Below are 124,627 nucleotides of genomic sequence, written 5' to 3' on the forward strand. Positions count from 1 at the left end.
GTGATCACTCACCTAGAGCCAGACATCCTGAAATGTGAAGTCAAGTGGGTCTTAGAAAGCATCACTAGGAACAAAGCTAGTGGAGGTGATGGAATTCCAGTTGAGCCATTTCAAATCCTGAAAGATGATGCTGTGAAAGTGCTGCACTCAATATGCCAGCACATTTGGAAAACTCAGCAGTAACCACAGGACTGGAAAAGGTCAGTTTTCATTCCAATCCCAAAGAAAGGAAATGCCAAAGAATGCTCAAACTACCGCACAATTGCACTCATCTCACACACTAGTAAAGTAATGCTCAAAATTCTCCAAGCCAGACTTCAGCAATATGTGAACCGTGAAATTCCTGATGTTCAAGCTGGTTTGAGAAAAGGCAGAGGAACCAGAGATCAATTTGCCCACATCCTCTGGATCATGGAAAAAGCAAGAGAGTTCCAGAAAAATATATATTTCTGCTTTATTGACTATGCCAAAGCCTTTGACTGTGTGGATCACAATAAACTGTGGAAAATTCTTCAAGAATACCAAAATTCTTCAAGAATTCTTCTGGAATACCAGACCCCCTGAACTGCCTCTTGAGAAATTTGTATTCAGGTTAGGAAGCAACAGTTAGAACTGGACATGGGACAACAGACTAGTTCCAAATAGGAAAAGGAGTAGGTCAAGGCTGTATATTGTCACCCTGCTTATTTAACTTATATGCAGAGTATATCATGAGAAATGCTGGGCTGGAAGAAGCACAAGCTGGAATCAAGATTGCTGAGAGAAATGTCAATAACCTCAGATATGCAGATGACGCCACCTTATGGCAGAAAGTGAAGAGCAACAAAAAAGCCTCTTGATGAAAGTGAAAGAGGAGAGTGAAAAAGTTGGCTTAGAGCTCAACTTTCAGAAAACGAAGATCATGGCATCTGGTCCCATCACTTCATGGGGAATAGACAAGGAAACACTGGAAACTGTCAGACTTCATTTTCTTGTGCTCCAAAACCAGTTCAAATGGTGATTACAGCCATGAAATAAAAGACACTTACTCCTTGGAAGGAAAGTTATGACCAACCTAGATAGCATTTCAAAAGCAGAGACATTACTTTGCCTACTAAGGTCCGTCTAGTCAAGGCTATGGTTTTTCCAGTTGTCATGGATGCGAGAGTTGGACTGTGATGAAAGCTGAGCACTGAAGAATTGAATCTTTTGACCTGTGGTGTTGAAGAAGACTCTTGAGAGTCCCTTGAACTGCAAGGAAATCCATCCAGTTCATTCTGAAGGAGATCAGTCCTGGGTGTTCATTGGAAGGACTGAGGCTAAAGCTGAAACTCCAATACTTTGGCTACCTCATGCGAAGAGTTGACTCACTGGAAAAGACCCCTGATGCTGGGAGGGATTGGGGGCAGGAGGAGAAGGGGACGACAGAGGATGAGATGGCTGGATGGCATCAGCGACTCGATGGACATGGGTTTGGGTGAACTGCGGGAGTTGGTGATGGACAGGGAGGCCTGGTGTGCTGCAATTCATGGGGTTACAAAGATTCAGCCACGATTGAGTGACTGAACTGAACTGTTGTCATCCAGAAGTTCAAGTCTTCAGAGCATGAGCTGCCTGTTTTTGTTGCTTGGCCTTGCACTAACACTGTAGTCTCCTTCACCACAAGCTTGTGTCAGTAAACTGACTTTGCTGTGTGACAGGCCAGGGGTCCCAGTCTTGTTTTGGTAACAGAACCACCTACTTGATCCTAGTCAACCTCTAGAGCCAGAAATAGTAACAATCTGATGTTCTAAGATACTAAGATATGGGCTGATTTGTTGCATAGCAATTGATGAGTTGGGATTCCCTGGTGGCTCAGACGGTAAAGCGTCTGCCCGCAATGTGGGAGACCGGGGTTTGATCCCTGGGTTGGGAAGAACCCCTGGAGAAGAAAATGGCAACCCACTCCAGTACTCTTGCCTAGAAAATTCCATGGATGGAGGAGCCTGGTGGGCTACAGTCTATGCAGTCGCAAAGAGTTGGACCCGACTAAACAACTTCACTTCACTTCAATTGATGACTGAAATGAGTGCAGAGAAAGAATCAGAATTTAGAAAGTGCAGAGAAAGAACCACCAAAAATTAGAATTTAGAGAGTGCAAAAATTAGAATTTAGAGAGTGCAGAGAAAGAACCACCAAAAATTAGAATTTTGGTGGTTTCCAGGGCTCAGGAAACCTATTGGACTCTGAGGAGCCTGAATCCCATGCAAATTCTTTAAGCTGTATACTCTCGACTTTGCTCCTTTTAGAACATATATTTAATCTTGAAAAACACCAAAATTTAGATATATAAATATTGGAGAGAAAAATGAACCCAGTCCCATTGAAAATATATTTCATTTTCAAAGAACATGTTAAAATGATTGGAGCCCATAGGGAATATCTATTATGGTGAGATTCTAAAGTGGTTTTGAAGCTATTTGTTTCAGTCAGACCATTAGGAGTTTGCCATCTTGTATATTATTATGAATCCTTAAAATTACATTGTATGTGATAATTTTAAAATCCCATTTAAAGTGTAAAGAAAATGAGGCTCATGGAATTAACAAGTTTTATGAGTGACAGATCAATGGATGGACTCCACTTTTATTTTTTATTTTTATTTTATTTTTTATTTTTTTTAAAATTTTATTTTATTAAAATATAGTTGGTTTACAATGTCGTGTTAATTTCTGGCATACAGCAAAGTGATTCAGCTGTATGCGTATGTATAATATATAGTCCTTTTCATATTCTTTTTTTTTTCTCTTCTTTTTTTTTAATTCAATTTTAATTAAAAAAAAATTATACATGTGTTCCCCATCCTGAACCCTCCTCCCTCCTCCCTCCCCGTACCATCCCTCTGGGTCGTCCCAGTGCACCAGCCCCAAGCATCCAGCATCGTGCATTGAACCTGGACTGGCATCTCGTTTCATACATGACATTTCACATGTTTCAATGCCATTCTCCCAAATCTTCCCACCCTCTCCCTCTCCCACAGAGTCCATAAGACTGTTCTATACATCAGTGTCTCTTTTGCTGTCTCGTATACAGGGTTATCGTTACCATCTTTCTAAATTCCATATATATGCGTTAGTATACTGTATTGGTGTTTGTCCTTCTGGCTTACTTCACTCTGTATAATAGGCTCCAGTTTCATCCACCTCATTAGAACTGATTCAAAAGTATTCTTTTTAATGGCTGAGTAATACTCCATTGTGTATATGTACCACAGCTTTCTTATCCATTCATCTGCTGATGGACATCTAGGTTGTTTCCATGTCCTGGCTATTATAAACAGTGCTGCGATGAACATTGGGGTACACTTGTCTCTTTCCCTTCTGGTTTCCTCAGTGTGTATGCCCAGCAGTGGGATTGCTGGATCATAAGGCAGTTCTATTTCCAGTTTTTTAAGGAATCTCCACACTGTTCTCCATAGTGGCTGTACTAGTTTGCATTCCCACCAACAGTGTAAGAGGGTTCCCTTTTCTCCACACCCTCTCCAGCATTTATTATTTGTCGACTTTTGGATCGCAGCCATTCTGACTGGTGTGAAATGGTATCTCATAGTGGTTTTGATTTGCATTTCTCTGATAATGAGTGATGTTGAGCATCTTTTCATGTGTTTGTTAGCCATCTGTATGTCTTCTTTGGAGAAACGTCTATTTAGATCTTTGGCCCATTTTTTGATTGGGTCATTTATTTTTCTAGAGTTGAGCTGTAGGAGTTGCTTGTATATTTTTGAGATTAGTTGTTTGTCGGTTGCTTCATTTGCTATTATTTTCTCCCATTCTGAAGGCTGTCTTTTCACCTTGAATATAGTTTCCTTTGATGTACAGAAGCTTTTAAGTTTAATTAGATCCCATTTGTTTATTTTTGCTTTTATTTCCAATATTCTGGGAGGTGGGTCATAGAGGATCCTGCTGTGATGTATGTCAGAGAGAGTTTTGCCTATGTTCTCCTCTAGGAGTTTTATAGTTTCTGGTCTTATGTTTAGATCTTTAATCCATTTTGAGTTTATTTTTGTGTATGGTGTTAGAAAGTGTTCTAGTTTCATTCTTTTACAAGTGGTTGACCAGTTTTCCCAGCACCACTTGTTAAAGAGATTGTCTTTAATCCATTGTATATTCTTGCCTCCTTTGTCAAAGATAAGGTGTCCATAGCAAATGAAGCAATTTTAATTAAAAAAAAATTATACATGTGTTCCCCATCCTGAACCCTCCTCCCTCCTCCCTCCCAAAACCTGTGGGACACAGTAAAAGCAGTCCTAAGGGGAAAGTTCATAGCAATACAGGCACACCTCAAGAAACAAGAAAAAAGTCAAATAAATAACCTAACTCTACACCTAAGCAACTAGAAAAGGAAGAAATGAAGAACCCCAGGGTTAGTAGAAGGAAAGAAATCTTAAAAATTAGAGCAGAAATAAATGCAAAAGAAACAAAAGAGACCATAGCAAAAATCAACAAAGCCAAAAGCTGGCTCTTTGAGAGGATAAATAAAATTGATAAACCATTAGCCAGACTCATCAAGAAACAAAGGGAGAAAAATCAAATCAATAAAATTAGAAACGAAAATGGAGAGATCACAACAGACAACACAGAAATACAAAGGATCATAAGAGACTATTATCAACAATTATATGCCAATAAAATGGACAACGAGGAAGAAATGGACAAATTCTTAGAAAAGTACAACTTTCCAAAACTCGACCAGGAAGAAATAGAAAACCTTAACAGACCCATCACAAGCACGGAAATTGAAACTGTAATCAAAAGTCTTCCAGCAAACAAAAGCCCAGGTCCAGACGGCTTCACAGCTGAATTCTACCAAAAATTTAGAGAAGAGCTAACACCTATCCTGCTCAAACTCTTCCAGAAAATTGCAGAGGACGGTAAACTTCCAAACTCATTCTATGAGGCCACCATCACCCTAATACCAAAACCTGACAAAGATCCCACAAAAAAAGAAAACTACAGGCCAATATCACTGATGAACATACATGCAAAAATCCTAAACAAAATTCTAGCAATCAGAATCCAACAACACAGTAAAAAGATCATACACCATGACCAAGTGGGCTTTATCCCAGGGATGCAAGGATTCTTCAATATCTGCAAATCAATCAATGTAATACACCACATTAACAAATTGAAAAACATAAACCATATGATTATCTCAATGGATGCAGAGAAAGCCTTTGACAAAATTCAACACCCATTTATGATAAAAACTCTCCAGAAAGCAGGAATAGAAGGAACATACCTCAACATAATAAAAGCTATATATGACAAACCCACAGCAAACATTATCCTCAATGGTGAAAAATTGAAAGCATTTCCTCTAAAGTCAGGAACAAGACAAGGGTGCCCACTTTCACCATTACTATTCAACATAGTTTTGGAAGTTTTGGCCACAGCAATCAGAGCAGAAAAAGAAATAAAAGGAATCCAAATTGGAAAAGAAGAAGTAAAACTCTCACTATTTGCAGATGGACTCCACTTTTATGCAACACCAAAGCAGTATTAATTACAGTATGTGGTGGTAGCTCAGAGAAACACATTTCCTTCAGCAGATGATACAGTGAAGAGCTCACCTATTGAAAGCTACACTAATCGCAACAAACAGAGTAGAAATCATGACAATGTCACAACATTTCAGAGCACTTTTCCATGGAGAAGTCCAGGACGTTCATCCACCCACACCTGCTCTGTGGTTTGGTCTTGGCCTCTATAGCTCCTGTGGTCCTGGGAGAGGTGGGTGAAGGGCAAGGAGGCACAGGAGGCACAGCTGTCCTTGTCTGGAGCTTATGTGTTTCCCCTACCCGCAAGGCTAGAGCAGGCGAATCCCTGCAGGACAGGAGGAGGAGCAAAATCTCCACAAGGAAAAACTCTACAATGAAAATGAAGGAGAGCTGAAAGCAGGGAAAGACTGAAGATGAAGGAAAGTCAGATGAGGCAGCCGAGGAAGGGAAACCAATACATAAGGCGGGGAGCAGGGTGAGGGGAAGGCAGTTGATGAGCGGCAGCCAGATGAGGGAAAGTAAGGAAAGCACGGAGGATCTGAAGGTGAGGGAACTTCACCAGGTGAGGGCTGGTGGGAATCTGAGGCCAGCAGGGACCCAGTGTGGGCTGCCAGATGGCAGCAGGCTGAGAGTTGTGTGGCAGGAGAGCAAACAAAAAAACAGGCAGGGAAATGGGGAGTGGAGGATTCTTTAGAGCTCTCTTTAGGACTTCCAGGGGAGGCCTTTGTGCACTGAAGAGACAGTGAGAGAATATGGAGCCAAAGATTCAGGAAGAGCTAAGGACCTTCTGTTTCTGTTTTGCATATAGGGTCAATTGTATGGCTTTATTTTTATTTATTTATTTATTTATTTTTTTAGATTTCATATATGAGTGATATCACATGAAATTTGTCTTTCTCGGTCTGGCTTACTTCACTTAGTATGATAATCTCTAGGTCCATCCATGTTGCTATAAATGGCAGTATTTCATTCTTTTTTTGTGGCTGAGTAACATTCCATTGGTCTTCCCCAGTGGCTCATCGGTAAGGAATCCACCTGCAGTTCAGGAGCTGCAGGAGATGCAGGTTGGATACCTGGATCTCGAAGATCCCCTGGAGGAGGGCATGGCAACCCACAACAGTATTCTTGCCTGGAGAATCAATGGGGAGAGAAGCCTAGTGGGCTACAGTCCATAGGGTCACACAGGGTCAGACATGAGTGAAGCAGCTTAGTGTGCATGCATGCGTATATATACAAATAACTTTGCTATACTCCTGAAACAACATTTTAAATCAACTACACTTGAAAAAATAAAAAACCTAAGGAAAACAGTTTTTGTTGAATAGAGATGTACGAGCTCCATTCTGCTCAATGGGCTGACGGATGTCAGGGGAGTGAGGGGTAGAGATGGGGCCAAAGGGGTTTCAGTTCTGATTTCTCTGGTGAGAATACTGCTGACTCTGCTTTCCCTGGTAGCCAATTGCTGGGCCCTGTGCTCTAATCTAAGAAGATACTTTGCTTTATATGTCGCTGTTGTTACCAGCGTAGTACACAGTTAACTTCTTCCACTGGGTGGGAGTGTCAGTATCTGGAAAACAGCTCAAGGATATCCTTTAAAATGTTATCTATAGTCCTTGAGGAGGAACTAAAAGTCCTTGACTTTTTAAATGGCTGAACTATTATTTTGCCTTGCTTGACTGCTTTCCTTTGTTTCGGCATTTTCTCTCTTCTCTAGTTAAATTTGCTCTTGGAACTTGGGGAAGGCCGAGGAGGCTATAGTTTTTCTACAAAGAAGAGGCAAGCAGAGGACATGGAGGGGTGTGTGTGTGTGTGTGTGTGTGTGTGTGTGTGTGTGATGTGTCCCAAAAAGGCCCCATAGGGTCTTGCTTGGTTACAATACTGCTAAATGTATTGTGGGACTACAAATTTTAAGTACATGGGATATTTCTCCTGACTGTAAGGAATATTCCAATACAGAATTAGCAAAAATAGGACAATGATAGTGGGTCACATGTACAAATGCATGTCCACAGGCTTCCCCAGTCCAGTTATGTAGTTGTCATAAAGCAGTGCAGAACATGAAGTATGAAAGTAATTACTAAACTGATTAGTAAGCTGGCAAAAGCAGTGGTGAACAAGAAAACCACCTGAAAGACTGTACAGTTAATTCTAACGAGACTGGCAGCTGATATCAGTCTTTGGTTCACACACTCTTGGTAAGTTTTGGTTATAATCAATCAATATCCTTGGTGGCTTCCTATCTATCCTACTTTTAGGACCAGTATAGTCCATTAACCATTACCATATATCCGGCAGATCAGGTACTCTTTTGAGCATTACTTTCTCTTCTGGTCTTGTTTCTAGTCACAATAATTATGTAACCTTATGTCTGTGACACTGAAGTTCCACCATCTGGTGTCTGTTGTATTGGAATCCTATTGTCTCTATTGTCAACGGGGAGCCCAGTTCTAAAATGGCCTCTACTACTCCTTCATGAGAGTAGAGGACTCTCATGGACAGCCAACATTGAGTATTTCCGTGATGCCAATTCTCCTCTCATCAATGCATGATTTAGTGCTCTAAAGAATGTAGGATCCTTTTGGGAAATAGTCAGTTGATGCCTTCCCTAGTTTTGGATAATAAATTCTTTTATTTCTGCATCCCATCTTTTGGTTTCCTTGAATCTTTATTCCTTATTCTGACATGGCAGTTTCAGCATCTCTACCTTTAAAACCTAAGTTCATTATTTTACACATTCAGAGAGTCATGCCAGCAATATCTTAACATGTCCAGGTGTCAAAGTCAAAATATTAGATCCTGAATTCCTCTTTGATATCAAAAAAGTTATCCTTATGCAGCCTTAAAATGTGCACTTCTCTCCAAATTCAACATTGTCAAGATTCATTCTCAGTTCTATCAGTCCAGGTTCTGAAATCTGTTCATTTTTGGAGATTAAATCCATTTCTTTCACAACAGAAAACTACTATGAAAAATGTGGATATTAACATAGATGGAATTCTTAGAATATAACAAGAGGATATCATGGAAAACATCATCTCAATATGTTTGCATACTTAGAGAGTGGATAAATTCTTTGAATTAGTTATCTGTAATGTGTAACAAATTACCCCAAACATAGCAGTTTAAAACAACAGATACCTCACAGTTTCTGTTATGTCAGGAGTCTAGGCAGAGCTTAACTGGGGCCGGGGACTCACACGGCTCTTCTAGGGATGCAATCAAAGTATTATCCAGGACTGTCTCAGCTCGAGGGTTGATTGTGAAAGGATCTGCTTCCAACTGTACTTATATGGCTATTGTGCATGTGTGTGTGTGTGTGTGCGCACGTGCACGTGTGTATGCTCACGGCCAGTCACGTCTGCCTCTTTGGGACCCTATGGACTGTAGCCTGCCAGGCTCTTCTGTCCATGGGATTTTCCTTGCAAGAATACTGGGGTAAGTTGCTATTTCCTCCTCCAGGGGATCTTCCTGACCCAGAGATTGAACCTGCATCTCTTGCATCGCCTTTATTGCAGGCAGGTTCTTTACCACTGAGCCACCAGGAAAGCCTCATATAACTGTTGGCAGCCCACAAGTCTTCATTGGAAAAGACCTCAATGCTGGGAAGATTGAGGGCAAAAAGAGAAGGGGGTGACAGAAGATGAGACAGTTGGGTGGCATCACTGACTCAATGGACAGGAGTCTGAGTAAACTCTGGGAGACAGTGAAGGACAGGGGATCCTGATGTGCTGCAGTTCATGGGGTTGCAAAGAGTCAGACATGACTTAGGGACTGAACAGCAGCAACAGCAACAATGACAACAACAAAGTCTTCACTTGCTGTTGGCCAGAGATATCAGTCCTGTGCCATGTGGACCTCTCTACAGGATACTCACAGCATGGAAGCTGTTATCACCCAAAGTGGGGGCTTTGACAGAAAATGAAATGAGAAGAAAGCCACATACTTTTTATAACCTAATGTCAGAAGTGATATTTTCTGTTTTGTTGCAAGTCACTGTGTTTAACTCACACTTAATGAAAGGGTATTGCTTGAGTAACAGGAATTAGAGATGATAGGGAGGTATTTTAGGGGCTACCTAAGAGTGCTTACCTCAGTCTTAGCACTGATCTCAAAATAGAAAAATTGTCATAATCTATAAGGGGATGAATATGGTCAAGAAATTTCATAAAACATCCCAGGCGGTTGGTTGAAATAGCAAGTTATAACAATCATTAAGGAAACTGATAACTTACAACCTTTCCAGAGAAGAGGAGATGTATCCTCAAGTCATTGTAGCATTAGGTCAATAGCTAAACCTGATAAGGGATGTCAAGAATAGAAAATGATAGTGATCTCTCTCTCTTAAACATACTTGCAGAAATCCTGAAAGAAGTATTAATAAATGGAGCCAGTAATACACTAGAAGTATAGTGTAGTTCAAGCAAGATGAATTCATCCCAGAGATGCAAGTTTGGTTTAATATTTGAATAATCAAAACCTAAAATGAAATGATGATACTCATAGATGTAGAAAAGACATATGGTAAAATTCTGTGTCTGTTCAACAATTTTTAAAATATCTAAGCAAACCAAGAGCAGATATGCACTTTCTTGATTTCTTTAAATCAGAACCTACAGCAAATATCATAGTGAAGTATAAAATTGTAGTTTACATCTCTTTTTAACTAAATGGGAAGAAATATGTTTATCATTACTGTTAACCAATAATAAAGAATAGATTCTGATTTATAAATAGTATCTTAGTTTCTATGCTTGGATCGAATTTGTTATTATTGCATCTTATTCTCTCAAAGGACATTAATCCCATTGGTGCTGGATTGAGATTCTTTTGACAAAATGAATTATATTAGATAGATTAGAGACTTTTGAATCAGGTCTTTCAAGGACCTTCACTCCACCCCTTTTTTCCCCCTGGGAATCTGTTGCAGATGGAGGTTATAAAGGAGGTCTTTAATGTAAAAATCTGTGTGCTTGAAAGCATCTCAATTTCTCTTTGTTTTGAATTTTTTATCTTTCAGTTCCTCAGTGTGCAGAGAAATGTTTCTTAATTTAAAAATAAGATAGTCTATGTTGTATTTTAGAAGCCAATATATACTAGCAATAAGTGTGTATGTGTTTCTAACAGCAAGGGGTTAGTAATGCATTTAGATGCTCCTCCTGCTGCGGCTAAGTCGCTTCAGTTGTGTCCGACTCTGTGCGACCCCATAGACGGCAGCCCACCAGGCTCCACCATCCCTGGGATTCTCCAGGCAAGAACACTGGAGTGGGTTGCCATTTCCTTCTCCAGTGCATGAAAGTTAAAAGTGAAAGTGAAGTCGCTCAGTTGTGTCTGACTCTTCAAGACCCCATGGACTGCAGCCCACCAGGCTCCTCCATCCATGGGATTCTCCAGGCAAGAGTACTGGAGTGGGGTGCCATTGCCTTCTCCTACTGGAATGTATTTTTTCAAATGGAGATTCACTTCTGTCATCAGATGTCCAGCTTCCAGACAAAACAATGAAGAATGTGAAAGGTAAGAACTGAGTATTTTATTAGTTGAGTAACTTTCCATTTGTAACTGATGGAGAAGATATTTATGTTTTATTTATATAAAACATTTTACTCTGTATGTTTTACTGTAGAAAAGGAAAAAAATTTGTACTAGTTTCAAAATTTGTCTTTGATATTTCATTAAGAAAACCACTAATTTCTGAGATTATTTCTAGAGTGATGAACTTTCATTAGCTTGAAAATATGGGTAATTTTCACTTATGCATCATTAACTTGGCAGAGTCCCAGGTACAGGGACTAATATATTATTTAGGGCTTCTTCTCATTTTTTGATTGGGTAATATTTTTTGGATATTGACCTCCGATGAACTGGTTACATATTTTGGAGATTAATCTCTTGCCAGTTGCTTCATTTTCAAATATTTTCTCCCATCCTGAGATTGTCTTTTCATCTAGTTTATGGATTCTTTTGCTGTGCAAAAAAAATTTAAGTTTAATTAGGTCCTATCTGTTCAATTTTGTTTTTATTTTCATTACTCTAGAAGATGGATCAAAAAAGGTCTTGTGCAGTTTATGTCACAGAGAGTTCTGCCTATGCTTCCCTCTAACAGTTTTGTAGTATCCAGCCTTGTGACTGATTCCTTTGATAAAAGTCTATTTGATGGGACAGTATGGTGGAGGCAAGACTGATGAAGAAAGTCTAGTGAAATGGAGAGTCACTATTTGATGGGTATGGTTTCAGTTATGCAAAAAGAATATAATCTAGAGATCTGTGTGCAATATACTGCCTATAATGAGCAAGAAAGTGAAAGTGAAAGTGTTCATCGAATAGTTGTGTCTGATTCTTTGCAACCCCATGGGCTGTGGCTTGGCAGACTCCTCTGTCCATGGGATTTTCCATGGCAAGAATACTGGAGTGGGTTGCCATTCCCTTCTCTGGGGATCTTCCCTACCCAAGGATCAAACCCAGATCTCCCTCATTGCAGGTGGATGCTTTACCATCTGAGACACTTAGAGACATGGTACACTTAAAAATGTAAGAGAGCAAATCTCATGTTAAGTGTACTTTGTTGCTGTTGTTCAGTAGCTCAGTTGTGTCTGACTCTTTGTGACCCCATGGACTGCAGCACGGCAGGTTTCCCTGTCCTTCACCATCTCCCGAGGCTTGCTCAAACTCATGTCCATTGAGTTCGTGATGCCATCCAACCATCTCATCCTCTGTTGTCCCGTTCTCCTCCTGCCTTCAATCTTTCACAGCATCAGGGTCTTTTCTCATGAGTCAACTCTTTACATCAGCTGGCCAAAGATTGGAGCTTCAGCTTCAGCATCAGTCCTTCTGATGAATTTTTCTGCTGTATCCCTAGACACAATATTCATTTGTGGATGTGAGAGTTGAACCGTAAAGAAAGCTGAGGGCTGAAGAATTGATGCTTTTGAACTGTGGTGTTGGAGAAGACTCTTGACAGTCCCTTGGACAGCAAGGAGATCCAGCCAGTCAATCCTAAAAGAAATCATTCCTGAATATTCATTGGAAGGACTGATATTGAAGCTGAAGCTCCAATACTTTGACCACCTGATGCAAAGAACTGACTCATTGGAAAAGACCTTGATGCTGGGAAAGATTGAAGGCAGGAGGAGAAGGGGATGGCAGAGGACGAGATGGTTGGATGGCATCACCAACTGGATGGACATGAATTTCAGCATGCTCCAGGAGTTGGTGATGGAGAGGGATGCCTGGTGTGCTACAGTCCATGGGGTCACAAAGAGTCAGACACAACTGAGTGACTGAACTAAACTGATCCTTAGCAATTCATTGTGAATGTCCAAAGAATTGAGATATTTACTTGGAAAACCACAGTATTGTTCAGTAAATTTAACACTAATAAAATAATTTTATCTAATTCATTATCCACATTTCCATTTGTCACTGACACAGTAATGTAATTTTCCCCTTCCTTTTGCCAAGTATCCAAATTGGATAAAATATTGCATTTATTTGTCATGATTCTTTATTCTCTTTTATTTGGAACATCATATGTGTATTTTTTTTTAAGATAGGCATTTTCGTAGAATTCAGTCTCTCTTCATCATCTTTTTCTAATAGAATTTCCTCAGTTTGATTTTCTCTGATGGTCCATCATAGTTAAGCTCAGGTTATTTATCCTCGGCAAGAGTATGAAACAGATGATATTATATTATTCTCACAGAGACAAGTCTGATCACTAGGTCTGATCATTATTCCATTTATCCAGTATATAATCATTCCAGTTTCCTTGGCTATTAAATGTCTCTGAGAATATACCTTAGGACCATGAAAGTATTCTGCTTCTCAACAAAAAACACCCCTTGATTGTGCATTCTTGGCGTTTTTTGTTTGCCTGTTTCCATCTTTCAGTTCAGTTCAGTTCAGTAGCTCAGTCGTGTCTGACTCTTTGCGAGCCCATGAATCAAAGCACGCCAGGTGTCTCTGTCCATCACCAACTCCCGGAGTTCACTCAGACTCATGTCCATCGAGTCGGTGATGCCATCCAGCCATCTCATCCTCTGTCATCCCCTTCTTCTCCTGCCCCCAATCCCTCCCAGCATCAGGGGTCTTTTCCAATGAATCAACTCTTCGCATGAGGTGGCCAAAGTATTGGAGTTTCAGCTTCAGCATCAGTCCTTCCAATGAACACCCAGGACTGGTCCCTTTTAGGATGGACTGGTTGGATCTCCTTGGAGTCCAAGGGACTCGCAAGAGTCTTCTCCAACACCACAGTTTAAAAGCATCAATTCTTTGGCGCTCAGCCTTCTTCACAGTCCAACTCTCACATCCATACATGACCACAGGAAAAACCATAGCCTTGACTAGACAGACCCTTGTTGGCAAAGTAATATCTCTGCTTTTTAATATGCTATCTAGATTGGTCAGAATTTCCTTCCAAGGAGTAAGTGTCTTTTAATTTCATGGCTGCAGTCACCATCTGCAGTGATTTTGGAGCCCCCAAAATTAAAGTCTGACACTGTTTCCACTGTTTCCCCATCTATCTGCCATGAAGTGATGGGACTGGATGCCATGATCTTAGTTTTCTGAATGTTGAGCTTTAAGCCAACTTTTTCACTCTTCTCTTTCACTCTCATCAAGAGGCTTCTTAGTTAGTCTTAACTTTCTGCCATAAAGGTGGTGTCATCTGTATATCTGAGGTTATTGATATTTCTCCCAGCAATCTTGATTCAAGCTTGTGTTTCCTCCAGTCCAGCATTTCTCATGATGTACTCTGCATATAAGTTAAATAAGCAGGGTGACAATATACAGCCTTGATGTACTCCTTTTCCTATTTGGAACCAGTCTGTTGTTCCATGTCCAGTTCTAACTGTTGCTTCCTGACCTGCATACAGATTTCTCAAGAAGGAGGTCAGGTGGTCTCGTATTCCCATCTCTTTCAGAATTTCCCACAGTTTATTGTGATCCACACAGTCAAAGGCTTTGGCATAGTCAATAAAGCAGAAATAGATATTTTTCTGGAACTCTCTTGCTTTTCCCATGATCCAGTGGATGTTGGCAATTTGATCTCTGGTTCCTCTGCCTTTTCTAAAACCAGCTTGAACATTTGGAAGTTCACGGTTCATGTATTGCTGAAGTCTGGCTTGGAGAATTTTGAGCATTACTTTACTAGCGTGTGAGATGAGTGCAATTGCATGGTAGTTAGAGCATTCTTTGGCATTGCCTTTCTTTGGGATTGGAATGAAAACTGACCTTTTCCAGTCCTGTGGCCACTGCTGAGTTTTCCAAATGTGCTGGCATATTGAGTGCAGCACTTTCACAGCATCATCTTTCAGGATTGAAATAGCTCAACTGGAATTCCATCACCTCAACTAGCTTTGTTCTTAATGATGCTTTCATCTTTAGTGATTGCAAAAGACTGTTCCAATGCCAGCCCTCTTTCTCATCTACCAGCTTGTCCTTGGCATTCTACTATAAGCAAGAGCTTTTCCTTTTCATCGACTTTTACTTGATCCATTTATTGTTCATTTGTACAGATTCATGCATTCCAAGTTTTCAATGGGTTATAATTCATTGTTGTATTTAATAATCCTGATCCTCAAAAGGTCTCCCATTTTCTCAGACATGTTTAAGCTGACTTCTGTAGGCCTTGAGACAAGCTCCCATTTATTATCTAAGGATTTCCTTATCTTCTGGCATAATAAGATGTTACATGTTCACTTTTTACCTCCTCCATTCAGCCCTAGTTGGCCAAAGTTTTAGGGAGTCCTGGTTCATTTTAATGAGACACAAATATGGACTGTACATGAGCTCAGTGTACTGTGGTATCTTTCTTCTCAGCCATTTTAGTTGTCTGAAGACATATATAGAAGCATATACACATATACTATACTACAGCATAAAAATATCCCCAGATATAAGCATACAAGAGCCTCTTGATGAAAATGAAAGAGGAGAGTGAAAAAGCTGGCTTAAAACTTAACATTCAAAAAACTAAGATCATGGCATCCAGTCCCATCACTTCATGGCAAATAGATGGGGAAACAATGGAAAGAGTGACAGACTTTATTTTCTTGGGCTCTAAAATCATTGTAGATGGTGACTGCAGCCATGAAATTAAGACATACTTGCTCCTTGGAAGAAAAGTTATGACCTACATAGACAACATATTAAAAAGCAGAGACACTACTTTGCTGACAAAGGTCCGTCTAGTCAAAGCTATGGTTTTTCCAGTAGTCGTGTATGGATATGAGAGTTGGACCATGAAGAGAGCTGAGCACCAAAGAACTGATGGTTTTGAACTATGTGTTGAAGAAGACTCTTGAGAGTCCCTTGGATGGCAAGGAGATCAAATCAGTCAATCCTAAAGGAAATCGGTCTTGAATATTCATTGGAAGGACTGATGCTGAAGCTGAAACTCTGATGCTTTGGCCACCTGAAGTGAAAAACCGACTAATTAGAAAAGACCCTGATGCTGGGAAAGAGTGAAGGCAGGAGGAGAAGGGGCCAGAGGATGAAATGGTTGTATGGCATCACTGACTCCAATGGACCTGAGTTTGAGCAAGCTCTGGGAGTTGGTAATGGACAGGAAAACCTGACGTGCTGCAGTCCATGGGGTAGCAAAGAGTTGGACACAACTGAGGGGCTGAATTGAACTGAACTGATGTTGGGTGCATAAATATCTACAAGGGTTATATCCTTTTGTTGGACTGACCTTTTTAACATCTTTTTTTCTCATTCCAGGTTTGTTTTTTTTTTTCTTAAGGTCTATTTGTCTGATGTAAGTATAGATACCCCTGCTTTCTTTTGGTTTCCACTTTCATGAAATATTGTTCTGCATCCATTCACTTTTGTGCTGTGTATGTCCATAAGAGTGAAGTTAAATTTTTGTAGGCTTCACACAGTTGGGGCTTTTTTCTTTTTAAAGATGTATTCACCACTCTATTTTTAAACTTTAATAGAAGTACAGTTGATTTACCACTCTGTGCTTTTTGATTGGAGAAATGTCCATTTACACTTAAAGTAATTGTTGATAAGTATGGATCTACTATTGCCATTTTGTTAAATGCTTCTTTCTGTTTTGCAATTCTTTATTTTCTTTCTTCTTCTCTTCCTTTGTAATTGGGTGATTTTTCTGTAGTGATATACTTAGATTCCTTTATCTTTTGTGTATGTATTAGAGAGTTTTGCTTTGTTTTCCATGAGACTTATAAAAATAGCTTTGTAGCAATATTTTTAAGATGAATAACACTTAGGTTTGAATGCATAATGAAGATCTCCATTTTAGTCTTTCTGCCAAAAAAATATGTTCATAAGTTTGGGTTAGGTCTTTTTTCTTTGTCATTGTATGGTTATACATCTTTTGAGGTAAAAATGGGTTGATTTTTTTTCAAACTGCTTTCAGTTTTTTGTTCTCCCACTCATCTTTCTTGATATAAATTGCTTTTATTTTTGGATATTCAGATTAATGTGTTTCTAAATGTCAAAACCATATCAAAGCTATAGGAAACATTAAAATTATGATAGAAATGTTACTCCCCAATGGGAAAGATTTAAAATATTATATGTGGAATACCAGAGAGAGTTTTATGCTGATGAAATTAATCTAGAGATGAGGAAGAAAATAATGAGAGAGGGAGAGATGCTACCTGAGAAACTAAATGTGTTAAAAAAATTTTTTTTTGAGATTATGAGAGATTGGCATCAGAAAATAAGAAAATAACATTTATACAAAGATTATTGTCTCTTGTTTACTATTATAAGGATGTTATATGGCATATCTTATTTAACTCTCAGAATAACACTATGATGTAGTATTATCATTAAAGCCATCTTATTAAGGAAGACAGTGGGAGCACAGATCGGTTCAATGTCCTTCCCAAGGTTTTTCATGCAGTAGAGGACAGAGATATGATTAAGCCCACACAAAATGCTTTTATCTACCCTGTGGTACATTCAGTGGCTTTTGAGGGCATCATTTCATGAAAGATGAATCATCAAGGTATAGAAGGAAATGCATGTGACTGATTTAATTGTCATTTAAAGGCATCCTTTGATCCTGTCTTATTTTGAAATTGTTCCTCAGATCCAATTTCTGTGACTTTCATTTGAAGATCAGACAATGCTACCAAGTCAGTGATGAGAAACCATTCAGCAATAACAGCATTCATCATACTGGGTTTGACAAATGACACACAACTAGGGATTTTGATTTTTGTCTTTTTGTTGGTCACATATATGCTAAGTGTAATTGGGAATCTGACCATAATTTCTCTCATCTTTGTGGATCCTCATTTAAAAACAGCTATGTATTTTTTTCTTCAAAATTTCTCTTTCTTAGAAATCTCATTCACAACGGCCTGTGTGCCCACATACCTCTACATCATATCAAGTGGGGAAAAAATGATCACCATCAATGCCTGCTTCAGCCAAATCTTTTTTATTGTCCTTTTTGGAGCTCCAGAAATTTTCCTCTTGACTGTGATGTCTTATGACCGCTACTTGGCCATCTGCAAACCCCTTCACTACATGAGCATCATGAACAGCAGAGTCTGCAGGAGCCTCATTCTCTCTTTTTGGGTATCTGGCTTCTTGTTTATCCTTCCACCCCTTGGCCTGAGTGTCCACCTGGAATTCTGTGACTCTTTTATTGACCATTTTTTCTGTGATGCTTTTCCAATACTGAAGAATGCTTGTTCGGATACAGGGTTCATAGAGCAGCTGGTTATATTCTGTGCTGTGTTGACCTTTATAGCGACCCTTGTGTGCATAGTTCTGTCCTACATATACATTATTAGGACAGTTCTAAGATTACCCTCTGCTCAGGAAAGGAAAAAAGCCTTTTCCACGTGTTTTTCCCACATGATTGTGGTTTCCATCACCTATGGCAGCTGCATTTTATGTATGTGAAACCTTCAGCTAAGGATGAAGTGGCTCGTAATAAGGGAGTTTCTCTGCTGACTACATCTATTGCTCCTATGTTGAACCCTTTCGTTTATACCCTGAGGAATAAACAAGTAAAGTGGTCTTTCCATGACATTCTTAAAAGGTTAATATTTTATTCAAGAAAGTAGCAGAACATTACACCAGAAACTCTAAAGTAACATATGTGTCATTGGTATGTGGATGGCAATTTGTGCCATGAGAGTGAACAAATTTGGGCAAGCATTAAAGAAAACTGAGAACATCTAAGAAAGAATCCTGAAGGGACTAACATTATGTAGCTGAGCATTTTTCTAATCCTCTGAAACTGCTAACCCTTTCTATATCTGCCCAATCTGCAATTTAGCAATTCCACTTAACATTCTCAAATTCATTAGTTTTGCACATGTAACCTATTCTGGACATATCACTGCTTTTTCCTCTTTGCAATAAAATCTGTTTTGAAGTGCCTTTATTTTTCAAGAGAAGTACATAAATTTTCAGGAAATGTAAGCAGCCTTAATTTTAACTTTAAGCCTGTCAATGTTGCTTTACAATAAATAATATGTTAATTTGTATAACTTAGAATATTTTAATATCCCTTCCTATTTGAATGTACTAAAATGAAGATAGAAACAACTGGCCACCCCCTTGGCAATATATAAAAATTGTGACTACATAGTCTTTATAGTTTATGGGTATATTTCCTCCTCCTCTAGTAACTTGTGTAAGAACACTTAAAAAAGGCAGATACCAAGCAAAAATCATTGGCTTAAAGCATCAGATGGTGGTGAAACAGTAAGGATCTGAAAGTCCAGAAATTTGCAAAGGGCAGAACTGTTGAAGGGTGAGCTGAATGTATGCAGCTACTTTTGACCTTTAGAGGTATTTTCAGAGTCATGGCTGTGGTGGGTTAACGGTTGTTTCATATTCTTCAACCTCATTTCCTCCTCATGAGATGTAATTTACTTCCTCTTCCCTTTAACTTGCCTGGGTCTGTTTTTGATCATGAGAGTGTGGTAGAAGTGAAGTTGTATGACTTAAGAGATAAGAAGCTTTGCAACTTCTACCTTCTTTTTTGGGAACACCCTCCCTGGGGGGGATCCAGGTGCCAAATGAAAAGTCTGAAAACCTTAGTCTTGCCAAGCAGTGAGGAAACCTAAGCTAGCCTCATGGAAAGACCATAAAAAATGCCTGGGCAGCCCATCTCTTCCAGGCCTCTCAGCTGCGGTGTCAGACACTTGACTGAAGATGCTATTTTAAATAAAGAGTCCACTGCAAGCCTCATGTCATTCCAACCCAACATATTGTCTGATTACAGGTCAATGACAGACTCAAGTGAGATCTGAAACTGTGTCCCCCTAAAACTGAGTTCCCTTGCCAAGTTAATGATTCAACTCTCTATCCAAAACTTTATTTCCTTTCTTTTCTCACCCTTGTTCACTTTGGGATTGAAGAGTAGCAATGAAAAGGGGACAAGCAGGACCCCAAGGGGGAACTCCAGGGTCAAAGCCTTTCTGTGTTCCATGTTTCTTGTTTGTAGAAAAAGGCCTTGATCTCCTAGAGCTTCACTGAGCTCCAAAGAGCAGACTTGAGAAGTTACTAATTAGGGAGTGAGGGAATGGGGAAAGAGAAGTGTTGCAGGAAGGGGGATTATTTCCAGGGCCTTGTCTAACACTCGGAAATGAATTATCTGAGGAGACACATGTACTTGCAAAGCAAGAGACTTTACTGGGAAGGGTGCTCAGGTGGAGAGTAGGAGGGTAGAGGAACCCAGGAGGACTGCTCTTCCATGTGGCTTGCAGTCTCGAGTTTTATGGAGGTGGGATTAGTTTCTGGGTTATCTTTGGCCAATCATTCTGACTCAGGGTCCTTCCTGGTGGCACACTTATTGTTTAGCCAAGATGTATTCCAGCAAGGAGGATTCTGGGAGGTGGCAGGACACATGGTATCTCCTTTTGACCTTTCCTGAACTCTTCTGGTGTGTGGTGCCTTGTTAGTTCCGTGTTCCCTATTAGGACTCCTGTCATAAAATAACTCAAGCAAATGATTACTCAGCCATCTCCTCAGTGCACAAATGCTTCCTCTAGAAGTCCTAAAGATAGCTCTGGAGGATCCCCTCGCTCCCCATCTCCCTGACTGCTATTTTGTTTGCTTTCCTGCCACACAACTCTCAGCCCGCTGCCATCAGGCAGCCCATTCTCAGTCCCTGCTGGCCTCAGATTGCTACCAGCCCACACCTGGTGAAGTTCCTTCATCATCAGAGAAGATGATGAGAGAATATAGAGCCATATCAAAGGTTCAGGAACTCCTAAGGACCTTCTATTTCTGTTTTGTATATAAGTTCATTTGTATTTTTTTTTTTTTTTCTTTGTAGATTCCACATGTAAGTGATACTACTTGAAATTTGTTTTTCTCTGTCTGGCTTACTTCACTTAGTATAATAATCTCTAGGTCCACCCATGTTGCTGCAAATAGCAGTATTTCATTCTTTTTTTAATGGCTGAGTTATATTCCATTTCATATATATATATATATATATATATATATATATATATATAATCTTCTTAGACCAAGTGTCTGTAGATGGACACTTGGGATGCTTCCTTTGTCTTAGCTGTTGTAAATAGTCATGCTCTGGACATCAGGGAACATGTGTCTTTTCAAATTATGGTCTTCTCTGCGTATATGTTGAGGAGTGGAATTGCAGGATCATATGATAACTCCATTTTATGTTTTCTGAAGAAATAATTCTTTTGGTTATTTCAGATGTATATATATGGGTTTCCTGTAAAGAACCTGCCTGCCAATGCAGGAGATGTCAGAGACATGGGTTTGATCCCTGGGTTGGGAGGATCCCCTGGAGGAGGGCATGGCAACCCACTCCAGTATTCTTGCCTGAAGAATCCCGTGGACAGAGGAGCCTGGCAGGCTTCAGTTGATGAGGTCACAAAGAGTCAGACACAACTTAGTGACTGAACGGCAGCAACAACACCACCTGTCTGCATGTCATCTGTCTCAGAAACCCAGGTTAATGTCTCCTTGTTTTATTTTTCATGATTTGGCAAACTTGCTGTGTTGGGGGACTCCACCTGGTGGGATCTAAACACTTTACAAGGAGAAAGGATAGCTTCATATCCTTGGTGTAGGGAACATACCCTTCAGGGATATTTGTGGGAATGATTAAAAGTAGAAAAGCTAATTAGGAAACAATGTAATCAGTTCCTGTGAGGTTTTAAAAACATCATCTAATAGAAAGGATTTGGAATTTCTAACAACTCTAGTCAATAGGAGTAAAATGGAGCCAAGTTCGGAATTTAAAGCTTTGTAGTAGTACTTACAAAAACTGAAATAAAATAAGAAAAGTGAATTTAAATTGCATATTTTGTTTATATCAGTATATTTAGCATAATACATTCATAATAATGTTAATAAATGATAATAAAACATGAAAAAGAATATATATATATATTCATAACTGAATCACTTTGCTGTGTACCTGAAACTAATATGATGTTGTAAATCAACTGTGTGCCAATTAGAAAATAAAGAAAAGAAACATCAGTTATCTGCTTGGAAGTTATGTCAGGGAGGATAAATCCAGAACATTTGATTATTTTTTCTCCTCATTAGCATGAATATGAAAACATTAATGTTCATCATCATTATTATTATTATAAAATATTATTTATAGATACTGGCAAAAAGCATCTCATGAGAGACTTTCCTTTGCCAAATAGCTCCTAGAAATATTCTTAGAGTTTCTGTTGTAATTTCCTTGCTTACATTATAATGTCTGTTTAAATGATTCTCTTTGTACAAGTATAAAAGTCGGTATTTCAGCAAAAGTTGTCATGCAAAGCTCTATGCCTGACACTGTCCTCAGAGATGGGTATAGGGGAAAGTGCAAGGTATTTGAGTTCCTTTCCCAAGTGGAACTTATAGTTGGTGGTAAGTGAGGGGAAGACAGATAATTTCAGAATTTGTTGATTATTAGGAAGAAGATGAAAAACAGCTGGCGCAAATTTTAGTAACTAAATGATGAGGGGCCTCACTAAATCTGATGATCAGGGGAGGACCTAGAAATAGGTGACCTTTGAGCCAAGCCTACAGTGACAAGAGGCATCCAGGAGCACTGCAGACAGGAGAAGAATAATCTAGAAAGATGGCTCAGTGTGTGCAATGGCTCAGAGCAGGGCTTCCTTGAGGATCAGAGAGAAAACCAGATGATTAGGGAGTAGTCAGACTGAAGCGACTTAGCAGCAGCAGCAGCAGAGAGAGAATGATTGGAGATGGTTAGGAAGTGATGGCTCATGAGTAATAAGAAGGTACTGTTGCATTTTAATATGGAGAGACATGGACTAACCTACCTTTTAAAAATGTCCCTCCAGCTTCCACAAAGGAAAGTGTTTAGAGAGGGGATGAGAGGGTACACTGAAGATCAGTTGACAGACAAGATGGGGATTTTGCTCCCTGTGCTGGTACTGGTAAGCTGTGTTGGATTATAGATGTATTTTAATGTAGAAAATACAGTATTTGCTGATGTACTGGTGTGAGGAAGATGGAAAATAGGGAGCCAAATATATTTCTTAAGTTTTACATTGAATATCTTGTTGACAGTGTTGCTAAAACTGAGATCAAGGGGAGGAAAATGGGTGGGCAACTGAAGAATTTCATTTTGTGAATGTTAAAGGAGGCATTTGACATACAAAAGGAATTCATATATATATTCTATCTATTGCATCACCATCATCATTATCATCACCTGAGCATCAATAAGAATTAGATGTCACTGAAATAATGTGATTAGTAAGGTCACCTTGGGACAGTATGTAATATAAACACAGGAGGGCAGTATGGTCCTTTATTTTTTGATAATTTGTATAAGGGAAGTGGTGGCTCCCCTGGTGGCTCAGAGGTTAAAGTGTCTGCCTGCAATGCAGGAGACCCAGGTTCAATCCCTAGGTTGGGAAGATCCCCTGGAGAAGGAAATGGCAACCCACTCCACTGAGAAGGAGGGAGCACTGAGCTAAGGATTTCAAGGGTGTGGTAATAAAGAAGCTAGGAGTAAAAAGAGTTTTTGAGAACCTGTTTAAGAGTAATTGAGTTTGAAATAAGTGAAGATTAATGAGTGGTTACTGCATTTGATATCAAGGAAGTGACTGTTTCTTTTGATAAAAGAATATTTGATGGTATAAGACTGTGAAGGCAAGATTGATGTAGAAAGAATAGACCTGTGCTGTACAATATAGCATCTATAGTCAGCAATACTTAAAAATTTAAGGGAGCAGATCTCATCTTGTGTTCTTACCAGAATATAAAATCTAAATAGAGGAGTAGGAAACATTAATTTCTAAAAACTCCAAGTACTTCCTGTGAGAAAAAAAAGAGCAGGTAGGCAGCAAAGAGATGAAAACAGACTGAAAATTCTTTGGAGGAAATTTGCTGTAAAATGGAGGAAAGAAAAATATGGAACCTTTTATACAGAGTGAAGTAAGCCAGAAGGAAAAACACCAATACAGTATAATAACGCATATATATGGAATTTAGAAAATGGTAACAATAACCCGGTGTACGAGACAGCAAAAGAGACACTGATGTATAGAACAGTCTTATGGACTCTATGGGAAAGAGAGAGGGTGGGAAGATTTGGGAGAATGGCATTGAAACATGTAAAATATCATGTATGAAACGAGATGCCAGTCCAGGTTTGATGCACCATACTGGATGCTTGGAGCTAGTGCACTGGGACGACCCAGAAGGATGGTATGGGGAGGGAGGAGGGAGGAGGGTTCAGGATGGGGAACACATGTATACCTGTGGTGGATTCATTTTGATAGTTGGCAAAACTAATACAATTATGTGAAGTTTAAAATTAAAAAAAAAAGCTTCATTTAAATTAACATTTCATAAAAAAAAAAAACCCACACACACACACAAAAAAAAGAAAAATATGGAGCGATAGATAGGCAGTAAGGTAGTATGAGGGTTTTTCTTTAACTTCTTACATGTAAATTATTTTAAATTTACAGAAAACTTACAAAATTGGCACTTATGTCAAGAATATGTGAATATCTAGGTGTACCCATTGTTAATATTTTCCGCATTTACTTTGCTATTTGCTGTCTAATTTTCTTCATAATTCTCTTCCCTGATGGCTCAGATGGTAAAGAATCTGCCTGTAGTGTGGGTGACCCAGGTTCAATCCCTGGGTCGGGAAGATCCCCTGGAGAAGGGAATGGCAATCCACTCCAGTATTCTTGCCTGAAGAATCCCATGGACAGAAGAGTCTGGTGGCCTACAGTCCATGGGGTTACAAAGAGTTGGACATGACTGAGTGCCTAACACTTTTGCTTTTTCTCTTCATAATAATTTTTTCATGATATATGTGCAGGAAAAATATTTTAATCATTGCCCTTTACTACTGCATCCCTAGACAATTTACTGTGTAAGTCCAAAGAATTGAGAGATTTACTTGCAAAGTCATAGAAAATTCAAGGAATTTAACACTTAGATAAAATAATTTTACCTAATTCATCACCCATATTTCCATTTTGCACTAACCCAATATTATAATTTTTTGTTCCCTTTTACCTAGTATCCGCATTAGATAAAATATTGGATTTAGTTGTCATGATTGGCTGCTTATATTTGGTGCATCATGTGTGTATATATTTTAAAGATGTACATTTTTGTAGAAAGCAGTCTCTCCTCACCTCCTTTTTTCAATAGAATTTCCTCAGTTTGCTTTTCTCTGATGATCCTTCATAGTTATATTCAGGTTATTTATCCTCGGCCAGAGTACTACCGGAGAAGGCAATGGCGACCCACTCCAGTACTTTTGCCTGGAGAATCCCACGGACGGAGGAGCCTGATAGGCTACAGTCCATGGGGTCGCTAAGAGTCGGACACGACTGAACGACTTCACTTTCACTTTTCACTTTCCTGCATTGGAGAAGGAAATGGCAACCCACTCCAGTATTCTTGCCTGGAGAATCCCAGGGACAGAGGAGCCTTGGTGGGCTGCCGTCTATGGGGTCGCACAGGGTCGGACACGACTGATGCGATGCAGCAGCAGCAGCAGCAGCAGCAGCAGCAGCAGCAGCAGCAGGGTACTATCAGTTCAGTTTAGTCGCTCAGTTGTGTCCGACTCTTTGTGACCCCATGGACTGCAGCATGCCAGGCTTCTCTGTCCATCGCCATCACTTGTCTATCACCATTAGGGTACTACACCCATGGTATTTTATTGTTCTCAAGGAGACACTTCTGATCACTCTGTCTGATTCCTATTTGCCTTTTCCATTGTATAATCATAACAGTTCCCTTAACTAATAAGCAGTCTATGGGAATATACCTTATGACCATGCAAGTATTCTACTTCTCAACAAAAATTTCCCCTCAAGTTTGCATTTATTGATGTTTTTTGCCTGATTCAGTCTTAAGTGATTCTAAAAGACTGATGTCCAACTCTGACAATCAACGTGTATTTATTTGCTTATTCCTATAATAGATATAAAATAATGTCAGCCTAACTTTTCCCAAAAGTTTGATTTTACCACCAGAATCTCAAACTTAGAACTTTTTTTTACTAAAAATAGTTCAGAATTTATTTACAATTCTTCCTGCCCTCCTTTCAGACTGAGACTGAAGATGTATGGTTAAGTAATTTCTCGCTCTCTCTTATCTCAGTTTTATTGAGATATAATTGACATATAACATTGTATTAGTTTTAGGTATATAATGTAGTGATGATATTTTGCATATTTGATATTATAAAATGATTGCCATAAATTTAGTCAAGTTTACCACTTCACATTTTTTCCGTATTTCATTGTGGTTGGAAAATATATTTGATATGATTTCAATGTGCTGAAGTTTATTAATAATTGTGGCCTAACATATGACCTTTCCTAAAGAATATTCTAGTTTTGCTTGAAAACAATGTGTATTCTGCCCCTTTGGGATGGAAGCTTCAGTAAATATTAAGTCCATCTGGTCTAATGTGTAGTTTCAGTTTAATGTTTCAGTATTGATTTTCTGTCATGATGATCTATCCATCCATGATTGATTGTGGGGAATTAAAATCTCCTACTATTATTGTATTGCTGTCTATTTCTCCCTTTAGGTCTGTTATTTGTTGGGTCCCACATTGGGTTCATAAATATTTACAAATGTTATATTCTTTTATTTGATTTACTTTGTTATCGATATATAAACATCTATCTCTTATTGCAGACTTTTTATTAATGTCTGTTTGATGTAAGTGTAGATACCTCTGCTTTCATTTGATTTCCATTTTAATGAAATATCATCCTCTAATACTTCCAGGCTGACCTTAAAAATGAAGTGAAAGTTTTGTAGGCCTCATACATACAATTAGGGCTTTTTGTTTTTAAGATGTATTCAGCCTCTTTATTTTTTAAATTGAGGTATAGGTGATATACCACTCTATTTTGTTTGTTTTATTTTGTTTTTTGACTGTTTTTTGATTGGAGAAATGTCTGCTGACAGTCAAAGCAGTTGTTGATAAGTATCAACTTAGTATTACCATTTTGTTATATGTTTCCTTCTGTTTTGAAATTCTTTTTTCCTTTTGTCTTCTCTTGTTCCCTCCCTTTGTGACTGGATGATTTTCTGTAGCGATATACTTAGATTTCTTTCTCTTTCTCTTTTGTGTATCTATTACAGGTTTTTGCTTTGTGTTTACCCTAATACTTATAAAAAAAAACTTACATTTGTAACAGTCTATTTTAAGTGAATAACAACATAAATTTGAAGGCATAATCTCAGTTTTATTCTTCCTCCAAAACAAAATGTTGATAAATTTGGATTAGTTCTTTTTCTTCTCTGTGATTGTAACAGTTAAGGTATTTATTTGAGATAGAAATGGGTTAATTTTTTTTCAAATTGCTTTCAGTTTTACCTCCTTCCTCCCATCTTTCTTGACTGAAATTGTTTTTGTTTCTGAATGTCTAAATTAACATGTTTCTAAGTAGCAAATCTCTGTGAAACTATATGAAACATTATGATAGAAATGTATGATAAATATATGATAAAAATTGTATGTGGAAAACCATAAAAAATTTGTATGTTCATGAAATTAATCCTGAGGTGTGGAAGAAAATACTGATGGAACAAATCTACCTGAAAAGCTAAAGGCATTTTTGATTTCTTGTGAAGGCTGAGTTTTGCATGTATATTCACTGGTGAACTTAATTAATAAACATGTAACTTGTTAAGATTATAGTACCAATGTTAAGTAATGAATCTAGTAATGCATGGAGTAAAGGCTTAATTTTTATTTTATTTTTTAACTTTACAATATTGTATTGGTTTTGCCATATATCAACATGAATCCACCACAGGTATACACGTGTTCCCCATCCTGAACCCTCTTCCTTCCTCCCTCCCCATACCATCCCTCTGGGTCGTCCCATTGCACCAGCCCCAAGCATCCAGTATCATGCATCGAACCTGAACTGGTGACTCATTTCATATATGATATTATACATGTTTTGATACCATTCTCCCAAATCATCCCACCCTCTCCCTCTCCCACAGAGTCCAAAAGACTCTTCTATACATCTGTGTCTCTTTTGCTATTTCGTATACAGGGTTATTGTTACCATCTTTCCAAATTACATATATATGTGTTAGTATACTGTATTGGTGTTTTTCTTTCTGGCTTACTTCACTCTGTATAATAGGCTCCAGTTTCATCCACCTCATTAGAACTGATTCAAATGTATTCTTTTTAATGGCTGAGTAATACTCCATTGTGTATATGTACCACAGCTTTCTTATCCATTTCTCTGCTGATGGACATCTGTGTTGCTTCCATGTCCTGGCTATTATAAACAGTGCTGCGATGAGCATTGGGGTACACGTGTCTCTTTCAATTCTGGTTTCCTCAGTGTGTATGCCCAGCAGTGGGATTTCTGGGTCATTAGGCAGTTCTATTTCCAGTTTTTTAAGGAATCTCCACACTGTTCTCCACAGTGGCTGTACTAGTTTGCATTCCCACCAAAAGTGTAAGAGGGTTCCCTTTTCTCCACACCCTCTCCAGCATTTTATTGCTTGAAGACTTTTGGATTGCAGCCATTCTGACTGGTGTGAAATGGTTCCTCATTGTGGTTTTGATTTGCATTTCTTTGATAATGAGTGATGTTGAGCATCTTTTCATGTGTTTGTTAGTCATGTGTATGTCTTCTTTGGAGAAATGTCTATTTAGTTCTTTGGCCCATGTTTTGATTGGGTCATTTATTTTTCTGGAGTTGAGCTGTAGGAGTTGCTTGTATATTTTTGAGATTAGTTGTTTGTCTGTTGCTTCATTTGCTATTATTTTCTCCCATTCCGAAGGCTGTCTTTTCACCTTGAATATAGTTTCCTTTGATGTGCAGAAGCTTTTAAGTGTAATTAGGTCCATTTGTTTACTTTTGCTTTTATTTCCAATATTCTGGGAGGTGGGTCATAGAGGATTCTGCTGTGATGTATGTTGGAGAGTGTTTTGCCTATGTTCTCCTCTAGGAGTTTTATAGTTTCTGGTCTTTCATTTAGATCTTTAATCCTTTTTGAGTTTATTTTTGTGTATGGTGTTAGAAAGTGCTCTAGTTTCATTCTTTTACAAGTGGTTGACCAGTTTTCCCATTCCACTTATACAGTGCTTATCATCTCCTATGTATCACTGTAAGATTGTTATGCCTTATCTGATTTAATTCTCACAATAAGGCTACAATGTAGTATTATTGTTAAACTCATCTTATTAAGGAGGAAAATTGGGAGCACTGATTGGTTAAGTGACCTTCCCAATGTTGCTCATATAGTAGATGACAGAGATATGTTTGAAGCCACAAAAAATGCTGCTAGCTTCCATGTGGTGTATCAGCTCTTCTGTCATCCATTCAGTGGAGTTTGGGGTCATCATATCATGAAAGATGAATTATCAGGTTATAGAAGGAAGTGCATGTGATTGGTTTAATTGTTATTTGTAGTTATTTTGATCCTGTGATATTTTGAAATTGTTCTTCATATCCAATTTCTGTGTTTTTAATCTGAAGAATGGGCAATATACAGAGTCAGTGATGAGAAACCATTTAGCAATAACAATATTTATCATACTGGGTTTGACAAATGACCTACAACTAGAGATTTTGGTTTCTATCTTCCTGTTGGTAACATATATGTTTAGTGTCATTGGGAATCTGACCATAATTTCTCTCATCTTTGTGGATTCTTGTTTTAAAACAGCTATGTATTTTGTTCTTCAAAATTTCTTTTACTTAGAAATCTCATTCACAATGGGCTGTGTGCCCAAATACCTCTACATCATATCAAGTGGGAACAAAACCATTACCACCAATGCCTACTTCAGCCAGATCTCTTTTATTGTCCTCTTTGGGGCTACAGATTTTTTTTCTCTTGGCTGTGATGTCCTATGACCACTATGTGCCATCTGCAAACCTCTGCATTATATGACCATCATGAGAGTAGAGTCTTGGAAGTCTTATCCTCTGTTGGGTATCTGGCTTCTTGATTATCCCTCTACCCCTTGGCCTGAGTCCCTACCTGGAATTCTGTGACTCTGTTATTGACCATTTTCTCTGTGATGCTTCTCCAACACTGAAGAATTTATGTTCTGATACATGGTTCTTAGAGCAGCTGGTTTTATTCTGTGCTGTGTTGACCTTTATAGTGACCCTTGTGTGTGTAGTTCTGTCCTACATATGTATCATTGGATGATTCTAAGTTTATCTTCTGCCCAGGAAAGGAAAAAAGCCTTTTTCCATGTTTCTTCCCACATGCTTGTAGTTTCCATTATCTATGGCAGTTGCATTTTTATGTACGTGAAACCTTCAGCTAAGGATGAAGTGGCCATTAATAAGGGAGTTTCTCTGCTCACTATATTGTTGCCTCTGAGAAATAAATTTCTCATTTATCCCATGGGAAATAAACAAGTGAAGTGCTCTTTCTATGGCATTCTTAAAATATTTGTATTTCATTCAAAGAAGTAGTAGAACAGCATACTGGGAATTCAATCAAATCATGCTCTTACTCCCCCTGCTGCAGCAGGGTCCCTAATAGAGCCTTGCCAGAAAAAAAGAAAAAAAAAAAAAAAGAAAATCAAAGCTATGTCATGAGAATATAGATGGAAATTGAAGTCATGAGAATGACACATTTTGATAGGCATGAAACAGAATTGAGAAGAAAGAATGCTGAAGGACCCAGCATTAGGGCATGAATGTTTCTCTTCTTCTCTGAAACTGCTAAAACCTCTCTCTTCTTAATTTGGAATTCAGCCAATTCTTCTTAGTCATTTCAAATATGCATCTGTCATGAGACTTGTGTGTCACTTTTGGTATTTATCACTTCTTTCCCATTTTTGCTATACATTCTGTTTTGAGGAGTCTTCCCTTTTCAAGAGGGAAATATGTGAATTTTCAGGAAATGAAAAGCTCTCTTCTTCCTCAGACCAGACTTGTCAATATGTTGCAGTATAGCCTTTGAAGAGTAACTGCTCAAAGAACAACTAGAAAAGCCAAAATACAACACAAAAACCATTGGCTTAACGTACTCAGGTTGCTGCTGAAACAAGATTCTGCAAATGGTGGAACTGTTGAAGAGGCAGTTGATTGTATGCAGCTACTTCTGCCCTTAGAGGCATTTTCAGATTCATGGCTGTGATGGATTAAAGATTGCTTCACATTATTTAATGTCAGCCTCTCCATCAGGGCACAAAAGGTTTCTTTTCTCTGTTTTGGCTTGGCTGGGTTTATAACTCTGCTAGTCTATAATCTGTGATGAGAGTGTAGTAGAAGTGATGTGACAGTGGCTGATCAGTCTACAACAGCCCCACAACTGGGATCCTTGAAATTAACTGTCATTTTGTCAGGATTTTGGACCATCTGCAGTTGACATTTGTGCACCTTTTCACACAAGGCCACCCAGTAATCAGCTGGTAATCAAAATATGTGTTGGACATTTTACATACTCAAGTGTTTATAGCTGACATTCGTCTTTGGAACTAAATGTTTTAAATAGGTGAAATATTTCTACTATTTATACGGGATGTTCCCAATAAGCAACTCCCACCATTTGGAAAATGGTAATGAGATGAGTGCATAACCTGAGTGTATGACCTCTCAAGTGGTTGGTGCATATGATAAACAAATATAAATGAAAGCAAAAGTGCTCAAGAAAATCAATTAATTTTACAGACTGCTCTCCAATGAAGTAAGTTAGTCTTTTTTTCCTTTCTTTGGTAGAGGGAGGTATTTATCATTTATTCATCGTGATAAATGAAGTTCAGGCATTTACTTTGCAATACAAGGAAGGAAATATTCAGTTCTAGAGGATAGTGAAAGTCCCTCAGTTGTGTCCGACTTTTTGTGATCCCATGGACTGTACAGTTCATGAGATTCTCCAGGCCAGAATACTGGAGTGGGTAGCCTTTTCTTTCTCCAGGGGATCTTTCCAACCCAGGGATGGAACCCAGGTCTCCCTCATTGCAGGTGGATTCTTCACCAGCTGAGCCACAAAGGAAGCCCCACCCCCCCAGTTCAAAAGAAACATATCACCAAAATAGCACTTTTTTCCCACTCCATTTCATAAATTACATTCAAGCAACAACTGCTTTAGAATAAAAATAGATATGAATGACATTTTGTATTTTGATTAATATGTCTTAGTTTTGAACACATTTCTGAAACTTTGATAGTAGCATCTAAATTTTTTTGTAGGACCAAAGTACTATTTATTTATTTGGCTGTGCTGGGCCTTAGTTTATGGCACGTGGGATCTTTGATCTTTAGTTGAGGCATAGAGGATCTAGTTCCCTGATCAGGATTTGAACCCGAGACCTCTGCATTGGGAAAGCAGAGTCTTAGCCATTGGACCACCAGGAAACTTCCAAAGTGCTATTTTTAAGCCTTACCCTTAATTACCATTTCTTTCCTTTCATTTCATAATTACCAGAGTACATGAAAGTAAAATTTATATTCTTAATAAAGTAGCAGACTATAGTATGATTAATATTTTGTTTATTGTCTTCACCATTTATTTTAGTTTACTGCCTTCTAATTTGCTTAATGACACAAGCATTTGAGTATGTCTTTTAAAAGGGTCTTCAAATTTATCTTTTGTGTGGCAAGGCTTCTGAGGCGTTCTTTTATTTTACGATCACATTTAAATGTCTGATTTCTTAAGAGGTAAAATTTGGTTTTCTGTCTTGTTTCAGGGCTTCCGCATTGGCTCAGTGGGTAAAGAATCTGCCTGAAATGCAGGAGACGCAGGAGACTTAGGTTCAATCCCTGGGTTGGGAAGAACCCTGGAGAAGGAAATGGCAACCCACTCCAATATTCTTGCCTGAAAAATCTCATGGACAGTGGAGCCTGGCAGGCTGCAGTCCATGGGGTCACAAAGTCAGATACGACTGAGCGACCAAGCACATCTTGTTTCAGCATTCTTGGAGATACCCATCTTTCTCTAGTGTAGGAATATACTATCATTTCCTTCTGTTAATCTTCTCCCCACCTGTAACACTTATTATCTAGATTTGGTATCTGCATTTATTTTTTGGTGCTTATCTACCTACCTATCTATTGTTTTCCATTATCAACTTAATGTCTTGTTTTCTACTGCTTTCAGTTCAATTAAGTTCAGTCACTCAGTCGTGTCTGACTCTTTGCCACCCCAGGGACTGCAGGGTGCCAGGCTTCTTTGTCCATCACCAACTCCTGGAGCTTACTCAAACTTATGTCCATCGAGTCAGTGATGCAATCCAACCATCTCACCCTCTGTCATCCCCTTCTCCTCTAGCCTTCAATCTTATCAGGGTCTTTTCCAAAGAGTCAGTTCTTTGCATCAGGTGGCCAAAGTATTGGAGTTTTAGCTTCAGCATCAGTCTTTGCAATGAATATTCAGGACTGATTTCCTTTAGGTTTGACTGGTTTGATCTCCTTGCAGTCCAAGGGACTCTCAAGAGTCTTCTCCAACATCACAGTTCAAAAGTACCAATTCTTTGGTGCTCATGTTTTTTTATGGTCCACCTCTCACATCCACACATGACCACTGGAAAAACCATAACTCTGACTATATGGGACTTTGTCAGCAAAATATATTTGTTTACTTTTCTGTATCAGAGACATTACTTATTAAAAAAACAGCTTTTTAATATGTCTAGGTTGGTCATAGCTTTTCTTCCAAGGAGCAAGAATCGTTTAATTTCATGACTGCAGTCACCAATCTGCAGTGATTTTGGAGCCCCCCAAAATAAAGTCTCTCACTGTTTCCATTATTTCCCCATCTACTTGCTATGAAGCAATAGGACCGGATGCCATGATCTTAGTTTCCTGAATGTTGAGTTTAAGCCAACTTTTTCACTCTCCTCTTTCACTTTCATCAGGAGTCTCTTTAGTTCTTCTTTACTTTCTGTCATAAGGGTGGTGTCATCTGCGTATCTGAGGTTTTTGATATTTCTCCCGGCAATCTTGATTCCAGCTTGTGCTTCATCCAGCCTGGCATTTCACATGACATACTCTGCATATAAGTTAAATAAGCAGGGTGACAATATACAACATTGACATACTCGTTTCCCGATTTGGAACCAGTCTGTTGTTTATCTACTGCTTTATGGAAAGGTTTATCAGATCTGATGTTCTAGCTCATTATTTTTGTTTTAGTTCTTTCTTTCCTGGTATTAGTCTCATCTTTATTTCATTTATGTTTTTCAGCAGTATTTTTTACCTATTTTTATAATGTTTTATCCTTCGTTTAATCAGTATCATTCCTATCTTTATGAGGAACTTATACTTATTTTAAGCTCTTGATGCTTTTTTTCTTTGGCTCATATATTGTCTTTTGTGTAATCTTGTCCCCAGGCCTTACTGTACCCCACAGTGGATGCATTCCTCAGATGGGTAGTTCTTTTGGCTTCTGAACTCATGACCTCTGCATAGCTTCAGCTATCCTGTCCAGTGATGTATGGGCTGAAGCTTAAGTCCTGGTCTGTGACCTTCTGGATGAATTTAAAGAAACGACAAAGCTGATCCTCAGGGCAGAATGTCCAAGTCATTATGGAACAGTTCTTACCTTACTTGGGTTCTTAAAAAGTTCTTTAAAAAATTCCTAAGTTTTATTTTAAACTCTTTGCAAGAAGCAGCATTCAGAAAAGACCATCTGTTTAGATTTGTAATTCATAAGTCCACAACCTTGGGGATTTTGGGGAGAGGATAGAGGAATGAACACCCAGTGTTTTTATTATCTCCTTACCCTAGCACTGCTCTGATGTTATCTTGAGAATACTAGGTAGGTAAAGCTGTTTCTTTTGATTCTTGTCTACAGTGGTGACAGGAGAGATAAAGCCTACCAACCTACACATTTAGACATTTAACATTCCAAAAGTTCATCTGCAGAATCAGTAAATTCATTCCTTTGCTTTGTGACTTGAGTTACATACCCAGTAAGTATTGACATAAAGCTAGCAAGATGAACAGTTTCAGAAGGGCATGACTTGTCTTTTTATTTTTCTTTCTCTCTTTTTTGAACAAGTACATTTAAAAGGTGATACATTCCTTCCAAAATTCATTTCTAAATGTTTATATTATGAAGGCTGACTGAAGCCCTGGCTAGTGTCCTTGTACTTTGATTTACACCAAGTACTCTTATTCTTCATCTCATTTATACTCAGAGATATCCAGGTCACATGGGGTTGATGGCAGCCTAGTCCTAACAATCTGCTGCCAAGTGTTCTGCCTTGTTTTATCAAATGTGTGAATAATCTAGCTATCCAAGGATGCAAGTGGACATAAGAGGAATGGAAATAAACTGGTCTTGTTGCACAGGGATTTCAAATCGAATGACCAGCATTTTTACAGTCCTGCTTATGTTAATACAATCAATTTAGTGCTTATTCTTACTAGGTAAGCCTGAGTTTCTTGAAAATGACATTGATTATATTGACATCCATATTGTTATAATGGACGTCATTTCTTAAGCATAATAATGACTTAAAAATTTTATGCCTATTATTTTATTTAATTCTCACAACTACCCTATAAGATAGACACTATATTATCCACATTTTAGAGTTGAGAAAAATAAGCTTTAGGCAGGTGAAAAAGTGTTCCAAGCAGACTTGGGTAGAAGGTTGAAAATCTGGGATTTGAACTAAAGCCTGTATTTTCAACCACTATATGGCATTGTCTTCCATTTCACCATGGGCTCTGGTAGAAATGTGGATATGGGGGAAGTTAACGATTCAGGTGTGATCATTTGAGAACATTTCTCTATTAATTAATAATTCAGTATATTTGGAGTAAATTAAAAGACATCATTAATCCTTAGCTCAAACGGTAAAGAATCTCCCTGTGATGCAGCAGACAAGGGTTCAATCCCTGGGTTGGGAAGTTCCTCTGTAGAAGGGAATGGCAATCCACTCCAGTATTCTTGCCTAGAGAACTTCAAGGACAGAGAAGCCTGGCAGGCTACAGTCAGTGGGGCTACAGTCACAATCCCTAGCTTAGCCATCAAGGAAACCCAGATATTCAAAATAGCCATGGCTTACAAAAAAGGTCATTTATTAAAAGTATTATACACTCTTCACTATCTTCTGTGGTTTTGGAAACTTTCTCTCATGGTCAGGCTGGTACAGTTTTTTCCTTAAGTGATTAAGAAGCATCATTCCACTCAATATTATTACCACATATAAAACATGTGAATACATCAGATGATGCTCCATTTGCATCTCAATCAGCATTCTGCAATGAATTAGGGTGTTACTAAACTATGTATAAATAATCAGCTTTCCAAAATGTCCTAAGTTCCATTGACATTGAGTTCCTACCATCACCTCTTCAAATTCAGTTTGTTGTTACCTAAAATCCATGTGTGGATTGGTAGGGTAGTCTGTTCCCAGTTGGTTGTGAAGAGTCATAATTTGGAACATTCTAGATATAAAACTGTGTGATACTTTGTATTTTTTCACTTTATGAAACAGGTATCCATGGGTTATGTAAAAAAAGCAAAAATTTGGGGAAAAGTTGAAAGAATGAAGCCATATCACAAAATTTGTCCTTTATAAACCTAACAAAAGTAAACAAAAAGATGAAAATTAAATTGTGATTGAAAAAAAATTTTTCAAAGACTACCAAAGAGAGAGAGAGAGACAGAGTGGTTAACTCAGTCATTAACTTAGAAAGATGTCAGCTATGATCAGCAACAACAGGTAAGAGGATGGAAACCTTTCCTCTAGAACTCTAACCAAAACTTCTAGAAAATGAATGTGTAAGTTGACAAAATCTTGAGAGTTTTTGCCCCATTTGGAGAAAAGTGGACCTAATTTACAGGAGGATGGTAGTCTCAATGGCTACATTTGTAAGATAAATGAAAAAGAGAAGCAGAATAAAAAATATTTTCCCTTTAATAGAAGCATGGCTCCACATCATGCTAAAGCTGAAACTCCAGTACTTTGGCCACCTCATGCAAAGAGTTGACTCATTGGAAAAGACTATGATGCTGGGAGGGATTGGGGGCAGGAGGAGAAGGGGACGACAGAGGATGAGATGGCTGGATAGCATCACTGACTCGATGGACGTGAGTCTAAGTGAACTCCAGGAGTTGGTGATGGACAGGGAGGCCTGGCGTGCTGCTATTCATGGGGTCGCAAAGAGTCGGACACAACTGAGCGACTGATCTGATCTGATCTGAATGCGAGATTTCTTTAGAAACAATGCTAATACAAAATTGTAAAATTTAAAAATAAAATAAAATTAAAAAAAAACCATAAAAAAAAAAGGAAACAATGCTCATAGCATCACTTCCTTTCTTAAAACGTCTCTTGGCTTACCAGTGTCCAGTTTACTCCAGAAAACAGCTAATTCTTTCCAGTTGTTCTTTTTAGACTTTCTCATTCATCCTTCTCTATTAACACTTACCATATTCTTTTATTTTTTGTAATCTTATGACTTGGGGCTTCCCAGGTAGAGCTAGGGGTAAGGAACACGTATGATAATGCAGGAGACATAAGAGATGCTGGTTCAATTCTTGAGTGGGGAAGACCTCCTGGAGGAGGGCATGGCAACCCACTCCAGTATTCTTGCCTGGAGAATCCCATGGAAAGAGGAGCCTGGCAAGCTACAGTCCATAGTGTCACAAAGAGTCAGACACAATTGACGCGACTTAGCACACATGCACGCACGCAAGCTTATGACTTATAAGTAAACTGCAAACTTGACAATTTACAGTTTATATACATTTCTATCACATTACACCATAGATTCCCTGAAATTAAGACATATGCCTTTCATATTTTTATCCTTAAGTGCCAGGTCAGCACTTGAATTATGGTGGACACTCAATACATATTTACTGAATGAAGTATATCTTTCCTTGAAGTGTATTTTGTTTTGTTAAAACTTTACAATCTTTTTGATGGTGTCCTTGAAGGCTTGTTTCACTTGCTGATTTCTTAGAGTATAAATGAAGGGATTTAACAAGGGAGTAATTGAAGTAATGAGCACGGCTATTCCTTTGTTGAAAGCACCTTCTTCTTTTGCAGAAGGATTAATGTACATAAACATGCAGCTGCCATAAGAGAGCGAGATGACAATCCTGTGGGAGGAACAAGTGAAAAAAGCCTTTGCCCTTTGCTGAGCAGAAGGAATCCTCAGAATGGTCCTGATAATATATGTATAAGAAAGTGTCACCAGCACCAGAGTAACCACCAAAGTCACAACTGCCAAGGAGATGACCATCAGTTCTAAGAGGCTTGTGTCTGAGCAGGCGAGCTCCAGGAGGGGCCCATAGTCACAGTAATAGTGATTCAGAACATTGGAGGCACAGAAATCCACCTGGCTCATTAAGATGATTGGGGGAAAGATAGCCAGGAATCCCCCTAGCCAGGAGCAGAACACAAGTTGTATGCAGACTCTGCTGTTCATGACGGTCAGGTAGTGCAGGGGTTTGCAGATGGCCACATAGTGGTCATAGGACATAGAAGCCAGGAGGTAAAAGTCTGTTGCCCCAAGAAATATAGCAAAAAAATATTGAATCAAGCATCCAGCAAAGCTGATGGCTTTATTTCCTGTTGTCATGCTGGTCAGAAATCTGGGAATGAAAATGGATGTGAAGGAAACTTCTAAGAAGGAGAAATTCCGGAGGAAGAAATACATGGGGGTTTGGAGGTGAGAATCTACTAGAGTGAGAATGATGATAGTCAGATTTCCTAGGACACTTAGCATGTAGGTGAGAAACAGAAAGATGAATATCAGTGCCTGGACCTCAGGTTGATTTGTGAGGCCCAACAAAATAAACTCAGTAAATGTTCGGTTTTTCATTGTTGACCTTCAGTAGATCTAAAGGGAATAGGTGAAAATGATGAAAACTAAAGTTTTTTTGGGGCTGGGGAGATAAAGCTCATTGTAATCAACAGAATCAGATCATATATAACTCTCCATCTAGTTGGGCCAAACTAGTGTCCATTGGACTAGACTTGTTCCATGTAAGCCCCTCTGTTGCTCATGTAAATGACCTTATTCCTAAAGTCTTTGTAATTCCTCAAGTTGATCTATTCCTGCACACATAAGAGAATTATTACAGAATAATTACTTAATTTTTTTCAGAAGAATAAATTTTTGTACCCATCTTTTCCTTACAAAGTCTCCATATTGAAGTCATATTTCTCTGACTCTGATAATCTCATACCTCAGGGCACTTGGTAGAAATATCTCTATCTGATGCTATTTTCTGTGCTTCTCTCTCCCCTCTGTTGCTTTTCCTATACTGTTTCCCCTTCCCTGTAATATTCCCCCTCCTTGTACTATTTAATGTTTAGATGAATACCTGCCACAGATCCTCATCTCCATTACTATATAAATCTCTGACTTCCCTTGTTCCAGCAACCAATATGGTATGGGGAAGGAGGTGGGAAGGGGGTTCAGGATTGGAAACACGTGTACACCTGTGGCAGATTCATGTTGATGTATGGCAAAACCAATACAATATTGTAAAGTAATCAGCCTCTAATTAAAATAAATAAATTTAATTAAAAAAAGAAATTTCCCCAAGTAGATAATTCTGAAGATCTTGATGCATAACTGATATTTCTAGACCCTCCCCCCTTCCCAGGTGGTGCATTTGGTAAAGAATCTGCCTGCTCATTGCAAGATACACAAGAGAAATGGGTTTGACTCCTGGTTTGGGAAGATTCCCCTGGAGCAGAAAATGGCAACCCACTCCAGTATTTTTGCCAGAAAATTCCATGGACAGAGGAGCCTGGTGGGCTACAGTACATGGGGTCACAAAGAGTTGGTCATGACTAAGCATGCACACACCAGTTCTTTTGTAGGGTGAATTTGTAACAGTGCTTTAGGACTTAAAGACCTTTAGTTCAATATTCTATCATTTTATTTTGACTACATGAGCAAGTTTAAGGCATTAATAAATCATATTCATTAGCATTTACTTTTATTTCTCTGCCATTTTCAAAGTCTCCTATACACTGATTTGGACTATATTTCTTTTTTTTTAATTTTATTTTATTTTTAAACTTTACAATATTGTATTAGTTTTGCCAAATATCGAAATGAATCCGCCACAGGTATACCCGCGTTCCCCATCCTGAACCCTCCACCCTTCTCCCTCCCCTCCCCTCCCTCTGGGTGTCCCAGTGCACCAGCCCCAAGCATCCAGTACCATGCATCGGACCTGGACTGGCGACTCGTTTCATACATGATATTATACATGTTTCAATGCTATTTTCCCAAATCTCCCCACCCTCCCCCTCTTCCACAGAGTCCATAAGACTGATCTATACATCGGTGTCTCTTTTGCTGTCTCATACTATATTTCTGAGAATAGAAGTCTTGAGAGATCCACAGACAGCATCTCAGAGTAGATTTTGCTCAAAGCCTCAAAGAGTCCTCAGTGGCAAACCAAGGATGATCAATTTATCATGCTTCAAATTTTCTTGGCATACAGAACCCAGGAAGAGGAACACTCATGTTTCTGACAATGAGTCCTTGTACATAAATTGGTAATCCCCAAGGAAGCAAATTTTACTGGTGGTATCCTGTGTGCCTCTTTAGGTTTTTCTGATTAAGAAGCAGAAACAAGGTAAAATACCACTCTAATTCACACGTGTAAGAGTAAGGAAAATTAGACCCTCACAATCATTTTTGTCAACCTCTCCATTATTCCATATAGCTTTTGGAGGTATTGACCTATATCCTGCTACAACTCTGCCTTCCTTGTCTGTACTAACCTGTGGTCTTTGGAAAATGCTTCATTGTCATCCAGATTTTCACAGTTGGAGGATTTAATCAATCCATATTTATAGAATAATAACATCATTTACTTAAAACATTCAGTATTCTCACCCTCATTGATCTGATTGACTGTAGTGGGCTGTTTACCTTGTTGTCCCCAAGAGGTAAATCAAAGGTGAGATGTGCCATGTGAGTCTCTGAGTTGTATAAAATTTAGTATTTTTAAAAATTGGCTTCCCATCCACATTCAATTATTCTTTCAATGGAAGTACCCAAGTTTTTAGAGCTTAACTGGAAAGGAAGTGTATTACTTCCATTCTTTGAATCTGAATCAGAATCAAATCACAGTTTCTGAGACATAGACTTCTTCACATGTATAATTAAAAAAAGTGCAAATAATCACCTCCTTCTCCTGGCAATAATAGAATTAAAAAAGAGGACTTTAATAAGCTGAAAATGTTTCTGTTCTAAGAAAGATTATTGCAGAGTCCTTAGAAGGCAGGGTATGGGTGGGCTTCTTTGCAGTTTCTGTGTTCATTAGAGTGACATGGACTTTATTTGCTCTTTTTAGAGCAGGCACATGGGGATCAGTTTCTTAAAGAAGTTAAAGATGCCCTGTGGACCCAAGTATAAAAGTTGCAAATAAACTTCAGTTGACAGTTTGGAGAACAAGTTGTAAACATGTAGCTGAGGAGAGAAGTTCCTGAGAGACCATAAGGGTGTCATGAAAGAATCTGCGACAGTCATGAGGTTTGTGATGTTGAGAGTGATGGAGTGATAACCCAGGGGATTGGTGTGCCTGCCCGAGTCATTATTCCTATTATTTTTCCCTTTAACAAACTAGTTGGCCAGTGCTCAAACTTGATATAAATGAGTGTCACTTCACAGTGGATTATCACAACCTTGGGGCTTCCCTGGTGGCTCAGTGGTAAAGAACCCATCTGCCAATGCAGGAGATGTGGGTTCGATCCATGGGTTGGGAAGATCCCCTGAAGAAAGAAATAGCAAACCAGTCCAGTATTCTTGTCTGGGAAATCCGATGGACAGAGGAGTCTGGAGGGCTATGTCCATGGGGTCTCAAAAGAGTTGGATACGAATTAGCAACTAAACAACAACAACAACTTTAATGCCATGGTATCCTCCATTAAGATCTGCATGCTTATTATTTCTGAAATTAATACTCCATCCAATTAGCACCTGGAAAATATTTTTCTATGGAAGATTTGATTTTATGTATACATTCTAGAGGTCTACAGGCTCACAGAAGCTATTTGCCTTCACCTTCTGAAGGAATAGTATGTTTTCACTTGCCTCCCTGTGAGATATTCTAACAACCTTGCCTATTGCACATAACTCTGCAGGCAAGCTCTTAACCACATCCAACTTATTCCAGGAATACAGCTGTGACATTATATTGACAACATCCTTCTGCAAGGAAATTCAAACAATGCTTTCACATGGGCTAAACAAAACTTTTCATAGAACTTTCTAATCAGAATTGGTCCACTGCATCGTATAAAATTCAAGGCCCCACTACTGCACTAAAATTTCTGAACAATACTCCTCAGCCCAGGAATGATTTATACCTGATGTAGTAAGGAACCAATTCTCCAGTTTTATCAGCATTTGCTATTTTAAAGGAGTCTCAGTGTTTACATGCTTAATTGGTTCTCAGAAGCAACATGCTCCTCATTTAGGAATTTGATTTCAGTCCATTATGCTGCTTCTTACAAATGGAGTCACTTTGTTTTGCTTTAAAAAATTAATTAATTTTAGAATTATCATAATTGAATACAACATTGCATTAATACAAGATAATGAGTAGATATTTATATATATATTACAAAATGATCACTACAATAAGTCTAATTAATATCTGTCACCATACATAGTTATAGATTTTTTTCTTTTTTTTTTTTCAAAGACCAAATATTTTTTTACTGTGTCACACTACTTCTTTAACACATTCAAAAAAGTTCCAAGGTATCAAATAATTTACTTAGTTGAGGAGACTCTAAAGACATGATATTCAAAGGAGAGAAAACGTTTTTAATCATGAAAAAGCATACTTATGAAAAATAAGCTTATAGGTTTTACTCTGGAAACACATCAACTAAAAATACAAAGAAAAATTAAAAGAGATACAAGTTATTGAGTACAGATCTCCCTAGACTTACAATGATGTTATGTCCCAATAAACCTATTGTAAGCTGAAAACGCATTTCATCCATCTAACGTACTCAACATCATAGCTCAGTCTGCTACTGCTGCTGCTAAGTCGCTTCAGTCGTGTCGGACTGTATGCGACCCCAGAGACGGCAGCCCACCAGGCTCTCCTGTCCCTGGGATTCTCCAGGCAAGAACACTGGAGTGGGTTGCCATTTCCTTCTCCAATAGATTTTTTTTCTTATGATAAAAGCTTTTTAAGATAGACTCTCCTAACAACTTTCAAATATACAATACAGTACCAATAACTATAGTCATCATACTATATAGTACATCTCCATAACTAATTTATTTTATAACTGGAAGTTTGTATATTTTGGCTCTCTTTACCCATTTCTCCTAGCTCCATCCCCCACCTTTGGCAATCACCAGTCTGTTCTCTGTATCTATGAGTTTAATTTTATTTATTGATTTACAAAAATTTTTATTAGAGAATAGTTGATTTACAGTTCTGTTAGTTTCAGGTGTACAGCAAATTGACTCAGTTATATATAAACACATATGTGCTCTTATTTAGATTCTTTTTCCATACAGGTCATTACAGAGTATTGAGTAGAGTTCCCTGGGCTATTCAGTAAGTCCTTAATGGTCATCTATTTTACTTTTTATTAAATGTTTTGTTTTGTGTTAGAGTATATCCAATTAATGTGATAGTTACAGGTAGACCAAGGCAAAGGGACTTAGCTACATATACACACACACATATACACATATATGTATATACATGTACATATATGTATAAATACACATATATACACATGTATCCATTCTCCCCCAAACTTGCCTTCCATCCAGGCTGAAACATGACATTAAACAGAGTTCCCTGTGCTATATAGTAAGTCCTAGCCTGGAGAATCCCAGGGATGGCGGAGCCTGGTGGGCTGCTGTCTATGTGGTCGCACAGAGTCGGACACGACTGAAGCGACTTAGCAGCAGCAGTTATCTATATTATATATAGTAGTAGTGTGTACATATTAATTCCAATCTCCCAATTTATCCCACTCCCCCTTACCCCACCTGGTAACTGTAAGTTTGTTTTCTATATCTGTGACTCTATTTCTGTTTTTTAAAGTATTCATTTGTACTTTATTTTTAGATTCCATACGTAAGGAGTATCATATGATATTTGTCTTTCTCTGCTTGTCTTACTTAAATTAGTATGATAATCTCTAGATCCATCCATATTGCTGCAAGTGGCATAATTTAATTCTTTTTAATGGCTGAGTAATATTCCATTGTTTCTATCTATCTATATACACCACATCTTCTTTATTCATTCTTGTGTCAATGGACATTCAGTTTGCTTCCATATCTTGGCTATTGTAAACAGTGCTCAGCGAACACATGTAAGAGAGATCAAGCATTATTTGTTTTTCTCTGTCTGATCTATTCCACTTAGCATAATGCCCTTAAGGTCTCTCTATGTTGTTGCAAATGACAAGATTTTCTTCTTTTTTATGACTAAATAGTTATATATATTTTCTTAATTCATTCATCTGTTAGAGGATACTTAGGTTGTTTCCATATCTTGGCTATTGTAAATAATGCTGCAATGAATGTGGGCATTCATTGAAAAGGGCACAGGCACCTTTTCAAGTTAGTGTTTTCATTTTCTTCAAATAAATACCCAGAAGTGGAATCGATGGATCATATGATTTTTTTAGTTTTAATTTCTTGAGGAAACTCTATACTGTTTTTCATAGTGGTTGAATATAAATTGGCTTGCTCCTAATGGCTTGCCACCCCAAACCAAAAATCACTAAATTGCAATAAAACAGGCACTTCTATCAGTGTCATTCAACTGTCCCAACCCCCCAAACTTCTTCACTGGAGAGGCTTTGGCTACCTTACCTTGGTCCTTTTGGAGTCCCTGAATCAGTCATTGTTCGTGGGTTTCTGCTGCAAAAAACTGCCTTCTCTGGCTGCACATTTCACAGCCTTAGGATGGCAACTGTTGGCTGTATAGTGGATCTTTCTTGGAATAAGTGCTTTTACAAATCCTGAACCTTTGACTCTGCACCCAGTTGTTCATTATGCCTTGGGTCTTTGAAGCACCACCCCACAAACTTGGCATGGCCACAAAGGCCTCATTATTCAAATGAAAATGCTACTTAGAGAGCCAAACTTGGGCCTTCTGGCAAATCTCACCCACAGGAGGAAATGATCTCCATGTCCTCAATCCTTTGCTAGATGCAGTGGTGCCTGAAGAGGTCACCCCTCCCCCATATCCATTGGTCATTTGGGGAGCCTCTTGGGATTAACTGAGTGATCAGGAAATGGAATTTGCATACTTTACAGATTCAGCACCAACATCACACAGGATGAAGCCCACTGAAAATCTTCTGCACTAGGACATCCCTAATCAAAGGTGGGACCCAGGGGTCAGCACAGTAATTTTATTTATTTATTTTTAATTTATTTTAATTGGAGGCTAATTACTTTACAATATTGTAGTGGTTTTTGCCATACATTGACATGAATGAGCCGTGGGTGTACATGTGTTCCCCATCCTGAAACCCCCTCCCAGGTCCCTCCCCATCCCACCCCCTCTGGGTCATCCCAGTGCACCACAGCACAGTCATCTTAATATTGGAGGATGTGATGGCCAACAATTGGCCCCTTCACATTTTTATAGACTCTTGGTCTGTTGCCGACCATGTAGTCACATGGTCTGGCTAATGGCAGCAACAACAATCCCTTATCGAAGTTGTTTCACACTCTCCTTTGGGGTAAAGAACTCCAGGAATTTCTTGCATCACAGATACCCAAAATGCAAATCAAGGTTGCATACTAAAATTCAATTTTCAGGGCCTCATTACAAAGCACAGGCTGATAAATTAGCTTGGATTTCTGAAGTACACACTGGTACAGTCTCAGATCTGATGCCACTAATCTCTTCTGGTGGGCCCATGAAATGCCAGTCCATAGTATGGCCTCTGCTTTCAAGGCCTGAGAAGAATTAAAGGGACTTCCCTTTTCCAGTGGGATCATAAGATAGCACAGTGACTAATCCATGCATCTTATGAGGGAAAACGTGCCCCTGCCTATATAATGGAAGAAGATTATCTCCCTGGGGGATGGCCCTTAGCCAGTGGCAAATAGATTTATGAGGCCACTGTCTCCCTCTGCTGTTAGTTACTATTCTTGGATCATGGTAGACACCTGGAAATAGTATTCCCCTCTCCTTCCAGACATGCTACCATTGAAGCCACAATACCAGACCTCAATGAGGCTTTTCTTATACTTTTACTAAAATGAGCTAAAGCTCTTGTTGGTAGTTTGTCAAGAGACTATGCTAGAAAATGGATGAATTAATGAATGATCTCAAGGGAGCCTGACCCAGAACAATGTTGCCCAACACGTTTCTTTGTTCTACTGATGATAAGAATGGTCTCTCTGATATTCAGCACAAATTGAGTATGTTTTCCCACTTTGTTAGCCTAAATATTGAAACCATTTAGGTCATCAGAGTCTAAATTGAAGGTGACCACAGTCCTTGAGACTTCAGATTCTGCCCCTGCTTCAGCATGGTTGCTATCCTGTGGTCCATTGCATCTGGGCTGACTTGTTGGCTGCTGCCAGCTCTCAAAATCTGTGTACTGCTGTTCACTATTTAGCTCTCAGTTCTCTAAAACCTGATGAAAGGAAAATGATCCTTGTTCTAATACTCACATGCTGGTGATCATGTACTGGGGACCCTTGCTGATTTGCTACCTCCTGGGGGTGTGCTGGTCCTGTCTTCAATATCCTGCAGTGGATTTGAAATCCAGGTCCCTCAGACTAGTGCACTCTGCTGTGATCCTAAGGAAAAGGGTCCTGGCCTTTGGGGAACCACAATTTCCTACAGTGGCAGCCTTCCATAACAACTCTAGTGGGAAGGTGTTCTAATGCGGTTAAGAAATAAATTCTTTTCAGTGTGATCTCTAGACTTAAAGCACTCTAGTCAAGGCTTCCCTGGTTGTCCAGTGGCTAAGACTCTGAGGTCCCAATGCAGTGGGCCTGGGTTCGATTCCTTGTCAGGGAACTAGATTCCACATACTGCAACTTAAAGAGCCTGAAGAGCCTGCATGTCACAACTCAGACTCAGTGCAGCCAAATAAATAAATTAGTAAATAAATATTTACCAAGAAAAAGCAATCCAGTCAAAATTCTAGCAGGATTTTTTGTAGATATAGATAAGTTGATTTTAAAACTTACATATAAAGAAAGGCAAAGAAACTCAGATAGTATAAACAATTTTGAAAAGAATAACAAAACTGTAGCATCCACACTATTTAATTTCCAGCCTGTAATGCAAAATAGATAATTTTTTTGGTATGTGTGTGTGATCAGTTGGTTCTGTATTGCTGTTGAGTGGGCTGTGATCATACACTGTTTTCAACAGTAGTCATTTCAATATCCTGCTGCATGGATCTTGTTGATTTCTTTATATTAGATAACCCAGTTGCTGAATCATTTGCCATGGCATATACTGCATGACTTTTACAATCCTGAAGACCACATATTAGGTACTGTAAGGCAGACAAACTTAGATAAAGTTTACTATTAAAGTTTGCAAATTGTCATTGTCCTAGATTTCTAAATCTGGGCTACAAAAGCATGTCTTTGTTTTTTGTTTTTTTATTTGATTCTACCTTAGATAATTATATTTTAAAATATGGATGTAGATTGTTTAATTTTGTAAAAATAATTTGTCATTGTACAGCAGGATGTGTTTACAGTGGTACATACATTCTCTTAACTGAAGGAAATCTAAGGTTGTTTTGCCTTGATAGTTGAGATAGTTTGTCCTTATGTCTAAGTAAAACCATTGGAGGAGCTCCATGAAGCCCTAGATTCCTTATTAATCAGACATTCCACTGACATTGGCACTATGATTGGAGCTGAGCCTATTGAGATTCAGAGCAATCTGTTTAAATCTCTTTCCCAATTTTTATAATACTTTTTAAAACCAGAATCCAAAGAAGTCTTAAGGCCAACCATGGAAGATATAATAGGAAATCACATTATGCACCATCCTTGCAACATTCTTGTCCTCCAAGGTAAACATAATACCATTGAGGAAATAGCTCGACAAATTCAAAACTCAGGATTAACCAATGAAGAAGAGGCAAATATGGGACCAATTATATGAACACTAGTTTATTTATTTTCATCTCCACCTCTCAAGCTTGTCCTATAAAAATTGTTCAACTACACAAAGCAAACTTTTTCTCCTGTGGATCAAAATGACTGGAGGACTCTTGTAGCAATCATAGAACATTCCAGGAACGATATGTACACATTTTATATGTGTACTCTTAGAGTCTGCTTACTTCGAGGGGACCAGACATTCACTGGTTTGCCACAATCCAATCTTTATAAGCTTATGGGAATGATTATAAAAGATTTCCAGAATTTCATATTACCTACTCTCCCAGTTGATGATATATGCTAGGTAAAGGCTCAATTGTTGGTGGGTACAACTCACTTCATCTTAAGGCATTTTTCTGGACAATAATACCTGCTGTATTTGTAGCATCTGAGATAATCTTTATCCAAGAATAACCCTTATCTGTGGGTCTCAGGAATTGTTCCTACATGTTGAAACATCTTATTGTTTAATTTTATGATACACAAATGTATTTTGAGTCTTGGTTTTTGATTTATTATCTTTTTGTAATGTTCTCCCATTGTTGTAATTCTTGTTGAGTGGTTATAACCCATTTTACTCTTAAAAATTACATCTCATTTCACATTTTAATCCATTAACCAACAGTGAATATAGGACAACTGTTGAACATACACAGAAGGCCATTTGTACAGATGGAGTAGGAGGATGGAAGCCTTAGAAGTGAGGTCTTTAGAATGCAAGAGGACTCGATAGAATGTTTAACAGACAAACATTTGAAAATAAGATATGGCAAATAGTGTTAAATAAAAAGGTAATTATGTGTCACTAGACAATTAAAAAAGCTGTTCAAGAAAATAATGTAATTGTATGGTACCACTGTATTTATTGAAGATGGAAATGGCAACCCACTCCAGTATTCCTGCCTGGAAAATTCCATAGATAGAGGAGCCTGGAGGGCTACAGTCCATGGGGTTGCAAAAGAGTTGGACACGACCGAGTGATGGAGGCAATTGCTTTAAAGTGTTCAAAGTCTCCCACCTGTGCATTTAAAATACAATTGATGTATAACATAGGGATCTGTCACCCAGTGCTAGGTGACAACCTAGAAGGGTGGGATGCGGGTGGAGGGGGGAAGATTTAAGAGGCAGGGGACGTATGTATACTTATGGCTGGTTAATGTTGTTGTATGGCAGAAATCAATTATCCTCCAATTAGAAATAAATTTAAAAAACACAATTGAGAAAGCTTTTCAGAAGAAATCATAAGACACTAATTTTAGGGAAAATATCAAACAGCACAGATGGTGGATTATTATTATGAAAAGAGGCACAGTGAAATGCTTCCACTTGCCAGGCAAGTAGATTCAACATTTTTCTTGTTCTCATTATTTCCTTCAGTGTCTACCTTGCATGTCTAAGACTTTAATTTCTTTTAAAATTAGGTATGACAGTCTTTTCCTTCTCTACATGACCTCTAGTTGTCTGGCATTACTAGATTGAAATAATTTTGAACTTGACTTATAAAGCTTTGAAAGTATAGTGAACCTTTTTAACACTGCCAATTCAACTGCTTTGCTTCCAATTCTGACAATTTTTAAGCCTATAATTTTTGACTTCCAGGGGGACGTTTTACTTCCTTTTCTATATCTCTTTATTTCCTTTCTCCCTTTTTTCCTTTCTCCTTCCCTTCTTCTTTTCCACTGTCTCCCTCCTCTTCCTCCTCTTTCATCTCTCTGATGGCTACTATTGGCAGACTTTATTTCAGAATATCCTTGATTAGAAACTATTTTTCAGACTGTTTCCTAAGTCTGTGCTCTTCAATCACTCTGAGATAAAAGCCAGACATTTATGTCCAAGCCTCACTTGTTCCTTGGATAGCTTGCTCAAATTTACCTTTAAATTAATCTTATATTTCACATGTCCTAAAGCTGAGTCCATTGGCACACTGATAAACAAATACTTCTCATACATTTATTTTTTCATCTGTGTTTCAAAACAAACTTGATTAAATATAATTTGTAAGTATTAAGCTGACAAATGTTTTTCTCTTGAATCCTTCATTTGATTTATGGCTTTATCAACCATGCAGTCTTCCATGCTGGAAAACTTTCTCATTTCTGTCCACTACATTGCTTGGATTGAGACTGTAATTGTGTCCTTTCTCTCTATTTTATGGACCATAATGAAACGTTTACTATTGTTTGTGAATGCTATTCTTGACTAATTGCTTGTCACTCATCTTGTATGTAAAAGTTAATTTATTCACTGCTTTATTATATTCCTCATAAAGCAAAATTGATATATTACTTTCTTATAATTTCTCTTGGCTCAGTAATACTTAGTTAACTCTTAAATGTGCAATAAATATCTTCACTACTGGGCTCCTACCATTCACTCTAAATTAATATCCTCCTACTGTTCCCATTATACACCATTTTGCCTCTCAAATGTCTCAAAAGTGAGAAATCAAATGTCTCAAAAGTGAGAAATCATGATATCAAGAGCAAAGTTGTCTCAAATCATTTTTTATACATCTCATTTATTTCTTTGTAATAGCATTTATTTAGTTTCATTATAATTTATATGTTTTTATATCTCTCTATGATACTGGCCTGGAGGTTCTTAGAAATTTGGGAGCTATGTTTCTTGTATTTCTATTCTCAGTGCCCAGAATATCCTTTGAAACATAGTCAACACTTATTAGATATGTATTAACTCAATTATTTGTTAATTTTATTAATTAAAATAATAAATTATGATTATTAAAATTTTGTAATTTTTTTATGGTGTTCTTAAAAGCTTGCTTCACCTGCTGATTCTTTAGGGTATAAATAAAGGGGTTCAACAAAGGGCTAACTGAAGTCATGAGCAGAGATATTTCCTTGTCGAAATTCCCTCCTTTTTTTGGTGATGGGTTCATGTATAAAAAGATGCAGCTGCCATAAGAGAGTGAGATGACAATCATGTGGGAGGAACAAGTGGCAGAAGCCTTTGTCCTTTGCTGGGCAGAAGTAATCCTCAGAATGGTCCTGATAATATATGTATAACAAAGTGTCGCGCCGCGCGCCTGCGCGGGCGGAAAGCGGGGGCGGTGCGGTGACGCGCGGCGCGGGCGGTCCTCGGGAGCGCGCCGCCCTCAAAAAAAACCAAAAAAAAAACACACACAAAAAAAACAAAGTGTCACCAGCAAAAGAGTAGCCACCAGAGTCAAAACAGCTAAGAAGATGACTACTAATTCTAAAAGTCTTGTGTCTGAGCAGGCAACCTCTAGGAGGGGTCTATAGTCACAATAATATTGATTCAGAACATTGGAGGCACAAAAATCCATCTGGCTTATCAGGATAATTGGTGGCAAGATAGCCAGGGCTCCCCCTAGCCAGGAGCAGAACACACGTTGTATGCAGACTCTGCTGCTCGTGATGGTCAAGTAATGCAGGGGTTTGCAGATGGCCACATAGTGGACATAGGACATAGAAGTCAGGAGGTAAAACTCTGTTGCTCCAAGGAGTATAGCAAAAAAATACTGAGTCAGGCAGCCAGGAAAGCTGACAACTTTATTTCCTGTTGTCAAGCTGGTCAGAAGCCTGGAAATAAAAATGGATGTGAAGGAAACTTCTAAGAAGGAGAAATTCTGGAAGAAGAAACACATGGGAGTCTTGAGGTGAGGGTCTACCAGAGTGAGAATGATGATAGTCAGATTTCCTAGGACACTTAGCAAGTAGGCGAGGAACAGAGAGGTGAATATCACCACCTGGGTTCAGGTTGATTTGTGAGGCCCAACAAAATAAACTCAGTAAATGTGGTTTGGTTTTCATTGCTGACCTTCAGTAGATCTAAAGGGAAAAGGGAAGGTCAGTGATCAAAACTGGAGTTTCTCAGGCTAGGAAAAATGAAGTTAATTGCAACCAACAGAATCAGGTCATATTATCAACTCTTCATCCAAATTGGCCCAAAGTGGCATCCCACTGGACTAGGGATGACTCATTGGAAGACCCAGGGTTCCTATGTAAGTGGCTTCATTCATAAAGCTCTTTTTTGGAAACTGAATATTTTAATGGATCAATATTTTCACATTAAAACATGAATGAAAATGATTAAACACAAAGAATGATCTAAAATACACACAGGAATGATGTGCATAGAGAATTCATATAATGGAGTTAAAAACAGCAAAACATAAAATATTGGTTCAATTAATAAAGCTTTTGTCATTTCTCCTATTCCTGGGTTCTTAACACAGACATGTCACACAAGAATGACTCTGCCTGTACATGTCCTTACTTATAAAATATTCATAAATTTCCTACATTTAAATAATTTTATCTGATTTTAGTTCTCTATGTCTTTTTTACTTCTATGTTCTTGGTATAAATTTTTCTCTTTGTTCTTCTTTTCTCTTCTTTTTGTGTTCTCCTTCATACACTACCCAATACTTCATCATATATGTAGCTGACTCTCATCTCCTTCACAGTCTAGTTGCCTGGTTTCCTCTTTAAAGTAACCTGTGGAAATTCTCCCAGTACAGGCAATGTTACAAACCCCCAATCCAAAGCTGTTTGTTTTTGTTACCTTCCTGAACTTTTTTCAGATGAACGTCTATTTGGCCTTTAAGATTATGAGACTGTTTCAGAATGCTATCATTTTATACCATAAGTTTTTTCCTATGTCCAGTCTTCTGCCATCACTAAATTGTATTGATATGCATTAAGCCTTATGCTTTATGGGCTTCCCTGGTGGCTCAGATGGTAAAGAATTTGCCTGCAATACAAGGGACTTGGTTTGATCCCTGATTCAGAAAGATCCCCTGGGGAAGGAAATGGCAACCCACTCTAATATTCTTGCCTGGAGAATTCCATGGACAGAGGAAATTGGCAGGCTAGAGTCCATGGCGTTTGCAAAGAATTGGACACGATTGATGACTAACACTTTCACTTTTCACTTACACTTCATTGCCAGAGTCTGCTGGGCACTGATTTGGCATACAACTGGGGAGAGAGATATTGTGGCGGTCATAGGACATAGCTCCCAGAATGGATTTTGCTCAAAGTTTTGAAGACTGCTGAATGGTATCTAGGAATAGAGGCTAGTTATAAATCTCAAAAATATGTGTTTCCACTGTTCGTAGAGCACAGAAATGAGGAAATTGATGCCAGTATTATTGGTTATAATTGTTCTTTGTAGATATATTGGTAGTCACTAAGGAAGGCAAACTTGATAGTTACATGTTTTTGCACCTGTAGCCTTATCTGATTAAAAATATTCTTGTGGCAAAGGACATTTTAAGGGATCCTTTAATCAACCTGTATGGTTAGTTAGAAAAGTCATATACTTTCAGACATCACCGATATCCCATGATAGCCATACATGAATATTGAGAGACCAGGTAAGGTGAAACCTGAATCTGGTTTTCTCAGATCTGGATCTTATTTCCCTGGTTGTACTCACCTGAAATTTTTAACAGTGGCTTTACATTTTCTTTCAGAATTTCACAATGGTAAAATTTCATGGTCTATGTCCACTAATGATTCCATCAGTGATTTTGGAAACTAGAAACATAAAGGGCTTATACTGTTCACAATTTGAATGACTGTGGTGGTCTGTTTACCTGGTTGATACTAAAAGGTGAATCAAATGTGAGATTCACATATGAATCTACAAATAGCAAAAAATTAGCATAATTTATTTGTATTGTCTTGCCTTATCCTGCCATGCTCTTTCATGGAAGTACTCAACCTTATAAGGCTTAACTAAATAGAAGAGAATTATTTTCTCTATTACTTCAAATAATTCAAATTAGATTAAACTTCAGTTCTTGAGAGACAGGGTTCTACTTAACAGGGGCTAATAGCATACCAAAAAACTATAAAAAGTAGCAATGATAGGATTAAAAAGGGGGACTGATCAGACTGAAAATACCCTAAATTTTCTGATTTGTAATAAATTATGTTGCTCTCCTTAGAAGCCAGGATATGGACTTCCAGGTTTTATCTGTTCCTTTTAGAGAATGCACATGGGGATCAATTTCCCTAAGAAGCTAAAAGTGCCCTGTGGACTCAAGTTCAGAGGTGTTAATGAGCATCAATAGTTGACAACTTTGTGAGCAAGTTGTGGACACATATTTGAGAGAAGAAAGGCCAAGGAAACTATGTTAAAAGTACAATGAGAATATCAAATTATCACATTGTATGTCTTAAAAGTTACTCAATATTACATGTCAATTATATTTCAATATATTTGGGAAAAAAAGACCAAAAAGAAAAAAAAGGTACAGTGAGAGAGTCAGCTACAGCCTAAGAATCTGAGAGAGAAGATGAGAGTAATGAAGTGAGACCTTTGAAGATGGCTAGAAAAATTACCACTCGGTTATCACTGAAACATGCTACCACATTGGTGACACAATTTGAGGGTCATTGAAGAGCCCCACATTCTGAAAATACTTTGTGAATCATTTTTCTAAAATCAGCACAATTAGGGGCTCTTTCATTTGTAGGAGTGTGAGTGGCCCTGTACAGTACCTCTAAGTTCATTAAAAATTAAGCCATGTCTCAAATTATGATTGTCATTCATCCACCACCTGCCCCCAAATATAATAAAATATTATCTTATTTTCTGTCCATTTTTTTCTTCTTGTTCATCTTTTTGATATTATAAGATATTATAAGAACGAAGTACAAAGATTATACTCAAAAAGGAAAAAAAAACATATGTTGTGAGAAACTTCATTTTGGATAAATGTTTGTGTTCTCAGAGATTTCAAAAGATAAAAAAATCAATGACAATACTAACACCACAAACATTAATAGCAAGGCCAAGGAGCAAATTATGAATAACTGTGCTATTAAGTGATCTCTACTTCTTTTTGAGTAGGGGGTGAGTCTGTTACATGAATTAACTTCTTCAATTATCTCAGAAATCTTTTGAATCTGGATTTATTTGTATCTCCATTTATATATGAGAAAATTTCAACAAATTATATTTCTTACATTTACAATTTTATTTATGGATCCTTAAACAATATAGCTTTGTGTTGCCTGTTTTCAACCTTTATAAAAATGGAATTACATTGTATGTATTCCTTCGTGTCTCACTTCTTTTGTTCAGTTTTATGCATATAGTTAATTTGTGTTGCTGCTGATAGCTGTGACTCATTCATTTGCATTATAATATTCCATTGTATCGGAGAAGGCAATGGCACCCCACTCCAGTACTCTTGCCTGGAAAATCCCATGGATGGGGGATCCTGGTGGGCTACAGTGCATGGGGTTGCAAAGAGTTGGACATGACTGAGCGACTTCACTTTCACTTTTCACTTTCCTGCATTGGAGAAGGAAATGGCAACCCACTCCAGTGTTCTTGCCTGGAGAATCCCAGGGACGGGAGAGCCTGGTGGGCTGCCATCTATGGGGTTGCACAGAGTCGGACATGACTGACGCGACTTACCAGCAGCAGCATTCCATTGTATGAATCTGCCACCATTTATTCATTTAGTTATCAGGGATTTATTTTTCATTTTGGAAACACTATGAAATGCACAGTTCTACTGACACATGTATTCCACAAGTGGAATTGCTCGGTTATTGGGTATGTATTATTTCAACTTTAATAGTAATGCTGAATTGATTTCAAAGTGGTTGAATTGTTTACAATATCCAATTGCTCTCTGCTCCATAGCTTCCTTACTTGGACTTCAGATTGTCCATGTTTACCTATCTGATTATATGATGTAGAACTCATGTGATCTTAATTTGCTTTTCCCATGATTGTTAGTGTAGGTGAAGAATTTTCTATAACAATATTAGCCATTTATATTTCTCTTTTTTGAAGTCCTTTTTCCAATCTCTTGCTCACTTTTTTTTAATTGGGCTATCAGTCTTTTCTCTATTGATATGTTGGAATTCTTTATATATTCTGAAGATAAATACTTTTTGGATTATATGAGTTGCAGATATCTTACTATTTTTCACTCTGTTACTGATTTTCATTTGTGAACAGATTCTTAATTTTAATGCAGTCAAATTTATCAATTTTTTGTTGTACCTAAGTTAAGAAAAAATTTCCCTAACCCACTACCATGAAAATATTCTATATAATCTTCTTTAATTTTTTGACTTTCAGGTTTATGTCTATAATTCATTTGGAATTGATTTCTTCTGTAATTGATATCCAATTTCACTTTTTCCCATATAGACATCAAATATTCCCAGAGTTGTTTGCTGTTAAGACTGTCCTTTTCCATTTTAGTGATAACTTTATCATAAATTAAGGGTTCACATATATATGAGTCAATTTCTAAGTTCAATTATCTTCCATTGGTCTATTTGTCTATTCCTACAACAATAATATGCTGTTTTAAATAACTAGGGCTTCCCTGATAGCTCAGCTGGTAAGGAATCTGCCCAAAATGCCAGAGACCTGGGTTCAGTTCCTGGGTTGGGAAGATCCCCTGGAGAAAGGAAAGGCTACCCACTCCAGTATTCTGGCCTAGAGAGTTCCATGGACTGGATTGCAAAGAGTTGGACATGACTGAGCAACTTTCACTTTTTCACTTTAGAATAATTAGTGATCTCTGATAATTTCATTTTGTTATCCTTCTTTTAGAGTGTGTCATTATTTTTTATCCTTTGTAACTCAGCAGAAATTTTGCCTATCAAGTATTACAAAAAAAAATCTATGAAATCCTTACTGAGATTGCATTATACCTATAGTAAACTTGTGAAAATTGGTATCTTTAAGATGTTTTGTTTTCTAGCCCATAAGTACGGTACAGCCATTTATTTGAATCTTTAAAATGTCTGCAAATAGAATGTTATCTTTTTCTCCAATAAATCTTGCATATATTCATTCACCACTATTTGATTTGTAAATGATGTCTTATTTTAGTTTCATCTTCTACTGGTTTGTTTTTGGCATATAGATAATACAATTGATTTTTGTATGTTGATGTTATACACAGTAACTTTAAATTGAAACTAAAGTATGGAATATAATACTAATTTATTGTTGATTTTTAAATATTTATTTCTATTAATTTTATTCTTAAATGTACACCGAGGTATTCTAGATCAGAGGCAGATTTCATATTTACCTCTCAGGTCAGTTCAGTTCAGTTCAGTTCAGTCACTCATTCGTGTCCGACTCTTTGCGATCCCATGAACCACAGCACGCCAAGCCTCCCTGTTCATCACCAACTCCCAGAGTTTACTCAAACTCATGCCCATTGAGCCAATGATGCCATCCAACCATCTCATCCTCTGTTGTCCCCTTCTCTTCCTGCCTTCAATCTTTCCTAGCATCAACGTCTTTTCAAATGAGTCAGCTCTTCGCATTAGTTGGCCAAAGTATTGGAGTTTCAGCTTCAATATCAGTCCTTCCAATGAATATTCAGGACTGATTTCCTTTAGGATGGACTGGTTGGATCTCCTTGCAGTCCAAGGGACTCTCAAGAGTCATCTCCAATACCACAGTTCAAAAGCATCAATTTTTCAGCACTCAGCTTTCTTTATAGTCCAACTCTCACATCCATACATGACTATTGGAAAAATCATAGCCTTGACCAGACAGATCTTTGTTGACAAAGTAATGTCTCTGCTTTTGAATATGCTGTCTAAGTTGGTCATAACTTTCCTTTCAAGGAGTAAGCGTCTTTTAATTTCATGGCTGCAATCATCATCTCCAGTGATTTTGGAGCCCAGAAAAATAAAGTCAGCCACTGTTTCCACTGTTTCTCCATCTATTTGCCATGAAGTGATGGGACCAGATGCCATGATATTAGTTTTCTGAATGTTGAGCTTTAAGCCAACTTTTTCACTCTCCTCTTTCACTTTCATCAAGAGGCTCTTTAGTTCTTCTTCACTTTCTTCCATAAGGGTGGTGTCATCTGCATATCTGAGGTTATTGATATTTCTCCCAGGAATCTTGGTTCCAGTTTGTGCTTCATCCAGCCCAGTGTTTCTCATGATGTGTTATGCCTATAAATTAAATAAGCAGGGTGACCTCATACAGCCTTGATGTACTCCTTTTCCTATTTGGAACCAGTCTGTTGTTCCATGTCCAGTTCTAACTGTTGCTTCCTGACCTGCTTATTTACCTCTCAGTAAATAAATATGGGGCTTTCCTAGTGTTTCAGACAGTAGAGAATCCCCCTGCAATGCAGAAGACTCCAGTTTGATCCCTGGGTTGGGGAGATGCCCTGGAGAAGGGCAACCCACTCCAGTATTCTTGCCTGGGAAATCTCATGGACAGAGGAGACTGGCAGGCTACAGTCCCTGGGGTCACAAAGAGTTGGGACATGCCTGAATGACTAACATTTTCAACATTTGATGAGTAGCTATGTAATCCTCTGATCTTAAGAAAGTGCATCTGATTCTACCTTTATTAGTAAACCTTTATTAGCCCACAGGACAGAGGAACCTGGTGGGCTACAGTCCTTGGGGTCTCAAAGAGTTAGACGTGACTGAGCGACTAACACAAATAAATAATAAGCATATTAGATCTCCTCACCCTAAGTCTAATCACTGCAGTGACATGATGACAGCCAAGTCAGATATCCTGTGTGAGCAATTCTAAACCCACAGGCAATGCATGCATGCTAAGTCGCTTCAGTCGTGTGTGACTCTGTGCGACCCCATGGACTGTAGCCTGCCAGGCTCCTCTGTCCATGGGATTTTCCAGGCAAGAATATTGGAGTGGGTTGCCATGCCCTCCTGTTGGGGAATCTTCCCAACCCAGGGATCAAACTTGCTTCTCCTATATCTCTGGCATTGGTAGGTGGGTTCTTTACCACTAGCGCCACCTGGGAAACCCATAGGCAATAGATGAGGAGAAATAATTCTCCACTTATAAAGGAAAAGGAGGCAGTTGTCCGCTCCCTTCCAGAAAGGGTCTTCTCTTTAGCCATTTGATAGGTAAATAAAATGTCTCCAGTAGTCAGATAGATCCATGCAGGTCTTAGCTTTTACAATTTAGAGATGGCAGCCAAGTTCCTGAGTTTCCTTTTTCCTTGATGTGTAAAATAATTAGGGAAACAATCCTAGTCTTCCTGGAACCTTGGTGTTTAACCTAAAGACAGTATTTGGCTGTAACCATTTGACTTGCTAGGGGAGATAGAATTTTTATTATCTTTTTGGATCAGAGCAATTAACTAGCCAAATGGCTGCAGACCTAATTCTTAAGGCAGGAGAAGAGTTGGAAATTGGCATTCCCAACTGCCAGTTAGCATTCCCAAGTGCCAACGAAAAGAATTAACATTTACAGGAACCATAAGAAATCCAGGGAAAATTCATACTCCCACATTTACCTGAATACTCTTCTAGACTCATATATCTGCCTTTCATTCTCTAATGTTTCTTGATGAATGGAACTTTCCTTACTGTAAAATATTTCAGTTTACCATACTTTAAAAAAGTTATTTTTTTAGGCTTTTAAAACAATGGTTAATGCTTTCTGTTTTTAGTTTAAAAAAATATCGTTAGCCACATGGAACTCTGTTCAATATTCTGTAATAACCTAAATGGGAAAAGAATTAGAAAAGATTAGAAAAAAATAGTTACATGTGTATGTATAATTGGTGGCGAGGGAAATGGCAACCCGCTCCATTAGAGTTGGACATGACTAAGCAGCTAAAACAACAACCACAGCATATGTATAACTGAATCACTTTTCTGTACACCTGAAACTAGCAGAAGATTGTTAATCAACTATACTCCCATATAAAAAAAATTCTTTACCCCTAGATCATGGAAATATTCTTCTAGTTTTCATCTATAAGATTTATTATTTTTCTTTTCACATTTTTAAGATTAGAGTCTGATCATCTATTAAGAAAAAAGCCTTAAGGTGTTGTAGTTAATTACCATAATATGTTGTCTTAGAGATACAGTCATCAATATCAAAGTGGCAAACAAGCACATACTTGACAGAAAGTGTATCCTAGAAGGAAATAAATCTGTGCATATGACTTCACAAATAATTTTCCCTTTTGAAGACAGCTTTATTGAGGTATAATTGATATTCACATATTTAACATATGTGCAAAGTACATATTTTCACAGAAATTCACATTATTTAATGTATACAATGAGGTCAGACATATTCATACACCAGTGAAACCACTGTCACTGCTGCTCCTGGGAGATCTGGGACTCGCTTAGGACATATCAGTCAGTAAAAGAGGAGTAGCTGAGCACCAATATAATAGTACATTGATATTGCTTACATTTCTTGGTTCTGTAAGTAACAGACATATGGTTATAAATATTTACAGAGAATTTCCCCCATGTATTCCTGGAGATAGGTTGAGCTAAAAGGATTATCAATACATGTATTAATGGTAGGTACTAAGTGTAACAGAATGAGGTTGTGGTGTATAAAACCATGGCTAACATACCATTAGAGAAAAATAAATGAATACCAAGGAATACTTTTACAATTTTTTCTTTTGTACTCAGTAATCATTTTAGTCATTTGAAAAGGATGCAACCCTTTTGATCATGTCTTTGAAAGCTTGTACCACTTGTTTGTTCCTCAGAGTATAAATGAAAGGATTCATTACTGGGGCAACAGAGGTGGTAAGAACTGACACCACTTTATTAATAGCTACCCCTTCTTTTGCATGTGGTTTAATATAGATGAAGATGCAGGTTCCATAAGTGATGGAAACCACAATTAAATGGGAAGAACATGTAGAAAAAGCCCTTTTCCTTTGCTGCACAGAAGGGAATCTGAGAATGGTCCTGATGATGTGTGTATAGGACATGATTACACACACCAAGGTGAACAGGAGTGTCAATACAGCCAGTACAAAGACAAATCGCTCTAGGAACTCTGTGTCTGAGCAAGTAATCTTCAGGATGGGAGCAGCATCACAGCCAAAGTGATCTATGACATTAGAGTCACAAAACTCAAGCTCAAAGCCCATGCCAAATGGTGGGAGGACGATGATTAGAGCAATCATGTAACAGCCAATGAGGAACTTAATGCAGACCGTGTTGTTCATGATGGTCGTGTAATGCAGGGGTTTGCAGATGGCCATGTAGCGGTCATAGGACATGGCCGTCAGAATAAAAAACTCAGTCACAGCCAGGATAACAACAAAAAATAATTGAGTGGCACATGCATTGTAGGTAACAGTGTTGTCCCCAGATGCCATTGTGTAGAGGAATCTGGGAATGCAGACGGTTGTGAATGACACTTCCAAGATGGAGAAATTCCGGAGGAAAAAATACATGGGTGTTTTGAGGTGAGGATCTACCAGAGTGAGAGTGATGATGATCAGGTTCCCAGCAACACTCAAAAGGTAGGTTAGAAGCAAAAAGATGAACAGCAGAATCTTTAGATTCGGGTCATCGGTTAGTCCCACAAGGATGAACGTTGTTATTGCTGTGTAATTTTTCATCCCTGATTCCTGACAGTGGTTGTGTCTGTGTGTTAAAAAAAAAGAGAGAAATTAGATCAGAGAACTAGACTGTTACATGAGTTAGCAGAGGGATGACATGAAATTCCTAGCTAATGTTAACTTAGTTACATAAGCCAAGGTTTTATTTTATTTACCTGTGAATCAAGAATGCTATTTTATTTACCTGTTAATAAAGAATGCTATTGGAGCAGGGGTTAATTAATCATTATTGCTACTGGATTCTCACTGCTGAGCATTGTACTGGATACTAGTCAGAAGGCTCTACTAAAGATTCTTATTACTATATCAATGTAGTATTAATTCAATAGTAAAGGAATTATTTGGTTAACAGCCTAATGGAAAGGAAGCTAGGCTTTATTATCAGTGTTAATGAACAGAAAAACACTGTCATAAAAATACACATGGTTTGTAATTTCCTGACAATAAAACCTCAAGCTGTGCTGTCATCTTGGTTCTATGTGGGATACAGGGGTGACTACAGTTAAGGTTGTGAAATTAAATTTTTTCTTCTCTCTGCCTCTCCTTCCTTGCTTGTGATGATAATCCACATTCTCCTCTAAAGTGCCTCACATCTCTCTGCTCTCTTCCCTTTTAAACCACACAGATGTATGCTCATAAGTCTATTCGAAAGATAGAATCAGAGTAATTTTCAAAACCTTACATAAGATCCATTTCTCTGTTTACAATCACTCACTGGAGTTCCAGAACCCTTGGAATAAAAGTCAGACTCCTTACTCTGGTTTATAAGATACTTCATGATCTCATTGGTGTGAAATGCTCCTAATTTTTGTCTAGCTTAGCTGTTTGGGTCTTCTGTTCCTTGAAGATGCCAAATTATTTTTCATTTCTGACCTTTTGCCATTTTCTCTCTTCTAGAAATGCTCTGTTTGCATTCTCGTGTGACTGGATCTTATTTTTCAGGTGCCAGCTTAAACATAATCCCCTCAAAGTTGCATCTCTCAGGATCCTATATGTATTTTTTCTGCCTCCAATGTCGTGAGCACTTTCTCTGTTTATTTCTTTTATTATCCATTTACTTTTTACTCTACTTGATAACAAGTTCCGTGAGAACACAGATGGATTTATTTTGTAAACCACTGTAAACCCAGGGCTAGATTTTTTTTCCTGGCACGTAGCAGATATGCAATACAAGTTTACTGAGTGAATGAGGCCGGGCATTTTGTCCTCGATGATTGATTGACTAGTTTCATTTAAAGTGTAACTGAAAAGTTACATCATTCATTTATCTTTTAGCTTTAGTCTTAACTTAAGGATCTCAGTGTATTGAGGCAATTCTAGGAATCATAAAGATAAATGATATATTTTAGTCATCATCTCCCATGATTACACTAAACTACATTATCTGTACCTAAGATCTAATAAGAATTAATCTTTTAAAGCTACTTGGGGTTAACGGTGGTGTCTTGAAGGAAGGATTGTTGAGGGAAGGAGGTGGCTTGGTGGCAAGGTTTTCACTTTGTTCATCTCTTTGCCTCATTTTCTCAGAAGGAACTTGGCCGAGGAGAATTGTCACCCAGTCCTAGGTCTCCTCTGAGAGAGCCCATCTGGGTTAATTATAAGATGTAGGGATGGGACTTCCCTGGTAGTCCAGCAGGAGGATATGGGACTTCCCTGGTGGCCAAGACATTGGGATATGGGGATATGGGTTCGAACCCTGGTTCAGGAACTAAGATCCCACACGCTGCAGGGCAACTGAGCCCATGCACCACAACTACTGAGCCTGTACTCTAGAGCCTGCAAGGCACAATTGCTGACGCCCATAGACTCTAAAGCCCATGCTCCACAACCAAGAGAAGCCACTACAACGAGAAACCCACACACCACAACTGGAGAATAACCTCCGCTCAGTGCAACTAGAGAAAGCCCACCCACAGCAATGAAGACCCAAAGAAACTTAAAAAAAAAGAGGTAGGGGTTAAGACTGGAAGTTCTGGAATAAAATAGATACCAGGGCTTGATGCTTGGGTTCACACATGGTCATGAAACTTTGGAAAGTTCAGTAATGGGCTCTGTTTCCTGGTCTGTGTCATGCAAATAATAATTGTATGTTTTTCAAGGGTTAGTATAAAGATTAAATACATGAATTCTTCCAGGCTCTTAGCATCCTGCCTGGCATAGAACAGATATCAAATACATTCTATTCACTCTATTTCTTCTTCCAGGACCTACTGCCTCTCCCTGTGTTCACATACCATCTCATACTTTTCCCCACTTTATCCCTAGATTTACCTCTCACCTCTTACTGTATTCTGTATACATATTTTAAGTTTGCTATTATCTTTGAGATTAAATACAAAATTATAAGGTCCTCTTAAGTTCCATGAATGTAATATTCACTGATAAGTCTGTTTACATGGAAGTAATTCAACTATATACAATGTAACATGTGACTTATTCTCTCTGAATCTCAAACATTCATGATCTATACTGTTAATACTTTCTAATGTGATTTCTTGCCCAAGTCTCTTAATTCAAACATTGTTCCTTGGGATATTCACTTCCTCTCAGTAACTGCAGCTTTCATATTCTCTCCTTGTCCTAGGGTCCTCTTGTTTCATTTCATTGTACTTGAGAACTCCCCAGAAATTCCTCCAACTCATTTATAAGAAATCTCTTTATGGCCTCTACATGTTGCCTTATCTCTTTCTCTTTGAACTATTGCAAAGGAACAAGAGAGAGAGAGAGAAAAAAACAACAACAACAAAACAAAACCTTAGTCAAATGGATGCCAGGTTACAGTAAATGAAATGGTCAAGGACTTAAGAGAGCTACATAAATTGAGATACAAATCACCTTAATAATTATTTTAGCCTAATTGTAAAGATAGAAATCAGAGGGTTAGCAGTCACCAGGCTCACTAGGAGCAAAATCTAAGGAAGAATCTCAGTTTTCTAAATCTTATTTCTATGCTTTTTTTGCACTGTGCTAAATTTATGAGAGAATTTCAGTTTTTTTTTTTTTTGGTTTCCCTGATTTCCACTCACCCCTTAGGAAGTTTGCCACTTCTAATGTGTGTGTGTTTTAATCTTCCAAGGGTACTCAGTCCATTCTAGCCGATTCCTCAGTCTCTATATTACTTCAGGGAACACTTACCATCAGTGCTGTAGGAGGAAATAAATTCACCTAGGGTTTTATAAACTGGTAACCATATTTATGTTACTCACTTCAGGCATATTTATGTTTTTAATTGAAGAATAAACGTCTCATGAGGAAATTGCTGGGATAAGAATTGGCTTTTAATGGAGATACCAGTGTAGAGAATTCCCTTTTCATTGTATTCAATTTAATTCACAAACTTATTCAAGGAAGGTAATATTTATAAGGCAGGTACTAAATGTCAATAATTATGTTAAACATTTAGAGTACATCATTTAATTTTCAAAGCAGCTCTCCGAGGCTGCTTGTAATTTAATCCTCATTTTACAATTGAGGAAATCATGGTCCAGAAATATTTAGAATTGTGCCCAAGGTCAATGACTTAGGATGCGGTAAAGCAGGAATATTAACTGTCTGTCTATATGACCCAGCTCATAACCACTATAAAACACTGCCTTCTCAACTGTTTATTTGACTGATTTATTTCTCCTCTTTATCTTTTGAGAAACAGAAAACGGCCAACATCTTCTCTGTGATGCTGTCAAGTAACTTTCAGGGAATGAAATAAATCAATGCCCAGGGTGTATTTATTTCTGAGTTAAGGGTTATAGTAGAATGATAGTTGGTCTTCAACAGTAATAATTCATTACATTTGTAGGGTTTCCTGGTGGCTTGTACAGTAAAAGAATTTGCTTGCCATGCAGGAGATGCTGGTTCGATTCCTGGGTCAGGAAGATCCCTGGGTCAAGAAGATACCCTGGAAAAGGAAATGGCAACCCACTCCAGTATTCTTGCCTTGGAAATCCCATGGACAGAGGAGCCTGGTGGGCTACACAGTCCATGGGGTTGCTAAGAGTCAGATGGAGTGAGCAACTAATGTGCACATTTGTAGCAAACAGAATGTTTCCCATTTGCAGTCACTGTCTCTAGGGCCTCTGGTTTCTCTCATCACTGGGGTGGAACAAGATCTTCCCAGGAGAGCTCAATTAGTTTAGAACATGAATGTTTTCTCTTGGATGTTTCCACCCATTTCCCATAATGATATTCAGGCGAGTTTCCCCTGAGACTAGGGAAATGTGGCTTTTCCCTTCCCACTGGGGGTGCAGTGTCCATTTCCAATATGTGCTCAGATCTCACTTCAGAGTCCACTGTCTTGCATTGCTGGACAGCGGTCTGATTTGGGTGTGTAATAAATGGTTGGCCAGTTAACTGCTTCTTTCTCAGGTACTGTGGAACCACTCAGGGAGTGACCACACCCGACCAGATGTGAAAGTTGAGTAGCATTCCTGTTATCTTTTCTTGTCTTTTGATCTAGATTCCCAGTGCTCACATGTGGTGTCCACCAAGCTCTCGTCAACCTGGGATAATCCTTGTGAACTCACAATATTCTAACTTCGCTCCTTGCAAATATCTGTTATTACTTTAGTCTCACCTGAAACATATTGGGTAAACTCACGCAGAATAACATACAAAAGTTCATTGATGTATTGTGGCATCTTATTTATAGCCACTGTGCAGATGATGATTGCAGCCATGATGTTAAAAGACGCTTGCTTACTACTTGGAAGTAAAGTTATGACCAATCTAGATAGCATATTAAAAAGCAGAGATATTACTTTTCCAACAAATGTCCATCTAGTCAAGGCTATGGTTTTTCCAGTGCTCATGTATGGGTGTGAGAGTTGGACTGTGAAGAAAGCTGAGCGCCGAAGAATTGATGCTTTTGAACTGTGGTGCTGAAGAAGACTCTTGAGAGTCTCTTGGACTGCATGGAGATCCAACCAGTCCATCCTAAAGGATACTAGTCCTGGGTGTTCATTGGAAGGACTGATGCTGAGGCTGAAACTCCAATACTTTGGCCACCTCATGCGAAGAGTTGACTCATTGGAAAAAGACTCTGATGCTGGGAGGGATTGCGGGCAGGAGGAGAAGGGGAAGACAGAGGATGAGATGGCTGGATGGCATCACTGACTAGATGCACATGAGTTTGGGTGAACTCCGGGAGCTGGTGATGGACAGGGAGGCCTGGCATGCTGTGATTCATGGGGTCACAAAGAGTCGGACATGACTGAGTGACTGAACTGGACTGAACTGAACTGAACTGAACTGGAGGAGGAAATTGCAACCTACTCCAGAATTTTTTCCTGGAGAATTCCATGGACAGAGGAGCTTGGCAGGCTGTACAGTCCAGGGGGTCACAAAGAGTCAGACACGACTGAGTGACTAACACACACTTATTAATAACACAATGTTTTACCCTGTCAAGTATATTTTGTGGTACTTCTCATTAAATACAGGGAATTATCTCTAATGGTAGATATTCAAGCTTTTGAGCAAAATAGATACATTAGGGAGACATTTTTGCTGGATTAAGAGAAAAGGAAGTCTTAGGGTTTCACACATGGGAGACTATATTCTTCCCCTAAAAATTTACTGTCCTAGCCTTCAAAATTTTCCAGAGGACACCTTTATAAAGTCTTATCAGAATTCAAATGTCACTTGTCAGAGAATAGAATAACATTGGATATAACTATTGATTTCTATTGTGAAACACTGTTCTTAATTCTTCTGGACCTGGGTTTTGAAACACCTAGGTCAAAGCTTTCTGTCTTGTAACTTTGAACCAAGTAAATCATACTCACCTTTCAGATAGCTGCTCATGGCTTCTGTGCAATTTAACCACAAAGATCCTTAGGGTGACTCAGAGCTGAGAAGACTTTGTTAGCTGATGGTGTGTCCTACAATATGTTTCACGCACTCACACACTTGTACTCACTGGCAAGTGTGTGAGTGAGCAGAGATCTCTTAGGGTCCCATTGCCCACAGTTTCCCAGGGATTTTTTTCTCAGATGTCCTTTTATCTTCTATAGTCTTATAAGGATACAAAATGAAAGATATTTTCTGACTTAATTCTAGGAAGAATGCTCATATGTTCTGTATAGTTAAAAGAATTAAAGACTCTTGTCGTTGGTGAGAAGCTCTTTTTGGTTTGGGCAAACTGATATCTTGACCTCTGCACAGAAAGAGAGCACTCTCTGCAAATTACATATTAACAAGAATGGTATAAGTTATATCTGGTCCCCAACAGGTTAGCAGGGATCATCTGAAACAATACAATGCCTTGGGATCATAGGTTCAAAAGTCACTAATTAACCTATAGTGTAATTAACTTTGGGTGGAAAAAATACTGTTCTCAATTGGGACTGTGTCCTTGGAGAAAGGAAGATGCAACAATAGAATTAGAAATAGGTCAGGTGCAAAACAGTAAGTGTTTGTTGTTGATGAATCATAAGTGTGGTTTCTTTTCACCATTTTTTTCATTGTTTAAGGAATTCTGCTGAGTTCAGGGAAGAAGCTTTCAGGAATGCAAAGTTGCTGCTCTTGGTGAAACCACACCGTCTATTGTGGGAGAATTAGCTGTTCCTTTGATTTTGGGCACCCATTCATCTCATGTGTGTTTTGCCCAATTACACGACTTGTTATTATAAGTACTTAGGAGATTGCACACTCATAATTCTAAAGTAAAACAATATACCTCACTATCAGATGGTTTTATTTTTTTGTAAGTAACATGGGTAGGAAAGAGCAAAACTAACGATTTCAGGTCTACTTGGACACTCCACAATTCACTTCCATTCATAACTCACTAAGAATTATCAAGAATGAATTTTGAATTTTATCAATTTTAAAAATATCTAGTAAATTAGACCCAATGGACATGAATTTGAACAAGCTCTGGGAGATGGTGGACAGGGGAGCCTGTCATCCTGCCATCCATGGGGTCAAAAAGACTTGGACACGACTTAGCAACTGAACAACCACCAAATTCAGTCAGTTCAGTCTCTCAGTTGTGTCTGACTCTTTGGGACCCCATGGACTGCAGCACACCAGGCTTCCCTATCCATCACCAACTCCCAGAGCATGCTCAAACTCATGTCCATTGAGTTGGTGATGCCATCGAACCATCTCATCCTCTGTCATCCCCTTCTCCTCCTGCCTTCAATCTTGCCCAGCATCAGGGTCTTTTCCAGTGAGTCAGTTCTTTGCATCAGGTGGCCAAAATATTGGAGCTTCAGCATCAGCCTCAGTCCTTCCAATGAATATTCAGGATTGATTTCCTTTAGGGTTGACTGGTTGGATCTCCTTGCAGTCCAAGGGACTCTCAAGAATCTTCTCCAACATCATAGTTCAAAAGCCTCAATTCTTTGGTGCTCAGCCTTCTTTATGGTCCAACTCTCATATCCATACATGACAACTGGAAAAACCAAAACTATTGATTAATTTCCTTAAACTTTATAGTACCATTTAGGCTTTTTATTTTTTCAGGTCATTTTAAAAAGAGGTAGTTCATTTTACTAAGATTTACATTTACTGATATAATATTTTTATGGCATTTTAATGTTTGCTATCTAAGTTGTAGCTATCAAAGTCTTTCCATTTTTAATATTATCTATATCCTCCTTATTATTTGTTTATCAATTTTACCAGAACATGAAAACCTTATTAGTTCTATTTTTTGGGAGAGCACTTTATTAATTTCCCTCATGCTGTATCTTTGTTTTTCACTTCATTAATTTCTGATCCTGTCTCTATATCTTATCGTTATATTTTAATATATTTACTTAGAGTTTTAAAAAATTCCATTAAAGTTGAAAGTTTAACTTTGGTCATCTTTTCCAAATATGTGCATTTAAGTTTAAAAATACACCTCAAATCTGGCTGCTGATACAGGATCTCCAGTGACATTTAAATTTCAAATAAACAGAAATATTTCTTTAAAAAATGCCTGAAATTAACACTTTCAGAGAATGATACATGCCTAAAAGTGTCATATTGGTATTCAGTTTTATGATAGATACATTCAATATAAGCTTATATTTTAAATTGTATGAATTATGAATGAACTTGCATGAATGATGAATATGAATTAAATACAGATGTGAATAAAATGTAAATATAAGATTTTAATATTAATGAAATATAAATGTATTTTATATAGTATATGTAAGTTCATTTTTGATAGAATATATTGTATAAGTTGTATTTGTATATATACTTTTATATATTTCCATGATGAATACTCATATTCATTATATGAGTTTTTAAAGCTTTGTAACAGCAGAATGTATAAAAAGATATTCAGTTAAAGCTCATTTTCATCACCTTATCCTTATATGCTTGGTTACCTATGCATATATTTTCACTATTTTTCCATTGTTTTAATGAATTTTTAGGCATATGTAAAATTAGATGATAAGTTTTCATCTTTTTCTAAACAGAAAGGATGTATGCACTATTTTGCATCTTTCTTACTTTAAATATACAGCATAATGGAAAATTTTCTATGTCAATACACAAAAAGCTAACTTAATTTTTTAAATAGATGTAAGGTATTCTACAGAATGGAACTTCTGTTGAATTGATCAGTCTTCTATTGAAAAACATTGCACTTAATGCCTTTTGCTATTACAAGCAATGCTGAAAAGAATGACTTTAAATGAATATTACTTCACAGATTTATTCACATACCACAAATTGGGAGAAAATATTTGATTTTCAAATATCAAATATTTAATAAAGGACTTGGATCAAAATATACAAAGAGTTCTTGCAGCTCAGTAAGAAGACAAGCAACCTGGAACTTGCTTATCAGTCCAGTGGCTAAAACTTCACGTTTCTCATGCAGGGGGCATGGGTTCAATATCTGGTGAGGGAACTAAGAACCATGCATGCCGTGTAGTGCAATCAAAAATTAAAAAAAATAAAAGACAAGCAACCCAATTAAAAATGGGCTAATTATTTGAATAGAAATTTCACCAAAGAAGACATACAAACATATGATAAACACAGGAAAAGATGCTCAATATCATTCATCATTAGGGAAATACCAATTAAACCCATAATCAGGTGCCATCACATACTCATGAGAATAGCCATAATAAAAAAAGAGTCACAATTCAAGTGTTGGTGAATATGTCATGAAACTGGACCCTTTACACATTGCTGGTGGGACTAACGTGTTACAGATTTAGAAAACAGCTCTATAGGTACCATACAACTCAACAACTCCATTTTAGTTACAGAGAATGAAAACATATGTCTCACAATGACATGGAAACAACCCAAATGTTCAACTGGTGAAGGAAAAAATGAATGTAATATATCCATGTGATGGAATACTATTTGCTATAAAATGGAGTAAGCTTCTAATAACTGCTACAACATGAATGAACCTCAAAAACTTTATGCCAAATAAAAGAAGTTAGACACAAATACATATATGTTTCCATTTGTATGAAATGTCCAGAAAAAGCAAATTTATAGAGAAGGAAAAGAGATCAGTGTTCGTACTGGAGGTGAGGGGATGAAAGTGGTGACTGACTGCCGATGGTCATCAGAAAAATATTTGGGGTGATGGAAATGTTCTAGAATGGATTATAGTGGCGATTGGACAGCTCTATTAATTTACTTGAGTGTATTCAATGGTACAATGAAAACTTGTAAATTTTATAATAGTTAAATTACATCTCAATAAAACTGTTAAAATTATAGGAAGTTGTTTTACACTTTGATCTTTTAAGCTCACTAATCTTAGTTCTTTGAAATAGATGCAACCCTTTTGATCATATCTTTGAGAGCTTGTACCACTTGCTTGTTCCTCAGAGTATAAATGAAAGGATTCATTACGGGGGCAATTGAAGTTGTTAGCACTGACACCACCTTCTTTATAGCAACCGCTTTTTTTGCATGTGGTTTGATGTAGATGAAAATGCAGCTTCCATAAGTGATAGAAACCACAATTATATGGGAAGAACATGTAGAAAAAGACTTTTTATTTTGCTGGGCAGAAGGGAATCTGACAATGGTCCTGATGATGTATGTATAGGACATGATTACACGCACCAAGGTGAAAATGAGTCCCAACACAGTCAGGACCAAGAAGAATCACTCTAGGAACTCTGTGTCTAAGCAAGTAATCTTCAGGATGTGAGCAGCATCACAGCCAAAGTGATATTAGAGTCACAAAACTCAAGCTCAAAGCCCATGCCAAATGGTGGGATGATGATGATTAGAGCAATCATGTAATAGCCAATGAGGAACTTGATGCAGACCATATTGTTCATGATGGTCGTGTAATGCAGGGATTTGCAGATGGCCACATAGCGGTCATAGGACATGGCTGTCAGGAGGAAAAACCCAGGACAATAAGAAAAAATAATTGAGTGGCACAAAGATTATAGGTAACTGCATTGTCCCCAGAGGCAAGGGTATAGAGGTATCTGGGAATACAGACAGTGGTAAAAGAGACTTCTAGAATGAAGAAATTCCGAAGAAAGAAATACATAGGTATTTTAAGGCGAGAATCTATAAAGGTGAGGGTGATGATTGTCAGGTTCCCAATGACACTCAGCAGATAGATGATGAACAAAAAGATAAAAAGCAAAATCTGTAAATTTGGGTCATCTGTCAGTCACACCAGGATGAATGTTGTTAACACAGTGTGATTTTTCATCACTGATGTCTGACTTCTGCACCTTCTGTTGGTTAAAATAAGGTAGATATTGGATATGAGTAGGGTTTAAATGGCTTAGAAATGAGAGTAGAGTAAGAATGCTAGGCAAGACAATATAATTTTATTTGATAATGTGATTGCATTGGTGACTCATGCTCGTCCAAGATTGATACAATAGTGTGGCCAAAAGCTGGTATTAAACATTCTTATCATTATACTTATAAGTCTGTGATACAAGGACTCCCAGATTACAGCCGTCTAGAGAACGAACCTCTTTCAGATGACATCAGTCATGTAGAAAAGGAAAAAATAAAGGCAAAAGCATTATTTATCATGAATCATATAAAGACCCCAGAGAGGCAGCACAACACATTGGCTTGGGGCATGGACTCTGGAGCCTGATTTTCTGGGCTCAAATTATCATTATTTAGCACAAGACTTTAGGCAAACTATTAATCTCTGTGTATCATTTTCTTTATATGGAAGAATTATTCCATGGAGAATAACTGAATTTATTGAATAGTGTTGTTAAAGGAATAAATGAGTCAATATGTTTAAACAACTTAGAAAATTACCTGAAAATAATGAATATCATATATGATTATGTTATTATTATTCTATACAAGACTTCAGAATGAATGTCGATAATCCTTCTGATCATAAATACTGTGTATCTTCTTTCAGTGGAATGTAAACAGAGTTGACTATAATGAAAGGTGGGATGTTCCCAAAGCTTTTTCTATAACTCTCTGTCTTTTCTGAATTCCACAGCCAAACATGCTCATTTAACAATTGCAAAGAAAAAAAGATTGCTTTTCAACTCTCTTTACTTTCAAAACTAGAAAAAATAAAACGAGGCATCTTCTACATATTAACCAGAATGCTCTTTTAAGCTGATACATTGAACTGTGTTATTTCCTGGTTTCAGTTCCTTCCGTGGTTTCCTTCTGAACTTGAAACTAAAGCGAAATTCTCACTTTGGCCTGAAAAATCCCAGGTGACCTGGCTCCCTTATCTCTCTCCAACCTCAGTCTTTCTACTCTTTCTCTCATTCGGTAGGTCCCATTTAGCGTGCCCTTTTTTAGTTCGTCCAGCTTTAGAGAGGAGGTCCTATGCTCTCCTAAACAAACCTGTGAACTTGGGGTTTTCAGAACATCACTGTTTATCTTATGGCACACCTTTGCTATTTGCAGTTATGTATTTTTCTTTTAAGCTTCTCTTTATTCTCTTACCCCACTGCAAGACACACAAGAACACAGATCATGTTTGTTTTGCTCACTATTAGTGGATTGCCTTGCAACACGTCTGGCACTCAGGAAGAGTTAAATATATATTTTTCAAGTCAATAAGAAGGACTAAGCATTTTATACATGGAAAAGTTGGCTGATTTCCTTTTTATTTTTTTAATTTTTTAAAAATTTTATTTTATTTAACTTTACAATATTGTATTGGTTTTGCCATATATAAAAATGAATCTGCCACAGGTATACATGTGTTCCCCATGCTGAGCCCTCCTCCCTCCTCCCTCCCCATACTATCCCTCTGGGTCGTCCCAGTGTACCAGCCCCAAGCATCCAGTATCATGCATCGAACCTGATTTCCTTTGAACTGACACATCATTCATCTATTTCCATATAGTCTTATTTACCTCCCATAATGTCTTGAAACTTATTGAAGCTATTTTTGGCATCAAGGGTAAAGAGATCACTTTTACCTGAGTCCCTTCAACTGATGTGGGTGCATGCTTGCTCAGTCGCTAAGTCTTGTCTGACTCTTTGTGACCCCATGGATTGTAGCCTGCCAGGTTCCTCTGTCCATGGGATTTGTCAGGCAAGAATACTGGAGTGGGTTGCCATTTCCTCCCCCAAGGGATCTCCTCAACCCAGGGATTGAACCTCTCCCATGGCTCCTGCATTGGCAGGCGGATTCTTTACCATTGAGCCACCTGGAAAGCCCCTCTTCTCAACTGACACTAGGTGTCTTTGCCTTGGCCCAAGAGTAAACCATACAAAAAATTTTATATTATTAAGATTAATGTGCAGAAATGATTTGTGGAAATGAGCTACTATAGGACTGAATTCTGTTCAAGCCCTTGAGTCTACCCCTATTCCCAGTTCTTCTCTAGGAGGTTGGTTGAGACTTCAGGAAAGGTAATTCCTGAATCAGGAGAGTTCAGTTACCTGGGTCATTTTGTAAATGGTGATGGTGAAGGACTGGGGTATTGGAATCAGTCAGATTATGGTAATGATCTGGGTAATGAGCCAAATAATGGATCTGTGCCCTCTGCTTTCTTTATTTCATCATCCAAAAAGTGCAAATATTAATATCATGTGCCTCATTGAATTATGGTGAGAATTAAGTAAGATTAAACCCAAGGTTCTTAGCATAGTTTTAGGGACATTATTAATACTAAATAAAGGCTGAGTATTTTCACTCTTCTTTTTCCCTTAAAAAGGAGTTGTGTGTGCTAAGTGCTTTCTCTCTTTGGTTTTGTTTGTTTTTGGCTGTGCTGTGTCTTCACTGCAGCCTGCAGGCTTCTCTTCTTGCAGAACATGGGCTTTGGAATACACAGGCTCACTAGTTGGTGGCACTCAGGCCTTTCTAGTTGTGGCATGCAGGCTTAGTTACCCTGTGGCATGTGGGATCTTGGGCTTCTCTGGTGGGTCAGTGGTAAAGAATCCACCTGCCAGTGCAGGAGACCTGGGTTTGATCCCTGAATTGGGAAGATCCCCTGGAGAAGGAAATGGCAACTCACTCCAGTACAGTCTTCTTGCCTGGGAAGCCCAATGGACAGAGGAGCCTGGCGAGTTGCAAAAGAGTCAGACATGACTTAGCAACTAAACAACAATGACATAGGGGCTTTTTGTTCCCTTACCAGGGGTTGAACCTGCATTCCCTGCATTAGAAGGCAAATTCTCAACCACTGGACCACCAGGGAAGTCTCTTACTTTCCCTCTTTGGTTAAGTGAAGTTTGGTACCCTTTCCATTCTTTCCTTCACTGTGATCATAGTTCTATCCTCCTTAATTTATTTCCCAGACTTCCATAAACTTTTCTATCCACTTTTATTTTGAGGACTTCTGGAGTCTCACAAGTAGTGCTTCCTTGGAAAGTCTAATTATTAATAGAGCTCTTCATATATGTAGCACAGAGTATGATCTCTTCTTTCCAAGAGAGAAAGAAATACTTGTCATTTACTGTTAGCAGTTTGTGGCATAACATGCTGACCATATTTCTTAATCCATTCACCTCTTTTTGAACTCACTCTACACACGCACATAAATTTATCTTCTGGACTTGTCCTGGTACCCTGACCTTTCAAGACTTTCTGCCAAATCAGAATACCTCATTCAGACTGTGCTGCAAACTTAGCTGTCTCTTCCACACTCTCTTATTTATTTCCTTTTATCTCTTTGTTTATTAAAAAAAGCACTCAAACTTAATGAATACCAGTCCCCTTTATATAAAAATGTTATTTATAAATTATGAACAGATTAATACAATTTTAAATGCAGCTGATACTGTCAACCATTTTGTTCAGTCCTCTAATTCTGATATTGAGGACAAATTGTTGGAAATATATGTATAACTGTCTCATAATTGGCAAGAAAATAAATTTGTCTCCTGAATCTTAATTATATATTTTCTTTCCTATAAAAGTGTGAGTAAAAAAGTTTTAGGAATCTGTTTTGTGATATTCAGATTTTCTAACTCTAAACTGTTCTCTAGCTTCCAACAATTACTAGTTCACGTATTTCGGTTTCTTGGTCTCTAAAATTCTCTGGAAAACTTAATAAGTGAATTACGTATTATATGAAAGGTTAACCACTTAGTGAGGGTGTCTTCTTATTTGGAAAGCTTCTTTCTAATAGCTTTCTTGTTGTAAAGTCAGAACATGGTTCAATATTCAATTTTCAAAAGCTACATTAAGTTTTTAAAAAATTCAAAATATTTTGAACTATTGATTCTAGAGATATTTTGTTTTAATTGGAAAGTATATTTCTGATAATAAATTTCAATCATAGAAAAGATGCTCCTGGAAAAGGAAGTCCATTTTTCTTCCTTCAAATTAACTTCCAAATTTTATTAGGCTAACAGCTAACATTTCATAAACTAGGTGCCAGATGTAGTGTTACATACATTACATAGTTTATCTCAACATACCAGACCACCTGACCTGCCTCTTGAGAAACCTATATCCAGGTCAGGAAGCAACAGTTAGAACTGGACATGGAACAACAGACTGGTTCCAAATAGGAAAAGGAGTTCGTCAAGGCTGTATATTGTCACCCTGCTTACTTAACTTATATGCAGAGTACATCATGAGAAATGCTGGGCTGGAGGAAGCACAAGCTGGAATCAAGATTGCCAAGAGAAATATAAAAAACCTCAGATATGCAGATGACATGACCCTTATGGCAGAAAGTGAAGAAGAGTCTCTTGATGAAAGTGAAAGAGGAGAGTGAAAAAGTTGGCTTAAAGCACAACATTCAGAAAACTAAGACGATGGCATCCGGTCCCATCACTTCATGGCAAATAGATGGGGAAACAGTGAAAACAGTGGCTGACTTTATTTTTCTGGGTTCCAAAATAACTGAAGATGGTGACTGCAGGCATAAATTAAAAGACACTTACTCCTTGGAATAAAAGTTATGACCAACCTAGACAGCATATTAAAAAGCAGAGACATTACTTTGCCAACAAAGGTCTGTCTAGTCAAGGCTATGGTTTTTCCAGTGGTTGTGTATGGATATGAAAGTTGGACTATAAAGAAAGCTGAGCGCTGAAGAATTGATGCTTTTGAACTGTGGTGTTGGAGAAGACTCTCGAGAGTCCCTTGGACTGCAAGGAGATCCAACCAGTCCATCCTAAAGGAGATCAGTCCTGGGTGTTCATTGGTAGGACTGATATTGAAGCTGAAACTCCAATACTTTGGCCACCTCATGAGAAGAGCTGACTCATTGGAAAAGACCCTGATGCTGGGAAAGATTGAGGGCAGGAGGAGAAGGGGATGACAGAGGATAAGATAGTTGGATGACATCACGAACTCAATGGACATGGGTTTGGGTGAACACTGGGAGTTGGTGATGGACAGGGGGGCCTGTGGTGCTGTGGTTCATGGGGTCACAAAGAGTTGGACATGACTGAACGACTGAATTGAACTGAATGTAGCAACTCTCTGAGGTCTGTAGTATTGTAATTCACACTTTGAAGATGAGGACTAAGTATTGTTGTTTAGTTGCTAAGTTGTATCTGACTCTTTGTGACCCCATGAACTGTAGTCTGCCAGGCTCCTCTGTCCATGGAATTTCCCAGGCAACAATATTGGAATGGGTTACCATTTCTTTCTCCAAGGGATCTTCCCATCCCAGGGATTGAACCTATGTCTCTTGTGTTGGCAGTTGGATTCTTTACTGGTTAGCCTTGAATGAAGCTCCTCATAAGTATTAGGGAACCTAAATTATCCATCTAGATTACCAATCCATCAAAGGTATGGTAAAGTGGGGATATGAAGACAAATAATTTGATTCCAGAGATTCAGTTCTTAAACATTTAAGAATACTGCCACTGAAACTTCCTTCCATTTTACCTGTGTATAGCTTTTCATTATTGGGCAGATGGGAGGACATGGATAACTGACTTCTCCATGTTCTCATTTCCCCTGTTTTTTTGAGTCGAGAATCAATCTTTTATATGATGCCACTTCTGCCTATTTGACCAAAGTAAATGTCAGTTAACTAATTGAATCTGAATTAGGACCAGTAGTAGGCAGACAACTGCTCTTTAAAACCTATGATTATTCACACTCTAGCTATTCAAATGTTTCCCATATGTATTCTGTCTCCAGGGCTCCTGATTTTTCCCTTTTAGAACAGGATCCTCCCAGTAAACACCAACTAGTTTTTTTTGCAAGAATGGTTTTCACTTGGTTGTTGTAAAATATTTCCCGCAAAGAGCCTTGAGGTGGGTTTCCCCTGAGTCTAAGGAAACATGGCTTTGCCCTCCACAGTGAGGGAATGGACTGTGTCCAGTTGCAGAGTTTTCAGATGTACCTGATTTACAGATGGCATTATGGGGATGTGAAATGGCTTTTGTTAGCTGCTAGCTGCCATTCTAGGTAATACAGTCACTCAGGGACTGATCATAGGAGACTTCATGTGCAAGGTCAAATCTTTGACCTCCAACTGTCTTTCCATCTTATCTATCTGATTCTATCTCTTATTTTTGATTCTGGCTTCAGGTAGCCTCATATGATACCTTGCCCTGGACTATTCTTTGGTCCCTGAAAACTTCCTTATTTTTCCCTGTCAGTAGCTACTTTTTCGATATCTCAATTTCATCTGGGAAATAAATTAATAAACTCCTGTGCAGTAGCATAGAAATGTCCTAACTTAATGTATTCATTGACCAATAGCCTAATGTGTTTATATACATGGGGACAAATGTGTTATAAAATATAAAGCTCATTAAAGAAGATTATATTCTCAGCTTGGAGATTTAGATTGTGTAGTGGAGAACAATGAGGGAGACATTATCAGATTGAGAGGAAAGGGCTTTCTTGGAACTTTTCCTATTGACTGTATCCTCTATAAATCATCAGTCTCTGTTCTTAACCCTTCTGTCTTTCATGAACATTATTCAAAGATCTTGTGCAAAATCATGTCACATGTCATAGGACAAAGCAATATCTCAGAACTATCTGTTGATTCTTCTTCTGGAATATTGTCAACATTATTTAGTACCTAAATTTGAGTCTATTAGTTTCGAGTGGTGAATATCTGTCAAAATCAACGAACTTACAGGACAAATTTTATTATACTTTACAGTTGTAAATTTAATTATTCAAAAACAAATATGTCAACAAAGGAGAGCAATGATACAGGATGAAGGAAACAGGATGTTGTGAAAGAAGTTGAAGGAAACTTCATTTAAAATGGAGGCAGAAGGCCAGAAGGAAGAACCTTCACACACTACAACTTGACATCAATCACAGACCCTGACAGGAAGAATTTTCCTTGCCCAGCAACAAGCCCAGCCAATGGAAACTACTGCTCTATACTTATTTACTTATTATTTATTTATTTATTGAACTCCTTTCCTTACCAAGAACAGACTTGTAGTTGCTGAAGGGCAGTGGGTAAGGGAGGGTAGGAATGGGAATTTGGGATTAGCAGAGGCAAACTATTATATATAGGGTAGATAAACAATGGACCTATGGATAAATGGATAAACAAATGGACCAACTCTACAGCACAGAGAACTGTATTCAATATCATTTGACAAATCATAATGGAAAAGAATATATATGTGTATAATGGAGTCACTTTACTGTACAGAAGAAACTACACAACATTGTAAATCAACTATACTTCAAAATTTAAAAAATACTCACTTTCCTTACAAGGAATTTCATATGAAACAACCCCTTTCAACTTCCACTCTTTTCTCTACAAAGTAATGTTTCTCTTATTTGCTTGTTAGACTTGCCTATAATTTTTGCTATAGCAGCTTGTCCCAAATTACAATCTTCTGCTAAAGTCATTATGCTGATAAAAATATCAGCTTGGTTATACTCACCTCTTTGATGGTCCTTCATGGCTTCTGAGTGCACTTTAATCACAAAAGTCCTTCCTGTGACTCAAAGCTAGACAAGAATGGATGACTGAAGGCAAGTAAGTGTAGACTTCACCACATTATTTGTGTGCACCTCACATTAGTATTACACAAAAGTTCTGTGAGAATGTTCCCCTCAGTAACCAATGCCTATTAATTTCCAGTCACCTCTTCTTTTAGGAAATTTTAAAGAAACACATTTCAGTTTTATGGTTCCACTCTATCAGTAGGAAAAAATGTTCATGTATTCTGAAAAGACTCTGATGCTGGGAAAGATTGAGGGCAGAAGGAGAAGGGGACGACAGAGGATGATGGTCGGATGGCATCACCGACTCAATGCACATGAGTGTGGGTGAACTCCAGGAGTTGGTGATGGACAGGAAGGCCTGGTGTGCCTCCCGGTTCATGGGGTTGCAGAGTCAGACATGACTGAGTGACTGAAGTGAGCTGAACTGAATTATGGTTAACTGAGAAGATGGAAAGACTGTGGAAACTGATTGCAACTCTCTCCAGTTTGAGAAATTGAGATTTTGGCCTTTTCAAACAGGGAGACAGGTTTCCTCCTAAAATTTACATTTACAAGAACAGGATTAGTTATATCTGCTGAGTCCACCATAGATGTGAAGGGAACAACAGACTAAACAAACTCAAGGTTCTATTGGGAGCCCAGGTTCAAAAATCACTAATTAATCTACAGTGTATTGAACTTGAAGAAATTCTTTGAAATAGAAGTTTTCATCATACATCAGGGGGAGGTGTGTCTTTGGAGAAACGAAGATGCAATGACAGGTCATCTGCCAAACAAAAAGAATCAGATGAAAAGTCAAAAGACTTGATTCTCTCCACATGGCCTAGAGATAGTTCAGATGAATTTAGGAGAGAAGCTGCTCAGAATTCCCTGAGGGAAGCCAGACTGATTTATTTATAGCTTCCCTGGTGACTCAGATGGTAAACAATCCACCTGTCAATGGAGGATACACAGGAGACTCTGTGTTCGATCCCTGAGTTGGGAAGATCTCCTGGTGAAAGAAATGCAACCCACTCTAGTATTCTTGCCTGGGAAATCCCATGGATGGAGGAGCCTGGTGGGCTATAGTCCCTGCGGTTGCAAACAGTCAGATATGACTGGGCGACTAACACTTTCATAGTTGATTTACAATGTTGTGTTAGTTTCTGCTGTACAGCAAAGTGACTCAGTTATATACATACATATATCCACTATTTTTAAGATTCTTTTTCTGTATAGGCCATTATAGAATTTTGAGTAGTTTCCTGTGTTTTACAGTAGGTCCTTATTAGTTATCTACTTTATGTATATAGTAAGGTATATATGTCAATCACAATCTCCCAATTTAGCCCTACTCCTTTTTTCACCCTGCTAGAGCCATAAGCTTGTTTTTTACTTCTGCAATATAGAGTACAAACTAGTGGTTACCAGTAAGGAGAGGGAAAGGGAAAAGAAAGGTTATTACAGGATTATATGAAAGCATATGTGTGGAATTTTTGAAAATTGTAAAGCACTATAGAATTTAAAGAATCTTTCATTCAATTAAAAAAGGATGAGTTTTATGGTTTGTGAATTATATATCAATAAAGCAGTTATTTTTATTTATTAAAATTATTTTTATTGAGGTATAGTTGATTTGCAATTTTATGTTAGAAGCAATTATTTTTCAAAAATGGATGGATCTTCTAGACTGAAGAAACTGCATTGCAGAAATTCTGCTGCATGATCTCATGTTGACTGAACAGAAGGCCTGAAATATTAGAAGAGGACAGTGAGAAAGAATTTTTACACTGGATGACTAAAGTCCTAGAGTGCTATCTTAAGAAGATTTGACTAAAATCTGTCCTCAAGGAGGCACTGAAGAATTTTTTTGAGGAATGTGAAAAGCTCAAATTCATTTATGGAAGATTATTCTGGAAAAAGTATGAATGTGGATTTAAGAAGTAAGAATCTTGAAAGAAGGTGGAAAGACCAATTTGGAGAAATGGTCAAAAAGCACAATGCTGATTCTCCATGTTAATTGCCTATTTGTGTCCAGAGCAGTATAATTCCAGTCATCCAGACTGAAACTCTGTAAGAAACTTATACTTTGCTTTCATCTAGTATTGATGCCAGCAAATATCATTAATTATTTCTAATTTTTATATTTGTCTGAAACATTTTGCCCAGGTGGAAATATTAACCCAAAGAGTTTTAAAAGACAGACATATATTTGTTGATCCAGTTTTCTTAAAGAAATGCTCTCTGCTTACTTTTGCACTTTTCTAATCTTTTCTGAGTCTAAGGTGGGTTCTATCCCCTTATTGGTCCTAGCAGAATAGAAAGTAGTATTGCGCTTCCATCATATACACAGACATATATGCTCAGTTGCTCAGTCATGTCTGACTCTTGTGATCCCATGAACTGTAGCCCGCCAGGCTCCTCTGTCCATGGGATTTCCCAGGCAAGAATACTGGAGTGGGTTGCCATTTCCTGTTCCAGGGGAGCTTCCCATCCCAGGAATCAAAGCGGCATCTCTTGTGTCTCCTGCATTGGCAAATGTATTCTTTACCATTGCACTATCATTAACTTTTTAGAGGTTCTTAAACATCCAAAGTAACATATTTTCTCTCTCTTCAGAACAGCCACTTTGGGATCAATTGTGCTGAGAAACAATACATTCCTTAGAGATCCTGGTTCTGAGGGACTAATAAAGACATTTTGTTGCCCTCTCCAAGAACAAAGTTAAGTAGATGTTTAAGAGAAGTCATCCCAGAGAGATTGGTAACAAAATTGCAATGAGAGCATCAAATACAGGTCATCAGGAGACTAAGGAGAAGAATGAGAGACAGAACAATGGAGTTGGGAGGGGTCTTTTGATTGAGTGGCTGGCAAAACACATCTTTATGTCTTCATTCAAATCCATCACTTAAGTCTCCACGGATTTTTCTCAGCATGGAGAAATAGTTGCTATTTAACTTGAGGATTTATATTTATTTTTAAATAGATTTTATTTTTTAAAGAACTTTAAAAAAAAAGAACATTTTAGATTTATAGGAAAATGGAGAAGGTAGTGGGCTTCCCAGGTGGCCCTAGTGGTAAAGAACCCGCCTCCCATGTCAGGAGATGTAAGAAACATGGGTTTGATCCCTGGGTTGGGAAGATCCCCCAGAGAAGGATGTAGCAGCCAACTCCAGTATTCTTTTCTGGAGAATCCCATGGAGAGAGGAGCTTTGAGGGCTACAGTCTGTAGGGTTACCAAGAGTCAGACACAACTGAGCTTCCACAGAGTAGATAGTAAGGGTGATTCCTATATACTATATACCCAAATTATCCTTTTAAAATCTTACATTAGGATGATGCATTTGTTACCATTAATGAACTAGTGAAAAAGTGAAAGTGAAAGTCTCGCAGTCGTGTCCAACTCTTTGTGATTCCCCATACTGTGCTTGGAATTCTCCAGGCCAGAATACTGAAGTGGGCAGCCTTTCTTTTTTTCATGTGATCTTCCCAACCCAGGGATTGAACCCAGGTCTCCCACATTTCAGGCAGATTCTTTCTCAGCTGAGCTACAAGGGAAGCCCAAGAATACTGGAATGGGTAGCCTATCTCTTCTCCAGGGGATCTTCCCAACTCAGGGATCAAACCCAGCTCTTCTGCATTGCAGGTGGATTTTTTACCAGCTGAACCACAAGGGAAGCAATTTAGGACTATAATGAATAAAGTTACTATAATAAAAGTGATAGTCACTTAGTTGTGTCTAGCTCTTTGTAACCCCATGAAGTGCAGCCCACCAGACTCCTCTCTCCTTGGAATTCTTCAGACAAGAATGCTGGAATGGGTAACCATTACCTTCTCCAGGGGATCTTCCAAACCCAGGGATCAAACCTGGGGCTCCTATTTTGCAGGTGGATTATTATTTTTTTTAATATAAATTTATTTATTTTAATTGGAGGTTAACTACTTTACAATATTGTATTGGTTTTGCCATACATACAGGTGGATTCTTTACCAACTGAACTATCAGGGAAGCCCAATGAACTAGTACTGATACATTATTATTAAATAAAGTCCACAGTTTATTCAGATTTCCTTAGCTTACACAGGTATTTTTATTTTTATTGTTTTTTCTATTCCATGACCTCATCTAGGACACTATGCTACATTTAGTGTTCAGATCTCCTTAGGCTCCTCTTACCTGTGACAGTTTCTCAGACTTTCTTATATTTGAAAACTTTCGCAGCTTTGAGGGTTGCTGGTTAGATATTTTATTAATATAAGATGCCCACTATTGGAAGTTGTCTGACAAGATTGGGAAGAAGACCACATAGGTAAAGTGACATTTTTTTTTTCACATGCTGTCAAGGATACATACTATCAACATGATTTATGGTGTTGATCTGGATTATCTGACTGCTGTAGTGTTTGTCAGTTTCTCCTCTATAAGAGGAGTATCTATATGAACTATTTGGGATCCTTCTGCACAATATTTCTCCCTCCTTTGTTAATTTATTCCATCATTTGTTTGTATCAGTATGGACTCTTGGTGTTTTAGAAATTTTAAATGGAAAAAGAAGAAAGGTCTTGGAGAATAGAGTCCCATTTTCCCTGAATATTTTTGAAGTATAGAAGAAGCTTGCACTCATGCTATGGCCATTATCATGTAAAGAACAATTAAAATATAGAAATAAAAAAGTACATTTTAGCAATGAGGTGATGGTTAATAAACATAGATAATATTGTGAAAGCACAAAATTTTATTTTCACAAGTGCAGAACTACAAAGACTGTCATTACCATTTAATAGAAAGATTTTTAATCATTTGATCCAAGGTCCTTGTGTAACTGTTACCTGTTTTACCATTTCTATCTTCTGTAAGTCTATTACTTTTTTCACACTATACCTGGATTTTATCTTCAGTAGTCTAGGATAAGCAACAAAACACTCCTTAGAATATCCTTCCCAAATCATGAACTTTTTGATGTTTTTATCAACCCTCCTAATTTATAACTTTCTCCTTAAATCAAGGGATAATAAAAGTTTAGATACTGGAGAACTTAATTAACTAAGATTTACTTATCTTATCCTAAATTCAGGGCTTGTTCTTCTTGGGTCTATGTCGAAGCACCATTATTGGTAATGTCAGTAGAAGTCTCCAGCCTTTGGAAGTCTTTTTATGTCTCTTCTGTAATCATGTATTTCAGGATGTAGTACAGCCAAATAATTTTTAGAAAGGTCAGCAGAAATATTTTTGTATATAAATTGATTTAAAAGAAAGAATATAATTATCTTCACTGATTTTGAATTTTCTCTATTAATACTGTCTACTCATTCCTGAAAAATAAACATTTTAAAATGAGAAAGAGAGTTTTAGTATTTTAAAGACCATTTTTAAAGCTTTGGTAAAGAATCTTTAATGACTAATGACTCTTGTACAATTGAACACTAGATACTGGAAGTATCTTCCCAATGAGTATTAGATATTGAAGTCTTCCCAATGAGTGAGAAATGCTCTCTGGGAATTTATATTCTGTATCATGAGATGGCCATATGATCAGAAATATAATTTTATTTATTTAAATTTCTTTTTTATGACATGGGTTATTTTGGGGAATCTGGTCTCTGGAACATGCATTAATTGAAAAAAACATACTGAATGAAATAAGCTTGAAGAAAAGAAGAAAAAGCTTTATTTTGGCTTTTGTATTATAAGAGAAAAATCTTCCTGGGGTTGGATTAGCTTGATGAATCTGCAGAATATAAAGAAACCATTTATTTGAAGATGGTGGAGGAATAGGTGGGGAGAACATTTAAACGCTGAGTAAATTTCACAAAACAATTTCTGAATGCTGGCAGAGGACATCAGGCATCCAGAAAAGCAGCCCATTGTCTTCAAAAGATGTTTTATCAATGGTGCTGTATAGAAGGAGAAGTCTTGAGACTACCGTAAAAATAAGACAGAAAACCAGAAGCAGGAGGATTAAGTCCAAATCCTGAGAACATCAGAGAACACCTGACTCCAGGGAACATTAATCGATAGGAGCTCATCAAACGCAACCATACCTACACTGAAACCAAGCACCACCAAAGGGCCAACAAGTTCCAGAGCAAGACATACCACACAAATTCTCCAGCAACACAGGAACACAGCCCTGCGCTTCAATATACAGGCTGCCCAAAGTTACTCCAAAACTATTGACATCTCATAACTCGTTACTAGACACTTTATTGCACTCCAGAGAGAAGAAATACAGCTCCACCCACAAGAACACCGACACAAGCTTCCCTAAACAAGAAACCTTGACAAGCCACCTATACAACCCCACTCACAGTGAGGAAACTCCACAATAAAGAGAACTCCACAAACTGCCAGAATACAGAAAGGACACCCCAAACTCAGCAATATAAACAAGATGAAGAGACAGAGGAATACCCAGCAGGTAAAGGAACAGGATAAATGCCCACCAAACCAACCAAAAGAGGAAGAGATAGGGAATCTACCTGATAAAGAATTCTGAATAATGATAGTGAAAATGATCCAAAATCTTGAAATCAAAATGGAATCACAGATAAATAGCCTGGAGACAAGGATTGAGAAGATGCAAGAAAGGTTTAACAAGGACCTAGAAGAGATAAAAAAGAGTCAATATATAATGAATAATGCAAAAAATGAGATAAAAAACACTCTGGAGGCAACAAATAGTAGAATAACGGAGGCAGAAGATAGGATTAGTGAATTAGAAGATAGAATGGTAGAAATAAATGAATCAGAGAGGAAAAAAGAAAAACGAATTAAAAGAATGAAGACAATCTCAGAGACCTCCAGGACAATATTAAACGCTCCAACATTCCAGTCATAGGAATCCCAGAAGAATAAGACAAAAAAAAAAAAAAAAAGACCATGAGAAAATACATGAGGAGATAATCGTTGAAAACTTCCCTAAAATGGGGAAGGAAATAATCACCCAAGTCCAAGAAACCCAGAGAGTCCCAAATAGGATAAACTCAAGGTGAAACACCCCAAGACACATATTAATCAAATTAACAAAGACCAAACACAAAGAACAAATATTAAAAGCAGCAAGGGAAAAACAACAAATAACACACAAGGGGATTCCCATAAGGATAACAGCTGATCTTTCAATAGAAACTCTTCAGGCCAGAAGGGAATGGCAAGACATACTTAAAGTGATGAAAGAAAATAACCTACAGCCCAGATTACTGTACCCAGCAAGGATCTCATTCAAATATGAAGGAGAAATCAAAAGTTTTACAGAAAAGCAAAAGCTGAGAGAATTCAGTACCACCAAGCCAGCTCTCCAACAAATGCTAAAGGATATTCTCTAGACAGGAGACACGAAAACGGTGTATAAACTCGAACTAAAAACAATAAAGTAAATGGCAACGGGATCATACTTATCAATAATTACCTTAAACATAAATGGGTTGAATGCCCCAACCAGAAGACAAAGACTGGCTGAATGGATACAAAAACAAGACCCCTACATATGTTGTCTACAAGAGACCCACCTCAAAACAAAGGACACATACAGACTGAAAGTGAAGGGCTGTAAAAAGATATTCCATGCAAATAGGGATCAAAACAAAGCAGGAGTAGCAATATTCATATTAGATAAAATAGACTTTAAAACAAAGGCTGTGAGAAGAGACAAAGAAGGACACTACATAATGATCAAAGGATCAATCCAAGAAGAAGATATAACAGTTATAAATATATATGCACCCAACATAGGAGCACCGGAATATGTAAGACAAATGCTAACAAGTATGAAAGGGGAAATTAACAATAATACAATAATAGTGGGAGACTTTAATACCCCAATCACACCTATGGATAGAACAACTAAATAGAAAATTAACAAATAAACACAAACTTTAAATGATACAATAGGCCAGTTAGACCTAATTGATATCTATAGGACATTTCACCCCTAAACAATTAATTTCACATTTTTCTCAAGGGCACATGGAACCTTCTCCAGGATAGATCACATCCTGGACCATAAATCTCACCTTGGTAAATTCAAAAAAGTTGAAATCATTCCAAGCACCTTTTCTGACCACAATGCAGTAAGATTAGATCTCAATTACAGGAGAAAAACTATTAAAAATTTCAACATATGGAGGCTGAACAACACGCTGCTGAATAACCAACAAATCACAGAAGAAATAAAAAAAGAAATCAAAATATGCATAGAAGTGAATGAAAATGAAAACACAACAACGCAAAACCTATGGGACACTGTAAAATCAGTGCTAAGGGGAAAGTTCATAGCAATAGAGGCATACCTCAAGAAACAAGAAAAAAGTCAAATAAATAACCTAACTTTACACCTAAAGCAACTAGAAAAGGAAGAAATGAAGAACCCCAGAATTAGTAGAAGGAAAGAAATCTTAAAAATTAGGGTAGAAATAAATGCAAAAGAAACAAAAGAGACCATAGCAAAAATCAACAAAGCCAAAAGGTGGTTCTTTGAAAGGATAAATAAAATTAACAAACCATTAGCCAGACTCATCAAGAAACAAAGGGAGAAAAATCAAATCAATAAATTAGAAATGGAGAGATCACAACAGACAACACAGAAATACAAAGGATCATAAGAGACTACTATCAGCAATTATATGCCAGAAAAATGGACAATGTGGAAGAAATGGACAAATTCTTAGAAAAGTACAACTTTCCAAAACTGAACCAGGAAGAAATAGAAAATCTTAACAGACCATCACAAGCACGGAAATTGAAACTGTAATCAGAAATCTTCCAGCAAACAAAAGCCCAGGTCCAGACGGCTTCACAGCTGAATTCTACCAAAAATTTAGAGAAGAGCTAACACCTATCCTACTCAAACTCTTCCAGAAAATGGCAGAGGAAGGTAAACTTCCAAACTCATTCTATGAGGCGACCATCACCCTAATATCAAAACCTGACAAAGATGCCACAAAAAAAAAAAAAAAAAAAAAAAGAAAAGAAAAGAAAACTACAGGCCAATATCACTGGTGAACATAGATGCAAAAATCCTTAACAAAATTCTAGCAATCAGAATCCAACAACACATTAAAAAGATCATACACCATGACCAAGTGGGCTTTATCCCAGGGATGCAAGGATTCTTCAATATTTGCAAATCAATGTAATACACCACATTAACAAATTGAAAAATAAAAGCCATATGATTATCTCAATAGATGCAGAGAAAGCCTTTGACAAAATTCAACATCTATTTATGATAAAAACTCTCCAGAAAGCAGGAATAGAAGGAACATACCTCAACATAATAAAAGCTATATATGACAAACCCACAGCAAACATTATCCTCAATGGTGAAAAATTGAAAGCATTTCCCCTAAAGTCAGGAACAAGACAAGGGTGCCCACTCTCACCACTACTATTCAACATAGTTTTGGAAGTTTAGGCCACAGCAATCAGAGCAGAAAAAGAAATAAAAGGAATCCAAATTGGAAAAGAAGAAATACAACTCTCACTTTTTGCAAATGACATGAGCCTCTACATAGAAAACCCTAAAGACTCTACCAGAAAATTACTAGAGCTAATCAATGAATATAGTAAAGTTGCAGGATATAAAGTCAGCACACAGAAATCCCTTGCATTCCTATATACTAATAATGAGAAAATAGAGAAAATAAGGAAACAATTCCGTTCACCATTGCAATGAAAAGAATAAAATACTTAGGAATATATCTACCTAAAGAAACTGAAGACCTATATACAGACTATAAAACACTAGTGAAAGAAATCAAAGAGGACACTAACAGATGGAGAAATATACCATGTTCATGGATTGGAAGAATCAATATAGTGAAAATGAGTATACTACCCAAAGCAATCTATAGATTCAATGCAATCCCTATCAAGCTACCAACGGTATTTTTCACAGAGCTAGAACAAATAATTTCACAATTTGTGTGGAAATACAAAAAACTTCAAATAGCCAAAGCAATCTTGAGAAAGAAGAATGGAACTGGAGGAATCAACCTGCCTGACTTCAGGCTCTACTACAAAGCCATAGTCAGGAAGACAGTATGGTACTGGCACAAAGACAGAAATATAGATCAATAGAACAAAATAGAAAGCCCAGAGATAAACCCATGCACCTATGGACACTTTATCTTTGACAAAGGACGCAAGAATATGCAATGGAGAAAAGATAATCTCTTTAACAAGTGGTGCTGGGAAAACAGGTGAACCATTTGTAAAAGAATGAAACTAGAACACTTTCTAACACCATACACAAAAATAAACTCAAAATGGATGTATAAAACTCTTAGAGGAGAGCATAGGCAAAACACTCTGACATAAATCACAGCAGGATCCTCTATGACCCACCTCCCAGAATATTGGAAATAAAAGCAAAAATAAACAAATGGGATCTAATTAAAATTAAAAGCTTCTGCACAACAAAAGAAACTCTAAGCAAGGTGATAAGACAGCCTTCAGAATGGGAGAAAATAATAGCAAATGAAGCAAATGACAAACAACTAATCTCAAAAATATACAAGCAACTCTTGCAGCTCAATTCCAGAAAAATAAATGACCCAATCAAAAAATGGCCCAAAGAACTATTTAGTTCTTTAGACATTTCTCCAAAGAAGACATACAGATGGCTAACAAACACATGAAAAGATGCTCAACATCACTCATTATCAGAGAAATGCAAATCAAAACCACAATGAGGTACCATTTCACGCCAGTCAGCATGGCTGCAATCCAAAAGTCTACAAGCAATAAATGCTGGAGAGGGTGTGGAGAAAATGGAACCCTCTTACACTGTTGGTGGGAATGCAAACAAGTACAGCCACTATGGAGAAGAGTGTGGAGAATCCTTAAAAAACTGGAAATAGAACTGCCTTATGATCCAGCAATCCCACTGCTGGGCATACACCCGAGGAAACCAGAATTGAAAGAGACATGTGTACCCCAATGTTCATCGCAGCACTGTTTATAATAGCCAGGACATGGAAGCAACCTAGATGTCCATCAGCAGATGAATGGAAAAGAAAGCTGTGGTATATATACACAATGGAATATTATTCAGCCATTAAAAAGAATACATTTGAATTAGTTCTAATGAGGTGGATGAAAATGGAGCTGATTATACAGAGTGAAGTAAGCCAGAAAGAAAAATACCAATACAGTATACTAACACATATATATGGAATTTAGAAATATTGTAATGACAACCTTGTATGTGAGACAGTAAAAGAGACACAGATGTATAGAACAGTCTTTTGGACTCTGTGGGAGAGGGAGGGAGGGAATGATTTGAGAGAATGGCATTGAAACATGTATAATATCATATAAGAAACAAATCACCAGTCCAGGTTTGATGCAGAATACAGGAAGCTTGGGGATAGTGCACTGGGATGACCCAAAGGGATGGTATGGGGAGGGAGGTGGGAGGGGCTTTCAGGATTGGGAACACGTGTACACGCGTGGTGGATTCATGTTGATGTATGGCAAAACCAATGCAATGTCGTAAAGTAATTAGCCTCTAATTAAAATAAATAAATTTAATTAAAAAAAAGAAAGAAACCGTTTATTTGGCAAATTCACAATTGTTACTTTTGAGTTATTAAGATTTAAATTTAATTTACCTTGGTCTCAAAACACTAATAGTCTCTTACTTCTTTGTGAGAAATACAACTTGTTTTATTGTGTCTTTAAAGGCCTCTTTCACTTGTTTATTTCGAAGTGTGTAGATGAATGGATTAAGCAAAGGGGCAACTGAAGTTGTGAGCACAGACACCACTTTGTTGAAGGCCACTCCTTCCTTTGCTGAAGGCTTGATGTAGATGAAGATGCAGCTGCCATAGGTGATGGAAACCACAATAATGTGGGAAGAACAGGTGGAAAAAGCCTTTTGCCTTTGTTGGGCAGAAGGGAATCTTAGAATGGTCTTGATGATGTATGTATAGGAGAGGACCACACACAGTAAGGTAAAAATGAGTGTCAGCACAGCAAAACTCAAAGCAATTCTCTCTATTAACACTGTGTCTGAGCAAGTTATCTGTAGAATAGGAGATGTATCACAGCCAAAATGATCTATCACATTCGAGTCACAGAATTCCAGCTGGAGGCCCATGCCAAGAGGTGGGAGGATGATCAACAGGCCAGCCAACCAACAGCAGAGAATGAGGGCAGTGCAGACTCTGTTGTTCATGATAGTGGTGTAGTGCAGGGGTTTACAAATGGCCATGTAGCGGTCATAAGACATGGCTGCAAGGAGAAAAAATTCAGTTGCTGCAAAGAGGACAATAAAAAATAATTGGGTGGCACAAGCATTGTAGGTAACAGTATTATCTCCAGTTGCCATAGAATACAGGAATCTGGGGATACAGACTGTGGTGAATGAGACTTCCAAGACAGAGAAATTTCGGAGGAAATAATACATGGGTATTTTGAGATGGGAATCCAAAAGTGTGAGGGTGATAATGATTAGGTTCCCAGCTACACTCAACATGTAGGTGAGAAACAAAAATACAAAAAGCAGAACTTGTAGTTTTGGGTCATCTGTCAGTCCCAGGAGGATGAATGTTGTTATTGTATGATTTCTCATCACTGCCTCCTGTCAAGTCAAGAGTGAATCCACCTGAAGAAACAAATGTCATAAGAACCTAGTATTAGAATATGAATGAAATATCCCAGCAAGCCAGTTCACATGCACTTTTTTCTTTTACTTAATAATCAGTTTGTTAACAGCGACTTTGACATCCTACTGAGACATTTATAAGAAGGACCTATTGTGAATCTTACACTTCTGATTCTCCAAATAGGAAGTATATTTAGGATGTAGCTCAGATGGTTATGTGTCTGCCTACAATTCGGGAGACCCGGGTTCGATCCCTGGGCCAGGAAGATCCCCTGGAGAAGGAAATGGCAACCCACTGCAGTATATGCATGCCTGGAAAATGCCATGGACCGAGGAGCCTAGTGGGCTACAGTCCATGGGGTGGCAAAGAGTCAGACAAACTGAGCGACTTCACTTTTCTTTCTTTCTTTCTGGTGGTCCAGTGGTTAAGACTCTGAGCATGCAGGGGTCCTGGATTTTATCCCTGGTTAGTACTTTGGCCACCTCATGTGAAGAGTTGACTCATTGGAAAGACTCTGATGCTGGGAGGGATTGGGGGCAGGAGGAGAATGGGACGACAGAGGATGAGATGGCTGGATGGCATCACTGACTTGATGGACGTGAGTCTGAGTGAACTCCAGGAGTTGGTGATGGACAGGGAGGCCTGGCGTGCAGCGATTCATGGGGTCGCAAAGAGTCGGGCACGACTGAGTGACTGAACTGAACTGAACTAGGGATGCCAGCATCCCACATGCCACAATGAAGAGCCCACATGCTGCAACTAAGACCAGGGCAGCCAGATAAATTAATAAACAAACAAATAAGCATTAGAAAAAGAAAGTATACTTAAAAAGAGATGGAGAAGGCAATGGCACCCCACTCCAGTACTCTTGCCTAGAAAATCCCATGGATGAAGGAGCCTGGTAGGCTGCAGTCCATGAGGCTGCTAAGAGTTGGACATGACTTAGCGACTTCACTTTCACTTTTCACTTTCATGCATTGGAGAAGGAAATGGCAACCCACTCCAGTGTTCTTGCCTGGAGAATCCCAGGGGCGGGGGAGCCTGGTAGGAGGCCGTCTATGGGGTCGGACATGACTGAAGCGACTTAGCAGCAGCAGCAGCAGCAAGTTAAAAAGCCATAAATCTGACATGCAGCTTCTTAACAATATTGCTTTGTGGCCTAGATTTTATTTGCCCTTATCCCGGAGGACCAGGATGTCATTTTTGCAGTTTTTCTGCCCAACATCTTCTTTCTTTGCTTCTCCACCCTACACCAAAATGATCCATTTTCAAAACCAAGAAAAATCTATTAGTACTTTTTTGGTGTGCGTTTTATTTATTTTTTTTGTCTTTACATTTTTAAAAATTTATGTATGGTGTGTGTTTTAAATCAAAACATGTCTTTAGGGCAATTTTGTGTTCACAGCAAAATTGAGGGGAAGGTACATAGATGTCCCATATACCTCTTTCCTCCACATATGCACAGCTTCCCCTGCTCCATTATCAACAACCCCCACCAGAGCTGTACATTTGTTATAACTGATGAACTTGACATGTCACAATCACTCAGAGTCTGTTAGTTTACTTTATGGTTCATTCTTGGTGTTCAATGTCCATGGGCTTGGACAAATATTTAATTGGTATTTTATGTTGATCATCTTATTTGTTATGCCAAATTTTAACAGCAGCACATTCAGTTAAAAGTGCTAGTTGTTATTGCATCATTCTTTTGAAAGAACAACTCAAAGAACATACATCTGAGTTGGTGGGTAAGTTGTGTTAACTATATGAGAAATGCTCCATAAGATTTGCTGGTATTTAGGATTTGGGATTGTTAATTCAATTTTTTTCATTTTTATTAAGGTCTGCTTGGAGTCCAGGTTCGATGCACGATACTGGATGCTTGGGGCTAGTGCACTGGGACGACCCAGAGGGATGGTATGGGGAGGGAAGTGGGAGGAGGGTTCAGGATGGGGAACACATGTATACCTGTGGTGGATTCATTTTGATATTTGGCAAAACTAATACAATTATGTAAAGTTTAAAAATAAAAAAAAAATAAAAAAAAAGGTCTGCTTGGAGAAGTAAATGGCAACCCACTGCAGTATTCTTGCTTGGAAAATCCCAAGGACAGAGGAGCCTGGCAGGCTACAGCCCATAGGGTCACAAGAGTTGGACATGAGTTAGTGCTATCTTTCTTTCTTTCTTTTATGTATAATAATCTGCAATCATTAAAAGATTTGCAGTTCAGTGAGTTTGGAAAAAATGTATATATCTGTGAAACCACCACCACAACCAAGATACCTCAAGATGCAAAGCAAGATACATTGCATTTCCATCATAAAAAATCTCCCTCATTTCCCTTTGCAATTCAATCCATTCCTTTACTCTTGGCCCCCCAAATAATCATTAATTTGCTTTTTGTCAGTATAAATTAGTTGTCAAGAATTTTGTATGATTGGAACCAGTTTTTAAATCTGATTTCCACTCAGGATGTTTTTGAGAATCATCTATATGTTTGCCATATATATTCCCTTTTAATCTGCTCAGTCATGGTGGACTTTTGGGTTGTTTGCACTTTGGAACTATAATAAATAAAGTTACTATAATAAAATTGATATTCACTCAGTCGTGTCCAGCTCTTTATGACCCCATGAATTGCAACCCACCAGGCTCCTCTGTCCATGGAATTCTTCAGGCAAGAATGCTAGAGTGGGTAACCATTCCTTTCTCCAGCGGATCTTCCCAACCCAGGGATCAAACCCAGGTCTCCTACTATGCAGGTGGATTCTTTACCAACTGATTTACCAGGGAAGCCCAATGAACTAGTACTGATACATTATTATTAAATAAAGTCCACAGTTTATTCAGATAATCTATACTTACTCATACAAAGAAATACTTAATAGGCATCTATTACATAAAAAGCATAATATCAGAGACTGGAGATCCAACAATTAACTGGATCTCTTCCCTCTAGGAGTTTTCAGGCTACCAGTGAAAGTGAAGTCACTCATTTGTGTCCGACTCTTTGCAACCCCATGGACACCAGGCTCCTTCGTCCGTGGGATTTTCTAAGCAAGAGTACTAGAGTGGGTTGCCATTTCCTTCTCCAGGGAACTTCCCGACCCAGGGATGGAACCAAGGTCTCCCACATTGTAGACAGACACTTTACTGTCTGAGCTTGTGGAAGATAACATTTCACTGTAGTGCAAACTCAATAATGTGGTAACATAGATAAAAGTGAAAACACACTTCAAATTTGGGATGATAACTGCTCATGCTAAGTTTGTTCCTTAGCACTATGTAACTATTCATATTTTTCTATGCTCGTTCAGTTTCTTTAGGTTCTTTTCTTTCTACTAAAATCATCAGCATTATCACTTACCTTAGGTGAGTTATCAAGGTGCACTGCTCAGGGTTCACAGACATGCTTTTGAAACAGAAATCCCTCCCTTAGCACATGGGGAAAATGATTTACTGGAGAGATAGTATGTTGTTATTCTGAAGGAACATGAAGTTAGAATTTTCCTGCCACAGTCACAACATAGTAGAAATGAGTGTTGATTACTTTTTGCATAATTATAATGAACTAAAAACCCACATTTAAGATTTGACTGAACTCACCCTTTGCATATAGTTAGGGAATATGGAAAAAAAGACTTTCATGACAAATTAAACACTGACAATTTTCTGACAATTTTTATAAGCAGCAGCCATTGAGGAAACCACAGTCTGAGGAGCATTGAGTTAGTGAGGAGCTTTTATTCACTTCTTTCCCTAATCTCACATTTCACCTGCCTCAGCTCCCAGTCTCACTCTCCATAGAGACCTGCATGGATGGACACACACACACACACACACACACACATATCCTCTCACAGGCAAATCTGACAATCAATAGAAATTTCCTAGATTTTCAAAGATCCCTGTCTCAGTCTCCTTTTCCCTTGCCAACTCTAAAATGACATCTGATCCTAGAGTTCCAAGTTCTTTTAGTTCAAAGGGAAAAGAGATAGTGCAGAGAAAAGGAAGACTTCTCTTGAGTTTTGTTAGGGCATACTTGATCTTCCTGGGTTGGGAGGCAATCTTCTCCACAAATTCTGTAATAGGAACATTTCTTTTATATGTTTAGTATGCTACCAGTGCACAGGGAACATTTGAGTGAATGACAAAATAGTCCTTGGTGACCTAGTTTCCAAAGTACTAATGAATTGGTGGAAGCTTAATCAACAGTGCAAAAACACACGTAGCAATGGAGACAGTGTCCTCAGAGACACTGAGGGTGGTCTGATGTCATCCGAATTCTGTTTTGATTTCTTTGCAGAATCGTAAGATTATTCCTAGAATTTGAAAATCGATTTAACACTTTATATATATATTATATATATATATATATATATAAAATAAAGTAAAGTAAAGTGAAAAAAAAAAAACACTCTTACCCTCTTTTTACAGATGAGGAAATTAAGGAGAAGAGAAATGAATAATCAGGATGCCCTATAGTGGTGATGCAAGTTTAGAACAAAAGTTTATCTGAGTACAAAGATACTGCTTCTTCCTCCATGCTACCTTAGTTGCTTGTTCTGATACTGAAGATTCACTAGCATTTAAATATCAAACTTGATATTATAGGGATACTTGATCTGATTTTCATTTTTTTCATCTTCTACTTATGATTTTTCTGGTAGGCAATGAAACGATCTTTGGTATTCGAAACAATGGAAAGTTTTCACTCCAACTATTGGACAAAAAATTGCCTCTTTCCAGGATATGTTTTTTGTTTTGCTTTGGCTTATTATTGTCCAGATACTGGGAAATGTTGAGGGCAGGAGGAGAATGGGGCGACAGAGGATGAGATAATTGGGTGCTATCACTGACCCAATGTATATGAGTTTGAGCAAACTCTGGGAGAGTTTGCATAAGGTTGCAAAGTGTTGGACATGAATGAACAATGAACAACAAATTACTGTCCAGTGACCTTGAGCAAAGCTTTCTGTTTGACTATCTCTGCTGTCATTTCTGGACATTTTCATTCTTGATGCTCATGTCAGATGATGCAGCAGAGGAGTGGTCTTGCTGCCTTTACTGGGGCAGGTATTTCCTCTCCTCAGGCCACTCACTACTGCTCCATGCAGTTTTCTCACACTGAATAGACATGACACATCATACTTCTCCCACTATGGGGAGAGAGTGATTGAAAATGTTCCTTGGCAGAGGAATGGGCTGGGGAGAAAGAAGATCTTTCTCTTTGTATTTATAGTACATTTTTGAAAAACATCCTGATGGACTATGGCAGAGATGGTCTTCCTGATGAATTGTCCCAGTGATCATTAGATAGTGCCCATTTTTGCCTCTTGTTACTTTTTTGCTTAAAGTCTATTTTTGCCTGATATGTGTATGGCTTGACAACTTTCTTTTGGTTGTCATTTGCCTGGACCATTCATTCTCCATTCTTTCACTTTGAGCTTTGTGTTTGTTTTTAAAGCTGAACTGTGTCTCTTGGAGGCAGCATGTAGTTGAGTCTTGTTTTTTAATCTATCCAGCACTCCATGTCTTTTGATTGGTGAATTCAGTTGGTGAATTCAATTACCTTTAGGATGATCATTGATAGATGAGTACTTGGTGCTGCCATTTTGACTTTTATTTTCTGGTTGCTCTATGTCTCCATTTATTTCTTTTCCCTTGTGTTTCTGTCTGCCATTTTGGCTTGGTAGTTTTTCTATGATGTTTCTCTTTTTTATGCTTTGCATCTGTGCTCTAGATTTATATTTTATTGTTACTATGGGGTTTGTATAAAATGTCTCGGAGATAAAATAGCTCATTTCTCTACTGATAGCATCTTATCATTATTTAACCTATATGGATTCCATCCTTTCTTCTTCCCTTTTTGTGTTTTGATGTCTTAAATTATCCCTTTTTACATGGTGAGTTTGTTTCCAAATTGAAGTAGCTAAAGCTATTTTTTTTTCTAATTTCCCTTATGCTATAACAAAGTGGTTAAAAATCTGTTCTGATAAAGAGTTTCAATTTTCTGATTCTGTCTTTCTATTTATCACCTTACTAAAAGTTTTGTGTGCTTTTGCCTTTTTGTTTCTGGTAGAAGAGCTCTTTTTGTCATTTCTTTTTTTTTAAAAATATAAATCTATTTATTTTAATTTGAGGCTAATTACTTTAAATACTGTATTGGTTTTGCCATACATCAACATGAATCTACCACGGGTGTACATGTGTTCCCCATCCTGAATCTCCCTCCCACCTCCCTCCCCATACCATCCCTCTGGGTCATCCTAGTGCACCAGCCCCGAGCATCCTGTATCATGCATCGAATGTGGACTGGTGATTCATTTCACATATGATATTATACATGTTTCAATGCCATTCTTCCACATCATCCCACCCTCGCCCTCTCCCACAGAGTCCAAAACACTGTTCTATATATCTGTGTCTCTTTTGCTGTCTTGCATATAGGGTTATCATTATCATCTTTCTAAATTCCATATATATGTGTTAGTATACTGTATTGGTGTTTTTCTTTCTGGCTTACTTCACTCTGTATAATCGGCTCCAGTTTAATCCACCTCATTAGAACTGATTCAAATGTATTTTTTCAAATGGCTCAGTAATATTCCATTGTATATATGTACCACAGCTTTCTTATCCATTCATCTGCTGATGGACATCTATGTTGCTTCCATGCCCTGGCTATTATAAACAGTGCTGCGATGAACATTGTGGTACACGTGTCTCTTTCAATTCTTGTTTCTTTGGTGTGTAAGCCCAGCAGTGAGATTGCTAGGTCATATGGCACTTCTATTGCCATACTAGTTTGCATTCCCACCAACAGTGTAAGAGGGTTCCCTTTTCTCCATACCCTCTCCAGATTTTACTGCTTGTAGACTTTTGGATAGCAGACATTCTGACTGGCGTGGAATGGGACCTCATTGTGGTTTTGATTTGCATTTCTCTGATAATAAGTGATGTTGAGCATCTTTTCATGTGTTTGTTAGCCATCTGTATGTCTTCTTTGGAGAAATGTCTATTTAATTCTTTGGGCCATTTTTTGATTGGGTCATTTATTTTTCTGGAATTGAGCTGCAGGAGTTGCTTATATATTTTTGAGATTAATTCTTTGTTGCTTCGTTTGTTATTATTTTCTCCCATTCTGAAGGCTGTTTTTTCACCTTGCTAATAGTATCCTTTGTTGTGCAGTTCAGTTCAGTTCACTCGCTCAGTTTTGTCCGACGCTTTGTGACCCCATGAATCTCAGCACGCCAGGCCTCCTTGTCCATCACCAACTCCTGGAGTTCACTCAAACTCATGTCCATCGAGTCAGTAATGCCATCCACCATCTCATCCTTTGTCGTGCCCTTCACCTCCTGCCCTCAATCCCTCCCAGCATCAGAGTCTTTTCCAATGAGTCAACTCTTCGCATGAGGTGGCCAAAGTACTGGAGTTTCAGCTTTAGCAAAGAACACCCAGGGCTGATCTCCTTTAGAATGGACTGGTTGGATCTCCTTGCAGTCCAAGGGGCTCTCAAGCCTCTTCTCCAACACCACAGTTCAAAAGCATCAATTCTTTGGCACTCAGCTTTCTTCACAGTTCAACTCACATCCATACATGACCACTGGAGAAACCATAGCCTTTACTAGATGGACCTTTGTTGGCAAAGTAATATATCTGCTTTTCAATATGCTATCTAGGTTGGTCATAACTTTCCTTCCAAGGAGTAAGTGTCTTTTGATTTCATGGCTGCAGTGATTTTGGACCCCCCCCCCGCCCCCCGCAAAGTCTGACACTGTTTCCACTGTTTCCTCATCTATTTTCTGTGAAGTAATGGGACTAGATGCCATGATCTTCGTTTTCTGAATGTTGAGCTCTAAGCCAACTTTTTCACTCTCCTCTTTCACTTTCATCAAGAGGCTTTTTAGTTCCTCTTCACTTTCTGCCATAAGGATGGTGTCATCTGCATATCTGAGGTTATTGATATTTCTCCTGGCAATCTTGATTCCAGCTTGTGCTTCCAGCCCAGCATTTCTCATGATGTACTCTGCATAAAAGTTAAATAAGCAGGGTGACAATATACAAACTTGACGTACTCCATTTGCTATTTGGAACCAGTCTGTTGTTCCATGTCCAGTTCTAACTGTTGCTTCCTGACCTGGATATAGGTTTTTCAAGAGGCAGGTCAGGTTGTCTGGTATTCCCATCTCTTGAAGAATTTTCCACAGTTTATTGTGATCCACACAGTCAAAGGCTTTGGCATATTCAATAAAGTAGAAATAGATGTTTTTCTGGAACTCTCTTGCTTTTTCCATGATCCAGCAGATATTGGGAATTTATATCTGGTTCTTCTGCCTTTTCTAAAACCAGCTTGAACGTCTGGAAGTTCATGGTTCACATATTGCTGAAGCCTGGCTTGGAGAATTTTGAGCATTACTTTACTAGCATGTGAGATGAGTGCAATTGTGTGGTAGTTTGAGCATTCTTTGGCATTGCCTTTCTTTGGGATTGGAATGAAAACTGACCTTTTCCAGTCCTGTGGCCACTGCTGAGTTTTCCAAATTTGCTGGCATATTGAGTGCAGCACTTTCACAGCATCATCTTTCAGGATTTGAAAATAGCTCAACTGGAATAAGGAGCTCATGATCTGAGCCACAGTCAGCTCCCAGTCTTTTTTTTTTTTTTTTTTTGCTGATTGTATAAGAGCTTCTCCATCTTTGGCTTCAAAGAATATAATCAATCTGATTTCGGTGTTGACCATTTGGTGATGTCCATGTGTAGAGTCGTCTCTTGTATTGTTGGAAGAGGGTGTTTGCTAAGACCAGTGTGTTCTCTTGGCAAAACTCTATTAGCCTTTGCCCTGATTCATTCTGTACTCCAAGGCCAAACTTGCATGTTACTCCAGGTGTTTCTTGACTTCCTACTTTTGCATTCCAGTCCCCTATAATGAAAAGGACATCTTTTTTTTTGGGTGTTAATTCTAAAATGTAGGTCTTCATAGAACCGTTCAACTTCAGCTTCTTCAGCATTACTGGTTGGGGCATAGACTTGGATTACTTTGATATTGAATGGTTTGCCTTGGGAACAAACAGAGATCATTCTGTCGTTTTTAAGATTGCATCCAAGTACTGCATTTCAGACTCTTTTGTTGATCATGATGGCTATCCCATTTCTACTAAGGGATTCCTGCCCACAGTAGTAGATATAATGGTCATCTGAGTTAAATTCACCCATTTCAGTCCATTTTAGTTCGCTGATTGCTAGAATGTCGATGGTCAACTCTTGCCATCTCCTGTTTGACTACTTCCAATTTGCCTTGATTCACGGACCTAACATTCCAGGTTCCTATGCAATATTGCCCTTTACAGCATTGGACCTTGCTTCTATCACCAGTAACATCCACAACTGGGTATTGTTTTTGCTTTGGCTCAATCCCTTCATTCTTTCTGGAGTTATTTCTCCACTGATCTCCAGTAGCATATTGTGCACCCACTGATGTGGGGATTTCCTCTTTCAGTATCCTATCATTTTGCCTTTTCATACTGTTCATGGGGTTCTCAAGGCAAGAACACTGAAGTGGTTTGCCATTCCCTTCTCCAGTGGACCATATTCTGTCAGACCTCTCCACCATGACCCACCCATCTGGGATGGCCCCACAGGGCATGGCTTAGTTTCACTGAGTTATACAAGGCTGTGGTCATAGTGTGATTAGATTGACTAGTTTTCTGTGATTACGGTTTCAGTGTGTCTGCCCTCAAATACCCTCTTGTAACACCTACCGTCTTATTGGGTTTCTCTTACCTTGGACGTGGGGTATCTCATCATGGCTGCTGCAGCAAAGCTCAGCCGCTGCTCCTTACTTTGGATGAGGGGTATCTCCTCACCACCGCCCCTCCTGACCTTGAACATGGAGTAGCTCCTCTAGGCCCTCCGGTGCCTGCGCATCCACCGCTCCTTGGATGTGAAAAATATGGAATGCGTCACGAATTTGTGCCTCAGCTGGTAAAGAATCTGACTGCAATGCAGGAGACCTGGGTTTGATCCCTGGGTTGGGAAGATCCCCTGGAGAAGGGAAAGGCTACTCACTCCAGTATTCTAGCCTGGAGAATTCCATGGGTTGCCTAGTCCGTGGGGTTGCAAAGAGTCGAACATGACTAAGCAACTTTCACTTTGTTGTGAAGAAGCTTTTAATTTTAATTAGGTTCCTTTTGTTTATTTTTGCATTTATTTCCAATATTCTGGTAGGTGGGTCATAGAGGATCCTGCTGTGATTTATGTCGGAGCGTGTTTTGCCTATGCTCTCCTCTAGGAGTTTTATAGTTTCTGGTCTTACATTTAGATCTTTAATCCATTTTGAGTTTACTTTTGTTTATGGTGTTAGAAAATGATCTAGTTTCATTCTTTTACAAGTGGTTGACCAGTTTTCCCAGCACCACTTGTTAAAGAGATTGTCTTTTCTCCACTGTATATTCTTGCCTCCTTTGCAAAAGATAAGGTGTCCATAGGTGCGTGGGTTTATCTCTGGGCTTTCTATTTTGTTCCATTGATCTATATTTCTGTCTTTGTGCCAGTACCATACTGTCTTGATGACTGTGGCTTTGTAGTAGAGCCTGAAGTCAGGCAGGTTGATTCCTCCAGTTCCATTCTTTCTCAAGATTGCTTTGGCTATTCGAGGTTTTTTGTATTTCCATACAAATTGTGAAATTATTTGTTCTAGCTCTGTGAAAAATACCGTTGGTAGCTTGATAGGGATTGCATTGACTCTATAGATTGCTTTGGGTAACATACTCATTTTCACTATATTGATTCTTCCAATCCATGAACATGGTATATTTCTCCATCTATTAGTGTCCTGTTTGATTTCTTTCACCAGTGTTTTATAGTTTTCTATATACAGGTCTTTAGTTTCTTTAGGTAGATATATTCCTAAGTATTTTATTCTTTTTGTTGCAATGGTGAATGGAATCGTTTCCTTAATTTCTCTTTCTGTTTTCTCATTATTAGTATATAGGAATGCAAGGGATTTCTGTGTGTTGATTTTATGTCCTGCAACTTTACTATATTCATTGATTAGCTCTAGTAATATTCTGGTGGAGTCTTTAGGGTTTTCTATGTAGAGGATCATGTCATCTGCAAGCAGTGAGAGTTTTACTTCTTCTTTTCCAATTTGGATTCCTTTTATTTCTTTTTCTGCTCTTATTGCTGTGGCCTAAACTCCAAAAATATTGAATAGTAGTGGTGAGAGTGGGCACCCTTGTCTTGTTCCTGACTTTAGGGGAAATGCTTTCAATTTTTCACCATTGAGGATAATGTTTGCTGTGGGTTTGTCATATATAGCTTTTATTATGTTGAGGTATGTTCCTTCTATTCCTGCTTTCTGGAGAGTTTTTATCATAAACGGATGTTGAATTTTGTCAAAGGCTTTCTCTGCATCTATTGAGATAATCATATGGCTTTTATTTTTCAGTTTGTTAATGTGGTGTATTACATTGATTGATTTGCGGATATTGAAGAATCCTTGCATCCCTGGGATAAAGCCCACTTGGTCATGGTGTATGATCTTTTTAATGTGTTGTTGGATTCTGATTGCTAGAATTTTATTAAGGATTTTTGCATCTATGTTCATCAGTGATATTGGCCTGTAGTTTTCTTTTTTTGTGGCATCTTTGTCAGGTTTTGGTATTAGGGTGATGGTGGCCTCATAGAATGAGTTTGGAAGATTACCTTCCTCTGCAATTTTCTGGAAGAGTTTGAGTAGGATAGGTGTTAGCTCTTCTCTAAATTTTTGGTAGAATTCAGCTGTGAAGCCATCTGGACCTGGGCTTTTGTTTGCTGGAAGATTTCTGATTACAGTTTCAATTTCCATGCTTGTGATGGTCTGTTAAGATTTTCTATTACTTCCTGGTCAGTTTTGGAAAGTTGTACTTTTCTAAGAATTTGTCCATTTCTTCCATGTTGTCCATTTTATTGGCATATAATTGCTGATAGTAGTCTCTTATGATCCTTTGTATTTGTGTGTTGTCTGTTGTGATCTCTCCATTTTCATTTCTAATTTTATTGATTTGAATTTTCTCCCTTTGTTTCTTGATGAGTCTGGCTAATGGCTTGTAAATTTTATTTATCCTTTCAAAGAACCAGCTTTTGGCTTTGTTGATTTTTGCTGTGGTCTCTTGTTTCTTTTGCATTTATTTCTGCCCTAATTTTTAAGAAATCTTTCCTTCTACTAACCCTGGGGTCCTTCATTTATTCCTTTTCTATTTGCTTTAGGTGTAGAGTTAGGTTATTTATTTGACTTTTTTCTTATTTCTTGAGGTATGCCTGCATTGCTATGAGCCTTCCCCCTTTATCATTTCTTATAAGGCAGGTCTGGGCTTCCCAGGTGGTGCTAGTGGAAAAGAACCCATCTGCCAATGCAGGAGATGTAAGAGTCATGGGTTCCATCCCTGAGTGTGAAAGACCCGCTGGAGAAGAGCACAGAAATCCACTCCAGGATTCTTTCCTGGAGAGTCCCAGGGACAGGGGAGGCTTGTGAGCTACATAGTCCATAGTGTTGCACAGATTAAGACATGACTGAAGTGACTTAGAATGCATGCATAAGGTAGGTCTAGTGTTGATGAACCGCCTAAGCTTTTATTTGTCTAGGAAAGTCTTTGTTTTCCTTCATATCTGAATAATAACTTTGCTGGATAGAATATTCTTGGGTTGCATTGTGGATGTTTTACTGGTTGTAGATTTAAGGGGAGAGACAAAGTTGTTTTTCACTCCACTATTTTGCTGACGTCACCTGCTCATTTCTTCAAAAACTTTTTCAGTCCTTTCTAGTTTTAAAAGGAGACTCTATACAACGTATAAGACTTTTTGAATTTATTTCAGTTTCCTGATGCTCTGTTAATTTTGTTCAGTGATCTTTTATTTGCATGTTTTATGTAGAGAACTTTTATTGCTGCTTCTTCCAGTTAACAAAATTTTTCTTCTGTAATATTTAATTGATATTAAAACTACTCAATGCTTATTTTTCTCAATGGTGCAGTTTTAATCTCTGTAAATTTGATTTGAATATTTTAAATAATTTTAATATTTTTACTTAAAATATTCTTTTTCTATAGTCTTCAACCTACAGGGTATAGTTATATTGCTATTTTAACTATATTCTATTTTAATTATATTATCTATGCCATTTTGGGGGTCTGATTTTATTCATTGTTCTCATTATATGCTGGATTTCCTGCTTCTTTGAATGTCTGGTAATTTTTATTATGTCAGACATTATGGATTTTGCCTTCTGGAAGCCTCGATGCATCTGTATATTTATGAAGATTCTTTAAGTTTATTCTGGTAATATTTAAATTATTTAGAAACAGTTTTATCCTTTCAAGTTCTGGCCGCTCAAATGTTTGGACAGGACTCTATTTGGCCCAAATGTGCAAATTAAATGTGCATTAATGTTTTTAAACACCATCCTTGTAGAAAAGGGGGACAAAAAGAAGCAAATGTAGAAAAATATGGGAAACCTATTGAAAATGTGTTCATTTCCCCAGTACCCATCAACTCCCTACACTGGATGAAGTTGAAATTCCAAAACTTCTTCTTTATGTTGTTGAGGATGCATCCAAAGACTTAGGGAGATTGGAATACTGAAGTAGATTTATTATGTAAGACTTCCTTGCCTACTGTATAAGAATGGCCCTGGAAGTTCTAGGGTACATTCCATTCATCAGCCTCTGCGAAATACATTGTTGATGAGGAGACTTGGCTTCCTGAAGTACTCTGTAGTGAATATTCTTTGAAGGCAAGGGATGACAATGGGAAATATTGCTATCAAAAAGAGCTCCCTGAATTCGATGGAATGATGGAAACCTGTAGTGTAGGCATCAGGTGGCATCACTTAAACCTAACAGATAAAATAAGTGTCATTATCATAGTGGCCAGAAGAGTGGAAATGTTTGAGTTGAAGAGATCTTTAGTGTTGTTTAGATGACCATACTGTCTGTAGGACTAAAATAGGTGGTCACCCACAATGGGGAAATAATAGACTGTTCGATAAATGAAGGGATAAGCTGTATATTCACATGCAAAAGAGTGAAACTAGACCCTTATCTTACACCATAAACAAAAATCAAATCAAAATTAATTTATGACTTATATATTAAGACCTGAATGTGTAAAACTCTTAGAATAAAGCTCCTTGATAATGGCAGTGAGTTTTTTGAATATGACACCAAAAGCTCAAGCAACAGAAACAAAATTAAATAAGAAGCTAAATCAAACTAAAAAGCTTCTGTACTGAAAAGGAGAGAATAAACAAAGTGAAAACACAACATGTGGAATGGGATAAAATGTTTGCAAGCATATATCTGAAAAGGGGTTCTTAGCCTCAATATACAAGGAACTTGTACAACTTAATAGTAAAGATATCTCAACAAGTTAAGCAAAAAATGGGCAGAGAACTTGAATATACATTTTTCCTAAGAAGATATAAAATAGCCAGCTGGTACATGAAAAGGTGCTTAATATCACTAATCATCAGGGAAATGCAAATCAAAACTTCAATGAAATTTCACCTCAGACCTGTTAGAATGGCTATAACAACAATAACAATAAAATTATAATAAAAAGATAAGTATTGGTAAGTATGTGGGAAAAGGGAACCTTGGCACTCTGTTTAGTACTATAATATATATATTAAATATAAAAATAGCTTTATAATATACCATAGAAGTATATTATGATCCAGTAGTCCCTCTTCTGGTTATGTAATTGAAGGAAATGGAATTACATATTTCATTGAGATATTTGCACTCCCAAGTTTCTTGTGGCATTATTTAAAATAGCCCCAAACATGTAAACAACCTAAGTATCCATAGATGGTCTATGAATGGATAAAGAAGAGGTGGTATATATAGAAAGGAATATCATTCAGTCATAAAAAGAAGGAAATTCTGCCATTTCGACAACATGGATGGACCTTGAGGGCGTTATGCTAAGGAAAATAAGTAAAACAGAGGAAGGAACACAAATACTGTATGATATCACCTGTGTGTGGAATCTAAAAAGATCAAATGCATAGGAACAGAGAACAGATTGGTGTTTGGCCAAGGCTGAGGGAAATGCGTAAAGGGTGTCAAGGGTACAAAATTCTGGTCATAAGAATAAATATGTCCTGAGGATGTAATGTACACTATGGTGACTTGAGTTAAAAATACTCTGTAGTTTATGTAAACGTTGCCAAGAAACAACATCTTAAAGTGGTCTCATCACATAGAAACTGTAATTATGTGAGGTGGTAGATGTTATCTAAAATTATTGTGGTAACCATTTCTCAATATATACATATGTCAAATCATAATGTTGTATAACTTAAGCTAATACAATGCTATTTGCTAATATATATATATATATAAATGAAACTGGAAAAAAACAAAACAAAGGGCAGTAATGCCCAAAATTTAAAAAAAAAATTAAAACATCAAAACAGTTTAACAGCAAGTATAATGAAATAGTTCCATTTTAGTCTGTAGCAAGGTGGGGTGCATTATAAAAAACAAGATTAGAAAAATTTCATCTACCTATTCTTTTATTTATTTATTTTTTGCTGTGCTGGGTCTTTGTTGCTGTGCAGGCTTTTCACTAACAAGTGGGGGCTATTCTTCATTGTGGTGTGCAGGCTTCTCATTGCCTTGACTTCCTTTGTTGCAGAGCACAGGCTCTAGGGTATAGGCTTCAGTAGTTGCAGTTTGTAGGCTCAGTAGTTGTAGCTTCTGGGCTCTAGAGCACAGGCTCAATAGTTGTGGCACACAGGCTTAGTTGCACCATGACATGTGGGTTCTTCCCAGACCAGGGATCTAACCTGTCTCTCCTGCATTGGCAGGCAGATTCTTTACCACTTGAGCCACTAGGGAAGGCCAACTTATTCTTCTTGATAGTGGATGCTAGATCAGGAAGGAATCCTAAGATAAATAATTTTGCCCCCAAAGAGCTGTAAAACTAGAGGAATGAATAGAAAAAAAATCCATCTCATATTTTTGTTACTGTCTTTCTGTGGTTCAGCTATCAGGATGGTGAGGGGTTGTATAGATTCTGGAAATCTATATTCATTCCTACTTATGAAAGTAAGCCATAAGGAATGAAGGCCTATTAGAATTAAGGCCATAACACTTTTTTTCAGGCCATGGTTCTTAGAGAAATAGAAAAGAAATTTCAGTGATTAATCAGACTGTACCTTTAGTTCTGCTCTGTAGATCTGAATTAGAACACATAGTAAAAGATGAAATACTTATGTATATATATTTTTACTTTATAAAATATTTTTAGTCACCTACTTTTTGGAAAGAAATGCCATTTTTTTTAATAGAGTCCCTGAAGGCTTGTTTGACTTGCTTATTCCGTAGAGTATAAATGAAAGGGTTCATCAAAGGGATAATGGAAGTGTTGAGAAGAGCCACCACCTTATTAATGGCCACACCTTCCTTTGCTGGTTTGATATAGATAAAGATGCAACTCCCATAAGTGATGGAAACTACTATCATATGGGAGGAACAAGTAGAGAAAGCCTTTTTTCTTTGCTGAGCCGAAGGGAGTGTTAGAATAGTCTTGATGATGTTCATGTAAGACACAATTACACAGACTAGTGTGAGTATGAGGGTCAGCACCACTATGATTAAAAAAAGTTGCTCTATAAATTGAGTGTCTGAGCATGCAATCTTTAGAAGAGGAGATGCATCACAGCCAAAATGGTCAATGAGATTGGAGTTACAGAAGTCTAGCTGAACTCCCAGGCTAAGTGGTGGGAGTATGACAATTAGCCCAATCAGCCAACAGCAAAGGACCAGAATGGTGCAGACCTTTTCACTCATGATGGTGCTGTAGTGCAGGGGCTTGCAGATGGCCACATAGCGGTCATAGGACATGGCAGTTAGAAGAAAAAATTCTGTTGCCCCGATGAGGATGACAAAAAATAACTGGATAGCACAAGCATTATAGGTCACTCGTTTGTCTCCAGTTGTCATGCTGTACAGGAATCGAGGAACATAGACAGTTGTGAAGATCATTTCTAAGATGGAGAAATTCTGAAGGAAAAAGTACATGGGTGTTTTAAGGTGAGAGCTCACCAGAGTGAGGAGGATAATGACTAGATTTCCAGCAACAGTGGAAGTGTAGGTGAGAAACAGAAACACTGAAAGAAAAACCTGTAGTCTTGGGTCGTCTGTTAATCCTAGTAGGATGAATGTTGTTATTGCAGAATGATTTTTCATCACTATCTTCAGATACATAAGAAGTCTGTATTAATAGATTATAAGTGTTTAATCTGAGGAATAGAATATAAAAATAAATTTCAACAAGCTATGTAGAATACAGTAGTGAATCAGGAAGCGGCTGCTGCTGCTGCTAAGCCGCGTCAGTCGTGTTCGACCCTGTGTGACCCCATAGACTGCAGCCCACCAGGCTCCCCCATCCCTGGGATTCTCCAGGCAAGAACGGGGGTTGCCTGGGAACTCCAGGCAAGGAGTGGGTTGCCATTTCCTTCTCCAATGCATGAAAGTGAAAAGGGAAAGTGAAGTCGCTCAGTCCTGTCCGACTCTTAGCGACCCCATGGACTGCAGCCCACCAGGCTCCTCCATCCATGGGATTTTCCAGGCAAGAGTACTGGAGTGGGGTGCCATTGCCTTCTCTGAATTAGGCAGCAGATGAACATTTTAAAGCTTTTACTTGATCATCAATAATCATGATGTAGAAAAGTGATTGAATCATACTTCATTTCCCTGGACTCTACATTAAATTCGTTTTCAGAATGTTCATGAAAAGCATTCATCTGAAATTTTATTTCCATTCTAGTTACAGGCTCAATTTTAATGTCTATGTCACAGTCCTCTGAAATTTTGGCAGCCACCGTGTTATCCCTAATCCTCAGTATAGAATAGGAGACTCACAAATGTTGAGTAATAGAAACAGATGCATAAAAGTTTTATCTTCCTAATTGTTCGTACAACATGTCAACAAGTCATTCTTTTACCTTATGGTAATAAAAACACCACCAGTGCCTTAGTTGTACTATTTTTCATGCTTTGCAAAAGTTATCCTTTTCAAATAATTTCTTAATCTTGTTTTTACTATTTGAGTGACCTAGGAACAGTCTTGATGCTGAAGCTGAAGCTCCAATACTTTGGCCACTTGATGTGAAGAACTGACTCATTGGAAAAGACCCTGATGCTGGGAACGATTGAGGCAGGAGGAGAAGGGGATGACAGAGGATAAGATGATTGGATGGCATCACCGACTTGATGGACATGTGTTTGAGCAATCTCCAGGAGTTGGTGATGGACAGGGAAGCCTGGCGTGCTGCAGTCCATGGGATCGTGGAGTCGGACACGACTGAGCTACTGAACTGACTGAACTGAGGAACAGAATGAGAGTTACCATGAAATTTCCTAAGTCCTATCCCCCTCCAGAATTTCTACTTTGAGCCCCTTTCATAATAGATAATGTGCTGAAAGATTAATTTGTGTCTCTCTTGTGTACCAGTTTTAACAGCATGCTTTTTTTTTTTTTCTCCTGAATTCCTGTTTCAACAGGAATTCCATCTGTTGTCTAACATTCCACCCATCCTAAGCCTTCACAGATCACTGACCAATGGGATGTTCTGATGGTTTTCTGGGAAAACAGAATCCTGACCTTAGGCTTCCATGATCCTTATTGGGGTTCTATAGATTTTGCACAGATATTTAAGCTCCCCAAATCCTTCTGAGGCTATATCCTCCAAGATGCAGAAGAGTGAGAATATATCTTAGGGAAAGAACTCCCTTCTTTGCCATGATTTCTTTCTCTGAGGACACACCTCATCCTTGAAATGTTACTTATCATTTCTACTACTCTCATGGCTTCAGGAAACCTCTTTGTTCTTAGTCGTCTGGCCCAAGGATAGACTCAGGCTCTGCAGCTATTCCCACAAAGAACAGGTATCATCAGGCATTACTATTAACAAAGACTAAATGACGTGGAGAATAAATAAAACCTGGCTATTAAGTGTGCATGTTCTTAAAAGCAGATAAAGAATCACAGTCCATCCTTTTGAGTTTCTCTATGTGATGGCCTCCTGTGTTGTTTCATGTTAAAGAAGTCATTGTTTCACTGCCTACCAGGAAGCCCTTGTGCACTTTTCATTTCTCACATTTCCTATCTGTTCACCCACCACGCCCAGTGAGGAAAGTGATAATGAAATTTTAAGAAGTGTCAGAGCTAGAATTTGGGCCAGTTCACATCAGATCCAAAGCTTAATTGTTTCTAGGAAATTGTAATTTTAGGATTTTTAGTGTCAATTCTAATAATAACACATTAATTAAAATATCAGCTTTTCAAATGTCTTGGTTGCAAACAGTATTTCCAGGGCATCAGGTTTACTTTAGTAAACGAATATAAGAAATCTCCCCATAATACACCATTTTTTTTTTGGTAACATGAATGTTTTTTCATGTGATGTTTTAAAATATTACTCAGAAAATACCTTAAGTGATGTTTCCCTCTGAGTTTAGAGAAGGCATTATGTCTTTTCTATGGAGGAGGATTGCCACAGCATGATAGGATTTTTAGACACCTTCACAGGAAAAGTCAGCTCACCTACTGTCATGGGATAAAGGGTTTGCCAGAGTGTTGGAAACCTTTGAATAATGTGAGCCCATCAGATGGCTCTCTAAGGCTAAGACATGATGCTTTACTGAGAGTCACGTGTCTTCCCACTCATACTGCTAATGTTCATCTCCTCAGCTGCTTCTGCCTGCATAACCCAGGGCCTACATCCTTGTCAACACACTGACTCCCAGTTAATACCATATTACGTATTGTAAGAATGTTTAATTTAGTGTTCGCAGTTCAGAGGAAATGGCGGAGTGAGATTTTTAGATAACTTCACATCATTGTTTGAATCATTGCTTGAAGAGGAAAATCATTAACGTAAAGAAATTACATTTAATACTGGACTTTTAGGCTAGGACTGTTTCACATCTTGCTATGAAGAATTATAGAAAATTGATATTTTTCATTTTTCTCTTTAAAGATAACATTGCTTTTGTCCTTCACAATAAGATACACACTTATTTATCTTCTACATTCCTCTAGAGGGCGTCCCAGGTGGCACTAGTGGTAAAAAGCCCGCCTACCAATGCAGGATATGCAAGAGATACGGGTTTGATCCTTGGATGGGAAAGATCCTCTAGAGAAGGGCAGGGCAACCCACTCCAGTATTCTTGCCTGGAGAATCCCATGGACAGAGGAGTCTGGTGAGCAACAGTCCATGGTGTTGCAAAGAGTTGTACATGACTGAAGCAACTTAGCAGCAACAGCAGCATTCCTCTAGAACTCATAGAATAGTATATGAAAGAAAGGAAGGTTCCCTAGAAACACATTAGAGTCCAGTATTATTAATGTGTCTCCATTTGGTCTTACCCTTCTTACCTTAATTCTAATCACTTCCCCCCAAAAAATGCTCAAGAGTTGTGTTCAGGTTTATTACCATGTTATACAGAAGAAAGTGGCAGCTCAGATTGCTTTTCAAATCCTCTCTGAACGTGAAGATACTTCTTGGACTCAGGTTATTCCATCAGAAAGATCTCACTGCCTTACCCAGGGACTGCATTTACAACTACTTCCATGGTTCCATTTTTCAAACTTTTAGGTACATAAACAACAAACATTTCATACTTACTTTCTGGTTGTTTCCCATAACTTTTCAGGAAATTTAATGCAAAATTTCTTTTTGAGTCTGAGAAACATTAGATGCTAGTGGCTATAATTTTGAGTTAACTTTGACATCCCCTTGAGCCCCACATTTTGTTCCAGGTAAGAGTGTCTGCAAATGCAAGGCAATATGCAGTGACCTACAAACCAGGACCTTTGCTTTTACCATCACCACATGGAAAATGGAATCTGATGAGAGTTCTTATCTCTCATTAAAATACTATTAAAACTTCTCTGAAGTCTGTGACTGAAAGAATGGAAAAACAATGGCAAACAATTGCTAGCAACTCTCCCTGGCTGTAGAAGTGAAGATAGTCAGAGGTCTCTGTGCAAAGAAATGAGTTACTGTATACGTATTCATGAATAGAAATAGCATGTGCTTTACTGATTTTATTTGTGTAAGTGCACAGGGAGCCATTAAGGGAACAAGCAGAAATGTCCTTGGTGACTCTAATTAAACTACTAATGAATCTACAGTAAAATTAACTTTAGCAAAAAGAAAAAAAATTACCCAGATCTTGTGGGGCAGTGTCCACAGAGATAAGAAATGGAATCATAATGGTCATCAGTTGCTGGAAAAAAGTCAGATGATAATTTGACAATCTGATTCTCATCATATTTGTTTTACATGGTCTAAATGCTGGGATCCATAATGCTTTTTGTACTGGACACACTTATATAATTTACTCAAGGAAGTCCTTCCTATATTATTAGTTTTTAAGATGTCTTATTTCATCAGTTAGGAGAATTAATATTTGCTTATTTCATTCTACTGATCATATAGTTCATCCACTGGTCCTACTTAAAGGTGAAGTGAAGCAAAGTGAAAGTTACTTAGTTATGTCTGACTCTTTGTGACCCCATGGACTATATATATAGTCCATGGAATTCTCTAGGCTAGAATATTGGAATGGGTAGCCTTTCCATTCTCCAGGGGATCTTCCAAACTCAGGGATCAAACCCAGGTCTTCCACCTTGCAGGTGGATTCTTTACCAGCTGAGCCACAGGGAAGCCCAAGAATACTGCAGCAAGTAGCCTGTCCCTTCTCTAGTGGATTTCCCGACCCAGGAATCAAACTGGGATCTCCTGCATTGCAGGCAGCTTCTTTACCAACTGAGCTACTGGGGAAGTCCAGAATAAACATTTAAAATTGATAGTACTATCACCTCCCTATGGACTGTAGCCCACCAGCCTCCTCAGTCCATGGGTTTCTCCATGCAAGAATACTGGAGTGGGTTGCCATGGCCTTCTCTAGGGAATCTTCCACATCCAAGGATTGAACCCATATCTCTTGCATATCCTGCATTAGTAGGTGGGCTCTTTACCACTACTGCCACTTGGGAAGCCCCTTAAATTAGTAGTCATATACTGAATAAGCACACTCTAAACATGCTGGTACCATGCTAAACCCAAAGGTGTCATTTTTCTTAGCAAGAATGCAGGGTTTGGGTGTATGATGCTCAGTGTACACCATTGACCAAAAGTCCAGAGATTGCTCACACTCTTCCACAGTGCTCAGCAGTGCCAGCTTTTCACAAAGTTCAGGAGTTGAGAACTGGAATGTCTGAGCTGGAGTCACATGTCATGGCCTGTGCTGATTTGGAGGCTTCTCCTCATCCAAGATAAACAGTAAAAATCTCATCCACCCTCATAGAATCATAGCCAACACTTCCAATGTGGAAATATCTTCAGATCTTTTATGAATGTGGGTCAGTTATTGAGAGAGGAGGGCAGGCCCTCAAAAGCAGCAATACTGGAGATTTTACTGAGCAGAGGGAAATAGGGACTGAGGTAGGAAAGGGGAGACCTAGGGAAACCGGGATTTATAGACAGACAGGCTTGGAGAAATGGAATCAGGGGCACACTGACATAAGTCTCTGTCTGCACTTCCTGTTTTTGTTTTTTTTTTATTGATCTATTTTTCTATACTATTGCCAATATAATTTCAATATTTTTATCAGGAGTGTTTTTATTTATTTATTTATTTTCAGTCTGGGTCCTCTGTATTTCCATATAAATTTTAGAACCAGAAAGTCAATTTATAGAAAAATGATTTGCTAGGGTTTTGATGGAGCTTGTTTTAAATCATTGGATCAACTTGAAAACAATTTACATTTTAGAGTATTTTCTTTCAACAGTATACCTGTTCATTTAATTTCTCTTAATATTTTGTAGGTTTTTCTTTCAGGTACCTATGGTCTGAGTGTTGGGCTGTGGGTGGTGGTGGATTTGTCACCATGAGAGATCAGGAAGGCCTATTTAAGTGCCAGTCATGACTGCCCCGTCTCTGCTCAGATGCCACTTAATTCCTGGGCCACCTCTCGTCTCAAGGGAGCTGGTCCCTTGGTACTGGCAGCCCACACTCTCCTGTGGAGCTGCACTGTGATGTAAGGGGGGTGGGTGGGTGGATGGAGAGCTCTCTTGGCTCAGGCTAGGGTGGGTGACAGGGTGGATGTGAGAAACCTGCCCGCCTCTGGTGGGTTCTCTCTGCTCTGCCTTGGTAGCAAGCAAGCGTTGTGCACTTCTCCCAAGCTGAGCCCAGGCTCTCCACAGCCTTCCTATTTGTCTCACGGGCCCTCCCACTAGGCAAGGGGCTTGTCTTCCCTTGTCAGACCCCAGGGATAGGGAGCACAATGTGTGGCTCAAACTACTCACTTGCCAAGGAGGAAGCCGCCCATGTAATCTCCCCTCAGTTCCATCCCAGGGGCCCAGATCCCAACCTGATGGTCATTTATCTTCCCTTCCCTCTGGATTCCTTGTGGCTCTTTCTTACAGCCTTGGTTGTCCAGGAATCTTTCCTCCTGTCTCTAGTTTTCAGTGAGGATTTCTCCACATGTATGTGTGATGTATTCATGAGAGAAGATGATTGCTGCATCCTCTTATTCTGCCACTGGATCCAATCCCCTGCAGCAAGTAAATTTTCTGAGTGCAAGGAGAGAGAGTAGAGAAATAAGGAATAGTTAAGAAATAATAAGAGTTGATCCATTAAAGATGGATCCATAAATTTTAATATCCATACAGTGTGTTATACAGATAAAGGAGAAGAGGTGGAAAGAAAAACTTGATGAAATTATAGAGAAAAAATTTTCCTTGTGTTCAATAAGCTTTTAATCACCAAGTGAATATCAAGATTGAAATAAAAGGAAATATGGACAGTTTTCTCCACTGGAAATTCCTCTGGTGTGCCACAGGAGTCACCCCTCACTGACTTGGAGAGGCAAGGATGAATCCAGCCAATGGGAATTCCACAGCAGGGCCCAGGACCCACCCATACTGTCCAGGGAGGACTGGACAGTTCCTGATAATTATAATTCCATCACTGGGCCTCAGGACTTGCCCCTGCTGACTTGGAAGGGCTGGTGGGTTAGAGGACTTTCCCCCTCTGACCTGGAAAGGTGCAGACAGATCTGGTCACTAGCAATTCTGCAAGGGGGTCCCAGAACCCCCCTGCTGACCTGGAAGGGTGTGGACAGATTCTGCTACTGAGAATTCTGCCAGTGGGACCCAGGACCGATTCTTGCTGTTCTGAGATGGTTCAGATAGCTTCCACAACTGGGAAATCCATCAGTGGGTGTTGGAACCCACTGGACTGGCCCAGGAAAGTGTGGATGGCTCTCCCTACTAGGAAATTTACTAGGGGGTGCTGGGACTTGTCCCATTGTCCTGGGAGGGTGTGGATATCTCCCCCTGCCGCCACTAAGAAATCTGTCAGCAGGAGCGAGGAGTTGCTCCACTATCCGGAGAGTGGGCAGAAACCTCCCATTACCAGGAAATTTGTGAGTGGGTACCAGGACCCACCGCATGTTCTGAGAGGGCACAATTAACTCCCCGCAAGTAGGAAATTTGCCCAAAGCAGTGGCTGAAACCAGAGCTGAGCCCCAGGGGCTATGTGGCTGATGAAGAAGAGCCAAAATCTCTCCTTGTGGCTGCATGAACTGCCAACTTACACCTCTACAGATAGCTTTCTAAATTCAGCACCTGTGAAACATCCAAAAAGACAGCAAGTGCTCTTATAGCAGAAATGGGTCTGTCTTTAGTAGCTGTTTGCTCTGTGGGTATGTACACATGAGATTAGGGATGGACTAGATAGAGTTCGTGGAGAAGGCAATGGCAACCCACTCCAGTACTCTTGCCTGGAGAGTCCCATGGGCGGAGGAGCCTGGTGGGCTGCAGTCCATGGGGTCGCTAAGAGTTGGACACGACTGAGCGACTTCACTTTCCCTTTTCACTTTCATGCATTGGAGGAGGAAATGGCAACCCACTCCAGTTATCTTGCCTGGAGAATCCCAGGGACAGGGAAGTCTGGTGGGCTGCTGCCTATGGGGTCACACAGAGCTGGACACAACTGAAGCAACTTAGCAGCAGCAGCAGCAGCAGCAACAGATAGAGTTCGAGCTGACTCCATATCTCCCACAGTAGGTCTAGGCACATGACTACTGCAGTGCTGGGATCTGACATCAGTGGACCTGTACTGGTGGCCGGGTGAAAGCAATGCCTGAGAATTATGAGGCCAGTTCCTGGCATATCCACAGTAAAGGCAGGACCAAGAGCAGTGCCAACAACACTATAATTTGTGAGCCCATACAACAGGTAAAAGGGACTACAACAGAACACATTCACATGAAAATAGCTCTGAATGAGAAAACTCAATGTTTTTACTCCCAGTGTGAGTGCTCCAATTCTACCTGGTAGGAAATTGTGATTCTGATCTGGTCACACCACAGATCAAAATCACAGCTAAGAAATAGATCTGGGAACTTCTACTTCAAAAACTAGGAAGTAGACCTGCTTCTGACAGGGCAATGAAATCCGCAGAGCAAAGGGGAGGTCCTATTCAACATCCAGGGCAGGCTCTGATCACCAATCAATCTCCCTATCAAGGGGATAATGGCACAAACCTCTAGACTAACCTTACCCACCAGAGGGCAGACTCCAGAAGCAAGAGAACTGAGGATCCTACAGTCTACGGAAAGGAGACCACAAAGACAGTAAGTTTGACAAAATGAGATGACAAAGATATATGTTGCAGATAAAGGAGAAAGGTAAAAACCTATAAGAACAACTAAATGAAGAGGAGATAAGTAATCTATCTGAAAAAGAATTCAGAGTAATGACAGTAAAGCTGATCCAGGATCTCAGAAACAGAATGGAGGCATGGATAGAAAAAATACAAGAGAAGTTTAACAAAGACCTAGAAGAACTAAAGGACAAATAAATAGAGATAAACAAGGCAATAACTGAAATGAAAGATATACTAGAAGGAATCATTAAATAAATGAAGTAGAAGAATGCATTAGTGACCTGGAAGACAGAATGGTGGACATTTCTGCCACATAACAGAGTAAAAAGTGAAAAGAAATGAAAAGTGAAAGTTGCTCAGTTGTGTCTGACCTTTTGTGACCCCATGGACTATATAGTCCATGGAATTCTCCAGGCCATAATACTGGAGTGGGTGACCTTTCCTTTCTCCAGGGGCTAGAACTTAGGTCTCCTGCATTGCAGGTGTATTTTTTACCAGCTGAGCCACAGGGAAGCCCAAGAATACTGGAGTGGGTAGCCTATCCCTTCTCTAGCAGATCTTCCTGACTGAGGAATGAACCAGGGTCTCTTGCATTGCAGGCGGATTCTTTACCAACTGAGCTATCAGGGAAGCCCAACAGAGTAAAGAAAAAAGAATGAAAAGAAATGGGGACAGTCTCAGAGGCTTCTGGGACAACATTAAACATACCAACATTTGAATCATAGGGGATTGAGAAGAGAAAGTGCTTGAGAAAATATTTGAAGAGATCATAGTTGAAAACTTCTGTAATGTGGAAAGGAAAGGAAAGGACCCACACAAGTCCAGGAAGTGCCGAGAGTCCCATACAGGATAACGTGAACGTGAATGTGAACGTGAACGTGAAGTCACTCAGTCGTGTCTGACTCTTTGCGACCCCATGGACTGTAGCCTACCAGGCTCCTCTGTCTGTGGGATTTTCCAGGCAATAGTACTGGAGTGGCTTGCCATTTCCTTCTCCAAGGGATCTTCCCAACCCAGGGATTGAACCTGGGTCTTCCGCATTATAGACAGACGCTTTACTGAGTCACCAGGGAAGTCCATACAGGATAATCCCAAGGAGAAACATACCAAGACACATATTAATGAAACTAACAAAGATTAAATACAAAGAAAAACAATTAAAACCAACAAGGGAAAAGAAACAAATAACATACAAGGGAACCCCCATAAGGTTGTCAGTTTATTTTTCAGCAGAAACTCTGCAAGTCAGAAATAAGGTTCAAGATATATTTAAAGAGATGAAAGAGAAGAAAAACCACAACCAAGAATATTCTGCCTAGTAAGGCTCTCATTCAAATCTGACAGAGAAATCAAAAGCTTTACAGACAAGCATAAGTTAAGAGAAGTCAGAACCACCAAAGCTATTTTACGCAAATTGATAAAGGAACTTTCCTAGGCAAGAAACACAAGAGAAGAGAACAAAAGAGGAAGGGAAGAAAAAAGGCCTACAAAGCCAAACCCAAATAATTAAGACGATGGCAAGAGGAAGATACATGTAGATAATTACCTTAAATGTAAATGAATTAAATACTGCAACCAAAGACTTAGACTGGCTGAATGGGTACAAAAGCAAGGACTGTATACATACTGTCTACAAGAGACCCAGTGAAGACATAGTGACATGTGCAGACTGAAGTGAATGGTAGAAAAAGATGTTCCTTGCAAATGGAAATCAAAAGAAAGTTGGAGTAGCAATACTCATAACATAAAAAAATAGACTTTAAAATAAAGACTGCTCTAAGGGACAAGAAAGAACACTACATAGTGATCAAGGGATCAGTGCAAGAAGAAAACATAACAATTATAAATATTTATGCACCCAACATAGGAACAATTCAATACATAAGGCAAAATGCTAACAGCCATAAAAGGGGAAATCAACAGAAGCACAATAATAGTGGGGAACTTTAACACCCCACTTATACCAATAGAGAGATCATCCAGACAGAAAATTAATAAGGAAACACAAGCCTTAAATGACATATTAAACCAGAGAGAATTAATTGATATTTATAGAACATTCTATCCAAAGGTAGCAGATTACACTTTCTTCTTAAGTGCACATGGAATATTCTCCAGGATAGACCACATCTTGAGTCACAAATCAAGCTTTGGTAAATTTAAGAAAATTGAAATCACATCGAGCATCTTTTCTGAACCACAATGCTATGAGATTAGAAATAAATTATGATAAAAAATTATAAAAAACACAAACACATGGAGGCTATCTGGATGTGAGAGTTGGACTATAATGAAAGCTGAGCACCGAAGAATTGATACTTTTGAACTGTGGTGTTGAAGAAGAACTCTTGAGAGTCCCCTGGACTGCAAGGAGATCCAACCAGTCCATCCTGAAGGAGTATCAGTCCTGGGTATTCATTGGAAGGACTGATGTTGAAGCTGAAACTCTAATACTTTGGCCACATGATGTGAAGAGCTGACTTATCTGAAAAAACCCTGATGCTGGGAGAGATTGAAGGCAGGAGAACGGGACAACAGAGGATAAGATGGTTGGATGGCATCACTGACTCGATGGACATGAGTTTGGGTAAACTCCAGGAGCTGGTGATGGACTGGGAGGCCTGGCATGCTGCAGTTCATGGGGTCGCAAAGAGTCAGACACAACTGAGCGACTGAACTGAACTGAACTGAAACAACAGGATACTAAATAACCAATGAATCACTAAAGACATCAAAGAGGAAATTAAAAATACCTAGATAAATGACAATGAATGCAGTAGTCTAAAACCTATGTGATGCAACCAAAGCAGTTCTAAGAGGAAAGTTTATAGCAATATAATCTCACCTCAAAAAACAAGAAAAATCTCAAATAAAAAACCTAACCTTATGTCAAAAGTAACTAGAGAAAAAAGAAAAAACAAAACCCAAAGCTAGTAGAAGGAAAGAAACTGCTTTCCTTAAGTAATTGCTAGTTTTTATAAACTATACACAAATTTTATTTTATTTGTGATTACCCTCAGTAAATTTTTTGGTTTTGTTTATGCTTTGCTATGTTCTTTTTTATGATTTTTAATAAATATATATAAAATTTACCATCTCAACTACTTAGAAGGTACAATTCAGTGGTATTAAGTACATTCCTTTCATTGTGTATTTCTCCTAATACAATAACACATGTATCTAAGCCTGATATTATAAAATCTAGTAATTACTATTTATTTTAAATTATAAAGTACTTTCTAGTTGTTATCTAAACTTGCCATTTATTCTAAAATTAAATTAGCAAAAGTAGAAAAGTTAGGCCCAAGTATAACAACCAATCATAATAGTTAGGCTACAATTTTCCAGAAATTTTCTATATAAATATATTCATATTAATTAATATATTTCAAAATGTGAAACTGTCTTTATGAGTTGTTTTCTGAAATATTCTATATTTAAAAATTTAAAATAATCTTTTGATCTCAATAGTCATAAATTAAAATAATCATTTGGGGAATTATGTAATGTTTCCTTTAGAGCATTCCATTATAGTTTGAAATCAAGTCTAACAATTGAAACTTCATGACTCCTAAAAAATTTTCTTCCATTAAAAAGTGACTACCTCATGCTGATATGGTATTATATAATTTTGCAAAATTTAGAAAATGAATTTATATAGTTTCTTTCAAAGTAAACTATAAGCTGTGATGCAAAATGCAGTTTTTACAAATATCTTTGTCTATTTACTATATTCCCTAGAAATAAGCATTATTGTTATTCCTTTTGCATATACTCACAACTTACTCTTATGTGTTGCAAATATTTTCCCCACTATTTTATTCATCTTTAATTTAATGGATTTTTTTTTTTTGAAATAGAATCTCATGTTAGAGGTCAGAAAAATTTATATGTTTCTGATTAATTCATTTTTTCTATATATTCCTCACACTTTGTAGTTTTGAAATGAGATGCTCTTATATTTTTCAAATTATTTTTGTTTAATAATAAAGTTAAATATTTTAGTTTTGACTCTCATAGTTTTCTTTCAAACTTGCTTGTTCTGTTCGATATCTTCTGAGGAGGATTTACCTATGGTTTTGTATTATGTGTGGTTACTCTGAATATATATTTTGTTTATACTATCTCATTTTATTTTTTAAAACTTTGATAAAAATATATAAAATTTACCATCTCAGCTCCTTTAAGGGTACAGTTCAGCTTTCCTTGTAAACTTCCCTGGTAAACCTGGTAAAAAAAAATGGTAAATAATCTGGTGGTAAAGAATCTGCCTGCAACGCAGGAATCCCTGGGTCTCTCTCTATGGAAGATCCCCTGGAGAAGGGAATGGCAACCCATTCCAGTATTCTTGCCTGGGGAATCCCATGGACAGAGGAGCCTGGTGTGCTACAGTCCATGTGGTCACAAAGAGTTGGACGACAACTGAGTGACTAACACTCACTTTTCGTCAGTATTAAGAACATTTCTTTTCTGTGCTTTCCCTTAATATTCTAACATTCACAATCGGTGTTGTGTTTATCTTGTAATACCCGGGAATAGTTGATATCTAGACCATACTTCCTAACAATGCTAGTAACTCAGCCTGATTTTTGTCTTTCTTTTTCTTGTTTTGTACTAGTTCCCAGGATACTCTTGACTAGTATCTTATGCTGAATGGCAATACTTATCTTTTATTATCAACATTAGATCAGATTCAAGTACTGTTACTGATTTATTACACCCCACTACTGTTACTCTGCAGGTATTTTCCTCTCTAGGTTAATGCATTTTTCTTTCTTGCTAGGTTATACCATTTAGGATTTCTATTAGTTATAGTAAAAGCTAAAATTTTGAGTCCTTTTATTTCCTAAATTGTATTGATTTAGTCTCATACTTAAATGGTTCCTATCTCATATACATAATTTCTAACCTAGAGGGGGAGGATGGGGAGGGAGGTGGGAGGGAGGTTAAAAAGGGAGGGGATATATGAGTACCTATGGCTGATTCATGTTGGGGTTTGACAGAAAACAGAAAAATTCTGTAAAGCAATTATCCTTTAATAAAAAATAAATTAATTAAAAAAGAAATAGTTTTCTGAGACCAACTTCATCTTCTTATATGAAGAATTCCAGCAATATGTTGATATTAATACAATACAGTACATTGATAGGCTATCATTCTTAAGCACTGCTTGGAGTTTTATACTATTCTTTTCTAAATTAAGTCTTATTGGAGTGTAGTAGCTTTACAATGCTGTTAGTTTCTACTGTACAGCAAAATGAATCTGGTTTACCTATACATATAACCCCTCCCTTTTTTGAACTTCCTTCTCATTCAGCTCACCACAGTGTATTAAGTAGAGGTTTCTGTGCTATACAGTGGATTCTCATTAGTTATCTGTTTTATGCATTATATGTATATATGTTAATCTCAATCTCCCAATTCATCCTAATACTCTTTCCCCCCATAGTATCCATATGGTTGCTCTCTACATCTATGTCTCTATTTCTGCTTTGTAAATAAGTTCATCTGTGTGATATTTCTAGATTCCACATGTAAGTGATATTATATGATATTTGTTTTTCTTTTTATGACTTAACTTCACTCTGTATGACAGTCTCTATATCTATACATAATTCTACTAATGGCACTATTTTTTTCCTTTAGATAGGTGAATCATAGTCCATTGTATATATATAGCACGTCTTAATTATCCATTCTTATGTTGAAGGATATTTATATTCCTTCCATGTCCAAGGTGCTGTAAATGGTGCGGCAAAGAACATTCAGGTGCAATGCTCCAGTTCCAGCTCCCAGCCTCTGTGAGAGCTGGTGAACATTGATTCTAGTCTGGAGTATATAGGGTTGTGGCACCAATGTCTGTGTGGTTCTCACTCTATCCAGTCTGACACAGATCTGCTGTTTCACCCTCCTCTGACAGCCTCAAATGCTTCCTTTCTGTCTCAACCAAATTCTCCAACAGTGAGGGGCCTTCCTCAGATGTGGGAATCTTTCTCCTGGTTCAGCTCCCCCACCCCGGGGTGCAGGCCCAGTCCTTCTTTCCCTCCTTTTCCTTCTACCTTCTGTTATTTTATTCTACCTAGTTATTCTTGGATCCATACAGTCCTTTCCAATGACCAAGGTCTTCTGGTAGTGTTCAGCCAGTGTTGTGAGAGAATTGTTCCATCTGTGGATGTACTCCTGATGCATCCATGGAGAGAGATGCACTCCATGTCCATCCATTTCTCCACCATCTTGGAATGCTGAGAAATATTTTTCCTTATTCTCAGATACTCCTCTAAACCAATTCAAATTCCAAAGAAAAATCTAGGTAATTGCACTGTAAAAGAAAGCAAGAGAACTCAAAAGGCATGTAATTATATATATATTATATGGAGCCAATCTTCTGGCTTTTAGAGAAAATTCAATAACTTATCTCTTGCAGACTCTGTAAATTTGATCTCTAGAATTCATTTGATTTTTGCTTCAATAAGTTGCAAACATCACTTTTTTTCATTGTTATACCACTTTATTTTGTTTTTTTAATTTAATTTTATTATTATTATTATTATTATTATTTTTTACTTTACAATATTGTATTGGTTTTGCCATACATCAATATGCATCTGCCATGGG

General features: G+C 38.1%; 4 protein-coding genes, 1 long non-coding RNA gene and 3 pseudogenes across 5 annotated transcripts; 2 read left to right on the plus strand and 6 right to left on the minus strand.

Annotated features, from left to right (window-relative positions):
- Positions 1 to 17,629: 17,629 nt before the first annotated feature.
- On the plus strand, positions 17,630 to 18,564 carry LOC133248852 (olfactory receptor 6C2-like; annotated as a pseudogene).
- A 2,822-nt stretch (positions 18,565 to 21,386) lies between these two features.
- Positions 21,387 to 110,760, plus strand: LOC133248857 (uncharacterized). Its single transcript, XR_009736781.1, has 3 exons — positions 21,387 to 21,442; positions 22,804 to 22,899; positions 110,389 to 110,760. It is a non-coding gene; the product is annotated as an uncharacterized LOC133248857 (long non-coding RNA).
- On the minus strand, positions 37,766 to 38,742 carry LOC133248853 (olfactory receptor 6C4-like). The gene has a single exon (XM_061419142.1). It carries the CDS (start codon positions 38,740 to 38,742, stop codon positions 37,816 to 37,818), a length of 927 nt encoding a protein of 308 aa, XP_061275126.1. The 3' UTR covers positions 37,766 to 37,815.
- LOC133248615 (olfactory receptor 6C4-like) lies at positions 50,789 to 53,515 on the minus strand (annotated as a pseudogene).
- On the minus strand, positions 60,464 to 61,521 carry LOC133248616 (olfactory receptor 6C2-like). Its single transcript, XM_061419010.1, has one exon. It carries the CDS (start codon positions 61,400 to 61,402, stop codon positions 60,464 to 60,466), a length of 939 nt encoding a protein of 312 aa, XP_061274994.1. The 5' UTR covers positions 61,403 to 61,521.
- On the minus strand, positions 71,120 to 72,053 carry LOC133248855 (olfactory receptor 6C2-like; annotated as a pseudogene).
- Positions 91,292 to 93,061, minus strand: LOC133247747 (olfactory receptor 6C2-like). The gene has a single exon (XM_061416945.1). It carries the CDS (start codon positions 92,246 to 92,248, stop codon positions 91,313 to 91,315), a length of 936 nt encoding a protein of 311 aa, XP_061272929.1. The 5' UTR covers positions 92,249 to 93,061; the 3' UTR covers positions 91,292 to 91,312.
- On the minus strand, positions 108,590 to 109,930 carry LOC133248856 (olfactory receptor 6C2-like; the record flags this gene model as incomplete). The annotated part of the gene is made up of 1 exon (XM_061419143.1): positions 108,590 to 109,930. A coding segment is annotated over exon 1 (945 nt), but the record flags the coding sequence as incomplete, so codon positions are not given.
- Positions 110,761 to 124,627: the final 13,867 nt, after the last annotated feature.

Source organism: Bos javanicus, chromosome 5 (genome assembly GCF_032452875.1).
Source record: "Bos javanicus breed banteng chromosome 5, ARS-OSU_banteng_1.0, whole genome shotgun sequence".
Classification (NCBI taxonomy): Eukaryota; Metazoa; Chordata; class Mammalia; order Artiodactyla; family Bovidae; genus Bos; species Bos javanicus.

What these genes read in the sequence shown, in the direction of transcription:
- LOC133248853 (XM_061419142.1), bottom strand. Translation starts at nt 38,742, where the DNA reads ATGAAAAACCGAACATTTACTGAGTTTATTTTGTTGGGCCTCACAAAT.
- LOC133248616 (XM_061419010.1), bottom strand. Translation starts at nt 61,402, where the DNA reads ATGAAAAATTACACAGCAATAACAACGTTCATCCTTGTGGGACTAACC.
- LOC133247747 (XM_061416945.1), bottom strand. Translation starts at nt 92,248, where the DNA reads ATGAGAAATCATACAATAACAACATTCATCCTCCTGGGACTGACAGAT.